Source organism: Cheilinus undulatus, linkage group 1 (assembly GCF_018320785.1).
Source record: "Cheilinus undulatus linkage group 1, ASM1832078v1, whole genome shotgun sequence".
NCBI lineage: Eukaryota > Metazoa > Chordata > Actinopteri > Labriformes > Labridae > Cheilinus > Cheilinus undulatus.
Genome location: NC_054865.1, coordinates 57,867,658 through 58,007,665, shown reverse-complemented (window position 1 = coordinate 58,007,665; position 140,008 = coordinate 57,867,658). Strand labels below are relative to the sequence as shown.

Genomic DNA, 140,008 nt, shown 5'->3' with positions numbered 1-140,008 from the left:
TTCCATCACCAAGCTTAAGTTAAGTAAGGTAAACACTAAAACATAATCATGCCAATTAAAGGTCAGACCCCCCCCCCCCCCCCTCCAAATTCAGCACAGGCCCTACTACCTGATCTGCTGACCAGCTTCAGTCAAGATTAGGTCACGACTGACAAGATTTCCACCAAATTTGCATGCATTTCATTGGAATGTGCAAACCTGTCAGATTTCATTATTTTTTTTAACATGAATGTTAAAATCTTCGGCAATCAAGACTTTGTCATGACTAAGTATGACAGAGGCTACTCAGATAGAAAGTGAGTGTTTGATTTGGGAGGCCGATAAATGACACAAGGGACTGGACTGTTGACGTTTTAAAGACAAGGAGGAGGAGAGGAGAAAATATAGATGATAATGGTTTGCAGTTAAATGATTTTGTAAAGACAACACCAAGCTTACCACCCCTTCCATGAGGCCTTCATAAGCTGAAAAATCATAATCAGGGGGGCATGTTTCTAGAAAAAGGCCACCTAATTTGAACCAAGTCTCAGTGTAAAAACATAAAGTCTAAATTTTCTGAAAAAACAAAAAAGAAAAAAAAAAAAAAAGATAAAAGTGTTGTTAGAGAAGGATTAAACATTTGAAAGAGCTAACTTGACTTCCCTGATTCTGGGTTTGGCAGTTTTAGTACTCAACGGATTAAGACAAGGGCCTCTTAGTTTGAGATTTCCTATTTATTTATATTAACAAAATATCTATTTGTTATCAGTACTGGTATGTTAGAAGAGCAGGACTCTGAGGCAGGGGAGCCACAGGGAGGATCAGCAGGTTGTCATGCTGAAAAAGCCCTACATGACTATAAGGTCAGTTCTATGTTTGTGGATAATACACATGATCCAATGTGGTTCTGGTAAAATTATCAACAAAGGGGATATCTCTGCTCCTGCAATAGCCTTTTAACCAAATTTGGAACTGGTGTAGATAGCTGAACTTCACGTCAACAAAACAGGGAGAGGGCAGCGGACGAGAAATGATGCACTGCCTCCCAGTATCCAACATGCTGTTTACCAGCAGCATAAAATCCTCTTTGAGGACCTCTGATTTTTTTACTTTTCACATCATTAATCCCACAGTGTAAAACTACTGCAGGGGCAGAATCATAAGAGCAAATCAGTTGCAGAGCAGAGTGCGTTTGTCATTTACGCAGGCCCCAGGAAAACAGAAAGTGCGTCCAAGGTGCAAAGACACACGCCTGATCATCGAAGTTCCAATTAGGAGAACACCTGGTGGGTTACTCATGGAGGTCAAGGAGTGCAGACAACCAGAGGAGCAGTCTGTTCAGGGGAATATGCTCTGGGCAGCTCAGTTGTTGAAGATGAATGAGGAGCGACAGGATAGTCAGCAGGAGGATGGCACCACGGAGCCGGGGTGAAGTTAGGCTGAGGGCGGCCACTATGTGGAAGCTGAAGAGAGCCGTGAGCCACCAAGCTCAACTGGTCTGTCAGGAGGTGATGGAACAGGTGGGTTTGGATGCCCAGCCGGCAGAGGACAGTTCTTTTGGTTGAAAAAATCAAACCTGTTCTGGATTGGGATGACTAGATGGCTCTCCAGCTGATGAAAGTAGATGCTCCCCTTCTTCCTCCTTGTCGCTGGCTACTGTCTGGGCTTCAGGTGCACTGGAGTCTCACTGGGACTTTGGGCTTGGCCCCAAGCCAGAGCCAGCGATCATCAAACGCTGCCTGGGGAGTTGGATCGGTGGCCACTGTAGGAGCAGCAGGAGGACATGTGAAAGTTCCGGCCATCAAGGCAGCAGCTTAGCTGGGAGGAGCAGCCGTGGCACTCAAAGGAGTCATAGCCCTATTGGGTAGTATGGAGGTCTTAGACAGTGAGGTGGCACCATAGCCAGATGAAGCAGCCACTGTTGCTTGACATGTGATCCTGGCCAGTGAGTTAAAGTTGTATGGGGGGGGGGGGGGCAGCTGCCGCTGCAACCGGAGGTTTGGCAGCCCCAGCTGGTGAGTGAGCCACATATGGGAGCGGTTTCATCCATGCTCTCATCACTGGCTGAGACAGGGCCTAAAAAGGTTGTGTTCATTTATCTCTCTGCATCCTGGATTTTGTAAATTGGAAATCCTTTGCTCCAGGAAAAGGATTTTTTTGCCTGAGGGAGATACAGCTCTGACAGCCCAGTGGTGAGGTGAGTGGAGCCGTAGTTTGGGAAGGTAGGCCTATGCCCTAACCTGCCCTACCTAGATGGATGTGTTTCACACATCCATCTGGAAAACCTTCAATACTAAGCGTTTGGGAAAGGGCAGAGGATTTGAAAAAAACTTGAAGTGTGATTGGATGAACGTTCTGTCTGTCACATCTTTACGGGCCGATCAGAGCATGAGGAATAGCGTGAACCATGGTGACTGTAGACATGTCAGTACACGACTTTTGTCGTTTTTGAAAAGAAAACAACTCACTGCTGTTCTTTGTTCTTCTTTTAACAAAGAAATGCATCAAGTTCTGATAAAACTGGCGCTTTAGCAGCATCCACGCTAATGTCTTCTGCCATAACAACACCGGCCTCTTGTTGCTGCTTGCTTACGTCACGACTCCACTGCACCCGAAAGTACTGCCCCTTGCCACTGATTGGTTCTGTCACTTTCTAACCGGGCCCAGACAGTTCAGACTGGAGCTTTGCAAGATGGATTCACCAGTGAGAAACACAGAACATGGGCATATCCATCTGCTTTGCAAGGTTAGTTATGCCCAGTTTATTTGCCCAGTAACTCCTGATTGTGAAAACTGATCATTAAAGTCCTATACACAGATAAGAACAAAGACAAAAACAGTCCGATTCTAGATGTCCAGAGTTAAAAACCTACATAGCAAAACCATTTAAAATAGGGACATGTGCAGTTAATAGATAAAACGGTTAAGTTGGTTTATCAAATTAGCTGGTGCTAGATTTACGAGTCAGTTTAACTAATAATCTACCTTTTTTTTTCTTTACAAACACAGGCTTAAAATCCTGGTCTATAATACTCTTTTAAAACTCTTTTAAATGTAAATGAACCTCCACCTCTAGAGGCCGCTGCCTTCCTGTCTGGCAGTTCACCGGATGTAATTATGAGAAGCTCAAAGGTGGCTTAGCGGTCAGCATGTAGTAGGAACAGCACAGTATGACAGTTTTTTTAAAGTAGGCAATGGAAATAAAGTGGTATGTAGGCTGCTGAGTGTTGAACTCACATGTGACTATGCACCCGAAGCTGAAAGAGGCCACACATCAAAGTACGATATTAATCTGCAAAGAAGAACGAGGGCTGGTGGCGCTACCTTTAATGTTAGCCATACTGTAGAGAGTATATCAGGCTAACATCGCACCTGCTGACACAGTAACCCTGTAAGGAATTTGAGTGTTTCTAGGGATTTTCTCTTTTTTAGACTAGTCAGTAGTGGTGTAAAGTGATGAAATCAGAGCCCAATAACCTCAGCTCTATCACTGTATAACATACACAGTTCCTTTAACATCGTTGAATTCAAACAAAAACAGCCAAATCAGATGGCTCCAAGTTGCTTTCATGCTTTTGTGACCTACACAGAAAAAGAAAATGAATTCACACATGAAAGGAGGAGGTGGCAGAGTAAAATAAATATTTTGCTGTCTCTCTTTATGCCAATGCAAAAGGTCATGTAGGCTAAGGCAGCAGCTGCAGCTTGATGATTGGTGAGTGAGGCTGGAAGCTCCACCAATCAGAATCTTACAACTGTCAGCAGGCTTGCATTGTATCCTAAGTTGGAGGATATACACAGAGTACACAAACAGGTATACGTAACAGTTAGAAAGGACAAAGTAGAGCTGGGGTGGCTGTCTGCTGCAGTCATCATTCATGGCCAATACTTTCAAAGCAGGCGCATTATATTTATTTGAACTTATATGGTGCACAGTAGTGTCTCAGGCTTGGATGGCCCCTAGTCATGCTGCTACAGGATTGTAAATATCCCTTTGTAAGATGCTTATAGTCAGGGCCGGCTCAGGCTTGGACCTTTCCCCAGTCGGCATGCACAATACAGAATTTTTGCCACTATCTGATATCCCATTATTTACAAAATAATTTTAGCCAATACCAATACTGATACCAATATTTAAATGTAGTTCAGACCTAAATTTTAATCCTTGAAATACACAATTTAAAGTTTGAGGATGAACATACTGACAAATCTAAGTGCTTGAAAACATATTTCAATAATGAAAGGAAGGATGATGAATAAAGAAAAAGACTTCAGCTGACATAGGTCTGCTGGTCCAGCCTTTAACTCCAATAACTTAACTAGATGTACAGGCAAAATTCACAGCTAATACAGGCAGATCTTTATAGCCCAAATATCAGTTTGAAATATCAGCAGAAATTTTAATATCTGCTGATACTGATATCACACCAGTAATATCCTGCAGCCCTTGTCCCTAGTCCTGCTGCTATTGGCTTAAAACTTTCTTTTTTAATGGCACACTCACACTAGGCAATCTGTACTCATACCTAGCTCAAGCTCTTTGGCCCCCTCCCCAGTCTCCCTTTTGGCCTGCACTCAGTGCATCCAGGACTGAGCACGGATACGTCACACAATGACAACATCACATGAAGCATCCACTGATGATGAATTTATAAGTCTTAATGACCCATCGTACAATAAGTATTTTTGTTTAAGGCTGCCAAAAAGCGACCCATTTATTCATTACTGATCTGACACCGGTGTATTTCACCCGACCTGGGATCAGTGCATTAACTATACAGAGTCAAGTGAGGAGAGGGAGAGATGGGCTCATTTATTCCTCCCCAGAGCGCCTAATCTGGAGCCTGATCAACTCTCACAGTTCAAAGTCCTTCCCACGCTGAATGAAACCCCAATTGTTGAACTCTTATGAGTGCTACAGTTGTTCTTGTGCCGGTCTATATACTATATAAATCCCACTGACATCCCTGTACACGCCATGAACTGGTCCATCTCTCTGTGTGTGATTTCAGAGCCATTTGGCACTGCTCACCGACCAAACAAGTCTCTCATGACATAGAACAGCTTGTGTCTGGATTAGGATTAATTGTTGATTTATAAAAACACTTTTACCAGGACAAGAGCAGTTATAACTATCTATGAGAGCTGAAGGGAAAAATCCTACAGGATTTAAAATCGTTGTCCCGTTCAAACATACGTGATCAAGCCTACAGTCTCGCTTTTTGTTGCCATGAAATTAAATCATAAGCAATTAAATCATTTGATATTAGTTTGGCCTTGCAATTTGATAATCATGAGGGGTTAAATCAGTCTGGAGTAGGGCTGGGATTGCCACCGATTGCCTGAATTGATTTGATTCCAATTGTCAAGGTACCAATTTGATTCAATTCAATTTGATTTATAGATTCATATAGGGATATTTTAGTAAAAAGTCCTATGTTGCTTCTACATTTAAGAGATTCTCAGAGAACCCAAGATGGAAAAAGTACGAAGAATGTTCCAACTAGGCACATTATTATAAAAATACAGGGTTTGCATCAAACATTGACCCCAAACTTGTAGTATTTACTAAAACAAAAAAAACTTTAGTAATGTGCAGTACTTGTTCTACTTGAACTATTTAAGTATTCACTACTAGTTTAAAATCAATTATTTTAAGTTTTCACAACTGAGATTCAAATGTTAATTTAAGTTTGCAGGACTTAGCCTAAATCACCTACTTTGAGTGTGTAATACTTAACATTTTTAGTGCATTGTAAACACTGATAAGTTAATAGCACTCAAAATATCTGATTACCTTAGAACATCAGCTAGTACAAAAGCTTTGTGAGTCATCATTTCACCTAAGGTGGACTATCTTGTGCCACCATTTGCGACAATGGCTGTTGGTGACCCACTTCATCAATGACAGTGTGCCATACAACTTTCACTGATGTTGATAACAGTATCAGTGCCCACTATGGGCGGGACATCTTTAATTGAGACAGCAACTTCACTCGTGGTGCATTTTATTTATTTATCTTATTTCACCTTTTTTTAACCAGGAGAAAACCTCATTTAGATTAAAAATCTCTTTTTCAAAAGTGTCCTGGCAAAGACAGCTGCAGCAAACAGAGTGCATAAAGGTTTAGTGCCCAAAGGCATTCTGGGAAAACTGCAGATTTGCCACAACTCAAATAATATGAGTTATAACAAAAAATACTTAAATTGTTTGAGTACTGTTCACTTAAAACTGAAATAAGTTCTATCAGCTCATAAAAATAGAGTTCAAATCGCTGTTTTGGATTTTTAAGTTAACACAACTTAATTATACACCCTTTTTACTTAATTTTTTTAAACTAAGTAAACTTAAGTAAATCAAGCCCTTTTGCTGTTATGGCTAAGAAGTACAATTAACTTGTTTGTAAAAAGTATTTAGAACAGGTTAAGAAGAACTGAGTAATTTCAACTCAATGTTTATGAGTAAAATGGATGTTGCTTTTTACAGTGTACAGTGTGGTGCTTTAATGTTTATCTGTCTGCTGTCTGTGGGGTGTGTACTATAGACACACACCTAAAGACCCACAGCGCTGATCAAAAGAATCACGCACCATGTTATCTGTCATACTATGTACATTGTATGTTGTTGTGAATGTCATATTATGCTAACTTGATAGAAAATCTACATGAGATGCGAGTTTGCTACTCATATCTCTCTAAATGACTGAGCGCTCCGGGCTAGCATCTCAGACGATCACTATTGTTTGTGTGAGTCTGCCTGGTCTGTCGCAGCAGCGGCTTAAGCACTCTCCACATGTAGAGCTCTATCGCTCGTGCTGCATCAGCAGAAGTTTATGTTTTAGGAAGAGATATCCAGCTCGTATTAATAACACATCCAGATATCCAAAAATAGATGATTGGGCGTGAGATTTAAACCTTGGATCAGTCTAAACGCTTTTAGAAGCGAGTGCCGGTCAACTTTCAGGCTGCGTGAGTGGCGTAAGTCTGAGACTGGCAGCACATGGAGCCGAGGAGAGGGAAAAGGCATATATTGAAAGATCGATCTTTGGATTTTATGGATCAATATCGGATTTAAAAAAAAAGAATCAACTGAAATCGGAAAATCAATCTTTTGAACCCAGGCCTAGTTACCACTGCTATTTATTACTATCAATAGAGCCATTTGTTATTATCAATGAAGCTATTTATTATTCTCAATAAAGATATTTATTATTATCAATACAGATATTTATTATGACAGGGCTGTACAGTGCGACATAAGTCGCAAATGCTATGAGAAAATTGGTCCATGCTAAGAAGTTTTCACTCCTCATCGCACAGGTGCTCTGACAAAGTGAGAGAGGCGTGTGCATGCCAGACATGCAGATAACCCTTTAGGTTTGACTTGTTGCCCCAAAAACTTCACTCCACTTTGATTTGAGCTTTGAATTTCATGCCCAGTCCATTTATTTCTTATTTCTGGTACATTTTAGACTCAAGTGGAATGTTTTTTCCTCTCGTCATGCGCAATCCTGTGTGTCTGGGACGCGAGCGGCCATGCTCTGCAATTGTGAGAGACTGACCAGCTGCAGCTCTTACAGACAGGGCAGGCTCAGGGCAGACGCAGTACAGGTGTCAATATATGTTGAAGAGGAGCGTTGCTATAATCCCAAGTTTTATTTTAAGGCATGTAGGCTAGACGATGTTAAAAACGTGTACTAGCTTACTTCTCTGACGGTCGCAATGAGTTGGCTATCAGTGAGAGGACAGAGCTCTCAGTCTGCGCTAACTTCTGATTGAAGATTAATGTATAAAACAGTGCATTTTTTTCTCCCCTAATATCATAGCTGCTGCTGTTTGGTTAACAAGACAATTCGTGTCTGAATTTAGCATACAGGTCCGATATGACACAGACAGACAGCAGTGTTTGAGAGAGAGATGAGGGAGAGAGACAGAGACAGGAGCACAGAGGAGTAGATCTACACAGCCACACACTGCATAAACTTTGTGTGTTTTGTTAGGGTAAAGACGCAATTTGGAGATAGTTTTTTTAATTACCACTGAACTTCAATAGTACAGATGTTAAGATTACACTGTTAGAGAGAAAAGATCGTCTGTTCATTTACATTAGCTCTATAAACACCAGACCCTACAGATACTACAATATGGACCAAACAGTGTTTAGTTAATTTCTACAAACGTTAGAAATATTTTCCTATTACTCTATCAGTGAATATATAGCGTAAGCGTACTCATTAAGCCCAGGCAAAATTTAAGCCCACTTGCAATTTTGAAGTCAATTAAAAAAAGAAAAAAAAAAAGAGAGGCCTGTTTAATGTTATACATTATTTTGGACAATCACACAATTTCTTAATTATATGTCAGTTTTTGTTTGGCACCAATCACATTTGTGGATATTGAATAAGGCTCGCCTACATTCATGCAGTCTTAGGAGGCTCAGATAAAGTCGCCTCAAAACTTTGGTGTTTTGGGACCCCTCAGAAAGAACCTCTTTTCAACTATTTTCAGCCACTGACTTGTTAAGTACATTCATATTATGTAATTTGAGCAATTATTGATTTGGTTTTTGTGTATAAACAAGTAGTTTTCTGTCATTTCTTACTATTTAGTTTTATGTGAAAAGATGAGTCATGCTAGCTAGCTTAGGGAGCGAATCACTAGTCAATACATGTAGCCCTACTGATAGAAATACTGCTTAAGGATTAAAAATTATAAGTACACACACTGTTTTCTAAACATTTTACACAAATCTTCAAATTAAGACACAAAAAAGGGTTTGGCTGGGTCCCCTAAAACTCTACCCCCACCTGTCTCACCACATACAGTGGCTTCTCAGATCACTGTCCTAGCCACTAGCGCCCCCTCCTGTCCAAAACTGTTAACAGCATCTCCAGAAGTCTTTCCTGTTCAGACTATCATCAGGCCTAGAACTTCTCTGCCACGCACCCCTCGACGTGTGGACTACAGTACTCTCACCCCAGTACTCAAAGCACTCAGACTGACTTCCCCTAAAACCACCTCAATAAAAATTGACTTACTGAATGTCAGATCACTGTCAAACAAATCATTTGTTTGCCAAGATTTCATTTTATCACAATCACTGAACTGTTTATTTATCACTGAGTCATGGCTTACTCCAGCTGACAGCTCCCCTCTAATTGAGGCCACACCCCTGGCTACTCCTAACTTCACCAACCCAGGCTACATGCAAAAGGTGGTGGGGTTGCTGTAATTCATAACAATACTTTCAAATGTACCAGTTCTTCTATTGGCCCATTTTCCTCTTTTGAATCATTGTCTTTTGTAATAAATTCTTCCCCTCCAGTCCTTTGCATTCTCATATACAGACCCCCAAAACCTCATAATGAATTTATCACAGAATTCTCTGAATTACTTTCCCTTATTACCGCCAAATTTGACAACATCCTTATCCTTGGAGATTTCAACATCCATATATGCTGTCCACCTGAAGCCATGACCCGTGATTTTACCAATTTACTGGAATCCTTTGGTCTCCAGCAATACGTAAAAGGCCCAACCCATGTAAAAGGTCATACCTTAGATTTAGTCCTCTCACTAAGTGTCCCTATCCTCAACCCTATGACTGAAGATTTTCTCCTTTCTGATCACAAAGATCACAAAGGGGGCATGCGCTTCACCTCCGCTGCTACAACTCCATCCTCGGGGAAACACTGTAGATTCTCAGAAATCTTCAGAGAGGCACCCATTAGCCCCAGTGTTGAGCCTGCAATATCCCATATCACTACAGAGGAACTTGTCTCATCCTTCAATTTTGCTGTTTTGGCCACCCTAAGATCCAGTATTTGTCCCTCTGCAGATACCCTATCCATCTCCCCAGAAAACACTGCTGTTCTCAATCAGTTCAGTTCTATAACATTACTTCAACTTAATCAAATAATCTCCTCCATGAAGTCCTCAACCTGTTCAATTGACATCATCCCTACAAAACTTTTGAAAGAAGTCACAGTCTGTCTTGGCCCCAGGATTCTCTCTATCATCAATAGCTCATTGGAAACCGGCCACGTTCCCCAGTTCTTCAAACATGCAGTTGTCCACCCACTTTTAAAAAAATGGAACCTTGACCCTTCAGTGATCAGTAATTACAGACCCATATCCAAACTCTCCTTTCTCTCCAAAATCCTTGAAAAAGCAGTCTTAAACCAACTGCTGTCCCACCTCACCCAAAACTGTATCTTTGAAAAATTCCAGTCTGGTTTCAGAGCTCTCCATAGTACAGAATCCGCTTTATTGAAAATCACAAATGATCTCTTTCTAGCCCTAGACTCAGACAACTGCTCCATCCTTCTGCTCCTTGATCTAACTGCAGCTTTCAACACAGTTGATCATTCCACTCTCTTAAACAGGTTACACCAGTGGGTAGGGGTCTCTGGTTCTGCTTTAAACTGGTTTTCATCATATCTATCCAACAGATCCTTTAGCGCTTCAATAAATAACTCCTCCTCCTCCTCATCTGCCCCCTTACCCTGTGGTGTCCCTCAAGGTTCAATACTTGGCCCAATTCTCTTCTCCATCTACATGCTCCCGTTAGGTCAGATTATTCAAAAACACAATATCTCTTTTCACCTTTACGCAGATGATACCCAGATCTACCTTCCACCTGAACCCAACGACCACAACAAATTACATGACCTCAATAACCGTCTCCATGATGTAAAAACCTGGATGGCAACTAACTTCCTTCAACTAAACGAGAAAAAAAAAGAGACAATCATATTTGGCCCACAGCATCTCACTGACAGTATCTCATCTTATCTTGGTCCACTATCCCTCTCTGTTAAACCACATGCAACAAATCTTGGTGTCATATTTGATTCAGGTTTAAAATTTGACAAACAAATCAATTATGTAGTCAAGGTTAGTTTCATGCAACTCCGTATCATCTCCAAACTCAGACCAATTCTCTGCACCTCCGACTTAGAAAAAATAATCCACGCACTCATCTCATCCCGTATTGATTACTGTAATTCACTTTATTTTGGTATCACACTCCTGTTTATCCAGGCTCCAGCTCATCCAAAACGCAGCAGCAAGAATCCTTACAAGTTCAAAAAAAAGACAGATCACATCACACTCATTCTGTCTTCCCTGGACCTAGCCATCTCAGATCACCATGCTGTTTACTTCTCTATCCCCACCCCCCTCCCCAGACAGCTTACAAAATGCAACATCACTTTCCGTAACCTCAAGTCAATAAGCATCCCAGCCCTCATGAACATGTTAGCTACCAACCTGACCACTACACACCCTATAACCACAGTTGATGCCCAGGTGAATCAGTCCAATATAGCACTATCCCTCAGCCTGGATTCTCTTGCCCCCCTGAAGACTCGCTCAGTCTCCTTTACCCACCCAGCCCCCTGGTACACTGCTGAACTCCGCTCCATGAAGGCTTCTGGCCGACAGCTGGAGAGACTTTCTAAAAAATCTGGCCTCACCGTCCATCTGGAGGCCTATAAAGAGCATGTGCGCTCCTACAAAGAAGCTCTCTCCAGAGCAAAGTCCAGCTACTACTCATCCCTCATCAGTGACCAGCAAAACCATCCCTGGTTGCTCTTCTCCACAATAAATCGCCTTCTCCGCCCCATTGACAACCTTCATCCCCCAGCCGACTTCAACCACTGCACTAGGCACCTGCAATTTTTCCAGGATAAAGTTGCCTCCATCCAGCAGCAACTTTCATCTGGACCACCACCTCAGGATTTCACCTCACACCAGGACACCGCTCCTCCGCCTCACTGCCGTCTTTCCTGCTTCACACCCGTGGACACTCTCCAAGTGACTGAATGAATATTTGTTTACTACCTGAAAAATATAGCTAAGGGGTGTCCATGTATGGGCTGTGAGTCAACTGTGGCTCTTGGTCCTTTTGAAATAGCCTGCAAGAAATTATTTAAAAAAGGCCCACATAAGAACATAAAACTTTACTATATTTCTTAGTTTGACTAGGAATGCACAATATTGGGGTTTATACAATATGGGGATACTTACAAATTAAATTTAACTGATATCAATACCAATATATAAATGTAGTTTAGACCTAACACTTCAGTCCTTGAAACACAGTTTAAGGATGAACACAAAAACATACTTCAGTCTCTAGAACACACTAAAGTTTAAGTAAATAGGATGAACACAGAAAAAGACTTCAGCTGTTTGTTAGTCCTGCCAAAAGTTAAAAAAAAAAAAAGATGAACACAAACAAAAGGATTCCAACAGCAAATAGTAGCACAAACTGCGCTCATTTGCTCCTCTGTCTGATCTCAAAGTCTGATTTCTAAATCATACTGCTCTGATCATCTTCAAGCACCACACTCCTGTAAAGTTAGTCAGCTTCCAGCAGTTTGCTCTTGTTTTGTGTCTGAATGTGGAGATGAACCATCAGGGTCTCTCTACTCTGTGATGGGCTGTTTGCTTTGGTAGCCATTAATAAGAGCTGTAATTTAGGCTGTTTTGGTTTGTTTTTCAAGTACATTCGCTTACTAAGCACATATTTTGGTTACATGTTGGTTTTAGAGATGTAACAAACATTTTATATAATGTGCTACAGATTTTTTCATTCTGTGCTACAAGATTGTCAACCTCTGTTTATTATCATCAATAAAGCTGTTTATTTTTATCATCTAAGGTATATATTATTTTTATCAATAAAGATATTATCATCAATAAAGCTATTTAATATTTTCAATAAATATATTTATTATCATCAATAAAGCTGTTTATGGGGAGCAGGTGGCCTAATGGTTGAGGGCGCTCCCCATGTGTGTGGGCGGCCCAGGTTCAGGTCCGGCCTGAGGCCCCTTGCCGCATGTCTCTTCCCTGTTCTTGACCCTGTCTCGGACTCTGTCCGCCGTCCTCCTCTGTCTAATAAAGGCACAAAAATGCCCAAAAATAAATGAAAATAAAGCTGTTTATTATTATCAATAAAACTATTTATTATTATCAAAAACAGATATTTATTACTATCAATAAAGCTGTTTATTATTATCAATAAAACTATTTATTATTATCAAAAACAGATATTTATTACTATCAATAAAGCTGTTTATTATTATCAATAAAACTATTTATTATTATCAAAAACAGATATTTATTACTATAAATAAAGCTGTTCATTATTATCATTTAAGGTATATATTATTATGATCAATAAAGATATGTATTATCATCAATAAAGCTATTTAATATTTACAATAAATATATTTATTATAATCAATAAAGCTTTTTATTATTATCCATAAAACTATTTATTATTATCAAAAACAGATATTTATTATCAATAAAGATATTAATTATCAATAAAGATATTTATTATCAATAAAGCTATTTATTACTACTGTCAATAAAGCTATTTATTATTATCATCAATAAAGCTATTTATTATTATCAATAAAACTATTAATTATTATCAATAAAGCTGTTTATTATTATCAAAAACAGATATTTATTATCAATAAAGATATTAATTATCAATACAGATATTTATTATCAATAAAGCTGTTTATGGGGAGCAGGTGGCCTAGTGGTTGAGGGCGCCCCCCATGTGTGTGGGCGGCCCAGGTTCAGGTCCGGCCTGAGGCCCCTTGCCGCATGTCTCTTCCCCGTTCTTGACCCTGTCTCGGACTCTGTCCGCAGTCCTCCTCTGTCTAATAAAGGCACAAAAATGCCCAAAAATAAATGAAAATAAAGCTGTTTATTATTATCAATAAAACTACATATTATTATCAAAAACAGATATTTATTACTATCAATAAAGCTGTTTATTATTATCAATAAAACTATTTATTATTATCAAAAACAGATATTTATTACTATCAATAAAGCTGTTTATTATTATCAATAAAACTAGTTATTATTATCAAAAACAGATATTTATTACTATCAATAAAGCTGTTTATTATTATCAATAAAACTATTTATTATTATCAAAAACAGATATTTATTATTATCAATAAAACTAGTTATTATTATCAAAAACAGATATTTATTACTATCAATAAAGCTGTTTATTATTATTAATAAAACTATTTATTATCAAAAACAGATATTTATTACTATCAATAAAGCTGTTTATTATTATCAATAAAACTAGTTATTATTATCAAAAACAGATATTTATTATCAATAAAGATATTTATTATCAATAAAGATATTTATTACTACAATCAATAAAGCTATTTATTATTATCATCAATAAAGCTATTTAATATTATCAATAAAACTATTAATTATTATCAATAAAGCTGTTTATTATTGTCAATAAAACTTCATTATTATCAAAAACAGATATTTATTACTATTAATGAAGCTGTTTATTATTATCAATAAAACTATTCATTATTATCAAACAAGATATTTATTACTATCAAAAAAGCTTTTTATTATTATCATTTAAGGTATATATTATTATGATCAATAAAGATATTAACTATCATCAATAAAGCTGTTTATTATATTCAATAAAACTATTTATCATCATCAATGAAGCTGTTTATTATTATAAATGAAGCTATATATTATTTTCAAAAAAGATATTTATCACTATCAATGAAGCTGTTTTTTTAATTATCATTTAAGGTAACTATTTATTGTATTATCAAAACAGCTATTTATTATAATCAATAAAGCTGTTTATAATTATCAATAAAACAATTAATATCATCAATGAAGCTGTTTATTTTTATAAACGAAGCTATTTATTATTATCAAAAAAGATATTTTCTATAAATAAAGATATTTATTATCTATAAATCTATTTATTACTATCAATAAAACTATTTTTATCAAGAAAGGTTTTCATTATTGTAAATAAAGCCATTTATTATCATCACTTAAACAAATTATTATCAATGAAGCTATTTATTATTGTCAATAAAAATATTTATTATAGGGCCTAATGAATAAAGCTATTTATTATCATAAATAAAGCTATTTATTATTATCAATAAAGATATTCATTATCATCAATAAAGCTATTTATTACCATCAATAAGGCTATTTATTGTTATCAATAAAGCTATTTATTATCATCAATAAACCAATACATTATCATCAATAAAGCTATTTATCATTGTCTATAAAAATATTTATTATAGGGCCAAATTAATAAAGCTATTTTTTATTATCAATAAAGATATTAATAACTAACAATATAGCTATCTATTACTATCAATTTAGCTATTTCTTATTTTCAATAAAGCTATTTATTATCATCAACAAAGATATTCATAATTATCAATAAAGATATTAATTATTATCAATAAATCTATTTATTAACAATAAAACTATTTATTATTATCAATAAAGCTGTTCTTTATATCAATAAATATATTAACACCAATAAATCTATTTATTAACAATAAAACTATTTATTATTATCAATTAAGCTGTTCTTTATAATCAATAAATCTATTAACACCAATAAATCTATTTATTAACAATAAAACTATTTATTAACAATAAAACTATTTATAATTATCAATAAAGCTGTTCTTTATAATCAATAAATATATTAACACCAATAAATCTATTTATTAACAATAAAACTATTTATTAACAATAAAACTATTTATTATTATCAATTAAGCTGTTCTTTATAATCAATAAATCTATTAACACCAATAAATCTATTTATTATTATCAATAAATCTATTTATTAACAATAAAACTGTTTATTATTATCAATAGAGCTAGTCATTATCATCAATAAATCTATTTATTGTAATCAATAAAGATATTTATCATTATCAATAAATCTTTTTATCATTATCAATAAAGCTGTTGATTATTGTTATCGATAAATCTTTCAGTATCAAAATTCTTAATCATGAGTTTAAAAGGTCAAAATGAGAGACAAGGTTCAAAATCATGAGTTTTAAAGGTAAAACTCGACTCAAATTTTTAAAAATTTTGAGTCTTAAAGGTCAAAATTTAGAAATAAAAGTCAAAGTTACAAGTTGAAAAGGTAAAGTGAGACAAAATTTGAAATTGTAAATTTAAAAGGTCAAAATATGACTTTACATTTAAAATTGTTAATCAAAAATTTAAAATATGAAATTATCAAATCACAAGTTTTATTTGTAATTGTGAGATGCAATATTGAACACATTAAATGAAAACACGTTAATTTTATTCCCACATTCCTGACATTTTTTTTTTTTTAAATCAGTTTCTACTTTATAATTTTTTTATGACTTAACAAGGATATTTGATATCCTGGAGGTTAAGTTTACATTTTTATTCTAGAGGAAATCTGGAGACCTCATACCAGTGGGCAGTTATAATACAAATAAGATATGATCTTGCAGCAGGTTGTGTAAGGGTTAGTGTCCCACAGGTGCCCAATTATCAGGGATTAAAGAACGACGTGGAGGCCTGCACGGAGGATGGTTGCCTCCGCAATTGTCCCTCAGACACGTCAATATTTATCAGATATTCGTGTTAATATCAGCGTTAAGGTGAGCCTGGAAACAAGACGTACATCGGATATAGAAGATAAGACCGTCTTATACTGGTCTTAAACCTGGAGTCTGTTATGTCATTTGTCAGTAAGTGATGGTTGAGGCGGTCCGCGCTGTACTCCCTGCGCAGAGAATACGCTATAGTTACTCCTAACGGAGTAACGGCTAACGGCTGCTGCGCACTGATTCAGAACAGTGTAATGATTTTTGACCGGAACTACTTGTGAAGCTCTAACGGTTCTATGACTCAGCAAATTATGCTAGCTTCAGTATCCGCCCAAAGTATCAACGGCAAAACTGCTGCTAGATCAGATTAAATTATCTTAAATTACAAACTCACACACACAATAGGTTCAAACTATAACCCCTAACCACTTTTTTGCCATACCGACAGTGTACCGCGCTTTCAGTTGACATTAACTGACAATACTGAGCTAGCTTGCCTCTAGCTTAACGTTGTCACTATGACTCAGCGTTTTTCTTGAAGTTGGAACTTCCCTCAGAGAATACCCTGACAAAGTTAACCACTTCAACCGGTTAAATCTACGACGATTAACTCTTAAAATGATCAAATTTAACTTACTTTCAGTCTTCACCTTTCCTAAAACCTACATTTCCTTCCTTTACAGCTCCCTGCTGCTACTGACTAAAGAGATGACCACCAACTGTAGACAGTAAAGGCTAAAGGGGGGTATTAATATTCAATTAAAACTTTATTGAACAATGAAGAAGAAACAGACAGACAAGTGCTCCATGCAGTTATTAAGCTATATGAATAAATTAACGGGAGTACAATAAAAAAATAAAAAAATATGTTGGGACATTCATAACATAGTGAAGTACAAATGGAGATTATAGAAATTCATCAAATCCAATCACATTATTCAGTTCTGAGAGTCTCTCTAAAGTTATCAACCGTTCTGTTATTTTTATTTTTATTTTTACTGTCTATACATTTTAGATCAGGGGTGTCAAACTCAATAACAGCAGCGCCCAATATCTAAATTTCAGTCTAATCTGAGGGCCTTACAGGGTCAAGATGTAACTGAAAACTGTAAGCCCTTTTTTCACAGGTAATGAATTTTGTGGGAAATTAAATAGTGATGATAAATGTTTTTAAGATTAAAAAAAAAAAGTCAAAATGATTAAGGATCACAGCATCAATAAATCTGAGATAAAAAGTCAAATTTACAAGTCCTAAAGGTCGAAGTACAAAATTTAAAGTCAAAATAAGGTTTTCAATAGGCAAATATATAAGAAAGAGAAATAAAATTATGAGTTTAAAGGTCAATTTATGAGATAAAATACAAAATCAAGAGTTGAAAAAGTCAAATTAGAGGATAGAATTCAAAACTGTGACTGTAAAAGGTCAAATTATGAGATAAAATTCTCAATAAGGAGTTTAAAAAGTAAAAAAAACAAAAATGGGATTAAAAGTCAAAATGAGGATCTTAAAAGGTTACCGCATGTCTCTCCCAGCTCTCTTCCCAGTCTCCCGAGTCTATCCACTGTCCTTCCTCTATCAAATAAAGGCATGAAAAGGCCCCAAGATAAATCTTTAAAAAAGGATTTGATTTGAAATGAAAAATCATGAATCTAAAAGGTCACAATATGAGAAACAAGGTCAAAATTATGAATTTAAAAGGTCAAAAGATAAAGTAAAAAGCCAAAATCATAAGTTTCAGCCATATTCTTGGGATGCAAAATAATAATATGAAATGAAAACCCAACTTAATTTCTTTTCCTCATTCCTGACTTTTTACCTAATTATTTCTACTCTCTACTTTTTCAGATTTTTGTAATTTAACAAGGCTTTTTTAATCATCAAGGTTAAATTTACTTTTTTATACTGGAGGAAATCTGCAGACCTCATAGCAGCAGGCCAGTTTTAATTAAGATATGATTGTGTGGGCTGGGTAAAACTGCACCGCGGGCCGCATTTGGCCCCCAGGCCTTGAGTTTGACACCCATGTTTTAGAGTCTTAATGTGTTGTTTCAGTTCATGAAGAAACCAATAATATGTTTATTATTACATTTTGAATTTAATAAATCAACACCATTTAAAATCAAAGTGCGTTTCAACCTTTGTGCTTGTTGAAAATGCAGATGACTTCATTAGATGGGATAAACCTATAAGAATAGCTTTAAAATAAAGCTAAAAAGTCATTGCTGGTGATAGGGAAAGATTTTACACAAAGGAACTGTGGCACACCCAAAAATGGGTTACCACTTTTGTGTTTATTTTTGATTTCATGTGTAAAGTTTTATTTTCTAGCAACATAAGAATTTTATTGAGGACAAAGAGACATGGATGATCATTTAGAACAGGAGTGTCAAAATCCTGGATTCAGGACTAACCTGAGGGCCTAACAGGGTCACCTTTTCAACCAGAAACTGTCAACCTCATTTCACCAGTAATAAGATATGATGACACATTTATCACTGATGATAAATGATTTTGACATTTAAAAAGTTAAAAAGATCAGTTTAAAGGCTCACAATCTGAGAAAAGTAAACTTATTAGTTCAAAAAGGTCAAAACATGAAATTGAAATTGAAAAACAATGTTTTTAAAGGCAAATATATTAGAAAGTCAAAACCATGAGTTTAAAGGTCAAAATATGAAATAAAATTTGTAATCATGAAATTCAAAGGTCAAACTATGGGATTATGACATCAAAGTTTGGAGTTGAAAATATGAGGTAAAATACTAAATAATTGGTTAAAAAAAAAGGTCAAAATATCACAAAAATTAGAATTATGAATCTTAAAGCTTGAAATATAACACAGGAATACAAAATTATGAGTTTAAATGCTCAAAGTACAAAATAAAAAGTCAGAATCCTAAGTTTGAGTCCTAATTGTGAGATAAATTGAAAATTTGAAAACACAAATTAATTTCTTTTCCCACATTCCTGACTTTTTATCTAAATATGTTTACTCCTTACTTTTTCAGATTTGTGACTTAACAAGGATATCTTAAATCATCAGGATAAGTTCACATTTTTATACTTAAGGAAATCTGCAGACCTCAGACTGATGGACCAGAATTAACAGAAATTTGAGATCATCATGAGGGTCGGATTTGGCCCCCGGGCCTTGAGTTTGAAACCTGTGATTTAGGGAATTAATTTCTTGTATGGACTGTTTCAGATGGCTGTTAAATATAATTATTCACAAGTCTTGAGGTGAAAAAATGTGGTCTGGGAAGTAATTGCTCACTGAAACACAAGTAAGCAGGAATCCCAGTAAACAAATGGTAAAATAAAACTGATTTATCACAATGCTATACAACATAAATGACACAGAAGAACAATAAAAGTGTATAGACAGTGTTTACATGGCTATAGCATGGTTTTATTTAAACTGAACATACACACCACATGCATGATGACTTTTAAAGGACTGAGGTTAACCCCAGCTCTCACATCTTCATGGCTTTTGCTTGTTGTCAGTTGACTCGTTGGCTCCGTCTGCTGGTCAGACGTGTATCACAGCTCACTAACAAATACTGATCGCTTCATTAGGTATACAAGCCTGAGGCCAGGGGCCTTCAAAAGGCCTCCCCTCACAGCTAAAGGTCCACAATCTAAGTCATTTTTATTTTAAAGATATAAATGTGTTATGACTCTTGTACAGCGTACTATGTTTTTATGGTGCTGTATTAAAGCTTTGCCATCTTTACACCTCAAGACGTGATATTACATGTCCCAGTCTCCCTGCATTTCGACTCTGAGGGATAGTGTAACAGTACAGCAGGAGCCCAGATAGACCTGATAATACCAAAACTTTAAAGTTTTTCCCTCTTGTATTCTGGCCTTTTCAACCCTTTGGGGAGGTTGTGCATATTTTATTTTTCATTCTTGATGTTTTGATAATTTTGGCTGTGTTCATGTATATGCCATGAATTTTGGCAAGATTGCCTAAGTCTAAAATACACTGTTTCAAATATTGACTAAAACCATGATAAAGCAGTTATTAAAGTAGTTTATACAAAGGTCTTTTGATAAGAAAAGCATGCATAGGCCTTTTTTAGGCTTTTATCCGTGAAACAATTCAAATCTATGTTGATTTTTGGCGGCGGTGTGTCACTTTTTTCTTCTCCCTTGGGTCGTGGATTGGCTCCGCTTTTCTCAGGTACATGTAGGGGGGCCCCAAGGAAAAATGGTTGGGAAACACTTCATTAAAGCATAAAACCTTAATTGCATTTTAATGGTGTCACTCTGGGCTTTTGCCTTGGAACTGATCATGCTACTACTCTCCACTAGATGGCGTCATTTTGACCATATTTGGCATTATGGAGAAAAAACAAGCTAAACATGCAAAAACATAATAATTCATAAAAATCAGTGTTGCTGCTAATCATAGACATAACCCAGGCTGTAATCATTCAACACAAAAAATTAATTTGCATGTAGCATATTGAAAGTGATTAATTTTTCTGTTTTGTTTTGTTTTTTCCATCGAAAAACGTGGTGGCATCTTGACAAAAAAACAAAACAAAAAAAAAAAATTGGCATTTAAAGGATCAAAATCTTAAGACATTAATCAATATTTGATACCAATAATAAGGTCAGTTGCAGGTGAAAAAATGAGCACAATGAAAGTAGAATAAAATATTAATGTATGGGGAGCAGGTGGCCTAGTGGTTAAAGGCGCTCCCCACGCACGCAGGTGGCCCGGGTTCGAATCCGGCTTGAGGCCCTTCACCACATGTCTGTCCCCCACTCTTGACCCTGTTTCCGACTCTATCCCCTGCCCTCCTCTATCTAAAAACAGGCACAAAATAAATCTTAAAAAAAAACATATATATATATTAATTATAGTATTTTCATCACTACTGTATGAAAAGCACATTTTTTGTGCTCAGCAGCCTGAGTGTGACTGATAAAACATCCCTAAGGGTTAACTCAAAGAAAATGCTGGAGATGTCTCTCTGAATCATTTAGCCAACGACAGCCTGTTGTTTGTAAGTGGAATACTCATTTTGATTAACTGGCTCAACTAAAGCACAGTCAAGTGCAAAAATATTATCTTTTTTATCCTTAAATTAACCCTTATTTAACTTTAAGGAAATTTCTTTTTGATTATAATCTAGACTTTGTTTATATTGATAGCAGAGAGACAGAAAGCGTCACACCAGGCTGTCTGTTCGAGCTAATAATATCAGAAACAATTTGGTTTTTACTTTTTAAACAATTCAAAGGTAGTCAGAACAGACAGGAACATCCAGCACTACCTCCTGCCTTTCCATTTTTGTATCAAAGAGAAACGTTCATCCAGGTAAATCATAGCCGGCTCTCTGAGCAGAGGCAGTGTCAGCTACTGTGCAGTGTTAATTTCGTCGACTAAAACTATGACTAAAACTGATGACTAAAATGGACAAAAACTAAGTTTAGTTATTGTCAAAATGACTGAAACTAGACTAAAATGTAATTTAGTTTTTGTCGGACGAACAACATCTGTGATATTTCGCCACTGTGGGTAAATCTGTCAAAAACAATGCATCTGTATCTATTCTGCCTCTCAGCTGTAGAAAGCAGGGACCCCAGGTTTAGCAGAGTGTAGAGAACACACTACCATGATTTGGTACCAGATTTAAGCAAAAAAATAGATGCTTGGACTAAAAGTAAAGACTAAAATGTGAGGACTTGTTATGGACTAACTCTAGACCATAAATAAAAAAGGTAGAAATGATAAAATGGGACTTAAACTAAAATGCATTTCATCTAAAGACTAAAACTAAGACTAAAATAAAAAAAAAACTGCCAAAATTAACACTGCTACTGTGGATGAGACAGTGATAGCTGCATAAATATGACACCTTTCATTTTTTAAAAGCACAACCTGTATTTTTGAGGCATATAATGACATTCAAATATCAAGTATGAATCAATAAAAGTAAAAGCAGGAAAAGTTCATTGTTCTGATCAGTTAGGGTGGGCTAGTCAGACAGTTGGGTGGGTCCAGGCCATAAAGTTGTGTCTGACTCACAGAACACCAGGTTCCCTCGCTGTAACTACCTCCAAAAGCAGCACAGAGGGGGGGATCACTTTAGTCCCTCTTTATGACTGTGGCGTTCATATTTAAGGTGAGACGTCACAGAGGCGTAAATGTGGCGTCACATTTTATAGGTGAAGGATGGAGTTTTGGACCTACATGCCTAAATGCACTAGTTTTTGCCATCTCTTTGGCTAATAGATATTTACATTTACTCGTGGTTGAACAAGTGTAACTAATTAAGTGACCAGTGAGTGCATATGATCCTCTTTGCACATGTAAAGTTACAGTGATGTAATAAAATGTCCCTTTAATCACAACTCTCAGCACATCTACTCTCAGACCATGAAAATAACTTACAACACTAAAAGACAAAAATATAATCTTTCATACAGTATCACAAAGAAGACGTCATATGACTGTCAGCTGGTGTGTGCTAAACGTGATGTCTGCGTGTAGCAGGAGTAAATAAAAACAAAATCAGACACACAAAGCTTCCACAGCAACCTGGAGGTGAAAATACAAGTCTCTTAAATCCTCTTCCTCTTCGCCGCTCCAACCAGCAGGGACTCTTCAGTCGGTTTGAGGTCAGACTTCTGTAGATTTACTGCGTTTCATTTCTCTGGAAGTCAAAGAAAAACACAAAAACAGTTGGAAGAAATCAGAGTATTGCCAGTAAAGGTGCACATTCATGGGCGGAGTTCGCGTGTTTTACCTGGAAAAATTTAGTTGTGGCAGAGTTTTTAATTTACAGAAGCCCTGAGACAAATATTTTTAAGAAAAGAGCACAGAGAACGCCATGCAGTGCTGGAGAGGAGGATGATTTAGCTTAGGGATGCACCATATTATCGGCCAGATATCAGTATTGACAGATATTAGCAAAAAAAAAAAAAAAAAGCCAAATATCGCTACCAGAAAAGAAACACAGTTTTGCCCTGATTTACTAGCCACATTTCTTTGCTTGTGAAATATTAGCTAGAATATAATATTGTAATAATTTGGCCATTAATTAGTATAAATATTGTCATATCAGATATTGGCAAAAATCCAATATTGTGCATCCCTAATTTCTCTCTTCTGTCTGCCTTTCAACTTGTCTACCAGAGGGAACGACCAGAATTCTGACTGGCCAGATCTGCGCTCATCGAAAGCAAAACTTTGAAAAAAAAAAAAAAAAAAAGAAAAGAAAAGAAAAGAAACACAGTTAAAAACAAAAATTAGCCCTGATTTCGCATAGCCACATTTCTTTGCTGGTGTGAAAGCCTGTATTAAAATGCTAGAATAAAAATAATATTGTGCAAATAATTCATGCCTCTGTTGTGCAAAGGCCTTAAATAGCAATATATCCTACTGCAATTTTCAAATGACTGAAGGTGCAAAATTCAATTTTTTCATGACAAAAACTAGACTAAAACTAACAAAAATAGATTTGTGATTACTAAAACTGACAAAACTAAATTTAGTTTTCATCCAGATGACTAAAACTAGACTAAAATGTAATGTAGTTTTTGTTGGATATTCAAAATACATGATATTTCTCCACTGTGGGTAAATCTGTCAAAAACAATACACCTGTATCTATTCTGCCTCTCAGCTGTAGAAAGCAGGGACCCCAGGTTTGGCAGAGAACACACTACCATGATTTGGTGCCAGATTTAGGCAAGAAAATAAATGCTTGAACTAAAAGTAAAGACTAAAATGTGAGGACTTTTATGGACTGAAACTAGACTAAAACTAAAAAAGGTAGAAATGACTAAAATGTGACTAAAATTAAAATGCATTTAATTTAAAGACCAAAACTAAGACTAAAATCAAAAATAGCTGCCAAAATTAACACTGTTGTGAAAGTACATTGAGCAGGGGCCCTGATTAGTAAATAGACTTGACCTCGGATGCCACCACTTCTTTAAGTGGGCCGGTACGCAGCGGTATGCAGTACCAGCTCTCCTAAATTTTGCCCCATGGCGTACCGGGACTTCTCATCAGGTGGCTGGTCTGGTCTCCTGTCCTCTTTTACAGCTGACAGCTTTAATGGATGATTCATGACAGCATCTAAATCACAGGTGTCAAACTCAAGGCCCGGGGGCCAAATCCGGCCCATGGAACAGTTAAATCCAGCCCCCAAGATGATCTCATATTTCTCAAGTATAACTAGAATGGTTGTCTGAGGCGGCAGATTCACGCCTAAGCAGCGCCACAGATGAACTCACTCTCCCACTGATTACTATGGTGTTCAAAATTTGAAGTGCAAGAAAAAACGAACGGGTGCGCGGATCATCACCAAAATCTAATTGATTCTTCCCTGTCACTATCCCAATATTCCCTGAAAGTTTGGTGAAGATCTGACTTTCTGTTCTCAAGTTATCTTGTACACATACAAACAAACAAAGAAACGAACAAAGATACAGAACCCTTTACATAACCCCCTGCCGATTTCATTGCCGTGGGTAAAAATGTAAACTTATCCTTGATGATTTAAGACATCGTTGTTGAGTCACAAAATCTGAAAAAGTAAGGAGTAAAAATATTTAGATGAGAAGTCAGGAACGTGGGAAAAAAATAATTTATGTTTTAATCTCACATTTTCAATTTAGCATCTCAAAATTAGGACTCAAACTATAAAATTTTGACTTTTAATTTAATTCTTGGAGCATTGCAACTCATAATTTTGACTCCTTCTATAATATTTTGATCTTTAAAATTCATAATTCTAAATTTTGTGATATTTTGTATTTTACCTCATATTTTCAACTCCAAACTTTGACTTCATAATCCCATAGTTTGACCTTTTACACTCACAATTAGAAATTTTGAATCATATTTTGACTTTTAATTTCATTATTACAAATTTTATTTCATATTTTGACCTTCTGAAGTTATGATTTGGACTTTCTTTTTAATATATTTGCCATTAAAAAAACATTATTTTCTAATTTCAATTTCATGTTTTGACCTTTTTGAACTAATAAATTTACTTTTCTCAGATTTTGAGCCTTTAAACTGATCTTAACTTATTAAATGTCAAAATCATCTATCATCAGTGCTACGTTTTTTTTGTTTGTTTGTTTTTTTTTCATATTTTATTAACGGTGAAACAAGGTTGACAGTTTTAATGGTGACCCTGTTAGGCCCTCAGGTTAGACCTTAATTCAGAATCCGGCCCCTGCTGTAATTGAGTTTGACAACCCTGATCTAAATAGATGCATTCTGTGGCAGTGTTAATTTTGGCAGCAATTTTAGTCTTAGTTTCAGTCTTTAAATGAAATGCATTTGAGTTTTAGTCACATTTTAGTCATTTCTATTCTTTTTAGTTTTAGTCTAGTTTTAATCCATAAAAAGTCCTCACATTTTAGTCTTTACTTTCAGTTCAAGCATTTATTTTCTTGCTTAAATCCGACACCAAGTCATGTTACTGTGTTTTATGCACTCTGCCAAACCTGGGGTCCCTAATTATCACAGATTTTGAATGTCTGACATAAAATACATTACATTTTAGTCTAGTCATCTTGACAAAAACTAAACTTAGTTGCTGTCTGTTTTAGTCATCACAGATCTATTTTTTGTTAGTCCAGTTTTTGTCATGGAAAAAAAGGCTGTCGGCGAACATTTTTAGCCACAGTTTTAGTCGATGAAATAAATACTGTTTTATGGCACACATGCTCCTCCCGCTGTGTACCGTGATGTTTTTATCTGTACACGAATCCAATATTCAGTTACAGTATTCAAAATGACCAATCAGACTGCAGGTAAAAGGATCAGGGCTGCAGTTTGCTAATGCACCAACTACTGTAAGAAAGCAGAATCACCTTTAACATATAATGTCCAGTTTTCTTCTACACCCAATCATTCCCACACTACGAGCTCACACTGAACTTGCAATAAGAGTCAGACTAATCACAATTATGTATTTGAGACAATAATCTCATGTAGAAGTTGTTTAAGCATTTATTATGCAACATAATATGTTCGGCGTCAGGCTCCGACTTAATCACTCCTCACAGATTTTACATGCAGAATCTGAGGAGTGATAAGATAACAGCTTAAACTCCCCGGTCGGAGCTAGCAGGTGCATGCTGGGGTAGAGGAGGGTTGAAGGCGAGAGCACAGTGCTGATCCAGGCGCAACGTTGCAGCAGAGGAAGAGAAAGGAAATCTTGCAGCTTAAAAAGCCCACTAGTTTAGGAGGATGTGAGTCATATGATTTGATTAGGATGCATGTCAGGTGTGAATGATTATGCTCGAGATTATTGACATAACTAACTCGCAGGCTTTGTTTCATTTTTTGAAAATGGTTGAGGGTTAGCTCTTAGATATTATTTATTAAATATAAATGTAGTCTATTAGTACTCACCGTAGCTCCTCTTTGAGTCGAGCCAGTTTGTCGTGTAGTCGATCGTTCTTCACATGAATGGGATTGTTCGGGACAAACCAGGCAGCAATAAACTTACACACCACCACCACGTGCTGCAGACAGATTTTACATCAGGCCACATCATCCATACTTTAAAATCAAACTCGGAAACTCCATTTATGAAGACGGCAGGGTCAGAACCACTGAACTGACCTCGAAAAGGATGACGAAGGCAAAGCGCACAGCCAGGACCAACCAGAACTGAGAGGTCAGCGTGTAGTCCTCATCACTCCTGTAGTCTCGGTAGCTGCACACAAAGGAAGATAAGAAATAAATACTGCTGTGTAAATAAATACCTGATGAACATTAAAATAGATTTTAAAACACAAAGAAGATGCACAGCAAAATCCTAATTTTAGTAGGGTGATTGCAGGGAGGTTTAAAATGTTTGGTGCTTAAAATATTTAGGAGAAGAACTGTCAGCTATTTAAACAATGCATGCTCTGACCAACAGGTCATTGCTCATTAAAAATATAAGAAAATAGAGAGTTTGCTTTTAAACTCAGTATTTGTGCATTTTAAGTATATACAGGGGAAATACATTTATTCTCTGGCCAATAACATAAAAATTAGCCTTAAAGATCAGAATGAAAAAGCATCGGGATAAAATCCAGATCTTGATCCAGCCATTAAAATATCAGGATTTTTTTTTTTTGCCAAATCGCCCAGCCCTACCAGGAAGTAACATGGACCTTTAGTTGTCTGAGCTGACACTGAGACGTCAGCAATAGTGACGGTGTCATCATTTTAAATGAACATATCTGTTTCCATACCTCAGTTAGGCATAAGTGAGCCTCTAAGAAGACAACAGGACAGTCTGTCTCCTCACCTGCACTGTGTCACATTGACTTTCTGGTCTGTGAGCATCTGTTTTGGGCCGCTGAAGTCTGCTTGGACTGCCAGGTGAGACATGGACGCCGTGGACAGAGTGTCGTTAATGTAGCCCTGCATACAGCTGAAAAAAGCAAACCCAGACATGAGACACACACCTGCGCTGAGATCAGCTGTTTCTACCTGCTGAAACACGACTCACTGTGTGTGCGCGACACCTGTAGCACAGGGGCCGTAACGGTAACGATAGACGAGGCGAGGGATGAAGTCTGAAGACACGCCGATGACCAGACCGTTAGCAATCACTGCTAGCACGCCAATGGCCTCCAACACCTTTGTCCACACACCTAAAGGAAGATAGAGAGCAGAACTGTAGGTGCCTTCAAATGGGGTCGCCCCCCCACTTATGGTATTCATCATGCTGGAAGTTTCTGAGAGCTTCGACTATCAAACAAAATGTCACCAGAAAATGGCCAAACAGTGAAAGAAATGGGATTATAGTGGCAAAAATGTGTTTGAAGTGGTAAAACAGTGGCAAAAAATGGGCATTAGGCGACAAAACAACGGCAGAAAAGTGGCAGAAGATGGCCAAAACCAGCAACAACTGGTTCAAAAGTGGCAAAACAGCAGAAGAAATGGGATAACAGTGGCAAAACAGAGGTGGAAAATGTCAAAAACAGCTGACATTAGGTTAAAGTGGTAAAATGTAGAAAAGCGTGGAAAAGAAGAGTTAAAATAGCCAACAACCCCCCCCCCCCCAAAGAACCCTGCAAGTAGTGGCAGAAATTGTGTTGAAAAGGAGTTCAAAGTAGTGCAAAAGAATAATTCCAACTTCAGAACCCAGAAATAGTTTGACACACTTTTCCAAAGTCCCAGTTCCAAAGTTCCAAATGAGGGAACTGTTAGCCAGGATGCTAGCACCAATGCTACACATCCAACACACATACACTGGAGTCATCAATCAATCAAAACTGGGGAGGGCCCATCTTCTGGGTTTTCAGGGGCCCATTCTTGGGGGGTTTCAGGGGCCCATTCTTGGGGGTTTCAGGGGCCCATTCTCTAGGTTTTCAGGGGCCCATTCTCTGGGTTTTCAGGGGCCAATTCTCTGGGTTTTCAAGGACCTATTCTCTGGGTTTTCAAGGACCTATTCTCTGGGTTTTCAGGGGCCAATTCTCTGGGTTTTCAGGGGCCCATTCTCTGGGTTTTCAGGGGCCCATTCTTGAGGGTTATCAGGGGCCCATTCAGTGGGGTTTCAGAGGCCCATTCTCGGGGGGGTTTCAGGGGCCCATTCTTGGGGGTTTCAGGGGCCCATTCTCGGGGTTTTCAGGGACCCATTCACTGGGTTTTTAGGGGCCCGTTCTCAGGGGTTTTCAGGGGCCCATTCTCGGGGGGTTTTAGGGGCCCATTCTCAGGGGTTTTCAGGGGCCCATTCTCGGGGGTTTTTAGGGGCCCATTCTCAGTGGTTTTCAGGGGCCCATTCTCAGGGGTTTTCAGGGGCCCATTCTTGAGGGTTATCAGGGGCCTGTTCTCAGGGGTTTTTCAGGGGCCCATTCTCAGGGGTTTTTAGGGGCCCATTCACTGGGTTTTTAGGGGCCTGCTCTCAGGGGTTTTCAGGGGCCCATTCTCAGGGGTTTTTAGGGGCCCATTCTTTGGGGTTTTTAGGGGCCCATTCTCAGGGTTTTTTAGGGGCCCATTCTTGGGTGTTTTCAGGGGCCCATTCTTGGGGGGTTTCAGGGGCCCATTCTTGGGGGTTTCAGGGGCCCATTCTCTAGGTTTTCAGGGGCCCATTCTTGAGGGTTATCAGGGGCCCATTCTCGGGGTTTTCAGGGGCCAATTCTCTGGGTTTTCAGGGGCCCATTCTCTGGGTTTTCAGGGGCCAATTCTCTGGGTTTTCAGGGGCCCATTCTCTGGGTTTTCAGGGGCCCATTCTTGAGGGTTATCAGGGGCCCATTCACTGGGGTTTCAGAGGCCCATTCTCAGGGGTTTTCAGGGGCCCATTCTTGAGGGTTATCAGGGGCCCATTCCCGGGGTTTTCAGTGACCCATTCACTGGGTTTTTAGGGGCCCATCCTCAGGGTTTTTTAGGGGCCCATTCTTGGGGATTTTCATGGGCCCACAGTGAAAAGGCCTAGACAAAAGAGATGGAGCCAGGCTTGACCTTGGCTTCTAAGTGGCAAACATGCATGTCAACATGCTTGTCTCTGGCCAACCACGCCCATCCAGCCCCGGGTTGTAGCCACGATGACTCCTTAGTGCCATGAACCCCTTTAACTTCTGCACATGACTGTAGCACACCACACGTTCAGCCTTTTTTCAATCTGCATTAAAGATTTGCTAAACCCTCAGAGTCCTTGGTTCAGATAGTGACGTCTGTATCTGTGTATGTAGTAAGTGACATTATGTGAAATCTTTAAACTGGACTTTTAAGTGAATTTTTGAACTATCTGGAATGCTCAGAGCTCACCAATGTCGTTGGTTTTCCGGGGAACCAGCCGGCGCTCCAGACGAACCATCTTGATGGCGTCCAAACGGATCTCGAAGATGTTGTTGAGGAGAGCCAGCAGGGGGGCGAGGGGAAACGCCGCCACGAATATGGTGGTGAAACTGAACTGGACCACTGGAGAGCAGACAGGAAGTGATGTCATTCTGTTAGACACTGATTTTAAGCACTCAGCTTATTATTGTCTGTCTCTTGTGGGGGGAAAAAAAGCAGAGTGAGGTCTCACCCATCTCCAGGAACTCGTTAAACAGGCTGAAGGCGTCAGAGTTGGCCAGGTGGTAGTTACGCAGCCAATCACGCAGTTTACAGATGTCACATGGTTCAATCCTTCCCTGCTCGTCTCTGCAGGCCTTCCTGTAGCAGTGACCGCACTTCCTCTGCAGCTTCTTGGCCGTGTTTCTGCTCAGGCAACTCTTAAGCCAGCTACAAGACACAAGTTATTCAGAGGGTGTTTAAATCCATGTGACAGACTTCAGACAGGCGCTGTGAAGTCTGTGATGAGGGCAGTGAAGACACTAGCACTGATGTCATGGAGTAGACATGAGGATCAGGTTTTTAAGCTTCCTGTTTTATGTTTGAGCATGTAAACATTGCATCATGGCAAAACAGAGGCAGAAAAGTGGCAGAAAATGGCAAAAACCAGCAGAAATTGGTTCAAAAGTGGAAACACTGTGGAACAATTGGGATAACAGTGGCAAAAATGAGCATAAAGTTGCAAAACAAAAGCAGAAAAGTGGTAGAAAATGGCAAAAACAAGCAAAACTGGTTAAAAAGTGGCAAAACAGTGAAAGAAAGTGGGTGAAAGTGTCAAAACTGAGCTTAAAGTGGCAAAACAGTGACAGAAAATGGCAAAAATCAGCAACAATTGGTTCAAAAGTGACAAATCAGTGGAAGAAAGGGGATAAAACTGGCAAAAATGGGCAGAAAGTGGCAGGAAATGGCATTTAATCATTGCATCCTGTTTTCAGATTAAACTGCCGTTTAGTCAAAGAATGATTTATTTTTCAGACAGGAACATCCTTGTCTTACATTTAAACATTTTATTGCAAAATGGATCAGGAGGCTCTGCTCTAAAGATGCTCTCTGAGTTTTTGAAGCAGCATGCTTTTACTTTCCAGGGCAAGAAACCTCCGTAAGGACATATACATCAATGACAATGCATAGAGACACAGATAAGTCCATGGACACGCCCCCATGATGAGGCCACTGTGACATCTCAGCGTGTGTTAACACTTACGGTATGGTGAACTCAAAGATGTTATTGAGCGTCTGTTTGAGCAGCATGATGACGGCCATTTGGATGAAGAGGTCTGTCAGACAGCCACTGGGATGGCACTGCAGCACACCAACAGACGGGTTAGTACTGTGGGAATGAAGACCTGCTGTAAGGATGAACATCATCTCAGTGACCCACCTCCTCCAGTCTCCATCCAGCGATACGCACATAGTCTCCTGGATGTCCGTTTATTCTAAACAGGAGTTAAGATCAGCAGTTAAAGGGAGAATTCCACAAGTTTTTCACTGAAATGTCTAACATCCATTTTAAAATTTCTACTTCTTTGATTTGAATATTTTTAGTTGAGACCTAACATCACCCTAAATCAGGGGTGTCAAACTCAATCACAGCAGGGGCCAGATTCAGAACTTGGGTCTAACCTAAGGGCCTACCAGGGTCCATATTTAACCATAAAATGTCAACCTTATTTTCACCAGAAATGAATTATGGGGGTAAAACACGTAACACTGACGATAAATGATTTTGGTGAACATGATAAGTTAAAACTCAAAGTCTGAGATAAAAAGTCAAACTTATAAGATTAAAAGGTAAAAACATCACAGTTAAAGTCAAAATAATGCTTTTAAAAGGCAAAATATGAGATAGAACACTGAAACCATGTATTTTAAACGTCAAAAACTGAGACCTCCGGGTCCTAGCGCCAGTGTCAATAGTTCCCCACTCTCAACTTTTGCCGTACATGTGGAGCCAGGATCCTGCCGCTCTACTGAAACATTTTCAACCGATACAACTGCCACAAATGCCAGATTAAAGACCATCCATGAAACGTTTTCTCTCATAAATTTCATGAATAACGTCAAGCACAGGGACATCATAAACAACTCTCTGTCACTACCAACATCCGTGCATAGCCCCCCCGTCGACTCAACCACTGTCTCCTCTCCCAGTCATCCACCCATCCTGCCATGATTCCAGTCAGAATCAGTGACAGGAGGATTTTGAAAACCAGACAGGCTGTGAGCAACCACGGTATTCATGTTAAAAATCATATTCAAATTACAACTGCAGCACTCAAATCAGACTCCACCACCTCCACCTGCTGCTTGAAATTGGCCCTCCTTAATGTTAGATCCTTGGTTAACAAAACATTTCTGGTTAATGACATAATCTATGAACATAAACTGGACTGCATCCTTCTCACAGAAACATGGCTGGATGCTACTGGGAACAAAGAGCTGATCGAAACAGCACCTACTAACTTCAAATTTTTACATTGTCCAAGACAAAACAAAAAAGGTGGAGGGATTGCATTTCTCTATCATTGCAACCTAGACTGTCGTACAGTTTGTCTTGGTGAATTTTCAACCTGAATACTTAGCTGTTGTTATTAAGTCTGTTGTTTCTACAATCATGCTCACAGAGTACCACCCTCCTAAACTAAGAACAGGATTTATTGATGAATTTACTGAGCTGATTTCAAAAATATCCATTGACTACGACCACTTTGTCATTTCTGGTGATTTTAGTACACATATAGACAATTCTGCTAATCTGGACACAAAACAGTTTCTTAATAGCCTGGACACATTTGAATTTACACAGCATGTTACCGGACCCACACATAAGCATGGACACACCCTCGACCTGGTTCTGTCAAAAGGCCCTAATATAACCATAACAATCACTGATATTCTGGACATTGCACTCTCAGACCATTTTTGCATTTTTTTCAGTATGACCTGTTTCACCAGAGATGACAATGTGGTCAGAACTGTTAACAAACGTTTCATAGGTGAAAATGCTTCTCGTGAGTTCATTCAGCAGTACAGTAGCCATAATTTGCCCATCATGTCATCATGCAGTGACATGATGGACAACTTCAACAAAACAGTGAGTAACATCATTGATAATATTCTGTACAATTGATAAACTAATTAATCCCACCGGATCAACCCCTGCTGACTTTCTCTCCTTAAACCAGTGTAATGAATTTGCAACATACTTCAAGGAAAAAATTACCACCATCAGATCTAACACTCTTCAACTACAAAACAGCAAACAGGATATTCTGACATCCTGCAAAGAAATTCAAGCAGAAACTCTCCAAAAACTCACAAGTTCAATGGATGAAGAATAGTGAAGATGATATCAGAGAAGGGCTCCTATGTTAACATGGAACTTGTCCTGTTCAGATGTTTTTGATTGAAATAGCTTTGATTTCAGTGAATATGACCCCCTGATGCTGCAATTTCTACAAATGACCATTTTCAGTTCTTTACAACCTATAAAATGTTTTAAAAAGCTGTTGTGCTTAATAATGTGGAACAGTGCATTTTGAGGTTTTTATTTTTTAAAAAATAATTTTTGTCATTATGAAGTTTGTTCGACAACATTTGAATTATGCTCTAACGGCTGATGACTTGAAAAATATTCTGTCATTTGCATTAATATTTAGGAAAATCAGAGGAAAAATATCATTTGCATAATAATGTGGAACGCGGTGTAAAGTTGAATTGAATTGAACTGAGACAAAATTCAAAATCATCATTTTTAACAGTCAAAATATGAGGTAAACATCGAAATCACGAGTTCCAAATGTCGAAATATGAAATAAAATGAATCACATGTTTCTGAGGTAAAAAAATGAGATGAAATTTAGAGTTAGGAGTTGAAAAAGGTCAATATGTGAGATAAAAGTCAAAATTATGATTTTAAAAGGTCAAAAAACTGAGTTAAATTAAATATCATGCCTTTTAAATGTAAAAAAATGAGATAAAAGTTAAAGTTAGGAATTGAAAAAAGTCAATATATGAGATAAAAGCCAAAATCATGACTTTAAAGGTCTAAATAGGATTTAAAATTTAAAATTATGAATCTAAAAGGTAAAAATAAGATAAAAGTCAAAATCATAATTTTAAAAGGTCAAAAAAACTGAAATAAAATTTAAAATCATGCATTTTTAACATAAAAAAATAAGATAAAAGTTAAAGTAAGGAGTTGAAAAAGGTCAAAACATGAGATAAAAGTCAAAATTATGATTGTGAGATCCAAAATTTAAAATACAGAGAGAACATTTATTTCCTCCCCACGTTTCAGACTTTTTATCAAATTATTTTTACAGTTTACTTTTTCCTAATTTTCTATAAATCGTCAAGGTTAAGTTTACATTTATATACAGGAGGAAATCTGCAGACCTCATACTGGTGGGACAGTTATAATAAAAATATCATATGATCTGGCGGGCTGGGTATAACTGCACCATAGGCCAGATTTGGCCCCAGGGCCTTGAGTTTGACACCCGCGCCTTAAATATTCTGAACACTTTCAAAGCTAGAGTGAAACTTTTTACCATCTTAGCGCTGTACTGGGGCCAGACTGGCAGAATAATAAAATCATTGCATTAAAATTAAAAACAGGAGCTCAGCTAACAGTCAGAGATAGAGGAGAATGAGATCCCAAACAAAAACATCCCCTGGTTTTAAATCAATGACCCTCTGAACCTCACTGAATCACTGATGATCCACAGCACTAATCATCTGCTTTAAATGAGTATTATCATGCCTGTGTTGTTTTTCAGGTCTTTTAATTGTTGTCTTTTATTTTATCCCCACTGTCTCTCTGAGCTTCCTCATGCTGTATTTATGATTGGTTTAGTTCTGTTTGACTGATGACTAAAAAACAAGTTTCCCTTCACAGGGATAATGAAGTCAAACTTGAATCTTCTCCTATGAAATGGATGTAAATCCCAGATTAAAACACAGGTGTATGGACAGAATACCTGCCGAGGAAGAAGGCCACATAGAAGAGTGAAGAGAAGAGAGTGAAGAACTGGAAGGTGAACATCTTCACCGTGAAGCTCCTCTCTGTGGCAGCGAACGAGTTTGTTTTCTCTGAAATACACACAAACAGCACATGTTTGATTTCTAACAGCTTAAGCATGAAGAACATTTGATCTGTGCCGCTGATGTTTACTGTGGTCAGACTTTGAGTCTGGGAAGATTTGACCCAAGTTTACAAGAAAATCATCCACTGAAACCGTCAGTTAATCTTCAGTCACATGACGGAGTCACTCATCTGGTCATTAACTCAGTCAGCCTGACACTCGTGCACACTTCAACCATTTATTTATCGTTGTCATTGTTCAGACTGTTGAATTCCTCAGTTACAGTTAAACTGGATGATTGTTGGTATTTAAATCTTTTAAATCGCTAAAGTACCCAGACGGATTTCTCTGTCGGTCTTTGCAGTCACATGATCCCAGTGATGCACACGTGTCCACTGGGGTCAGGAAGTGTTGAACAGGCTTTAGGAATGAATAGAAAGTTAGTACTTTACAGCTCTAAATGTATGCACAGTTTAACAGATTTACCTGCCATGGAGCGGATCAATATCACAACAGCCCTGCAGACCTTCTAGTGTGGTCTATCCAGAAGAAGGGAGACCAGAGTCTAGAGGAGTCTAGTCCTGAGCTAAAAGCCTAACAGATATAAAAGTCCTCCTTTAGTCTCAAACAGGCTTTAATGTGAACGCTACTATCAACAGAATAAAGCTTGTGGGTCAGAGACCGAGTAACGATGAGGCGTTCAGGAACGAGCCTGTTCTACTAAACGCCTCTTTAACACCGGCCTGCCCACAGAATAGACTGAATCCCTGATAAACCCAGAGATCGGACGCTCCCCAGCAGTGATACGTTGATGGTATCAGAGCATGTGTGTTACATCGGTAGCATCGGTGCTAGCGTCCTGGCTAACAGTTGGAGCTGTGTCAAGCTACTGTTGGGTGCTGAGGTTTATTTGTGCCACTTTTTAACCACTTTTCACCACTGTTTTTCTGCTTTTACCTCTTTTTGTCACTTTTTAAGCCCTTCTTACTTCCTTATCTGGCCATTTTCGCAACTTTTCCCTTTTTTAACCCATTAAAAAAGAAATGTAAAAAAAAGATTTTTGACATTTTTTAACCACTTTTCACCACTGTTTGTCTACTTTTACCCCATTTTTGTCACTTTTTAAGCCCTTCTTACTTCCTTATCTGGCCATTTTCGCAACTTTTTTCCCCCTTTAACCCGTAAGAAAAAGAAATTCTTTTTTTTAAATTTCTTTTTATTTTAACCACTTTTCACCATGATCCACCCATTTTTGGCATTTTTGTTGCCTATTTATGCCACTTTACAAACCTGTTTAGTCTTTATCTGGACATTTTTGCAACTTTTTGCCATTTAAACCCTCAATTTCATTTTTTGCCCATTTTTGCCACTTTTTAACCACTTTTCACCATTTTCCAACCATTTTTACTCATTTATCTTGCATTAAATTTTTTACCACTTTTAACTCTATTTTTAAAAATTTTGCCCATTTTTGCCACTGTTAAACATTTTTTGCCACTTTTTAACCACTTTTCACCACTGTTTTTCTGTTTTTACCCCATTTTTTTGTCACTTTTTAAGCCTGTCTGACTTCCTTATCTGGCCATTTTCGCAACTTTTCCCTTTTTTAACCCATTAAAAAAGAAATGTAAAAAAAAGATTTTTGACATTTTTTAACCACTTTTCACCACTGTTTGTCTACTTTTACCCCATTTTTGTTGCCTATTTATGCCACTTTACAACCCTTTTTAGTCTTTATCTGGACATTTATGCAACTTTTGCCATCTAAACCCCTTATTTCCATTTTTTGCCCATTTTTGCCACTTTTTAACCCCTTTCACTATTTAATTATTATAAATCCAACTATTTAATTTATTTTTGTAACCCATTTAATCCAATATATAACCCTTTTAGTACCTAATCATATTAAAACTCTTTTTACTCATTTATCTCGCATTAAACTTTTTTGCCAATTTTACCTCTTTTTAAAAATTTTTGCCCATTTTTGCCACTGTTAAACTTTTTTCCACTTTTACAAAATTTTTCACCACTTTCCACAAATGTAAGGATTTTTAACTAATTTTTGTCTTTTTTACATCGTTTCACCACTTTTTTAGCCTATTTTACCACTTATAACCCATTATTGTTAATTTTGCAATTATCTCAATCACACACAGCATAAATAAATGAAATTCAATTTTGTTTTGTTGAAAGGGGTGGCTATCACTCAGGTTAAAAATAAAATATGGTACCCCACTTTAACTTTACAATGGACCGTGAGTTTCCTGACCTCCATGGGCCCCCCTGTGGCTGGGCCCCTGAAAGCTCTCCCCCATTATGGACAGCCTTGCTTTAATGTTAGCCACTGTAGCTAGCTCCTGTTTGAGTGCCAGTTTCTTTTCCTCTATCCTGTCCTTATCTAAAGCACATTTAAAAAACCAAACTGAAGAAAAACCAGATCTTCTGAGCTGAGCCACATGATCTGGATCTCTGCAAAGAAATTTCCCGTCAGAACCAGAAAGACTGGACGGACATCAGCTGAGGAAACACGGGTAAGATCAGAGTTTAATGAGCTAGACCAGGACAGACTGGACTGGATTAAACCAGACCACTTTGTGGGAACAGACCAGACATGAGCGGCTTGTTCGGGCTTCAGATGGAGGCGTTTTCAATCCTTGCCTGCTGCTGTTTCACTTTGAGTTCTCATTTTACCTGGATATTTCACTACTTTTGGGACACAATAACAGCTTAAGAATAAAAATTACTTTTTTTTCACACTTTGAATGCTTGGCAGAGCCGTAAATTGCTCAAAGCGTGTGTTTTTTTTTGGTAGAGTTTCTCTGTGCAGAAATGACTGCTGTGTGTGACGTCGTCTGCAAAAAACCTCTACTGTCAGTCAGCGGATAACTGCATTCCTACATGTTTGAGTGGATCTTTACAGTAATTTATATGTTTGCACTTGTAAAAATACAGTGAATACGTTGCAGTTCTCACCTATTTTGCAGAGCTTGAGGGAGACCCATCTGTTAACCTGCAGGAAGGGTCAAAGGTCAGAGACAGAGGGAGAGAAAGACATGTTCAGGTGTCCCAACCCTCCTTCTCCCTCTTAAACAAACCTGTGATGGCAGACATGTCTGGGCTGCAGCTCCTTGAGTGTTCAACAGGCGCCGCTACTGTTCTAAACTCTTCAGCCCTGCAGGCCTCAGTGCAGTCACATTATCTAAAGCTTTGAATACTTAGAGGAGGACTAATCCAGTTAAATATCCTGACTGAGCTATAACCATAACTCACCTAACCGTGCATGCAAACACAGGTAGAGTGTGAGTGCAGCCCGGGGTTGGGAACGTACCCTGGTCATGATCTGAATGGTGACATAGTGCAGCACGGCTCCCAGCATCACCGCCACCGTGTTAGCGTGGTCACTGATGAACTCCCAGCTGACCTCTGATAACAACGGGGCCGCCACCACCCTGAAGACCACCAGGGCTTGAGCCAGGCCAATAATCAGGGACAGCTGGGACACAAAGACACATCAGACAGCCTGCTGATAACTGCTGGGACTGTATTCTTAGGAAAAGGTCAGAGTCTTACCATGAATGTCACCATGATGAGGACCAAGGTGCTGCGCAGGTACGAGTGTCGAAACTGTTTAGGTTTACAGTTGGGATCATTGACGATGTCCATGATCAGCTCCTCCTGTAAACAAAGACACGATCAAAGATATCTAAAACCTCCACATACTCCACCGACTGTCCCTTTACTAGCTTTTTAAAGTATGACAACCATGGGGTTCTCTGCAGGTCTAGACCAGGTACAGTTTTAAGCCGGGTGTACAATGTGCAATTACAAGCCGACCTTATGACGGTCGTAGCAGAATGTCATCTCACACTGTGCAAATAAATTGTTTATGATACACGACCTGAGTGCTCACACTGTGTGACTGAAATTGGGACGGACTGTGACAGAAACCCGCAGAGTTTCCTCCTCTCTCTCTCTCGCTCTCCCTGTGTGTGTGTGAGACAGGAGGCACCTCTGTCTGCAGCTGCAGCAGATCAGCAGATAGGAGTATTTCCTGCTCATCATAGCGGGGTGCATCAGAAAGTGATTCCAGACGTTGTCACGGTAATTTGGGACGTTGTCTGATCGTTTACAAAGGAAAACAATCCCCCAAAGTTGTTTATTCTGCTCGTGTTTCTGCTCTGACTGTGAAGTGTCTGGAGTCGTACGACCAAAATATCAAACATTCCAGAAATCCTCACGACCAGTCAGGAGCTGATCATAAAGTCGTAGTCGGGCCTTGGTTGGCCATTGTGTGACTGTACACAGCCCGAGAAACGACGCCCAATCCGACTGAGAGTTGGCGACTCCAAATTCATGGCTGAATCACAGGAAAATGGATCCATGTAGTTATAGTTGGGCCGGTTCATGTTTTAAAGTGTCTTACATAGTAGGAAGAAACCAGAAGCTGATTGGTGGAGACACCGATGCCAGTCCACTCTGGTGTCGTTTGCTTATAATCTAATAATAGTTTCACCGATGCATTTATGCTGCAAACATTATTAAAGTTGTGCTCATTACAGAAGACTATGAACAAATCTTCAAAGTTTCAAACTTTCATCACTAAAGAGCTGAAACTCCAAAAGACCGACAGCTCAGCGGAGCCTGTGTGACGCCAAATTCTGAGTTATAGAACCAGGTCATCCCTGCAGCACTCTCAGGACTTTCTGAGAGATCCGTGCTGGTGAGAAATTTTAATTCAAAACTTGGTGAAATAATCTTAAAAAGTTCAAATAAATACCTCCTCCTCACACCAGTCATAGACCTTCCAATCACACACATGGCGAGCCCGGTGTCTCTTCCACAGCTCCAGGAACAGAGTGGCTGAAAATCAAAACACACAAGACACGTTTAGGGTCCGTGGGGCTTTTGTTTGTGGAGTTCTGGTTCTGAAAAAGACAGTTTCAAATGAAAAAAGAGGGTTCAAAACACAAACATGGAAACGACAGTACAAGGTGATTTCCTTTGGTCATTGAAAATAATCAAAGATGGAGGAATGATGGTTTTAAAAAGTGTAATTTTCATTTTCTTCCTTGTTATCATCTGATAACATTAGGAGTTTGCTTTTGTCAGGATTTAAGATCAATTTTAACACACAAGAGCGGTTATTATTTAGGCTAAAAATAAATTATGGTTACCAGAGCTGGGCCCCAAAGCTCTCCCTTTATCCCCCCTTATTGGGGGCCCTGGGCCGGGTTCAAGTCCAGCTTTTTGCTCTTTCCCTACTCTCTCATTCCTGTTTCCAACTCTATACACCACTGATAATCAATTGGTGGCCCGGGGGCCACATCAGGCCCCCCAAAGCTTCCTGTCCAGCCCCCGAAAGATCACTAAATTCAGAAAAGGAGGAAAAGAAGATTTTAAGAGTATCCTTTTGCTTTAAGCATCTGCATCTGTTAAATCCACCCCAATTAACATTGAAATAGTTTTAGAATGACTAACCATTTGATCTGTTTTTACAGAAATTTACTGTCATAATTAGCCGATATTTAAAAAAAAACTAAGGTTGGCACAAGTGCTGCAAAAATGACCAGATAAAGTGGTGAAAAGAGGTCAAAATGTGTCAAAAAATGGTAAAGAAGGAAAAAAGGGGCAAAAGGGATCAAACAATAGTTACAAATGACAAAAACAGTGCAAGAAAGTAAATGGGTTAGAAAGTGGCAAAAATTGATTAAAAAAGTGGCATAAAGGGGATAAAACATGCAGAAAAAGTGGTTAAAAGGGTTAAAATCTTTCAAAAAATTGGGTTAATGAGGCAAAAAGGGGCAAAAAGTATCAACAATGGGTTAAAAGTAGGAAAATGGTTTTAAAATTGCCAAAATTGTTGAAAAAAAATGCAATAACAGGGATAAAAAGTGGCAAAAATAGAAGAAAAGTGGCAAAAATGGATATAAGAGAGGCACGAAGGGGATAAAACATGCAGGAAAAGTGGGATTAAAAATGGGATTAAAATCATGCAAAAATTGAGTTAAAGAGGCAAAAAGTATCATAAAGGGGTTAATAGTGTCAAAATGGGTTAATATTGGTGCTTAATGACAATTAGGAAGGACCCATTCTCTTGGATTTTCAGGGGTCCAGCCAATGTGTGAAATACCTGGCCTTAATCGGGGGGTCCACCCGAACTAGTGCTCCAGTATCAGGCTGAAGTCTTACACAACATGCAGTATACAGGACCACAAGTAACGCATACACACACATTAAACACACATCACCCAGTCTAGCATCATCATCAACAAAGCTGCACGCAGCTGCAGGACCACAGCACAACTCTGCTCTGTGACCAAATAGGACACTCGCGCATCCCTCTCGTGTGGGCACGCGCTCACACATACACACGCATACATGCACATATGAACCCAGCCAACCGATGTATGGCGAAATATATATTTCAATATGCAGACAGCAGGTCTATCACAATCAGTTAATTAAGTCTGGGTTTAATCGAGTTTTTTGGAGACCCCAACTCACCGGTAGATGTGCTAGCAGCTGCCTCACCAGGATTAGCTCGGGATGTCTCTGCTCCATCTTCATCACTGTTTCGGTTTAGTCTTTTAGATGTGAATCCAAAGTTTTCAAGCAAAGAACTTTGCTTTCTCTTTGACATATTTCGCTGAATTTAAGCACACTGAGTCCACAATTTCAGGAGAGTAACCAAAGCGGTAAGAAATACACAAGCTGTATGGCAGGGTTACGCGAGGTCATTGTTGCGGAGCATTTGAAACAGCGCCCCCTTTGGAAGCTTTATCAGAGACATTATTCTTCCGTATTCTTATATGTGAATAAATTCTTTACAATGAACTTCATGAAAACAAACATGACGTGCTTTCAAATGGCATTTGTAGTGACAATAGCAAGTGAAAACATGACGTTATAAATACTTCTCAAGAGACCCCCTAAAATTTTGCAGTTGAGGGTTTCAAGGGGTCTCTTGTGTCAATTAAGGGGTCTCAGACCCCCCTAGACCCCCTGTATTTCGCACAGTGGGCCCGGCCAATCCTGTTGTCAGGCCTGCTGCGTTATAGATAACAGAGATGGATCTCACTGGTAATGACTAAAAATGTCTTGTAGTTTAAAGGAAAATACAAATACTACTGTAATAATATTTCAATCAGACCAAAATGTTCATTTATTTTTTGTGTATTTGAAAGTTCGGCCCCCAGAGTTTCTGTTGAGACTAAATCTGGCCTTTGTGCAGATGTACTTGATGACCCCTGCCATCCACTGTCCCAGCTCTCCAATAAAGGAAAGACCGCCCCACAAATAAAAATATTACATCTACAAAAATGCAAAATAAATAAAAAACCTTCAGGACCCTGCAGGAATGCTACAGCAGAGATCATATTTCTATCCTCATAGATGTGACCACAGCGATCAGACAGCATCATTATCAATAATATTATAGATATTCTATCATAGATCAGACACTCACCCCAGATGGCCATGAACATGGCGAAGGCCACCGTCCCCTCGTTATCAAACAGATGGCTGACCTGAAACCAAAACATCCATTTACTGTTTCATTCAACACTCCTGGTCTTCAGACTCTGACCATCCAGACGGTGAGTGTGGATGCAGACTGTGAGCAGGTGAGCTCACCTTGGCGTAGATACAGGTGTCAGACAGCTGCCACACGGTGCACCTCTTATCACAGCGAGGACACATGATGACGCTGGAGTTACACACCTCCTTACTGAGGACGGACACAGACGTCAGAAACGTCTCCCGTGATTTAGTTCACAGTTTTCAATCGTGGCGTCAGACTCACATGAGAGGGTTTGTGTTGAAGAAGGCCAGTCCGTACAGGAACACCACTAGTCCTAGCACTGAAGCAGGAACCAGCAGCTTAGTGTACCAGCCCAGCCACAGGTAGTAGAGCGCCACCTTCTCTCCGAAGTAAGACCTGCAGGCAGGAAACACTTCAGTTTTTACACTTCAGACCAGTTTTTAACTCTTTACCTTCATGTGTGGAGGCGTTGTCCATCAGAGTCTGAATCTCTCATTTGAGCACAAACTATTTCAGATCTACATGTGCGAGAGAAAGGCGTAGAACCTTCCCTGTGCAGGTTTGAAACCAGCAGCCTGTTGCACCAGCGATGCATAAGTTCGGTCTTAACCCTGGGCTTTAGTTTGGAATGCATGTTTAGTTCCTCACACTAATCTGGATTTTTAGGACCTAATAAGTTAACAAAGCTCAGCCAAGTCTTGGAACAGGAATTCATTTTGACTAAAAGTTATGTCTAATATCAACACAAATTTCCTAAAATTAAAAAAACCCTATATATTCCAGAGAAAAATATGTAAAAAATACTTAAGTTTCCCATAAAAAGTACCCCAAAATGTCCTCAAATGCTGCAGTGAAATAAAACCAAAAAGCACTGATCATCAACTGGTGACCCGGGGGCCACACCAGCCCCGCCCCGGAGCTTCCTGTTCGGCCCCCAGAAGATCATTAGATTAAGAAAAAGGAGGCAAAGAAGATGTTGTGGTTTTAAGAGTATCCTTTGGCTTTAAATGTCTGCAGCTGTAAAATCCATCCCACAAACAATTAATATTGAAATAGTGTTAGAATGACTTCACATTTGATCTGTTTTTACTGAAATTTACTGTCATAATTAGTAGATATTTAAAAAGGGTTAAGGTTGGCAGAAGTGCTGCAAAAATGACAGATTAAGTGGTGAAAAGATGTTAAAATGTGGCAAAAATTGGTAAAAGAGGAAAAATTGGGCAAAAAGTATCAAAAATTGGTTATGAATAACAGAAAATAGTGCAAAAAAAAAATAATGAAAAGGGGTTAAAAAATGGCAAAAACAGAAGAAGAGTGGCAAAAATGGATAAAAGAGTGGCACAAATGGGATAAAACACAAAGAAAAAGTGGTTAAAATGGGTGAAAGAAAGGCAAAAACTGAGTTAAGGAGGCAAAAAGTAACAAAAATAGGTTAAAAGTGGCAAAAATTGGTGAAGAAAATGTTATTAAAAGGGGTTAGAAAGTGGCAAAAATAGAAGAAGAGTGGCGAAAATGGATAAGAGTGGCACAAAAGGGATAAAACGTGCAGAAAAAGTGGTGAAAAGAGGTTAAAATTGGTAAAGGAGGAAAATTGGGCAAAAAGTATCAAATATTCAAAAATTGGTTATGAATGACAGAAAAAGTGGCAAAAAAAGTCATGAAAAGTGGTTAAAAAGTGGCAAAAATAGAAGAAGAGTGGCAAAAATGAATAAAGAGTGGCACAAACGGGATAAAACATGCAGGAAAAGTGGTTAACATGGGTTAAAGAAAGGCAAAAACTGTGTTGAAGGGGGAAAATGATCAAAAACGGGTTAAAAAGTGGCAAAAATAGAAGAAGAATGGCAAAAATGGGTTAAAAGTGGTACAAAGGAGATAAGACATGCAGGGAAAGTGGTTTAAATGGGTTAAAGAAAGGCTGGGTTAAAGAGGCAAAGACTATCAAAAATGGGTTTAAAGTGGCAAAAATTGGTGAAAAAATGTAATTTAAAGGGGTTAAAAAGTGGTAAAAATAGAAGAAAAGTGGCAAAAATGGATAAAAGTGGCACAAGTGTAATAAAACATGCTGGAAAAGTGGTTCAAAAGGGGTTAAAATCTTGCAAAAATTAGGTAAAAGAGGCAAAAAAGGGTTAAAAGTATCAAAAATGAGTTAACATTAGTACTAAATCAGAACTGGGGAGGGCCCATATTCTGGGATTTTCAGGGGCCAGATAACAGGGATAGATCTGACTGATAATGGCTATATGTCCTGTGTTTTGAAAGAAAATACAAATACTACTGCAATAATAATTCAATCAGACCAAAATATTTATTTAATTTTTGTGTATTTGAAAGTCCGGCCCCCAGAGTTTCCATCCAGACTAAATCTGGCCCTGGTGCAGATGAACTTGACGACCCCTGCCATAAAGCCTACATTGTATTTTTTCTAAAATCACCAAAAATTCAATTTATATTCCTGAATTATAAAAACAAAACAAAACCCTAAACCAAATTTCCCAAATATATTCCCCATATTTCAAGAAAATGACGGAAAATTCCCCTTAATATCCTATCAAGATAAAAATTTCAGAGGAAGCCCTGCCTCCCAATTTCTAATCAAATTCCCCAAATTAAAAAAAGTTTCCTCAAGAATAAAAAAAAAAAAAAAAAAAAAAATCAAAAGAATGCCCCACCCCCCCAAAAAATTAAAATAAAGCTCCCCCAAAATAACAAATACCTTTCCCAGATTTACACAAGCATGCTGGAAAATTTCCAAACTTCTCCAAACATCCTAAAAATTTTCCCAAATTCCCATGAGAATATTCTTTCACTATGACAGCCAGGTTTGAAGGAGGACTTTACCCCAGTAGGAGGCAGGTGTGAGAGTTCAGCTATAAATTAAGTCTACATTCAAACTTCTGTATTTATGTTAGAATAACATTTAAAAAAACAGCATCCCCTCAAGTATAGCAACTGATATCAAATTTCTTTTATGAGCCAAAATCACAGTTAAATATTTGTTCACATCGTTCATCCCTAGTTTTGTTTATTATTGTGCTGGTTATAATACAAACAATACATAAGATGAGGAACCTAAAAATAAACATATTAAATCACAATATTAAGAAAAAAAATCACAAAACAGAATTTTTGAAAACCGTTCAGCCTTACTGATAACCCTCATAATAATCCTACTCAGCTCTGCTGCTCATCCCACAAATGCATGCTCCCTTACTAACCTGGCTCCATTAAAAAAATAAAAAAAAAGTTTTTCCAGCAGTATAAGATTTACTGACTGGAAGCATTCTTTCAGCAATGATATACAGTATATACAAAATATAGATATCGTGCTAAGTTCATCATCAGCATGATAAATACACAGTTTCAGATCAATATTTGTAAAATTTGACTGATTTTATAAGAAAGTAGACGAACACCGGTTCACTACGGTACTGACCGAACTTCACTGACTGGTTGTCCCACAAACAGACCGGACCATCGAGCCCAGTTCTGCTGCAGATACTTCTGCGTCTTTCTCTGAAAAGCAGGAGAATTAAACACACAAACATCAGGTTTTAATCCTGTATGCAAACCAACATGAGTTCAGACTGACATTCATTCACAGTCTGACTTAAAGACTCTGTAAAGTGAAATCCAAAGTTTTTGTCTGAAAACTCTAGAAATGTTGGAATATTCTGTAAACGTGAAAATACTGAGATCTACATGTGACTGAATTCTGGATTTAGACTGTTAGAAAGTTTTCACCTCTTTCCTGGCTGGGTTTAATGTGGGCGGGGCTAATATATAGGCTCATGATGTCACCAGCCCACAGTAGGGAATGGCCCCGCCCCTCTAACACTCCAATCAAAAACCACAAAGCAGTTCATCTCAGTCCAGTCTGTTGTTAGCTGATGTCTCTGCCTTTATTTAGGTTAACAGTCAGTTAAATTCTGTTTTTTTGTTCATTGTGAGATAAATTAACCAAATCTATCAGCCACAGTGGTCTATGGATCATTTACAGCAGTGTTACTCAACCCTGCTCAAGCAAAGAGCCAGGCAAAAGGCAGTCAAGACTGACAAAAATGGGCAAAAAATAGGAAACAAGTGGTATTTAATGGCAAAATGATGCTTAAATGAGTAAAATATAGGGAAAGGGCAAAAATGGGATAAAGTAGCTAAAAGATGTGGAAAAAATGGGAAAAAAATAGTAAACAAGTAGTATTTGATGACAAAACGTAGTTAAAAAGCGCAAAAAGTGGCAAAAAATGGTAAAAAGGGCAAAAATGGGACAAAAATGCAAAAAGAAAAGGCAAAAGTGGGGAAAAAATAAAACAAGTGGCATTTAATGACAAAAGATAGCTGAAATGGACAAAATATGGTGAAAAGGGCAAAAATGGGATAAAAGTGGCAAAAAGAAGTGGCAAAAAATAGGAAATACCAGTATTTAATGGCAAAACACAGCTTAAATGAGGGATAAGGGGGAAAATATGGTGAAAATGGCAAAAATTGGAAAAAAAAGTGGCAAAAAATGGAGAAAAAGCTGCGAAAAAGGGGCAAACAGTAAAAAAAAGTGGTATTTAATGACAAAAGGAAGCTTAAATGGGCAAAAAAATGGTTAAAAAAAAGGCAAAAATGGGGAAAAAAATAAAACAAGTGGTATTTAATGACAAAAGGTAGCTTAAATGAATAAAATATGGTGAAAATGGCAAAAATGGGATAAAAGTGGCTAAAAGAAGTGGCAAAAAATAGGGAAATACTAGTATTAATGGCAAAAGACAGCTTAAATGAGGGGAAAAGGGGAAAAAAATATGGTGAAAAAGGGCAAAAATGGGAAACAATGGCAAAAAGAAAAGGCAAAGATGAGGAAAAAATAAAACAAGTGGTATCTAATGACAAAAGGTAGCTTAAATGGGGGAAAAGTGGCAAAAAAAGGTAAAAAGTGGTAAAAAAGTTTCCCTTTTTCAGGTTTTCTGGGGGAATGATATTTCAAATGAAGACATAAAAGAGCCACAAGTTGAGTATCACTGCTTTAACGCATCAGAACAGAGATTTGAAACAGAAAACAGACTCTGTCTCTTCTCTGGCACAGAGCCAGGCAGCTGCTCTGATCATGAGGTCACCATAAGGTCACCGTAAGGTCACCATAAGGTCACCGTAAGGTCACCATAAGGTCAAGGGGCGGGACGTAAACCCCAGTTTGCGCCACTGCTTCCATATTAAAGTGCTTGGATTTGAATACAACGTTATTACGGTCCCTGTTGGCATAATGGGCAGACGGCCAAATACTTTTGTCCATAAAGTGTATTTTCTACCTTGTATCATCTCGTCTTCGACATAGAGGTCCGTGTCTATCAAACACAGCAGCAACAGTCTGAATCAGCGGGTAATCAATATCAACGATCGATCAGACTCACCTCATGGAGACAGAACATGGTCTCAAACACGTCAGATCCCAGCAGCTCCCACAGGTTCTCTGATGGAATAAAACACTGGCCGTTTGTCTACAGTCACATCTGATAAACCAATAAATAATCAATAATCACGTATGATGTCTTCACCTCCTGTGTTGATGAAGGTCTGATGGAGAATGAAGTGGACGATTCGAATCCTGGAGAGGAAGTAAACGGTTGAAATACGGTTAGTTGAACATGAATGTGAAAAACAAACAATCATCGGCTCTCTGATTGGCCCACTACACAGCCAATCGGAGCGCCTCTCATAGCCGCCATTGCTGGGCTACTTCCAGTTTTTTCATGTCATGCCTTTCCAGTGCAGTGAAGAAGTTGTGATCTTAATCTGGTTCCTTCAGCATGGTTAGAATCGTGTCTGCAAGAGCATCCAGATATCAGCGTCATAATCCAGGATCCTGGATTATGACGCTGATATCTGGTCCAAAATTCCAGTTGAGAGGTGTAGGAAGCTTGTTGATGGCTATAGGAAACCATTGGTTTCAGTTTTTTTTGTCCCAATGGTGTGCATCCAAATATAAAGTTGAGGGTGCCAACAATTTTTTCCAGCCTATTTTTGAGTTTTGTGTAAAATTATGTCAATTTTGTCTTTTCTCTTCTGCTGCTTTGTGTTTTTCCAATGCACATAAAGGACATAAACATGTGTATACCAAAAACATTTGTAACTGCAACAATTTCTTGGAGAAATGTTGAATTTTCTGGAAAAATTCCAGGGGTGCCAATACTTTTGTCCATGACTGTAGGTTTGGTTGTATTCCAGCACGCATGGATGCTGCGTGGTACCTGGTTGCCTGGGTGACAGCCCCCCTCACGTCTCCACACCAGTTGCAGGAGTCGGACACCTTGAGCAGGTACTGGTAGTCCTCAAACACCTCGTTAGGAGCACGGAGTCCAAAGAACACCTTGTCATCGTGAATGATCTTCTACAAGATCAGGAAACATCAGAGAACAAACATCCTTGTAGATTTACGTCACACAGATTGTGATAAACCCCCACCCCTCCTAGTTTCTAAAGGAATGGACTCAGTGTCACAGAGGTGGAGCATTTCTTCCATGTCATCCTGTAATGAAGCGTGTTTTAGCTGCACACTCACAGTGATGCTGATGTTTTTCTTCTGCAGCTGTTGGATGAAGGCCGCCTGTCTCTGAGCTCGCTGGTCCGACTCGTCGTCTACTTTGGGCGCCACCAGGACATAGTCGAACGTCCTGTGGGCGGGCTGTAGAACACAAAACACCGCCAATAAGTGTGTTTACATGGACCCAAGAGCTGATCGGGGTTCTGACAGAGAAACTAAGGCTGAGTCCACATGCAACGCCGCCCAGAGAAGACTTTTAGAAGCTCCATTAGAAGCCTTCATGTTGGGGTCGGTCTAGCTCAGTCGGAGGTGCAGGCCTCCAGAGGTGGGAGTCCTCAGAGCTGGCCGGGGAACGATTCCCAGTCTCAGTGACGTGGGCGGAGCTAGGGGGTGGCTTATGGGGCAAATGTTTTCTTAAAAGCCCCCAATCTTTCAAGTTGGTCTTAAGTATGTTGTTAATGTCCTGGCTGACCGGCGCGTGGAAATGTAATTCTAAAAACAATTTTAAAAATCAGATCTTTTTTTTTTTCCTACTATAAAGAACGCATGTACAGAAGAGGATTAGGGACAATTAACAAAAAAATTTGGTATGCATTTTTTTTTATTCCAAGAAACATGACAGAATTCTGACTTTTTCACAGAATTTTGACTTGCAAAATGCATGCCAATTTTTAAATGGCAGTGTAAAAAATACTTTTAAAATTGTTCTTATTTTCATGAATAAATTAATATTTCTAACCAAAAATGTTGCTTTTTATGTGCTTTGTTTGAAAATTCGAGCTTCATTGGTAAATTTTTTCACCAAATTCCTACCCTACCTATGCAATGTTACTTCAAATATAAACTCCAGACATTTTTAGGAGGCAGAAGTGAAAACTATTGGACTCCAGTCTGGAGTCATGATTTTAGAATGATAATGACACTTTTAGCTCAGTTAGGTTAAGAAAAAAAAAGATGTTATTAACTAAGTATTTGTTCAGCTTGATCATTATTTCTGCCTAGATGATGGGTAAATTTGTTGCTATTTTGAATTTAAATTTTTATTTAAAAGTGCACAAAAATTGTGCATTAAACTGTCCGGTGCACAAAAAACTTCTAGGGAAGTGTCCACCCCTCGGCCATCTTTTGTTTGGGCTTAGCCCTGGATTTTGAACATGTCTGGCTCCGCCCCTGCTCAGCGATGTTTTTGATGCATGTCTTCCTCCATCTCTCTCCCCACATATTTCCTGTCTCTCTTCAGCTGTCCTATCAAACGGAGGTAAAATGCCCAAAACACAACCTTGGTTTTAAATGTCAAACTGCTGCCAGCTTCTCCTGTTCGACTTCATTCCAGAGACTCCAGTAAAAGTAAAATTACCCTGGTTGAAATTTACTGAAGCAGAAGTAAAACGACTGATCTGATCATATACTAAAGTAAAAGTACAACTCCATTTCCAAAATAGTTGGGTCGTTGTGTAAAATTGTAAACAAAATCAGAAGTCACGCAACGTGTGGCTCTGGAGCCACATGTGGCTGTTTTATGTCTTCATTTTCAATATTATTCCCCAGAAAACCTTAAAAAAGGGAAACTTTTTTTTTGCCACTTTTCACCCATTTAAGCTACCTTTTGCTACTAAATACCACTTGTTTCATATTTTTTGCCCATTTTTGCCACTCTTGACTGTTTTTTTACCCATTTAAGTCACTTTTCACTCATTTTTTTGCCACATTTGGACCATGTTATGTCACCTATAACTCATTTTTTTGTCACTTCTTACCTGTTTTTTTTTTTCTACTTTCTGACCCCTTTTCCACTTTTCCTCCCCTTTTTTACCCATTTTTGTTGCTTTTTGACTATTTTTGCCAACTTTAACTTATTTGTATTGCTACTTCAAGCTGTTTTTGCTTTACCGCTTAGATTGCGGCTCTTGCAAAGGTATTTTTCATCAAGTTGGCTCTTTGGTTGAGCAGTGTTTTAGAGCAACATTCAGACAACGTCTCTGTCAGGGAAGGCCTTGACTATTTCAGCAAGACCATGCTAAACCACATACCACATCCATCACAACAGCATGGCTTCACAGGAGAAGAGTCCGGGTCCTGAACTGGTCCGTCTGCAGTCCAGACTAGCTAGAATCCTACATCAGAGAAGAATGGGACAAGATTCCTCTCCATCAGCTGGTCTCCTCACTTCACAGATGTTTACAGACTGTTGTTAAAGAAGAGGGGATGCTACACGATGGTAAACATGGACCTGTCCCGACTTTTTAGAGACATGTTGCTGCCATCAAATGAGCTTTCCTGAAATGGTAAAATGTCTCAGTTTAACCTCTGATAGGTTGTTTATGCTCTATTGCAGTGTTACTCAACCCTGCTCAACCAAAGAGCCAAACTGTTAAAAAATACATTTGCAATCTAAGTAATGGAAAGTGGCAAAAAATGGGCTAAAGTGGCAATAAAAATAAGTTAAAGTGGGCAAAATGGTCAAAAAGCAGCAAAAAAAGGGTGAAAAGTATGCAGAAAACACCAAAAACTGGATGAAAAGTGACAAAAATAGGGAGAAATGTGGACAAATAGGGCAGAAAGTGGCACATTTGAGTGAGAAGTGACAAAACAAAGAGTTACAGGTGGCAAAAATGGTCAAAAACTGTCAAAAACATGACAAAAAATGCATGAAAAGTGACTAAAATAAGCAAAAGGCAGCCAAAGTGTGGCAAAAAATTGGGAAAAAAGTGGCATTTAATAGCAAAAGGCAGCTGAAATGGGTGAAAAGTAGGAAGAAATAGCCAAAAACTGGATAAAAAGTGACAAAAATGGGGGAAATGTGGCAAAAAGGGCAGAAAGTGGCAATAAAAATAAGTTAAAGTGGGAAAAATGGTCAAAAACTGTCAAAACATGAAAAAAATGAATGAAAAGTGACTAAAATGGGCAAAAGGCAGTAAAAAGTGGTAGAATGGGCAAAAAGCAGCAAAGAGTGGCAAAAAATTAGGGACAAAAGTGGAATTTAATGGTCAAAAAGCAGCAAAAAAGGGTGAAAAGTAGGCAGAAAACGCCAAAAACTGGGTGAAAAGTGACAAAAAAGAGCACAAAGTGGCAAATTTGGGTGAGAAGTGACAAAACAAAGAGTTACAGGTGGCAAAAATGGTCAAAAACTGTTAAAAACATGACCAAAAATGCATGAATATTGACGAAAATGGACAAAAGGCAGCAGCAAAAGGGCAGAAAGTGGCAACAAAGTAGGCAGAAAACGCCAAAAACTGGGTAAAAAGTGACAACAATGGGGGGGAAATCTGGCAATAAGGGCAGAAAGTGGCAAATTTGGGTGAGAAGTGACAAAACAAAGTTACAGGTGGCAAAAGCATGGCAAAAAATGAGTGAAAAGTGACTAAAACGGGCAAAGAGCAGCAAAAGGTAGGAAAAAAAGGGCAAAACGCATCAGCGGCAAAATGGGAAATAGGTGTCATTTAATTGCAGAAAGCAGCTTAAATGGGTGAAAAATGTCAAAAAAGCAAAAAAAAGGGGCAAAAAATTGCAAAAAGCAGGATAAAAGTGTCAAAAAGAAGTGGTAAAAATGGAAATAATGTTTCAAATTAAGACATAAAAGAGCCACAAATAATTACAAAGGGCCACACGTGGCTCCAGAGCCAGGCGTTGAGTATCACTGCTCTATTGTGATAATAGTAAAATGGGTTTATGTGACAATCACTGACTTCTGTTTTATTTACAGTTTACACAGTGGTCCAACTTTTTTGGGGTTGTGCTTTGCTCTATAGCACCAGCATAGCCTGGGATCCTGGCTCTCTGCAGCTAAGAGCTGAAGCGACGTTGTGTTTTATCTTCAGAGGAGAAATCTCACGGACCGAAAGTCTGATAAAAACAAAATCATGTTTCAGAATTCACTTTCCTCTGGAGTTTTTGTCATCAAAGATCTATGAGCTGATCTACAGGGATCTATGGATCTATAGCTGTTAGTCCCTGTGGAAAAAGGTGGTGGACAAACATTTGTAGTCATGGTTTTAGTCAACCATATTAACATTTAACACCAGGACCTGTAAACACCAAGAGGAAGAAAGAGGAGAGAGGGCCGTGGTCTGTGTGGACGGTGGAGTCCATCCTGCTACTGTGATGTTTGAATGATTCTAATGACGACCTTCTTCCTGCGTCTACATCGACCTACAGCTCAGACGACAGAAAGGACCCGTGCTGCACGGACAGAACGGTTTTAAAGAGACGGGAGAGTTTAGGATTGCGTTCAGATCTCTTGTGGATCAAGTCTAGTCCGCATGAACCGTGCCTGAACCCCCTCTCTGAGCAGGCCTGGGCCCGCTGCAGTGAGCTGGTTTTCACCCTGATCACTGAAACGGACTTCAGGGTCTCGGATGTGAAACCAGCCTTAGCCGTTCCCTGAGATGGAGTCTAACTCTGGGCTAGAGTTCTCCTCCCAGTCCGCCCCCGGCTGTGAGGATGGATAGTAAACAAAGGTCATGTGACTCAGAAGAGGGAGAGAAACGGTGGCGTCCGATCCCTCCAGCGTGTTTGTTCCAGTTAACATGGAAATGAGACTGATGTGTGTTTGATCAGCGTGTTTAGACTTCATGGTCTCAGCCTCTTTTACATGTGTGACGTTCAGGAGCACACCGAGCTCTCCGCTTCACGTCTGACGGCTCACAGTTTATCGGTGTTAAACAGTCAAATGGTGGATTTATTCAGGCTGATATCAGCTGTTCTGTGTTTGCATGCGGAGCCGCTGAGCTCTTATCTGTTCCTGTATGAAGCAAACTCACCGTAGAAGGAAGTAAAGGTTCTGCGCTGTGACTGTCCTTCCGTCTGTCCCACAGCTCGAAGCTGTCCTGAAACACACACACACACATACACACACACACACACACACACACACACAGCACCATTAGACAGAACCACAGAAAGCTGCTGATTCTCTCTCTGAAGCAAGGGTGTCAAACTCAAGGCCCGGGGGCCAAATCTGGCCCGTGCTACAGTTAAACCTGGCCTGCATGGTAATATCCTATTCTTATTACAACTGGCCCTAAAATCTGCAGATTTCCTCCAACTTAACCTTGATGATATCAAATATCCTTAAGTCTTAAAAAATATAAAGAGTAAAAATAACTAGACTAAAAGAAATGTGGGTAATTCATTTGTGTTTTCATTTCATATTTTCAATTTGGCATAGCACAATTATGACTTCAGTCTACTATTTGGACTTTTATTTCATATTTGGACCATTTTGAATTGGTCTTTTTGACTTTGTCTACTATTTTGAGATTTTTCAATTTATAATTTTGACTTTTTATCTCAAATTTTGACTCTGTCAATTTATCATTTTAACTTTTTATTTCAAATTTTGAACTTTTCTATTTATTATTTTGACTTTATTTAATATTTTGACCTTTTCAATGTACTATTTCGACCTTTACAATCATAGTTTGACTTTTGAGGTGCACCATTTTCAATTTAAAGCCTTAACTGTGGCTGGTTCATTTGTGCCTTTTTGTGTCTTTTAGATAAGAACAAAAATACAAATAAAGGAAACCGTCTCTCAAACAGGAGCCAGCTCTTAGAACCAGCTCATCACGACTCCCCTGTAACTCTTAACTGAGAAATCATCTTATTCGAACCAGTACTCCACCAGGTTTGTTTTCTAAATATGTCTGTGTGTCCTTTAAAAGCAGGTTTATGGTAACATAAGGGAGAAAAGCTGTTAAAGAGCTCCTGGCTGATGAATCATCATTCTTCATCTCTATCATTATTAAAACACAGATACTAACTCAGTGTTTCCCTCAAGCTGACTGTCCTTTGGTTGGAAAAGCAGGTGGACCAGCGAGGATACCGACTACGCCCCCGACATCCCCAGCTTCACCAACACTCAGCCTTTCTCTAAGGTTTTAGAGGATTGTTGGTGTTTTTTCACTTCTTTCTTTAGTTATTATGGCATAAAAGTCCTTTTAAAGCAGCCCTCTGTCTCGTAAACTAGCCGTGTCCATTCAGGGACTCGTGTTTCTGCTCCGTTCCTCTCCTAAAACTGAGATCCACAGCTGTGTTCAACATGAATGATCGGTTTTCCCTCAGCGGCTCCGGGTCGATCCTGCAGCGCTTTCTCCATCTTTGTGCTTGTTCCAAACATCTCTGCAGGTTTGACGTGATCCCTGCTCACTGCTGTGGTGCGTTCACTGTCGCTCTGGTTTTCTGTCAGGTCGTCCCTGCAGGTTCATGCCATCAGCAATGATCAGATAAGACTGAATAGTGAACCTTCATCAGGGTGGGACCGGGACCGGGACTACCCCCCCTCCTCCATACCCATAATAAACCCTGCTCAGTGTTTATAACAGTCATAAAGGGACAGTACACTTTACACCGAGTCCAAATACACACTGGTCAAATAATCATCCCCTGCGGATCCTTTCAGTTTCAGTTAAATATATTTAATATAAAATCATTTTATTTGTCACTGAACATTACTGAGCTCCACGACAGGATTATACCGCCTTTATAAACCTGACTATGATCAATAATCAGATCAGTCCGCCAGCACGGTCACTGCTGATCATTCAACATTTCTTTATGAATTTAAAAGTAATAACATCTTTCATTCTACGGTGGCCCTAAAGGTCAACTACAAAAACATTTAATTAAACTGACCGAGGATTAATTTACAGTTTATGATACCTTTTACTAAAACAAAATGTGAAAAGATTGTAAAAAAATTTCATTAAATACAAGAACAATCCATAAAACACACAAAAAAATAATAAATCATAAAAAAAAAAACCACGAATGAAATAAAAACATTTGTGATGAAGGAAGTGAACTTTTATGAATGGAAGAAAAAACTCATAAACACTAAAACATTATATTAAATGAATAAAAAAACTATATTATTACTTTTTCATGGCATTCATTTACATTTTATATATAAACTTGTGTTAAAAATAGAGATGTTTCAGACTTTTATTTACGTACGTATTTAGATATTTCATGAATGATATCGCCGGTAATAAAAATGTTTTTAAGGGCTTATGAAGTGTTTTTGTGCTGCATGTCAAGAGATGCTTTTTTCTTTTGTGAAAACTTTTTTCCATTCAATACAAAATTTCTGGGTTTATTATTTGTGCTTTTTTGGCATTTCATGTCTTTTTAAAATTTCCATTTAATACAAAATTTCTGGGTTTATTATTTGTGCTTTTTTGGCATTTCATGTCTTTTTAAAATTTTCATTTAATAGAAAATTTCAGGGTTTATTATTTGTGCTTTTTTGGCATTTCATGTCTTTTTAAAATTTCCATTTAATAGAAAATTTCTGGGTTTATTTTTATTTTTATTCATTTATTTATTTATTTTTTTGGTGCTTTTTGGCATTTCATGACTTTTTGAAATTTCCATTTAATACAAAATTTCTGGGTTTATTATTTGTGCTTTTTTGGCATTTCATGTCTTTTTAAAATTTCCATTTAATACAAAATTTCTGGGTTTATTATTTGTGCTTTTTTGGCATTTCATGTCTTTTTAAAATTTATATTTAATACAAAATTTCTGGATTTATTTTTTTTTTTTTTTTGGTGCTTTTTTGGCATTTCATGTCTTTTTTAAATTTCCACTTAATACAAAATTTCTGGGTTTATTTTTGTGCTTATTTAGAAATTCATGTCTTTTTTAAAATATATATTTAATACAAAATTTCTGGGTTCATTTTTGTGCTTATTTAGCATTTCATGTCTTTTTAAAATGTATTTTTTTCAAACAAAATTTCTGGATTTATTTAATTTTTTTGTGCTTTTTTGGCATTTCATGACTTTTTAAAATTCACATTTAAAACAAAATTTCTGGATTTTTTTTTTTTTTTTGTGCTTTCTTGGCATTTCATCAATTTTTAAAAATAGTATTTAATATAAAATTTCTGGGTTTATTTTTTGTGCTTTTTTGGCCGTCATGTCTTTTTGAAATTTATATTTAATACAAAATTTCTGGGTTAATTTTTTTGTGCTTTTTTGGCATTTCATGACTTTTTAAAATTCACATTTAAAACAAAATTTCTGGATTTTTTTTTTTTTTTGTGCTTTTATGGCATTTCATGACTTTTTAAAATTCACATTTAAAACAAAATTTTTGGATTTATTTTTTTGTGGAGTTTTTTTGGCATTTCATGACTTTTTAAAATTCACATTCAAAACAAAATTTCTGGATTTATTTTTTTGTGGAGTTTTTTGGCATTTCATGACTTTTTAAGATTCATATAATGTTTTCGTAATCATTTTTAAGACATTTCATGAACTGTTAATATAATCAAAATTTTATAAAGTTTGTCTAACTTGTTTTTGCATTTATGAAGTTTTTTCCATTATTTTTTTTTTCATTCAGTGAGTTCATTTTATTATCATAGAATATATTTGTGTAAAAAACGTTTTGACATTTTATGAAATGAATTCACAAAAGCACGAAATATCAAGAGCACTGTGTTTTGCATTCTGTGAAGAATTTATCCATGCCATGAAATATTTGTTTTAGAAATGTTTTTTGAATTTGTTTTTTGAACTCTTTGTAAAGCGGATATTTCTGCCGTTACTGAATGTTAGCATATCACCAAATACTTCTGCATGCCACAAAACATTTTAACATTCACACATTTCTGTGTCATTAAAAAGTTCAAGAATTTTTGTGTTTCATAAACAATAATATTTTTTTATTAAAATAAAAAAGTTGTAGCTTTTAACAAAATACTTCATGACGTGTTTTTCTCCTCTAAAAATTGTTTTGTTTCACACAAATGTTCTCCGAAACACTGGAATGTTTAATAATGTTTTTGAGTTTCAGTAAAGTTTTTGTAGTCGGTCTTTGAAGGCCACCGTACATTCTCCAGTTTACTTCTCTGCTGTCAGCTCAGCAGAACTTTAAACCTCTCAGTAACATCAGCTTAGACCAGTTTAACTCTCAGACCTGTCCTCTCTGCTCTCCACCATCCTCTCTTCATATTTTACTCTATTTACTGACATTTAACCGTCCGTGGCACGGCTAGCTGTTAGCTCGTGCACGCGCATACCTGTGTGAGGGTGTTTTACCTGAGCGCTCCTGTAGAACATGTCTGCTCCGTGTCCGTTCTCAGAGTGAGAAAACATCTCTTCTCAGGCTGCCCTGTCTGTAAATCATCCATCAATCATCCATCCCTCTCCGCTGATAATCAATAACTCTGATCAGACACGCACTTCCGCATTACTCCGCAGCCGCTTCACGGTTTGTGACCGCGCGTGGGCAGGTATAGGTGTGCCCCGTCACCTGACGTCATCGTTCTAAAGAATAGAGAAAACACGTGGCTGCATTTAAGCTCCGCGGGAAGCTGGGAAAAAAGAAGTTCGGCGTCTGTTGAAGACTCTGAAGTTTGATTTATGAAATTAAAGTTTTTTTCTGTTGTGGTGCACGAGCCCTGAATGAATAAGTCTGGGGTTTTAGGGGGAATGCATGTGTTTACATGATTCAGGGGTGATTTAGGTTGTTGTTTACTGGATCATGCTAAGTTGGGAGGGAGAGGGTCACGTGAGTGTGGGCGGGGCGTTGTACTGATCTGTTATGTCAGGGGTGTCAGACTCAAACACAGCAGGGGCCGGATTCTGGATTTGGGTCTAACCTGAGGGCCAATATTTAACCACAGACTGTCAGCCTTAATGATTCTGAGATTAAAAGATGAACATGATGAGAAAAGAACTCAAAGTCTGAGATAAAAAGTCAGACTTACAAGTTTTAAAAGTAAAAACGTGACATTTAAAGTCAAAATTATGTTTTTAAAAGGCAAAATATGAGATAGAATTCTGAAACCATGATTTATAAGTCAAGGTATGATATAAAAGTCAAAATCATGAGTTTTATAGGTTTAAAACATGACATTTAAAGTCAAAATTATGTTTCTAAAGAGCAAAATATAAGAAAAAAAATCTGAAACCATGATTTATAAGTCAAAGTATGATATAAAAGTCAAAATCATGAGTGTTATAGGTAAAAACATGACATTTAAAGTCAAAATTATGTTTCTAAAGAGCAAAATATGAGAAAAAAAATCTGAAACCATGATTTATAAGTCAAGGTATGATATAAAAGTCAAAATCATGAGTTTTATAGGTTTAAAACATGATATTTAACAATCAAAGTTATGTTTTTAAAGGGCAAAGTATGAGAAAAAAAATCTGAAACCATGATTTTTAAGTCAAAGTATGATATAAAAGTCAAAATCATGAGTGTTATAGGTAAAAACGTGCCATTTAAAGTCAAAATTATGTTTCTAAAGAGCAAAATATGAGAAAAAAATCTGAAACCATGATTTATAAGTCAAAATTTGATTTAAAAAAAGTCAAAATAATGTTTTTAAAGATAAAAACAGGAGCTAAAGTCAAAATAAGGTGTTGAAATGATCAGCAAAACTGAGATAAAATTCAAAATCATGATATCGAACAATCAAAATGTGAGATAAAAGTGAAATTTAGGAGTTAAAAAGGTCAGCAAAACTGAGATAAAATTCAAAATCATGATTTTGAACAATCAAAATGTGAGATAAAAGTGAAATTTAGGAGTTAAAATGGTCAGCAAAACTGAGATAAAAGTCAAAATCACGATATTTAACAATCAAAATGTGAGATAAAAGTGAAATTTAGGAGTTAAAAAGGTTAGCAAAACTGAGATAAAATTCAAATCATGATTTTGAACAATCAAAATGTGAGATAAAAGTGAAATTTAGGAGTTAAAATGGTCAGCAAAACTGATATGAAAGTCAAAATCATGAGTTTTATAGGTTAAAAACATCACATTTGAAGCCAAAATTATGTTTTTAAAGGGCAAAATATGAGCAAAAAATCTGAAACCATGATTTATAAGTCAAAATTTGATTTAAAAAAAAGTCAAAATAGTGTTTTTAAAGATAAAAACAGGAGCTAAAGTCAAAATAAGGCGTTGAAATGATCAGCAAAACTGAGATAAAATTCAAAATCATGATATTTAACAATCAAAATGTGAGATAAAAGTGAAATTTAGGAGTTGAAATGATCAGCAAAACTGAGATAAAATTCAAAATCATGATTTTGAACAATCAAAATTTGAGATAAAAGTGAAATTTAGGAGTTGAAATGATCAGCAAAACTGAGATAAAATTCAAAATCATGATATTTAACAATCAAAAGGTGAAACAATGATATCCTGTGTTTTAAAGATAATAAATGAGATGAAAGTCAAAATCATGACTTTAAACGGTCAAACTAGGATTGAATGTGAAATTATGAATCTAAGAGTTCATATTTTTATATGACAGAAAAGGTCAAAGTGTGGCAAGGTAAGGAAAAGCAACACCAGCTGATGACTTCAACACTGCTGAAGAGGAACAGTTCACTGATGTGGCCTTAGACTCAACAATGCGGTTTCAGTTCAAGTCCAGGACGTGGTCCACCTTTTGGACTGGAATGAAAAAAGAGTACCCACAGACAGGCACAAGGGCCTCGGCCACACTCTCTGCTACTGCAACATCCTGCCTGTGTGTGATTGGTTCATCTAGTCGCCTCAATCAAGACAGAAGAAACAAATCACAGCTGGACATTGAAGGTGTGGCAGTTTGACAGCTGCACCCAGGACTCAAGATGATCTGCAGGACCAAATAAACCTGCAGTAGACACTGAAACTATCACAGGACTGGGTGTATGATTCTTAAAGATATTTATTAGGTTTGAATTTTCAGGGAATTGCTCCATCTTCGGAAAGTCAGATTTTTAAATCTTTCTTAAGGTTTTATGTGGTGCTAAATTGAAAATAAAAAGTAATTTACAAAAATGATTATATGTTGACATGTTTTTACATGTTGATATGTACGGTGAGAGGCGGGGGGCCTGAGAATTACTTCATCTGCCAAAGGGGGGCCCGGCAGAAAGAGTTTGGGAACCGTTGAGTTAGTCAGACGTGTTTGAGACACAGAGAGCCGTCACTGACATGTGCAGTCTAACTCCTGTTTGTTAGGTGTGGAGCCTGTCATACTGTGTGCCGGGTTTACTTGATGCTGGGTACCTTTAATCCAACACATACCACATACAACAGTGTCTGCTCTCTGTACGGTAGCTGAGGAGGATCAATAAGGCAAACTAAAAATGGTACAGCAGCGCCCTCTGCTGCTCAAATAATTCATTACATCTCCCCAGAAAAGCTGTTGCTGTGGAAGCAGTGTTTCTCAACCTAAGAGCCAAAGTGTTGAAAAATACCTTTGCAAGAGCCACCATCTAAGAGGGTTACAGTGGCAGTAAAGGCAAGTTAAAGGTGGAAAAAAAGGTCCAACAGCTGCAAAAAAAGGGGCCAAAAATGGGTGAACTGGGGTAATATAGGCAGAAAATGGCAAAAACTCGGTGAAAAGTGATTTAAAAAAAATGTGAAATGGGTGAATGCGACAAAAAATGGCTTACAGGGGTCAATAATGGTGAAAAAAGCCACAAAAACTTGGCAAAAAATGAGTGAAAAATGACAAAAATGGGCAAAAAGCAGCAACAAGGTGGGGAAATAAGTGAAAAATGACTAAAAGGTTGGGAAAAATGAGAAAAAGTGACATGTAGTGGCAAGAAGCACCAAAAAAGGGAAAATTCAATTTGCATAAAGCAGGATAAAAGAGGCAAGAACTGGTGAAAAAGGGCACCCAGCTATCTACGCAAAGCTGGCGGAACTCTCGGCCAAACAGTCGGACTATGAAACGACTGTGGTGGATCTCCGTGCAGACATTGCCGATCATAAGAAAGAGACTAATGCTGCAGTTGAAGAACTCCGAGGAAAACTTGACGACATGGGAAATAGAGCCAGGCGTAGGAACTTACCAGGCGGCGATGGCGTAAGCTTTTTACAGGAATGGCTTCCACAGATCCTGAAAGTGAACATGTTCTTCGAAATTGAAAGGTGTCACCGCACCCTGCAGCCTCACCCAGCTGAACACGGCGGACCACGGGCGCTGGTCATCCGCCTGCTGCGCAGCAGCGACACGGAGAAATCCTGGCGGTCGGAGTCCGGGAATTCAACTGTCATGATCCTCAGAGATGTATCCACAGCGCTTAGACACTGCTGCGGAGATGTGACAGAAACTACCAGGCCGGGAGCCAGGTCCACCCCTCAGGGTGTTTTCTGCTAAGTTTTTTCACTGTGATTTCCTGTTATCTTACACCTTGGGCCATCACGAGTTGATACCAACCACCCCCAACTCGGTGACGTTTGGTCTCAGGAGCCAAAAAAAAACCCTTTCTGGGAAAAGCTCCTGGCGAAATGATGTCATTGTACATATTAAGGTACTGCAGCTGCACAAATGGTCAGAAAATCCTCAAATTTTGCAGGATGTATCCTGACACATAGGGGCAACTACCAGAAAAGATCCAAGGGTGTCCTGCCTTTCAGTTCTCAAATATCACCTTCAATATACCCCAAAAGACAAAAAAATGTCTGCCTGAAAACTCACCATCAAAAGTGATCAATTTCAAACATTTCATTATTGTTTCACTACCTAAAATGTTTATTAAAATCTTCCCACATTTCTAAGCTTCAGTTTAAGTCCAAGGTGACCTTTCCATCTATAGGATCACAGCTGCTATGACCAAAGTTCTCCACTGTACCCCAAAACAGGAAGAATCGGAAAAATCCAGTATTACCATTTCAAAGGGGCTTCAGCATATTTTCTGGCATCTAAACCCAGTCTTAAACAAGAGGTGGGACTTCAGTTACATCTTGATATACTATCTGAAGTGTGGACTACATGAAAAGAGAATAATGTTAATCCTCCAGATGGCGCAACATTAAACAACATACAACACCAGGTCATCATATGAGATTTATTAAAGAGCTCAGTCCTGACGAGGAATAAATGACTCTAGTCGACATTTCTGAACTATAGATGAACATTCTGCAGAGAAAATAAGTTACAGCTCAAACAAAAAATAGAACAAAAGGTGATATTTGAGAACTGAAAGGCAGGACACCCCTGGATCTTTTTCTGGTAGTTGCCCCTATGTGTCAGGATACATCCTGCAATATTTGAGGATTTTCTGACCATCTGTGCAGCTGCAGTACCTTAATATGTACAATGACATCATTTCGCCAGGAGCTTTTCCCATAAAGGGTTTTTTTGGCTCCTGAGACCAAACGTCACTAAGTTGGGGTGGTTGGTATCAACTCGTGATGGCCCAAGGTGTAAGATAACAGGAAATCACAGTGAAAAAACTTAGCAGAAAACACCCTGAGGGGTGGACCTGGCTCCCGGCCTAGCAGCATCTGCTCTACCTGCCCCCCAGGCGCTGTGAGGTAACTTGTGGCCTCTTTGTCAGGCTCCCAGGACAGCTAACGCAGCGGCCCGGCCGGTTCCTGCCAGGATTGGCCCGGTTAACGCCGGATCGCCAGCGTTAACCAGGCCGGTTCCTGCCAGGATTGGCCCGGTTAACGCCGGATCGCTAGCGAACAAGACTTTTGTCTTCCAGGATTTCTGCACATCGCGAGGGCTGGGTTTCCTCTGTGTGACTGAGACGTGGCTGAGTGTTGGTGAGTCCAGCTCTTTCACCCATGACTGCTGCTATTTTAACTCTCCGCAGACGTCGGGCTGAGGAGGAGGGATAGCGACTGTCTACAGGAATCATTATAAATGTAAGCAGCTATCGCTGTCGTCCTCTTGCACCAGCTTTGAGTTGAGCGTGTTTGGGCTGGGTCGCTCTCACACAGTGCTGTGTGCTGTGGTCTATCGGCCTCCCAAGTATATTAAAGACTTTTTAAATGACTTTTCTGACTTCCTGTCTGAAATCATGCCTACGTATGTCTGTGTTCTTATTGTTGGGGACTTTAATATTCATGTGTGTTGCCCTGATAAGCCGATGGCAAAAGACTTTTTGAACCTCATTGATTCTTTTAATCTTATGTGGTCTGTGTCTGGTCCCACATACAAACACGGATCCGGTCTTCTCATGTGGTCTGCCTGTTTCTAATCTTGAGATCTGTGATGCAGTGTTTTCTGACCACATGCCTGTAATACAGTTGAAAGTCCCGCTGCTCCTCGGCGCTGTCGTGTCGTCAACCCCTCCACTGCTGTTCATTTCTCTGCTGCTTTCTATCAGTACTGTGTCAAACCCGAGTCTGTGTGTAGTACGGAGGAGCTTAGCTCATGGTTTCACTCAACCTGCCAAACTGTTTTAGATACGGTGGCCCCTTTTAAAACCAGGCAGCCCAAAACTAAATCTGAGCCCTGGCTAAACGACACGACTCGTGCTGCTAGACGCACGTGCCGTAGAGTGCAGGTGTCTTTTCAAATGTTCAGGGACTGTTGGCGTCATTATCAGGAAACTGTGAAGGACGCTAAAAAAAGACATTTCTCTGATATTATTTTGTCAAACTGTCACAAGCCTCGTGTTTTTTTTTTTTTTTAACACTATTGATTCATTTCTTAATGCCCCACAGACTGTCTGCATGGAGGCCTCTCCTGCTGAGCAAGGTAAAGTTGGAAAGATATTCACAGATTCGGACTTCCGGGATCAATAACTCTAAGACGAAACGTTGTCCAAACACAAATGATGCCTCATTCACGTCGTAATAGCACAGACTACTAGCTACAAGAATTAAAATCCCATTTTTTTTTTTTTACAAAAAATGCCGTTCTTCGAGCTGGATGAATAATATTGATCTCTATGTGCAGCCGGTAGCCGGACGAGTGCGCAGGGACCGTCTGCAAATTGCAATACAAGAGAAAGACGCTGCAGACAATAATCAATAGCTCCACTGCTATACAGGACAGAGACTCCAAAATCACCACACACACCAGGGGTCTCCTCATGGTCATAGCAAAACAGCTGTTTTGGGAAAATGTGCCTTTCTATAATTTTGGTGATTTTTTATTGTTATTAATCATCAATATCTTGCAATATTAATCAGTAGCTCCACTGTTATACAGTATGGAGACTTCAAAATTACCACACACACCAAGGGACTCCTCATGGTCATAGTAAAACAGCTGTTTTGGAAAAATATGCCTTTTTATATATTTCTGGTGAATATTTATTGCAAATAATAATCAATAGCTCCACTGTTATACAGTATGGAGACTCCAAAATCACTCCACACATCAATCGTCACCCCATGGGTGTACTACAGCTGTTTTGGAGAAAACAGACTGAAAAATAGGAACAAACCCAAAAGCATGACACCAGAAACAGGTAATTGGATTTTCCTGGAAACAGTTTAATTTAATTTATTACATAAGGCACAGTACCGTGCAGTGTCTTCATCCGGTATCGCGTCTGCGGTCATCCCCAGACAGCCTGTATGGAACCAGCGTGTGCATGTTCCACACTGAATCTACATAGGAAAAAAATATGTGAACAAAGTGTTAGCTGCAATGAATCGCTTATATAATATTGGGTTTTTGTTGCCATTGCGATATCATTCCTAACTGTCCACAATTTTGAGTATTTATACACAATTAAATACAATTAAACATCAATCTCACCCAAATAGGATCACCAACATTACTGGGCTGGTTGTCTCTTCCACAGAAGGAGCAGAAGTCATCCTTTGAAACTGAAAACACATACACACACATTTACACACTGTATATGTGGGTATGTCATTAAATGAATAAGAAGTGCTAAATAGATTCATATAATATCTAGAAAGATACTAGATGCTTGGAGTATTTCCTCGGCCATTTCTCTTCTAAGTTTTTGAAGAGATTTTTTGGAAGTCTTGATGTGAAACTGCTTTGGGATGTTTGGGAAGTCCATAACTGTCATCTTGGCCATCTGTGTGGATGTTGAGATAATTGTGTATGAATTAGACATTAAAAAATGTGTAATTTCATACTTCATCATATATATTTTTTCATAGCTATGCCTCACCTGCATGACAAAAACCCCACAGCTCATGTCATCTTTCTGGTAGTTGTGGGCTATCTTGCCAGGTTTCCATCTGATGTCAACCCAGTCCTCCTTTCCGAGTCTGTTCCATCGCATCTTGAAATACTGTCTGTAAAAAAAAAAACATTGAATATCAAGTTTGGTTTACATTTACACTTACTCTTCGGCTCAACTAAGTCTGGGCATTACCTTTTATTTTCCCATATTCTATTTAATATTACCCAAATCTGTATGCGGCTTTTCTGGAGTCCTCCAACTCTTTTGTCCCTTGCAGAGGATCAACCACAAATATTTGGTTTGACGAGGCATGGAGATACTGTTTGAAAAATAAACATGTCATTAAACCATAACATGTCACCAACAATAGGAAAAATAAAAAATACACATTACGTACATACTTATTTTTTCATTTAGTACAGTAATATTGTATGTGTTTGGTTATGTGAATTTATTCTTTCATTTATTCATCTTTATACTAATGATTATAAATTTTGGAGAAAAAAAAACTACAGGCACATGAGTAGCTAATACTCACCACAAACTTCCAGTGAACATTTTTGATATTGACAAAACCAATGGCTCCATCATACTCATCAAATTGGACCTGAAATGTTGTTTTATAGAACAAAGATTAAATTATTCTTTGATATCCGGATAGGAAAGCAACCCTCACGGTGTACATGTTTTTTTCTCCACAGGAATGAACAGAAAAGGGTATATTCAAATTTTAAAAACTACCTTTTCCTTTATCACATCAGAACACTGCAGTTACACTATGTGTAAACACAATTACTTTGGTGTAATAGCTGCAGGCTATGATATTGCTGATAAGCCTAAAACCTAAAACCACTTTGGGACTTGTTATATAGTAGGAAGAAAGAAGAGCGGGCACACTCAAAAAAAGGAAAAAAAAAGACTGGAGGTGCTCAACTGTAGAACAACTAAACAAAAAGAAAAAGCTAGCAGCACTCAGTGTCCTCCGTATCACTTTTAATGCCTCACTGGTACAGACTGACCAGTTTTGACAGTTGTCTTCCTTAGTGTGTGTGTTATGGGTAAAAAAAAAAATGCCATGCATGAGGGTTAAACAGGCATCTTGCAGATTCTTTCATGCACATTCAACTTTTCCAGCTCCTTAAGCTTAGCTGTCCTGACATCTGTAGTAAGACGATGCAGATGTTTCTTAATATCACATGGCTACACTCATGTTTTCCTGATGGATTCCCTGGGGATGTAGTGGAGAAATGTAAAGTAAAGTTGGTGGAGGCCTTTATAACATCCCAGATCGCCCACATCATAACAGACAACTTGATGAACTAAAAGTTGCAGTGGTAGACGGGGGAAACACCTGATAGAGAGTTCCCATTTTTAGTATGTTGTAACACGATGAGGATGCTGGCCCAATCTGGTGTCTTTCATACATTCACATAGAAAAGCCTCATACAAAAACAAATCAAAATAGCTGTACTTACATTTTTCAATCATTGCCTGGCCATCTGCTGTCTTGTACCATGTAAAATTCCACCAATGATGTAATGGTTCAACAGGAACAGACGCCCAGCAGTATGTTCGGTGTTGAGGACGGCCCTGAAGTAACATGCTATTGCCTAAATTGAAGGGAAATTACAGTTTATGTCAGTTAATGTTGTGTTTGAATATTACAGTTTATGAACTGAAAATGGACTCGGACATCCTTTTAATGTAGCACAACTCATTACGTTTTAACATGAAGTGTTTCATAATATCTATTAGTATTTATTTAAATTGGGGACAACGTATATTACTGTAATGGATATTATAAAAATGTAAATATGCCAAATTATAACCATGGCAAGTTCCCCAGGCAGGTTGTTGTAGTAGTAAATAAGACACATAAGAAACACACAGAAGAACCAGAAGACCAACAAGGATGGGATGGATGCATCAACAGCTTGATGATTTCAGAGAATTCTGGAAGATAACATTTTGTGAAACTTGCCTCGCCTATGCTGAGTTCATCAGGCCTCAAACTGAGGACCTCCCTGTGCCGGAGGTTAAAATCCACCTTCTGTTGTGCATCTCTCAAGACAGCTATGACAACCAACCATTTTTAATAATCTGTCAATTTATCCGTCCTTGTGCAGAGAGCTGACATATAATTGGCTGACCTTGTGTAATGTAATTAATATTTTTTCACATTAATTATAAAAATCTCACCTCTGTTACAGGGTCAGACCCTTTGCTGATGTTGCTTTCCTTGTTACTCTGACTGGGTTTCCCCCTCTTTGGCACTGGGACCTTAGTCGGAGCAGAGTAAAACTTCGAGGTTGCTCCCCTGGCTTTGCTCCATTTTTCTTTGCCCAATCTTCTTTGGACTGAGAGATATCTTTAGTTTTCACTGGTTTCAGTAATATGTTTTCTGTGAAGTCATGAGAGATTATGTGCTCTCTGTACCTCCCCTGCAGAGAGCTGTACATTTTTCTGACTAAGGTCCCGTCCTAAATCGCCTCTTTTTTCTTAGGACTGAGTTCTTTACAATCCCAAACCAACTCTCCACATGGCAGTTGGTGTCACGCGATTTGTAGGGCCCAAAGGTGACACCTTCTTTGTCAACAGCATATCTCTGCAAGTTCCCCAGAAGCAGGCCGCTCCAGAGGGGGAAAAGTCCCAGATAATTATCGAAGAGCAGGTTAATGATACCTGGGCAGAAGTATGCATTTTCCTCTTCAGGTGTGTGTGAGGGTGAGATCCTGAACCTCCTCGAGGACCTTCTTAAATGCCCTCGTGAAAGGTGATCCCCCAACAGTTGTGTGGGCATTTTTCCTTTCCTCCTCGTCTTCTTCATTAAGTAAGGGGCAGTCCTCAAGTTTGATGGTTTGTTCTATGTCTTGCATTTTGCATTCCTTTATCAAGACCTGTACAACTTCAAGATGACTCTGGACTCTCTCTGTGCTGTATTTCGAAATGAAAACTACACAGAGAGCGGAAGATTGTAAGGGCTGTGGTCAAGGATGTGCTGTTTTGTAATCTTGCAAATGCAAATACTGCAAACTGTCTCAAACCTTTGTCTTGTGTTGTTCGTGCTACTGACTGTGCAACAGCCTTTATTACATGTGCAGTGCACATGTGCAGCACAGTGAACATTTTTATGTCTTTCCATGTCTTCCTTTTGGAACAGATGTCAAATGCCCTGTCCAGGTAGTTGTCGATGCTCTCCTTATTGAAAGAAAGAAGAACACTCTGAATCAGTGCCCAGCTGTAATCTGTTTCTAATGATGGATTCTGAGTTTTGTGTATTGTGACAGTTTCCTTAAAAACTGCATGAGCCAGAAGGTTATTGGTGGAACTGAGTGCTCATTGGTCACCATTTCGCACACAGGAAGGGGAGGTAAACTTTGACCACCTCCAGGAAGTGTCAGTGTATAATATAACACTCTTTTGTTCTGGCCAGGTACTTTGGACACAACATTTCCTGTAGCATCTAAGTATAATGTCACTGGGGTCTTTTTTCTAAGATGTTGGATGAGAATACTGATCCCTGTTTCAGTATACATGTGCAAACCAAATGGCTCCACTTGGAAATGCTGTATATACCCAGGCATCTGGTGAAATGATACGCATAGAGATCAATGTTATTCATCCAGCTTGAAGAACGGCATTTTTGTAAAAAAAAATCAGATATTGATTCTTGTAGCTAGTAGTCTGTGCTATTACGACGTGAATGAAGCATCATTTGTGTTTGGACAATGTTTCGTCTTAGAGGTATTGATCCCGGAAGTCCGAATCTGTGAATATCTTTCCAACTTTACCTTGCTAAACTAGCGTCTGTGAAAGCTTTATTCACTTTTGTATTGATAAGGTCTCTTGTGCTAGGGCTCAAATCTCACTTCCCTCTTATGACCCCTCAATCTCTGTCCCCTGCTCTGCTGTCTTTCACCAGTTTGAGCCTGTGACTCTGTCCTTTCTACAAAAGATTGTTGGTCATTTAAAGCCCTCAGGCTCTCCAAATGATGCTGTCCCTCCTCGTCTATTTAAAGAGGTTATCCCCACTGTAGGACCATCTGTTATTGCAGTCATTAATAGTAGTCTGTCCTCAGGTGTGGTGCCTGAACTGTTTAAACATGCCGTAGTTCAACCTCTGATTAAAAAACCTGGTCTGGATTCTGCAGATTCTTTCTAATTTCAGGCTGATCTCCAAACTGCCTTTTCAAAAACCCTGGAAAAGATAGTTTACATTCAAGTAATCGCCTTTCTGGAAGAGCACAATATTTTAGAGGCTTTCCAATCTGGTTTCAAAGCTCTGCACAGCACCGAATCAGCTCTGTTAAGAGTTTTTAATGATATCCTTTTAGCTACCTATGCTGGTGATTGTGTTGTGCTTGTTCTTTTAGATTTAACGACTGCGTTTGACACTGTGGATCATGACATTTTAATCCCTCGTTTGGAGCATTGGGTGGGCATCAGGGGCATAGCTCTTGACTGGTTCAGGTCATACTTGACTGATCGTACTTTCTGTGTCCTCCTCTGCTCCTCTCTGGTGTGGAGTCCCACAAGGCTTGGTTCTAGGCCCTCTTCTCTTCTCTCTCTATTTGCTCCCCCTAGGATCTATACTTAGGACACATGGCATTACATTCCACTGTTATGCAGATGACAGTCAGATTTATGTGCCTCTTAAAAAGAACAATGAGTACTCCGTTCAATCGTTGTTTAAATGTCTTGATGACATAAAGGCCTGGATGGCTCTGAACTTTTTACATTTTATTGATAAAAAGACAGAGGTGATGGTTTTTGGTGGTACCACTGAGACCCCTCCTGTAGATCTTGGTCTGCAGTATACCAAGCAGTCCATCACAAACTTAGGGGTTTAAGTGGACCCTGATCTTCAGCTTGACAGTCAGATTAATGCTGTCATAAAATTGAGCTTTTTCAGTTTGAGGCAGCTGGCCAAAATGAAGCCAGTTCTTTCTAAGCAGCACTTTGAGACAGTAATCCACGCCTTCGTTACCACTCGGCTGGATTACTGCAATGTGTGTGTATGTGGGGGTTAGTGGGTCCTCCATCGCCCGTCTCCAGATGGTACAAAATGCAGCTGCACGTCTTTTAACTGACGTACGTAAACACGACCACATTTCCCCCATTTTAGCCTCACTCCACTGGTTGCCCATACAATTTAGGATTAATTTTAAAATTCTTTTATTTGCTTTTAAGTCTCTAAATGGTCTTGCCCCGCCCTACATCTCTGAGCTTCTACACCCATACACACCCACCCGCTCCCTCGGGTCAGCTGATCAACTGCTCCTGAAGGTGCCTAAGACCAAGCAGAAGCTCAGAGGGGACCGTGGAGGGACCTACCCCAGCACGTTAAACAGGCCTCTTCTCTAGCCGTTTTTAAATCTCTTCTTAAGACCCATCTCTTTTCTCTGGCCTTTAACACACAGTAGTCGTCGACTTTTATATTTATTTGGTATTTTTATGCGTGCCTTTTCATGGTACTTATGTTTTATGTCTTTTAAATTGATTCTGTATTTTATATGTAGTGCTCTTCTTTTATATCTTGTGAGCTGCTGTTTTTTTTTATGTACTTTTATTTATTCTGTACTTCTATTTATTCTCCTGTACAGCACTTTGGTCAGCTGTGGTTGTTTTTAAAGTGCTTAACAAATAAAGTTGGATTAGATTGGATAGTTATTATAAATAAATATAATGATAATGATAATGCATGATAACCTGTTAGCTATTATAAATAAATATAATGATAATGATGATAACCTGTTAGCTATTATAAATAAATATAATGATAATGATGATAACCTGTTAGCTATTATAAATAAATATAATGATAATGATGATAACCTGTTAGTTATTATAAATAAATATAATGATAATGATGATAACCTGTTAGTTATTATAAATAAATATAATGATAATGATGATAACCTGTTAGTTATTATAAATAAATATAATGATAATGATGATAACCTGTTAGTTATTATAAATAAATATAATGATAATGATGATAACCTGTTAATTATTATAAATAAATATAATGATAATGATGATAACCTGTTAGTTATTATAAATAAATATAATGATAATGATGATAACCTGTTAGTTATTATAAATAAATATAATGATAATGATGATAACCTGTTAATTATTATAAATAAATATAATGATAATGATGATAACCTGTTAGTTATTATAAATAAATATAATGATAATGATGATAACCTGTTAATTATTATAAATAAATATAATGATAATGATGATAACCTGTTAGTTATTATAAATAAATATAATGATAATGATGATAACCTGTTAGTTATTATAAATAAATATAATGATAATAGATGATAATCACAGACTCATCATGCCAATCTTCATTAAATCTGCAGTTTTGTACCAACTTTCACCTCATTCCTGCCTGGGAATCAAACATGAACCTGTCTCTTCCACTTGTTTTCACCAGGAAGGATGCAGCAGATTAGCATTAAACCTAATGATGGACAACATGGCAGAATTATGAAGCCAAATATTGTGGTTGTCCACTGGTGAGAGGGACTGATCTCCCTCCTAATGCTGAAGAATTACTTATATTTTCATAGAAAATACAAATATGTATGCAATAATATGTTACTGGCCCAAAATATGTATTTTATTTGAGTAAAGTTGAAAGTCTGGCCCAAAGAGCCTGTCAAGACAAAATCTGACCCTCGTACAAATGCAGTCAGCGCCCCCTGGTGGAGATGTCATGTACCGATTCTGCACTCTTTGATGAACCACGCAATAAGTTTCACTTTTGGCATGAGCCAGCCATTTATTCTGACAACAACAAAAGCATGTTGGTTTCTAACTATTACTCTTACCTTTATGGTAAGTGATAAGCTTCAAAACTGCAAAAAAAATAAAAGAAAAAAAAATACAGCAAATGATTCGGCTGACTGTTGGTTAATGAGCTCAACAGTGAAGCTACGACTATCAAACCACCTGCTTCTATACAAACATATGAGAGGCTAAATAGGACTTTCTCCAAGATAAAGAGACAGATTTAAAGCGTTTTAACAGATTATAAATCAGCGTACCGAGGGGACAGCATGGTGCAGACTGACCACGGTGCACAGGCTGCACCACTCAGGTCTGCTGGGACCCCAGCAGGGGGCGCTCTACCAGTCCCAGTGGAAACTCATACACATTATAAGCAGTATCTAAGCAATCAAAGTAGGAAAAACATGCAAATAAAGGGAAGTGGTGTCATGTGGAGTCGTGAACACAGCAGTAGATCTGGCATGACCCCAGGATGTCAGTTCTTTCTGTAACACAGGAAGTTCTTCTTCTCCAAACAGTCCCTGTTCTTCATGGCGACCGTGTCGTTTTTGGACAGAGCGCCACAGTGCTGCCACTGGACGGGGCAGATGGGCAGGTCAAAGCGCATGTCTGCCCCGTTCACCCACCACCAGTGACCCTCCATGAAGCGGAGACCGGCCCAAACCTGAGGAGAGGAAGCAGGAGATGGATCTACAGATGTGCTATGACTGAACTTTAAAAACACGACCAGAATCCTCCCATAAACGTGTGGACAGAAAACCTGCAAACAAGACCAGTTATAAACCCTTACATCATGGTCATTACAGACTGTTAGGGTTTTATTTCTGTGCATTCTCAGAGCCTCAAACGTCTATTTTTATGTGCATGACATCATCTCAGTGTGAAGTTTATGAGCAGCGTCTGAGCTCACAGGAAATAAAGACACTAATGAACACATGCAGCAGTAGGGAGCTGCAGACAGAGCTTCAATGTTTAAAAAAATATTTTAAAAGTTCAGATTTTATTTTATGATTCAAAATTTAACATCATCATCTAAACCAAATGTTTCTGAGAAAGTCCCCCTGTTAAAACTCTTTATTTGCTCTGTGCCGGCGTGTGTAAATGAAGGAGAGTCGCTTTTCTCCCCATCAGGATTCTCTGTCTCCACTGTTGCTAGGCAGGATAATGTTGTCCTTCCACTTCCAGCTCTGTGATTGGTGTTCCCTCTACTAAATTTCAGAGGGCTTTGGTAATGGTGGTCAGTGAGAGAATGTTTTCATGTGGCATTAAACCGTCCTGTCCGCTGAGGGCTACGAATCAAAGCTTGCTTAATGTTTCCAAAGTCAGCTAGATCGCTTTCCCACCTGGTAGGAGCCTCCGTTACCTTAAGCCAGGGGTGTCAAACTCAAGGCCCGGGGGCCAAATCCGGCCCGTTGTACGGTTATACCCGGCCCGTAGGATCGTATCATATTTTCATTGTAAGTGTCCCACTAAGGTCTGCAGATTTCCAGTACAAAAATGTCAACTTAACCATGATGATTTAAAAATCCTCAAGTCATAAAAAAAAAAAACAGGCTAAAAGTAAATACATAAAATGTCAGGATGTGTTTGAAAAATTGTGTATTCATTTTATTATTTTCAATTTTGCATCTCACAACAATGACTTACACTTATTATTTTCATGTAACTTCTCATATTTTGCCTTTCAAATTTATAAATTTGACTTATGTCATTTTTTAAAAACTTTTACATCACAATTTTTAAATTTAGTCATATCTATTTTTTTTATACTCATTATTTTTTAATTTGATGTCATGTTTTGACCTTCTCAAATTTATAGACTTGAGTTCTGTCATTAAATGAATTAAGTAAAAATATATTAAATAAATAAAAATTAAATATTTTGCACTTTAAGTCATATCTAATGTTTTTTACTCATTATTCTTTAATTTAGTGTCTTATTTAGCCTTTTCAAATGTATAGATTTTACCTATGTCAGTAAATAAATTAAATAAATATAAATTAATATTTTGAATTTTAAGTCATGTTTAATTTTTTTTACTCATTATTTTTTAAATTTCATGTCATGTTTTGACCTTTTCAACTCCTAACTTAGATTTTTCACCAAATATTTTGACCTTTAAGCCTCACAATTTAAAATTTAATCTCATATTTTGACCTTTTAAGCATAATTCTGAATTTCTTTTTCATATTTTCCTTTTTTAAAACATTTTTTTGACACTTAATTTTGTGTTTTGACCTTTTGAACAAATAAGTTTGACTATCTCAGATTTTGAGCCTTTAAACTGATCATTTTGACTTCTTTTAATCTCAAAATAATTTATAATCAGTTCTAATTTTCCCCCCATAACTTATTACTGTTAAAAATAAGGTTTATGGTTGAATGTTGACCCTGTCAGGGTCTCAAATTAGACCGAAATTCAGAGTCCGGCCCCTGCTGGGATTGAGTTTGACACCCTGCCTTAAGCTGTGGATTTAAAATGCCTATAAAAAGCTGATTTACAGTTTTACTAATTTTTATAAATCAGTCATGGTCAATATAGTTTTGCTTTGTTTTGTTTTGTTAAAGATTTATTTTTGGGCATTTTTGTGCCTTTATTGGATAGAGGAGGACAGTGGATATAAACAGATTTCTACAAATTATGTTGGTTAAATAAAAATCTGTCATGCAAAATAAGTGAGTGCATAAATATTCCTCCTTCTAGTCAGTGTTTAGAAGAGTCTCCTTAGTCTGCAGTCTCAGCTCTGAGTCTGTGTGGATAGGTCTCAGTCAGCTCTGAGTCTGTGTGGATAGGTCTCAGTCAGCTCTGAGTCTGTGTGGATAGGTCTCAGTCTCTCTGAGTCTGTGTGGATAGGTCTCAGTCAGCTCTGAGTCTGTGTGGATAGGTCTCAGTCTCAGCTCTGAGTCTGTGTGGATAGGTCTCAGTCAGCTCTGAGTCTGTGTGGATAGGTCTCAGTCTCAGCTCTGAGTCTGTGTGGATAGGTCTCAGTCTCTCTGAGTCTGTGTGGATAGGTCTCAGTCTCTCTGAGTCTGTGTGGATAGGTCTCAGTCAGCTCTGAGTCTGTGTGGATAGGTCTCAGTCTCTCTGAGTCTGTGTGGATAGGTCTCAGTCAGCTCTGAGTCTGTGTGGATAGGTCTCAGTCTCTCTGAGTCTGTGTGGATAGGTCTCAGTCAGCTCTGAGTCTGTGTGGATAGGTCTCAGTCTCTCTGAGTCTGTGTGGATAGGTCTCAGTCTCTCTGAGTCTGTGTGGATGGAGTCTCAGTCTCTCTGAGTCTGTGTGGATGGAGTCTCAGTCTCAGCTCTGAGTCTGTGTGGATAGGTCTCAGTCTCAGCTCTGAGTCTGTGTGGATAGGTCTCAGTCTCTCTGAGTCTGTGTGGATAGGTCTCAGTCTCTCTGAGTCTGTGTGGATAGGTCTCAGTCTCTCTGAGTCTGTGTGGATAGGTCTCAGTCAGCTCTGAGTCTGTGTGGATAGGTCTCAGTCAGCTCTGAGTCTGTGTGGATAGGTCTCAGTCTCTCTGAGTCTGTGTGGATAGGTCTCAGTCTCTCTGAGTCTGTGTGGATAGGTCTCAGTCTCTCTGAGTCTGTGTGGATAGGTCTCAGTCAGCTCTGAGTCTGTGTGGATAGGTCTCAGTCTCTCTGAGTCTGTGTGGATAGGTCTCAGTCTCTCTGAGTCTGTGTGGATAGGTCTCAGTCTCTCTGAGTCTGTGTGGATAGGTCTCAGTCAGCTCTGAGTCTGTGTGGATTTTTCACCAGTCAGCTCATGGTCTATTCTTAACTCACTTGTGAGCAGGACCCTGAGATCCCTGAACTCCTTCACCTGGGGCAAAGGCTCAACTTTGAAGTGCTGACCCTCATCCAAGTCGCCTCGCAGACCATCCAAATGACCCATAACTGGCTCCAGAGAGTCCTGTTTGTTGGTACCTTGACAGCCATACAGTCTGGTAAATCATCCTTATGGGTGTCCTCGACTATAAACCCACCTCCTCAGTGTCAGACTCCTCGATCGTGGTCATCAGGATGCTGTGCTCGTACCCCGGCTGCACGCTGACCAGCTCGTAGCGGTGGTCCTGATGGTAGTCGGACCTCATACCCCGGCAGTGCTCCAGAGACTCCTCCCACGTCTTGTTCTCCTTCACCAGGATCAGGTTGTCGTTGAAGCAGATGAAGGGGATCCGGGAGGAGCAGTCTCTGGTGGCCATGTCTTTGGACTTAGAGGAGATGGTGACGCAGTCGTGACTGTCGTCAGGCTGGTCTTCGCCCCACTCTCTGTACTCTGACAGCCCGGTGCTCCAGGTCCATGTCTCTCCTGCTCAAAATTCAACAGCACAAAGAAGTAAAGGCTTCTTAAGCATGATTCCGGCTCTAAGGAGAGGTCACCAGAGCAGAACGGGGTGAAACTGTGGTGGTCTTTACGGTCCAGGCAGGAAAGTGCAACAGATCAGAGTGAAGAGAGAGTTAAACTCAGTGTGTGTTTCCCCCAGATAAACTCTGAATGGACCTTAGTCAGGATGAAACATCACAACAGACCTAGAAGACAGCTAACATGAACCAGGTACAGCAACAGAGCGGCAGCTTCCAGTGGTGGTTGTTGCTTCTTTATATAGCCGTCTTTGCCCTGACATCCTGTGTTTTCTTCTTCTTCTAATGATATTCTAGCAGGCTTTCAGTGCCCACAGCTAGCATCTTTAGCCTTAGCCGTGCTTGCAGACCCTGAGAGGGGGTCTCCAGATGCCTTAAAAAAAACTAAGAACATTTTTTAAATTACATTTTTGCCACTTACACCAATTTTACCTAATTTTAACCCATTTTCATAACTTTTTTCCACAAATTTGATCAATTTTAACACATTTTTTAAATTTAAAACCCATTTTTGTCCATTTTAAACCCTTTCCACCACTTTTTTCTGCCTGTTTTTGCCACTTCCAAACCAAATCTTGCCACTCTCTGCCTATTGTTGGCTCTGTTGACCCATTATTGCCACTATTAACACTTTTACCACTTTATAAGCCACATTTCACAGATATGCCCATTTTTGCCAGTTTGACTTTTTCTGCCTCAACTAACGCTTTTTTTTTTTTGCCAGTTTAGATCAATTTTCATCCCAATTCAACAGATTTCCACCTATTTTTGCCACTTTAACACCATTTCAGCCACTTTTGAATCCAGTTTTAACACTTAATATATACATTTTTGCCTTTTTCTTTATTTTGCCACTTTTATCTAATTTTTGGCATTTCTAACCCATTTCTGATACTTTTAACATCTAATTTTGACCCCTTTCCCATCATGTCTTGCCATTATTTACCCATTTTAGCTATTTTTAATGTATTTTAATTCTTTTTTCAACAGAAGGATTTACATTTTTAAAAGAGGCCACTTACTACACAAATCAATTACAATGTGTTTCTTTGATAAGAGTGGTTATTATTCAGGTTAAATAGGAAATACCACAGCTTAACTTTAGAATGAACCATGATTTTGATGGCCCCCAGTTTGGCTGGGCACCAGAAAGCTCTCCCATTTTCCCCCCTTAAGTGCAGCCTTGTCTCCACATGACTATCCTTGAATGTTCATGGCTGTGTTCAACCACCTTCAGGTAAAGTGGGGGTCTCGGGTCTCTGCCTTTATTTTGGGGGTCATGGGCTGAAAAGGTTGAGAACCGCTGCCTTAAAGAAAGACAAATGTAATAATAAATATAAAATACTGAAAAATAGCTAATAAATATCAGACATTGCTTTTGAATTATGGTTCAACAGAATAATTTTAAAAAACAAACTGTTCACAGACGCAGAAATGAACCAACGAGAAGAAGCCTGTAGCTACTGTGGAACATGGAGGAGGCTCACTAATGCTCTAAGGCAGCGTTGCTGCATCTGGCACAGAGGGTCTGGAATTTTTGCAAGGTCCAATGAAGTCTCAAGACTATCAGGGCATTCTGGATTCAACTGTGCTGAACTGTAAGAAGGCCTGGTTTCAGGTCATGGTGGTCCAACAGGATAATGAGCCCAAAACACTTAAAAACAGCCAAGAACGACTGAGAACCAGTCAGTGGACGATGAAATAATCATGCCAACAATCACAGAGTAAGAACAGTGTCCATTACCATCTATGATTGGAGTAGGAGTAAGCACAGGTGTCCTCGTCGTTTGTATCCCACGGTCCATAGTATTCATTTTTGTGTTCTATCCCATTAGTCCAGTACCAATCTTTGCCTTTCTTGTACAGGCCGACCCACACAGAGTAATGGGACGGGAAGTGTGTATGATCTCTGTCTGACTGCCCGTAGTAGGCAGCCAGGTCTTTGTAGTCATGATGGCTGTTAAGACAAAAGTAGAGAGAAGGGCTTTATTTAGATCTGTCAGAATTAAAGGAACAAGACAGAAAAAAAAACTATGTTTTCATGTAGAGCTGGGCCATATGGCCTAAAATTGATATCCTGATATATTTTTGCTATACATGATATAAATCACAATATTTTAAAATGACCTCTCAGCAGATGTAGTTAAATTAGCCCAAATGACAAAACTGTGGTGATAAAAATAAACTGTTCCACTGGATTTTTAATAAAATTGTTTGCAAAAAGAGTAAAAATCAAAATAAAGTCACATGTAGAAGTTTTATTTTAAAAAGGACTTCATTCAAACTTTTACTAATAAATCAAAAACACATAAAAAGTGAAATACTCAGTAATTTACAGTGTATCTGTATTCTGTGCTTTGTTTACTATTGCTGATTATAAAATGATTATTTCCCTCATTAGGAGAAGAAGACCTACACAGAACTCACCAGTCCTACATGAAGCCCAAAACCCTGAGGTCTAGTCCTCCATTCAGGCCAAACCCCTGCAGTCTGGTCCACCATTCAGGCTAAAACCCTGCAGTCTAGTCGTCCATTCAGGCTAACACTCTGCAGTCTAGTCCTCCATTCAGGCTAAAACCCTGAGGTCTAGTCCTCCATTCAGGCTAAAACCCTGCAGTCTAGTCCACCATTCAGGCTAAAACCCTGCAGTCTAGTCCTCCATTCAGGCTAAAACCCTGCAGTCTAGTCCTCCATTCAGGCTAAAACCCTGCAGTCTGGTCCTCCATTCAGGCTAAAACCCTGCAGTCTAGTCCATCAATTCAGGCTAAACCCTGCAGTCTAGTCCATCAATTAGACTAACCCTGCAGTCTAGTCCATCAATTCAGGACTAACCCTGCAGTCTAGTCCACCATTCAGGCTAAAACCCTGCAGTCTAGTCCTCCATTCAGGCTAAAACCCTGCAGTCTAGTCCTCCATTCAGGCTAAAACCCTGCAGTCTGGTCCTCCATTCAGGCTAAAACCCTGCAGTCTAGTCCATCAATTAGACTAACCCTGCAGTCTAGTCCATCAATTAGACTAACCCTGCAGTCTAGTCCATCAATTAGACTAACCCTGCAGTCTAGTCCACCATTCAGGCTAAAACCCTGCAGTCTAGTCCACCATTCAGGCTAAAACCCTGCAGTCTAGTCCTCCATTCAGGCTAAAACCCTGAGGTCTAGTCCTCCATTCAGGCTAAAACCCTGCAGTCTAGTCCTCCATTCAGGCTAAAACCCTGCAGTCTAGTCCTCCATTCAGGCTAAAACCCTGCAGTGTAGTCCTCCATTCAGGCTAAAACCCTGAGGTCTAGTCCATCAATTCAGGCTAAAACCCTGCAGTCTAGTCCATCAATTAGACTAACCCTGCAGTCTAGTCTCCATTCAGGCTAAAACCCTGCAGTCTGGTCCTCCATTCAGGCTAAAACCCTGCAGTCTGGTCCTCCATTCAGGCTAAAACCCTGCAGTCTAGTCCATCAATTAGACTAACCCTGCAGTCTAGTCCATCAATTAGACTAACCCTGCAGTCTAGTCCATCAATTAGACTAACCCTGCAGTCTAGTCCACCATTCAGGCTAAAACCCTGCAGTCTGGTCCTCCATTCAGGCTAAAACCCTGCAGTCTAGTCCTCCATTCAGGCTAAAACCCTGCAGTCTGGTCCTCCATTCAGGCTAAAACCCTGCAGTCTAGTCCATCAATTAGACTAACCCTGCAGTCTAGTCCATCAATTAGACTAACCCTGCAGTCTAGTCCATCAATTAGACTAACCCTGCAGTCTAGTCCACCATTCAGGCTAAAACCCTGCAGTCTAGTCCACCATTCAGGCTAAAACCCTGCAGTCTAGTCCTCCATTCAGGCTAAAACCCTGAGGTCTAGTCCTCCATTCAGGCTAAAACCCTGCAGTCTAGTCCACCATTCAGGCTAAAACCCTGCAGTCTAGTCCTCCATTCAGGCTAAACCCCTGCAGTCTGGTCCTCCATTCAGGCTAAAACCCTGAGGTCTAGTCCTCCATTCAGGCTAAAACCCTGAGGTCTAGTCCTCCATTCAGGCTAAAACCCTGCAGTCTAGTCCACCATTCAGGCTAAAACCCTGCAGTCTAGTCCTCCATTCAGGCTAAAACCCTGCAGTCTGGTCCTCCATTCAGGCTAAAACCCTGCAGTCTAGTCCATCAATTAGACTAACCCTGCAGTCTAGTCCATCAATTAGACTAACCCTGCAGTCTAGTCCATCAATTAGACTAACCCTGCAGTCTAGTCCACCATTCAGGCTAAAACCCTGCAGTCTGGTCCTCCATTCAGGCTAAAACCCTGCAGTCTAGTCCTCCATTCAGGCTAAAACCCTGCAGTCTGGTCCTCCATTCAGGCTAAAACCCTGCAGTCTAGTCCATCAATTAGACTAACCCTGCAGTCTAGTCCATCAATTAGACTAACCCTGCAGTCTAGTCCACCATTCAGGCTAAAACCCTGCAGTCTGGTCCTCCATTCAGGCTAAAACCCTGCAGTCTGGTCCTCCATTCAGGCTAAAACCCTGCAGTCTAGTCCATCAATTAGACTAACCCTGCAGTCTGGTCCACCATTCAGGCTCACAGCTGTGATTACTTTAGTCCGTTATCTGTGCTGATGAATGGTGAACCAGTCTCTAGTAAGTTCCTAACACGGCTGCGTCTTTAGACCTTATTCAATAAACTCTCCTGTGTGATCATGGGAGGGAAAAGGCTTGTATGGAGGTGGGAACATTTTAACCCCTCGTTGTCAGTGTTTTGAGCTGTTAGGCTGAGTTTAGTCTCCATAGTTGTGGAGAAGTGGATCGCATTAGTCCGCTGCTGGGCCGTCTTCTCTCTGACCTGTATGACTCTGGCAGGGAGTTTTCAGCTAAATGTTTGCACCCAGGCAAATCTGATATTCTGGGATAAGTGTGTTTATGAGATTTTTAAATCCTGGCTTTTCAACAACTCTGGGCTCATGTCTTTAGTGACGTGTTGTGTTACTGTGCCATTATATCGGAGTCATCTTGCGGCGTCTTTTAACGAATACTGCTTGAGTTCTACCTCTTCCTTTTCAAAGTTGAAGAACTGCTCAACGCTGCAGATCCAACGCTGTTTCTCGTTGTCTGTCTCTGAACACAGCTAATGCTCCGCTTGACTGTCTATGTTGGAAAGCTCCTCACCAGTTCCACCCACTTTTCAAAAGTTGCCAACTATGGCCTACCATTTGGCAAAAATGGAGGAGAAAAGGCTCCAACATCCCCAGCTTCACCAACATTCTCTCCTCTGCCTTTGGGGATCTTTAGATGTTGTTCTGGGTTCTTCCGAAACCTCCTGGATGAGTCGTCCATGTTCTCTTGGAGTCATGTTGGTAGGCCGGCCACTCCTGGGAAGGTTCACCACTGTTCACAATTTTCCCCGTTTGTGGGTAATGGCTCTCAGCATGATTATTAGCCTTAGACATGTCGTTGTAACCCTTTCAGACTGATAGATGCCAGCTATGTATGTTGTTTCTCATCTGTTCTTGAATTTCTTCTTCTCTGACTATTATTGACATTCGTTTGATGATCTGAAACATTGAAGTGTGACATAAATGTGGATAGAAAAGGGGCAGCAGTTTGAAGAGCGCTTTCTTTATACCAGTATGTTAAATAAAGCTTCCTCTTTCTCTTCTTAATCCACACTGTACTTTTTGTTAAAACATTATCTGAACACTTCTTTTCTGTTTATCTCCCTATAAATAATTAAATTAAAAAACCATCCCATAATAACCAGCTCTGACTGAACGACGGTCATCCCCACCTCCTGCAGTAGCTCTGAGCCTCTGACCAGTTGTAGTATTTTTCAATGTAGTGGAAGCTTCTCCACACCACTGTTCCCAGTCCAGACGCACCACTGCTGAAGAGGAGGAGGAAGAGGCTGGTCTTCATCATCATCAAAGATCTGTTGAACAGAAGGAAGCATGCTGACCGATCAGCTGATGAGTCTTTACTAATGGCTGCAGCAGACTGGTGTCTAGCCTATCAAAACAATGAACTAGATACGACTCCGAGTCCAAAAAAGTTGGGACACTGTAATGTCAAATCTCATATTTTACTCATAACAGAACAGAAACGACATATCAGATGTTAAAAATGAGACATTTTACCATTTCATGAAAATATTAGCTCATTCTGAATCTGATGGCAGCAACACCTGAGCCAAAAGTTTCAAACATAAATGTCAAACACAAATGTGAATATTATTAATGCACAACTATCTCCCCTTTGAGCTAACACGCTCTGTGACCTGGCGGTGCAGGAGGAGGAATTATTCTGTTTATTCAAGCAGCTGGTCTGCTAAAACTAAGCCTGCTATCAGATGAGTGTCCATGTTAACGTCCATGTCTGATCACAGGTGACCCTCACCCACAAAAAAGGATTCAAACTGAAAAAAAATTAAACATCATTTCAAAGATTTATAACTAATCTTTAAACATTTTTAACATTAATATATTTTGGTTTTCAAATGTCCTTAAACATCTGCCTTTCCCTCTTATTCAGTTATAATGCCATTAAATACCCCTTTTTCAAATTTTTTGGCCATTCTACAACTTCTTTTTGCCACTTTTATCCCATTTTTTTTTTTTTTTAACCATTTTTTTTGGCACTTTTCATCCATTTAAGCGCCCTTTTGTCATTAAATACCACCCCAGGATAAAAATGTAAACTTAACCTTGATGATATCAAATATCCTTAGGTTATAAAAATGTGACAAAAATAAAGAGTAAAAATAACTAGATAAAAATGTGGGAAAATAAATTTGTGTTTTCATTTCATATTTTCAATTTTTCATTTTACAATCATGACTTCAGTCTATTATTTGGACTTGTATTTCATATTTTGACCATTTTTAAATAGATTATTTTGACTTTATCTACTATTTTGAGATTTTTCAATTTATAATTTTGACTTTTTATCTCAAATTTTGACTGTCAATTTATCATTTTCACTTTTTTTCTCAAATTTTGAATTTTTCTAATTATTATTTCAACTCTGTTTAATATTTTGACCCTTTCTATTTACTATTTTGACCTTTTAGGTGCACCATTTTCAATTTAAAGCCATATTTTTGCCTTAAAAACATGATTGCCACTTTATTTTTTATATATTTACTTTTATTTTAGACTATCTAATATTAGGGCTTTTTCAATTTTTAATTTTTACTTTTTTAACTCATATTTTGACTTTTTTAATTTATTATTTTCTCTTTTATGTCAAATTTGGAACTTTTAATTTGATTATTTCGACTTTCTACCGAATATTTTGAACTTGTCGATATATTATTTCGACCATTAGTTCATATTTTGACTTATCAGGTGCACCTTTTTCAATTTAAAGCCATATTTTGGCCTTAAAAACATGATTGTGACATTTTTTTGTATGTCTGCCTTTTAAAAGCATTACTTTAACATCTAATGATGTGTTTGGACCTTTTGAACTAATAGGTTTGACTTTTTATCTCAGATTTTGAGGCTTAACTTATCATTTTGACTTTTTAAATCTCAAAATCATTCATCATTATTACTCATTATTTTTCCCTCCATAATTTATAACTGATGAAAATGAGGTTGACAGTTTGGTTAAATGTGGACCCTGTTTGGCCCTCAGGTTAGACCTACATTCAGAATCCTGGCTTAGTTTGACACCGCTGCTTTACATTGATGTGTTTGCATAAATAAAGCAGGGCTGTCGAGATTCAACTCTAATTTCAGTGCTCTGATTTTTTTTTTTAATGGCGATTAATCTTGGATTTTTTAGCGCTTTGGTTAGGCCATGCCAGCGTCCTCCTGCAGCCACAGAGATGTCAAATCCTCCACTGCCTCTTCATGTCTCATTTTACTCTAAAACTCAGAGAAGACAGACATCTGACCTCACATTTCCTCTACGGTCCATCACAAACTCTTCTTCTGTGGTTAAATTCGTGTTAAAATCTTCAGTCTCCCTTAAAAAGCAGCTCTGTATCCAAACAGGAAGTCATTTAGGTTCAGACGGCAGAAAAATCCAAAATGACACTAACATAGTTTTGGCTGCAAAAAAGGGCCATTTTTAAATCTGGTTAATTGGATGTGATTAATCACAATTAACTACAGAAATCCTGATATTTATTGTGATTAAAGTTGTGATCTTGTGACAGCCCTAAAATAAAGCTCTCTACTCCTGAACACTCCTGAGTCCCGGCTGTGTTTCTGAGGTTATTCTTACCGCTCGTGAAGGTCCCGATGGCGTCTCTGGTGCTCAGGTTTGTGCAGCAGCAGACACTGATGCGCTTTAATAAACCTCCTCCCAGCATCACTCTACAGTCATTTGACTAGCAGGCTCACTTAAATCAACCATCAGCTCCCCATCAGCCCTACAACACTCAGCATTTGACTGTTAATGAGGCAGATTTACCTACCAACATCAAGAACACAGTATACTTTACAGCAGAGAGCAGGCAAGTCCACCTGCAGCATTCAGAGTCACACCAGGGCAGATTAGCACTGATCTGTTTCAGGCACTGCTTCTGATAACTAAACCTGAAATAAACCAATGAAAACAGGTTTAGGATGTTGAGAGCTGAATAATGGAAGAACTGCTGAAAATAGCCAAAAGCACAAAAATAGTTGAAAATAGCACAAAATATCTGAAAGTAGCCTAAAAATATCTGAAAATAGCTTAAGAATTACTGAAAGTAGCCTAAAAATAGACAAAAATAGCAAAAAGAAGAAAAAAAAGCTGAAAATAGCATAAAAGTAGATGGAAATAGCATAAAAGTAGATTAAAATAGCATAAAAGTAGCTGAAAATAGCATAAAAGTAGATGAAAATAGCATAAAATCGACTGAAAACAGCATAAAATATCTAAAAATAGCTTATAAATAGCAGAAAGTAGCCTAAAAATAGATGCAAAATAGCATAAAAATAGCTGAAAATAGCATAAAAGCAGATGATAATAGCATAAAAATCTATGAAAATAGCATAAAAGTAGATGAAAAAAAGCCTAAAAATAGATGACAATAGCATGAAAACAGCTGGAAATAGCATGATAATAGCTAAAACTAGCAACTAACAACAACAATAAGTTAAAGGTGTCAAAAATGGTCAAAAAGCAACAAAAATGGGTGAAAAGGGCCCAGAATGGGGAAGAAAAGCAGAATAGGGGTCAGAAGAAGAAAAAAATGGGTGAGAAGTGACAAAAATAAGTTATAGGTGTCTTGTGTTTGTGTGTATGGACCGTAAGTCTGAAATAAAATCTATCTATTAAATAGTCCAAAAATAGCAAAAATTAGTGAAAAGTGACTAAAATGGGCAAAAAGCAGTCAAGAGTGGCAAAAATCGGCAACAAATCTGAAACAAGTGGTGTTTAGTAGCAAAAGGTAGCTAAAATGGGTGAAAGGTGGAGAAAAAGGGCAAAAATAGGATATAGTGGCAAAAAGAAGCGGCAAAAAAAAAAAAAAAAAACTGAAACAAGTGGTATTTAATGACAACAGGTAACTTAAATGGGTGAAGCTGAAGAGTATGATAGTAAAATAGTAAAAACAGCCGGAGGAGTGCCAAAGTTATGTGGAGTTGAAGAAAGTGCAGATTTGTGAAATTTTGCCATCTGTTTAACATTGATAAACAAAGTTAAATATTTAAAAAATTATAAAAGTTAGAAATGAGAAAAGTCGTAGCAGTTGAATGATGAAGAAACAGAATTTTTTAAAAGTTGAAACGGTATCGATATGACAAAGTATGAAGGAGGAGATAGCCGGTGTGGAAGAAGAATAATAATAAACAAAATGGCCGACGTGAGTGTGGGCGAGTGTGGATGCTTTCTCAGCATCCCCACTAAAAATAATCACGTTTCCTGATAACACGTATGATAGCTCAGTCATCACATTCTTAACTTCAGGGGTGAATTTTCTCCCATCACACCCAGAAGCCACAGAGCAGGGGGCGTGACCTCTCTGCCAAACACCAACGCTCGTTTCCACCTTTCAGCTGGGATCAAACATGATGGTGTTGGGTCTGTAGGTCCATCCTTCATCTGTGAGGAAGTCCCAGAATGATCCAGACGCCGTCATGTGTGCATTCACAGCTGCTTTAGATGGTCAGACTGGAGGATTTACAGCAGGGGCCGGATTCTGAATTAAGGTCTAACCTGAGGGCCTAACAGGGTCCACATTAAACCAAACTGTCAACCTCATTTTTCCCCAGTAATAATGGGGGGAGAAATGAACAATTATGATAAAAGATTTTGAGATTTAAAAAGTCAAAATGATAAGATAAGGCTCAAAATCTGAGATAAAAAGTCAGACTTATTAGTTCAAAGGGTCAAAACATGAAATTAGATGTTAAGACATTGCTTTAAAAAGGCAAATATATAAAAAAATAAAGTTGCAATCATGTTTTAAAGGCAAAAATATGGTGTTAAATTGAAAATGGTACACCTAAAAGGTCAAAATATTAAATAAAGTCAAAATAATAAATGGAAAGTTCAAAATTTGAAATGAAAAGTGAAAATGATAAATTGACAAAGTTGAAATATGAGATAAAAAGTCAAAATTATAAATTGAAAATGTCAAAATAGGAGATAAAGTCAAAATAATCAATTCAAAATGGTACAAATATGAAATAACAGTCCAAATAATAGATTGAAGTCATGATTGTGCTGTACAAAATTGAAAATATGAAATGAAAACACAAATTAATTTATTTCCCCACATTAATTTTTAACTAATCATTTTTACTATTTATGTTTTCACATTTTTATGACTTAAGGATATTTGATATCATCAAGGTTTAGTTCACATTTTTATCCTGGAGGAAATCCACCATCCTCATATTTCAGGGCCAGTTATAATAAGAATAAGAATATGATGGGATCTCGTGGGCCGGGTATAACTGTACCATGGGCCGGATTTGGCCCCTGGGCCTTGAGTTTGACACCCCTGATCTGCACTGTCACACTGTCATTTGGCTGACACTTTCATCCAAAGAGACTTACATCAGGGACAGGTGCTCTGGCGTTAACTCCTCCAATCTCCCATAACACCAAAATAAACCACTGAGCTCTCCAGCCGGGACCAGGATCAGAATTTCTCTGATGAAAAACGACCACTGTAAGGCCTTTCAGCTGTGGGGCACCTGTCCTTCTGTTACAGGTGCGTTCAAGTTTCACTGTCAAAGAGGATCTCACAGGGCCAAGTAGCATCAAAATACTCCGAAACAGAGTCAAAATGATGCCCAGGTACTCTCTTCTACTCTGCATCTACTGACTGTATCAAGATGAAATTATAATATTTAAATAATTAAATTGTTTTTCCTTGAAAAACCACTGGAAAATTACTCAACCTCTTTCATGTTATTCTTGATGACGTTTGGATAAATTGGGCCTCTTTTTACATTGAATTACATTGTGGGTACACACATACAGCGCTTAACAAATGTATTAGACCAGCTGTCATCTCTGTCTCAGAGACCATCCAGCATCATGAAGTGCTTTAATGCGGACTCTTTCATTTTCAGTCAGCTCTCCATGTTTTACCATTTTGAACAGGAATGAGGGATTTCAAACTGAATTCACCCAAATTTAAGCCGGCTCACTGGGCTTCTCTGAGTAGTCAGAAATGAATCAAGCATAACATTCAACCACTAAAACTCATTTTTCTGTTCAGGAATGACAGTAAATAACTATAATTTGACACATTAATCAAGAAATATTAATGTGCTTTACTATTTTTTCCTTTTTTTTTTTGGTAAATCAGTAAATTTGAAAATTCATGGATAACAATAATAATTCTATTTTAGCATTAAAAATATCATTTGGGTTAAAGAGCTTCTACATATTGGTGTATTAACCATTGCAGAAACATCAAAAATGATTCTGGTAATTACCAATGCTGTTAATTTAGGACAGCTGTGGCATAAACCTGACTTTGGTTAGGGTTAGGGTGGTCTAATACATTTGTTAAGCACTGTATATAATTATAGATAGATAGATAGAAAAAGCTGTTTGGCATTGGCAGAGAAGATTTGACAAATGTTTCATGAACGCAACCCACATACTCAGCTCTGCTGCTCATCCCACAAATGCATGCTCCTTACAAATGTGGCACCATTTAAAAGGGTAACAAACAGGCTTTCCAACAGTGTAAGACTTATTGCCAAGAAGCATCGTTACAACGAAGAAATAATCTACCAAACACAAACTTACTTATTTTTTGTGTTAAGTATATATATATATATATATATATATATATAATGTACAGTACTGCTCAAAGGTTTTGGATCACTTGGAATTTTGTCCTTGTTTTTGAATAGGACATACAGCAAATGAAATGGACATGCTGACATTGTCAGAGTTAGAAATAATGATTTTAATGAAAAATTTTCTTTAAAATTTAACTTCATAGAAAAAAACACCTTTTGCAGCAGTTACAGCCGTGCAGAGGAATTCCAGCTGTCAGTTCTTCATAATAAGAAGAACTTTATTTGTAGAGAACTTTTAAAAACATGGGTTACATGTGTCTTTGACATGTGGAGAAGCAAATGGAAAAGCAAAGCAACAAACTCAAATTAATTTTCCTTGCAAAACAAAGAAATTTGCCAGTGATCCCAAACTTTTGAGCAGTAATAAAAATTTCTTTCAACTTTTTGAACGTAACCTGCCCCCCGTGGTGTATCTCGACCCCCCAGTGGTCCTGCCCCCACTGATCTGGGAATCACTGATCTACTTTGTGCCCTCAGAAGATTAGAGGATGAAAACTGGTTTAAACTGTCCCTTCGTCTCTGGTCTCCCTCAGTTTTAGAATCGTTAAAGGTTTGAAACCACCTTGTGTGCGTGCTGAAGCCAAAAGTGAAAGTTGAAGCCCGACTCATCATACAGGACACGAAAGAGCCAACTATCACTACATGAGAATATCAGGGACCTTGTGGAGAGGGTAGGTGACTAAGAATCCTGATCATACACGTTTATTCTAGTCCCCATGACCACAGCGGGTCCACAGTCCACAATGAGTTTACCAAACCAAAGTCTTCCTCGAACTATAGGATGAAGGGGGATTATAAGACTGGATGTGGAAAGACTTAGACTCCATCACATGCAGACACCATGCATTTATTTTGTGGTTATAAGCAAACAGAAATGTGGTCTTTAGATGTACACAGTTTACAATAATCAAAAGCAAAAAATGCATGAATAAAGTAAAGCAGCAGATAAACAGAACAAAAACCTTCTTCTATAGTTTTATTAATTTTATGTCTTTGAGAGCCTCTAAAGCTGCAGTCACGCTGAAAATAAACTCCGAATAATATCTGAAAGAAAAAACACACGTTCATTAACACACTTCAGAGTTGATTTAATGGGTTTTTATTGTGGTCAAGCAGCACTTTGGTGAAAATCAAGTCCTCAGTGTCTAAAATCTACAAGATCTTTTTAAATCTACACAGCATTAACCGATTAAATCGCCGTCAGTCTGAAGAGTGAAGGAGGGATGTTGAAGCCGTTTAGAAAAACTCGGAGCCCGTTAACGTTTTACTTTACCATGCATGCTGGGTAATCAGATACTGAGTTGTCTGCACCGCAGCATGCGTGTTCACACTGAGCAGTAACGATACTTCTCCAGTATCAGGATCAGCCCAAAAACTGGGACCACATGACATTTTAGAATCCCATTTGTAGTTTGGAGGGAAATCCTGATCACTGAGGGACTTACGTCCCCAGTAGCCATGGCAGCACTTCACACCCAAGTGTGAAAAGGACATTTTCTCCTCTCTTTCTGGAGGAGACGGAGGGAGAACCAGCGGCACTTTGTCTACTTATGCCACATTTTGCCATTTTTTGCAACTCTTTGTCCATTAGTACCACGTTTGCTGCTTTTTTGCCCATTTTTTTGCCATTTTAAACCCACATTTCCCACTTTTTAAAAAACTTTTTTGACACTTTTATCCAATTTCTGCACTTTTCAACCATTTCTGTGACTTTTTAAACTGATTTCTTTGCCCATTTCTGCAACTTTTGCCTACTTCAGCTGCCTTTTGCCTCTTTTTTCACTTTTTGCCTATTTTTGCTACTTTTTGCCCAGTTTTGTCCACCATTTTGCAGTTGACACTTTTATCACATTTTTGCCCGTTCACACCCTTTTTCTACCACTTTTTTTAACAGATTCTTTGCCCATATTAATATTTTTTTCCCTTTATGCCCATTTCTGTAACATCGTATTGCACCTTTTGTCAACTTATGCCACATTTTGCCATATTTTGCCATTCTTTGTCTATTATTGCCATGTTTGCTGCTTTTTTGCCCATTTTTGCCACTTTACACCCACATTTCTCACTTTTTAAAAAGAATTTGACACTTGTATCCAATTTCTGGGCCTTTCCCTCCATTTCTGGCACTTTTTTAGCTGAGTTTTTTGCCCATTTCTGCAAATTTTGCCTACTTCAGCTGCCTTTTGCCAGTTTTTTTTTACAGATTCTTTGCCCATATTAAGAATTTGACACTTTTATCCAATTTCTGCCCCTTTTCACCCATTTCTGTCACATTTTTAACTGATTTTTTTACACCTTTTTTTTTTGCCAATTTCTTCAACTACTTTGCCTACTTTTTCTGCTTTTCGCCATTTTCTGCCCGGTTCTTGCCAATTTTGTCTTTTTTTTTGTCCCTTTGAGCCCATTTCTGCCACATTTATCCAATTTTTTTGTTTCCTTTCACATTTATTTAATTATTCACTATAAATCCAACAAAGTCGTCCCATGTTCTTCTACTTTATTTTCTGGCATCCTGACATTTGTGAACATCTATGGTGTCTAACATGACTCCAATAGTCCAGTGCGTCCATCCGTTGTTGATATTACTGATAAAAAGGTCTTATTAAAGGGGTTTACAGTCTGATAAAGGGTTTACTGCACTACAGCATGGATAAATGAAGGGCCCCCCCACTAAAGCTCTCCCCTTTACCCCCCTTATGGGCAGCCTTGCTCAGGACACATTGCATCCTTCCACACCTCGCATTAAGGATGACCGCTCTGTGTCCGATTACCCAGCATGGATGTTAATGATGGTGTAAACAGGGTCTCAGGGGTGGATTTAGTCTCACCTGGGCGGGACATGCTCATCTCCAGCTGTTTAAACGATTCTCCCGTTAATGTTCGGATCTCGTCCCTCAGACGCCGGTGACCATCCAGGGTCAGGTGCCAGAAGCAGGACTTCCTCTTTCCATCCCTGCACAACTGGTTGCAGGTTTTCCTGAAGCTGTTGTTGAAGCAGAGATTGTGTCTGATGGTGTTCTTCCAGCCGTCAGGAGCCGTCTGGAAGAAGGGGAAGTGCTCTCTACCGAGGGTAAGGTAGAAGTGGGAGAAAAGTGGATTTTAAACCAATAAGCAACATATCTACAGAGCAGACATGACAACATGTCAGTATCCCAGGCTGATGACTTCACTAAACACATCAGCCTAACTGCAGCAGTGATTCTTCATGTTTCTGACCAGAAACTGATCAGAGCGTTGGTCTGACCTGGTGAAGTTGTAAATCTGCTGGACTTTGAGGCTCCCCGTGTGGCTGCTCTTCAGCGCCAGCGCAATGAGGATGCAGTAGTTCACAGGTGGGCGAGGCCAACACCCCGGCTTCAGGTTCTTAGTGTCCTGAAATCACACACAGATCATCAACCCAAACATTCATCGTTCACCGTTTTATTTATCCTGAGCAGACAAGCAGGATTAGCTTGGAGGTAAAACTCCTGCTATAAACACTCGATCCATGAGATTAGATTTTTATAACAAAACAGGCAGCAGTCCTGATTAAAATGTGGCCAAAACTAGAGAAAGGCACAGACTTAAACCATCCAAAAATGCTTGTTTACTTCATCAGGAGTGATCTGTTCAGATTTCTTTGATAGTTTATGAAACTGAACTAAACTGAGCTTAAAGTAAGGCCAGTAGATATGGCGAGTAAGCCGCCAGTCATGCTCTGGATATTACCAGAAAAGGACAATAGTCTGTTAAAAGAATAAAGTCCAACCTTTATGACAAAGTAAGGGTTGGATGTGCAAATACAAACAGCTTAAGGTGGCATCCCAGCAGGTAGTAGGGATGCCATGAGGCCCTATCCTGCTGTGCATGTCCCAGGGGCCCTCAGAGCACCACCAGGGCTGACAAGGCCCAGACAAAAGGGATGCTGTTGAACCTGACCGTGGCGGCTGAATGACACACATGTGGACATGTTGAGCTTTAAAGGGGCTCTATGTCAGATTGTTGCTTTAAAACTTCCCACTTTTGAGTATATAATGGTGCGCACTTTATCCTGATGTGAAGAATGAGGCTCTTTATGTCTTCCTTGTTTGCCTTTGTCAGCCTGTGGAGTCGTTTCTCTGTGAGGAATTCGGGCCAAATTTTCCGCAAAATCTCAACAGAAGTGCGTCGGGTACTACGTAATGCGTGCACCCCCTCGCTCTGTTTATACCTGACAACGGCGTGTTGAATGGAGAAGGCTGCTTCCACGAGTAAACGACCGGCTAGCTCAGCCCAAACACCCACACAAACTCAGCGAAAACATAAAAAAACTAAGATAGTTTTATCTGCTGAAGCCTGTCAGGCTAAAAGAGAGTGTGACCGACGCAGGGGGAAATAGAGGATAAATGTCGGTGGAGCATTAGAGACATGGAGGGAGCTTCGCTCGGCGCTCGGGATAAATACCGATCCAGAGATGGCCGTCTTTCTGTTGAAAAGGTAAGGCATCACTCCGGACCATGAAATACAATGTAGTGTTTTATGTTGTATAAACCATATGCTACATCACGTTAGCTTGCTGATGAAGATGCTATCCAAACAACCAGAATATCATGTTGCTCATTTAGTGTTTTCTGGATAACATTGCATCTTTTTCTTGCTTCCTGGCACTGGACTCAACTTACTGAGTTTATTTTTGATACTTAGTTGGTAAAATATCTTCAACACATAATGTCAGCTATCTGATATCTGCGGTGGAGGCTCCATTATCAGAGCTAAGCAATGTTAGCCCTGCTGCTTCTGCTCTAAAATGCATCCCATTCAATACACTTTACACATTACACACATAAAAAGACAATAAAATTGGTCAATGCTGCACTAAGTAGTGAAGTTGTTCATTCATAGAAATGGTTGTGAAAATATCGTCCTTTTTTAATCGCCTCATATGAACCAATATTTAATTTTGTGCTGTGTCTGCACTAGAGGTTCAGATATACTTTATTCATTTTCATTTTTAGTTGGTGGAACTTTAAAGTGTTATGACACTTACCTCCTCTGTAGACATGATGCTGGTAAATCACCTTGGTCTGCGTGTGTATCAGCTGATAAACCGGAGGCTCGTTCATGAGCAAGGAGCGCGCCGTCGTGGACGAACAACACGATGTTGTTGTAGCTCGCCTAATGGCCAGTGGTGTCGCTACACTGATATTTTTCTAAATCTTGCATAGAGCCCCTTTAACCTCAGCTCCCTGTACGCCTAAAACTGACTGAATATGACACTAATTCACCCAAATATTACTGTATGCTTATTGGTGCACATTAGGCATTAATAACATTTTCTTATTAAAACTTATCGACTTTAAAGAGAAAACATGGAAAAATAAATTTCTGTAATAATGCTCCAACTTTATGCTCTTTACAATCTCCATCACTCAGACGGTATAACTGAGGTTTAAAGACTTTGGAAGGACTTTAGAAATTCTCCTGAGGAAGGAGGACGAGTCAGAAACAACCTTACCCTCGTCTTCGTGCTCTTTCCTTTGCGTCTGTTCTTGATTGGTCGACAGGAGACGTCGTCATGGGTGATCTAATAGAGGATGGTGAGAACATTTTTACCAACATGTGCTTTTATAGAGCTCAAGTCTGCTTTGAATCCAATTTTAACTTTTATTAACCAATGAAACACATTGCATTAACTCACCAACCATTTTATTAGGAACACCAAATTTAACTACTCTTTAATCAGCCAATCACACGGCAGCAAACAATGCATGCATGTAGACAGAGTTATGACCAGTGTTGGGGTAGTTTCTAATAAAAGTAATTCATTACTAGTTACTTCTTTAAAATCTAATGTTACTTAGTTACTCACAAGGTTACTAGTTACATTACTGTCACCTGAGATCTAATGTAGCTGATGACCAACTAAAAATAAAACACTAAACCTAGAAACCTTTCTGTGCACATCAGGAGCAATGCGATTTTCTGAATAAATTATCTTTACATGATAGATTTCTTTTATTCCCTGATATGTTGGACTCCATGAGTGACTGCACCTTTATGCTAAAGCACTGCTCCGTCTTTTCAGCCAAATTAGCTGTGAGGAGAAATCGGCTTTTTATTCTACATGTTAAATAGCATTAATGATGATATAACTGAGGAACTGGAGGCTCCTCAGAGCGCACTGATTGGCTCACCTGTTAGTGTTACGGACTGGTTTAGAGGATTTCAGTGAGCTGATTGGTCTGGAGCATTAATTAGCCTGAGGTCAGAGGTCAGAGGAGTAAGCATGCTTAGGCAGAGTCCGGATGGTGTTATGTGAGTACGCCCTACAGTACTTTTAAAAGGCCTATTCACATTTCCAGACTTTTTTAAATAATCCGCCTCCATCAGCATCTCTGAGAGCCCTCATTATTCTCCATCCTTACCAGGGATTCTCCGTCTGCAGGCTTTGCCTTCACATTTGCATCCTCAGACCTGTTTACAAGGCTGCAACATAAACAAGACTGCTCATTTCTACCAGGTGAACACGTAAGAGCATGTGATCAGATTCCTTTACATGGTGGAGAAGATCATTTATGTTGGGAACTCAGGCAATGTTTATTCTAGATTCTTCTCTAACTATACCCTAGAACAGGGCTTCTCAACCTTTCCAGCCCGTGACCCTCAAAATAACGGAGCCAGAGACCAGGAGACCCCAGTGGACCTGAAGGTGGTTGAACACAGCCATGCCCATTCTAGAAAAGTGCAGACAAGGCCGTCCATAAGGGGGATAATGGGAGAGCTTTCTGGGGGAGGGGCCCGTGGGGGTCAGCAAAATCCTGGTCCATTGTAAAGCTAAGCTGTGATATCTGTACTTTATAATTAACCTGAAAAATAACCACTCTTATCAATGAAACAAATCTCTTCTTTAAATCATTTGTGTAGTATAGTGGTATGTAGCCTTCTTAAAAATGTAAATCTCTTTGTCAAAAAAAAAAAAAAAAAACTTAAAATGGGTTAGATATTGCAAAAATTGGTTAATAATGGCAAAAATAGTGACAAGGGAGGTGAAATTGAATTTTAAAAGTAAGAGACATGGGTTAGAAGTGGAAAAAATGAGATTAAAATAAAAAACAAACTAAAAAAGGCAAAAATGGGCATAAATAGCAGTAAAGGGGAGTTAAAAGCTGAAAAGGCTTTAAAAGGGCAAAAATTGGCAGAAATTTGGTGAAATTGGAAGAAAAATTGATATAAACTGGAAAAAGTGTTAACTGAGAAGGAAAAAGTAGGCAGATATTGGCAGAAATGGGTCAAACTGGCAAAATTAGATGTGAAATGTGGTTAAAATGGGAAAAATTGGGTGTAAAAAGTGGTAAAATGGGGTTAATATTGGAAATGATGTGTAAACAGCGACAACTTTAGGCTTAAGTTGCAAGAATTGATTTAGAAGTGGCAAAAACAGGCAGAAAAAGTGGTGGAAAGAGTTTAAAATGGCAAAAATACATTTTTAACTGGCAAAAATGGGTTAAAATTGGTGGGAAAAATGATGAAAATGGGCTCAAATTTGGCTAAATTTTTCTAAAGGGGCAACAGTGGAATTTACAAAAAATATATATATATATTTTTTAGGGAATCTGGAGACCCCCTGTCACCGTCTCACAAGGTTGAGAACCACTGTCCTATAACAAATTAAAGGGGCACAAAGAACTTCAGTCTCTGCAACCTTTTCCTCTGAATATTTCTGAATTTTAGAGAATTACTGAATGCATTTGCATGTAACAGATCAGTCTGATCTAGTGCGATGCATTACTGCACGTATGATCGTCCCAGCTGCATGTTTAGATCAGAGAAAAGGGGAATTATTTAAAAGCTGATTATCTGATTAACTACATGTGAGAGTGTGCACAAGAGAAACCAAATATGCTCTAAAAACAGCCTTAACCCTTAACCTCTGACCCTGCATGGACATGTGAGGACATTACATTTATGCTTTTCTGACAACATGGTAATAATTTCGGCTAAGTTTAGAATTTGCAGTGAATTGTGCAGGAATTATCCTGGAAATTTTAGAGATTTCTTTTGGAGGATTTGCTGTGAAATTCCAGAGTATTTTCATGGAAATTTGGTGGATTTGATTGTGTATTTTCTAAAAGTTTCATTTTGACATTTTGGGAGAGATTTGATTTTTTTTTTTTTTTTTTTTTTTTTGTAATTTCATGGGAATTTGGGAAATTTGTATGGATTTTCTGGGGATTTTTATTTATTTATTTATTTTTTTAAATCTTTTTTTTAATATTACAGCACTTTCATGGAAATTTGAGATTGTATTTTGTAATTTTGGGGGAAAATTTGTGTTGAAACTATTTTTGTGGAAATTTGATTTTGTTATTTATAAATTTTGGTGAACTTTATTTGATATTTCGGGGTGATGTTTCCTTTGAAATGTTTAGGAAACGTGTTTCAAAGGTTAGGGGAATTTTCCCTATTTTTCATGTATTTTTGGGAATGTATTTCTACATTTTTGGGTTTTTGATAAGAAACTTTATGAGGAATTACTTGGATTTCTTTTAAGATTGCATGAATTTCCATTGAATTTTGAGGGAAATTGTGATTGGAATATTTAAGCTTTATGATAAAGTTTCAGTGAAACATTTAAGGAAAATTTTTAGAAATTTTAGGATACTTTTATGGGATTTAAAAGGTTTAAAACTTCTCTGGTCCTTCTTGTGCCAAATGAGTGAGAAAAACTAAAAGTGCATTACCCACCAGAGCTCAGGTCTCTGGAGGTTAAAGACGTGGAAAAAGCTTTAAAGGTGTCATAAACTAAAAGTGCATCGCTCTGCAGAATGGATCAGTGGTGAAGTCAATACTCTACCATGTAGTCAGTGGAGGAGGATGCAGAGTGTAGAGGTGCATCATGGGAGTTAAACACCTGATGCTCCGTTGTCAGCTGATGCTGGGTCTCTGCAGGGTCCAGTACAGATGTCTGGATTTCCTCAGAGGGTTCACACAGAGTCTGCAGGTCTGCTGGATCTCCTCTGTACTGGATGGGACAGGCGATGTTAGGATTCACCAGCAGCCACAGGTTGGGCTTCACAAAGGTGTCTGCGGGACAGAAGCATCATGGCAGACCTTAAAGGAAACAAACTTTTCAGTATTTCTGCACATGTATGGGCATCTGGAGTGTTGACTGAGCCATAAAATGAAAAAGAAGCCAACCCGGTCCTCTGCGTCGGTGCAGACGACAGGTCTAAAAGCTCTTATCTCACCTGAAGTCTTATCGTACCAAATGAATTCATCTTTCCTTCGTGAAGCTCTGGCAGACGGCCTCTGGACCACGTACTGATCGTTCAGTTTGTCGTCTGTTGGAGATTAAAGTATAAATGGAAATTACACAAAGATCAGCTGCACATTTGATTCTGAGAAACGAGTCGGTGACTCACTCTGAATAAAAAATCAAGCACTCATTCACAGGTTTTAACGGTTAATGATAATCAGAGCTTAAATGGAGCTGTAGATGTAGTTTTGTGTGCATAGAGCTATCCTATAGAGCAGTGATATTCAACATGTGGCTCTTTTATGTCTTCATTTTAAATATTATTCCCCCAGAAAACCTTAAAAAAGGGAAACTTTTTTGCCCCTTTTCACCATTTCTTGCCAATTTTAAGCCATTTAAACTTCCTTTTGCCATTTAATACCGCAGTTTCCTACTTCTTTGCCCATTTTTGCCACTTTTTCCAATATTTGCCCTTTTTTTATTTTTTGCCCATTTAAGCTTCCTTTTGCCATTAAATACTCCTTTTTTCTACTTTTTACCCCTTTTTTTTACTACTTTAATCCCATTTTTGCCCTTTTCCACAGTTTTTCTCCCCATTTTCACCCACTTCACTTACCTTTTGTCATTAAATACAATATTTCCCTTCTTTTTGCCCATTTTTGCCACTTCTTTTTGCCCCTTTTCACCATTTTTCACCACTTTTCACCCATTTAAGCTACCTTTTGTCATTAAATACAATTGGTTTCTGTTTTTTTGCCCATTTTGTCCACTCTTGACTGCCTTTTGTCCACTTGAATTCACTTTTCACTTTTTTTTGCCATGTTTTTGCCCCTTTTGGACCTTTTTTTGCTACCTGTAACTAATTTTTTGTCACTTCTCACCCATTCTTGCTACTTTCTGACCCTTTCCCTCCCATTTTCACCCATTTTTGTTGCTTTTTGACCCTTTAACCCTTTACCTACTGAGCCAGCCCCGGCGCTGTGTTTTATCTGTCCGGAGTACTTTTACCCTAACTCAGTCAAAGTTTGTCCGATCAGAAAAACTCCAACAGCGTTGGAAAGCTGAGAATTGTGGGCATGCACACATATATGGTTCATTACGGTACTCACAACCATATGACGTGGGCATTCATAGCAAAACACCAGAAGTATCCCGAGACCGCTACACAGATTCTCAACACTGTAACTCCTCCAAAGTTTGCTCAATCTAAAAAATTCCAACGCTGACAGAGAGCTGAGAATCTGTGCTTTCCGCCAATATGTGATGTGTGGTATATATATTACAGTAATGTTGAACAGCACCTTGAAAACGTCAGCTTTGGCAGAAGACGAGTGAGAAAGGAGAGTGAAGGAAGAGAGTAAAAGGAGAGCGAGCCAGAGTGGTGTTTAGTTTTCTAAAAATAGCGTTAGATAGTGGCATTTGTGCGTGTCTGTCATGTGCAATAACAACATGTTACTGAGAATGCTGAGAATGCATTTTTCCACCTTTATTTGCACTAACTGTCTCCTATGTATATAGTTATCTTTTGCACTGTTTTGCACACCCAGAGTCCTAGACTCCAAAAATGACTGCTGATTGTTCTAAACATGTATAGGTTCACATTTCAAATGTCAAATCAAAACTTCATGAGCAATAACAACATTTCTTCTCATAAAAGCCATGAAAAACAAATCTGTTTTTGTGTTTTTCTTCTTTCAAACTGCTGAAAATTCCATATAAAGTGCAATAATCATTAACCAGATGTTGAAAAGTCAAGTTCAAGTTCAAGTTCTCCTGGGAAAAGAGACCAAAGCTCTCAGACTTAGGGCATTTCCTGACTATTTTACAGCCATAATAACTAAATATGTCCAAATCAACATTTTTAGACTCAGTAGGTAAAGGGTTAACTTATTTTCATTGCTTCTTCAAGCTGATTTTGCCACTTTTCACCACTTAGATTGTGGCTCTTGCAAAGGTTGAGGCTCTTTGGTTGAGCAGGGTTGAGTACACTGCTATAGAGAAGAGAAACTCAGCTACCGTGGAAGAACTGGTCAGAGGTCGTCGCCAGTTTCAGCTCCTTGTCCATGTCCCAGTCAGTCAGACTCACGGAGCAGTGCAGGTCAAAGAGCCGAGCTTTGGTTTTCAGCTGTAGCGTCATATTTCTATTGGTCTGTTTTCCTCTGAAGCTCTCTGAATGATCTTCAGGTTCTCTGGCAGTTCTGCAGGCGGCTGATTGAACAGCTGGAGCTGGGCTGCCTGATTGGACTCTATTAAACCTAAAGAGAGTCAGCCGGTGATCAGTCCCTCTCTGCAGGGAGGTCTGAACAGAAACAGCAGACGTTTCTGCCTTTAGAAGACAGCCATGACCATTTTAGCCTGATTATCTGATGATTTTAGAGAAGATTTTTTCAGAGTTTCCTGTGGTATGAGGTGTTAAAGACCCTGTAAAGTGAAAATAAATCTGTATTTAGGTTTGTTGTATGACAGCTCACTGTGTTATGAACCTCCAGGTCAAATTTCAGTCGATAAAACATCTCATAGTTTCTAAAATTGAGCTTCAAAATCATGAAAAATGAGGCAGTGAATTCTGCTCCAGGATGGTGTGGGCGTGTCTGTTGAATGAGCTGAAGCCACGCCCACTCAGGAAAAACACGATCCTGTCAAATTTCATAAAATGCTACAATCTGAATGGATGAAGTCACTCACTTTTAGCCCCGCCCCTTATGTTGACCTTATGACCAGGGCAGCTGCCTGGCTCTGTGCCAGAGAAGAGACAAAGTCTGTTTTCTGTCTCACATCTCTGTTATGATGATTGAAGACTCTGTAAAGTGAAATCCAAAGTTTGTATCTAAACACGCTAAAAATGTTGGAATCTGGCCGCTGTAAACATGTGAAAACACTGAGATCTACATGTGACTGAATTCTGGATTTAGACTGTTAGAAAGATTTTCACCTCTTTCCTGGCTGGGTTTAATGTGGGCGGGGCTAATATGTAGGCTCATGATGTCACCAGCCCACAGTCGGGGATGACCCCGCCCCTCTAACACTCCAATCTAAAATCCCAGAGCAGTTCCTCTCAGTCCGGTCTGTTGTTAGCTGATGTCTCTGCCTTTATTAAAAGTTAACAGTCAGTTAAATGCTGGTTTTCTGTTCATTGTGAGGTAAATTCACCAAATCTATCAGCCACAGTGGTCTGTGGATCTTTGAAAGCATCAGAACAGAGATTTGAGACAGAAAACAGACTCTGTCTCTTCTCTGACACAGAGCCAGGGTCAAGGGGCGGGGCTAATAGTGAGAGTTTTCCTTCAGTCAGAATGTAACACTTTTAAAAATCTGAGGATGGTATTTCTCCTGAGTGGGCGTGGCTTCAGCTTATTAACAGACACGCCCACACCATCCTGGAGCAGATTTTTACTGCCTCATTTTCATGATTTTGAAGCTTAATTTTATTAACTTTGAGATGTTTTAGTTGACTGAAATTTGGCCTGGAGGTTCATAACACAGTGAGCTGTCATACAACAAACCAAAATACAGATTAATTAGTGTGACAAGTGATTTTCACACATCCATCTGGGAAAGCTTCAATAGGAAACGTTTGAGAAAAGGCAGAGGCTCTGAAAAAACTCGGAGTGTGATTGGATGTTCTGTCTGTCACATCTCTACGGGCCAATCAGATCAACAAAACACAGGACGTAGCTGCTATCGAGCTGCATGAGCTTGGCCCTACTTTATTCCTCAGAAGCTACCGAGGAATAACGTGAAACATGGCGACTGTAGACATGTCAGTACTCGACTTTTGTCGTTTTTGAAAAGAAATCAACTCACCGCTGTTCTTTGTTCTTCTTTTAACAAAGAAATGTCGTCAAGTTCTGATAAAACTGGCGCTTTAGCAGCATCCACGCTAAGCTCTTCCGCCAAAATTGCACCAGGTCTTGTTGCTGTTTGCTCACATCATGACTCTGCTGCACCTGAAAGTACTGCCCCTTCGTCGCTGATTGGTCCTGTCACTTTCTAACCGGGCCCAAACGGTTCAGATGGGAGCTTTGAAGATGGATTCACCAGTGAGAAACATAGAAATGGGTGTATCCATCTGCTTCCTAGGTTAGCTGGTTTAAGGACTGTTTCCGAATCTAATACCCATGATATCTTTGGTGATAGTCTATGTCAACGATGTCCAGACTTTTTCCACTGAGGTCCACATACAGAAATATAGAGAAATGGTGGGGCCAGTTTCATATACTGTACCTCGAGGATATTAAAATGATTAATCCCAGTCTAAGTAGGATGCTCACATAGCTAGTTAGTGGTTGACAAGGCAAAAAGGCAGTTAATATAAGGATTTCCAGAAGGCCAATCAGATTTCAGGGGACCGTGTTTGGCCCTGGCTTCCACTGGCTCCGCCCCCACAACACTGTTGGTACTGCTATTTGCTGCGTTACTCAGGTTTTAGTAAATCAAGATTTTAATATTAGTTTGGTGGCCAATGTTTATCATCAAAGTTTCATCTTAGTTTAATCACAAAGTTTAAAAACACATCAATAAAATCTTCTTGTCAAAATGTTTGTTTACAGAATAATCATGGTAGCTCCTCCTGCTGAACGTAAGAAGTACAAAAGAGTCAGGCTAAACGCTTCATGTTCAAATGTGGGCCATATTTCATTTAATTTTTAAAATCTAATGCAGGCCTAACAAAAGCTGACCGCGGGTCGCATTTAGCCCCCGGGCCATAGTTTGGACATCCCTGGTCTCTGTGATATATGAAGTCTATGGATCATACCTACCTCTCTTTAATTATGCACACACGTCCCAGCATTTAACAACAGAGATGCACAATATCGATATCCTCAGACACAAAAGTTCTGTCAATATGCATAACAGAAATGTGCAAAAATAAGTGAAATGAGGCTCCCCAGACCTGAAATCAGTGCAGTTCAGTCTGTTTAATCATTTTGTCACATTTACAATACACATTTCACAAGTAAGAAACAGATCAAAACGGCAATAAATCAATTTTACAGCATGAAAAACAAAATCATATACTCATCTTTAAATATCTTTATATCTTTGTATACTTTAAACATCAAGTCTGCCATATACTTGTGGTAGATTTTGCCTCGTTCCAGAACGTTCATCTAGATAAACGCCAGAGTTCACGCGGGAACAGAGACGGAAAGGACCGGAAGATTCTGCTCAGATCTAACAACAATCCAGTGAAGACGGCTATCAGGGAGGGAGGGGGCTCACACGCTTCAGACAGAAACACAGAGATGAGCAGACATGCTGACACACTCTAGCACAACAAACAGAAATAAATAAATCTAGGGATGCTGGAGGAGGCTGATGCTGAGTGGAGGAACGTTTTCATGTCCGTTAGGTTCTTAAATCCAAAACAGGGACAGTCTGAGATTTCAGGTGGGAGAAAAACCTGAACAGGGTTTTAACTGTAACTCTACAGCGTCTGTGATTTTCATGAGCTCAGAGAGTTTACACTGAAATAAATCACCATTCTCCACAGCTAAGCTGCTGTCCGGGTTTATCTTTACATCGTGTTTGTCTGGTTGGTCGGGCGTGGCCAAAAAAAGCACGCCATGTGTCTGAAAGTTTAGACAATCAGAGGTTAGTGTTTGAAAGTCAAATGAGCAGGTTAAAGCTGAACCAGCCCGCTCTGTCTGACTGTGGCTCTCCTCACCTGTTTATTAAAGTTTATTATGTGTTAACATGGTTAAGGACAAACCGATGTGTCCGGGACTAATTTACACCGACCAGAGAAGAATGAAGGGAATTTAGCGCCAACCATCAGAATCTTTAACATCGAGATGGAAAATTCTGTAAGACTGAATGAAATGACCACAGGAAGAGGAAGCAGGAAGGAAGAGGAGGATTAGAAGATAGGAATGTAGTTGTCGATTTTGGCGCGGTGCCGCTGGGCGATGCACTCGGCGATCCACACGATGTTCCTGCACTCCTGCTCCTTCAGCTTGACGTAGGCGTAGAAAACGCTGAAGTGGAACTGGTTTAGGAAGGCCAGTTTGTTCAGCTTCACCTGTGAGGAGGAGGAGGGAGGAACTGATGAGAGACCACAGCAGGTATGACCCCCACTAAGCCACACCCCCATGTTACAATTTACACCTATCAAGCTTACACGCCAGTCATCTGAATATGGATTTTACAACTTTATTTATAGCAAAAGAAAAGATGAGTCTTTATAGGAAGTCATCAAGGGGGTCATCATTTGGACCCAGGTAGTTCTAAAGGGGGTCATCATTTGGACCCGGGTAGTTCTAAAGGGGGTCATCATTTAGACTCTGGTAGTTTTAAAGGGGGTCATCATTTGGACCCTGGTAGTTCTAAAGGGGGTCATCATTTAGACTCTGGTAGTTCTTAAGGGGGTCATCATTTAGACCCGGGTAGTTCTAAAGGGGGTCATCATTTAGACCCTGGTAGTTCTAAAGGGGGTCATCATTTAGACCCGGGTAGTTCTAAAGGGGGTCATCATTTAGACTCTGGTAGTTTTAAAGGGGGTCATCATTTAGACTCTGGTAGTTTTAAAGGGGGTCATCATTTAGACTCTGGTAGTTTTAAAGGGGGTCATCATTTAGACTCTGGTAGTTCTAAAGGGGGTCATCATTTAGACCTGGGTAGTTCTAAAGGGGGTCATCATTTAGACCCTGGTAGTTCTAAAGGGGGTCATCATTTAGACTCTGGTAGTTCTTAAGGGGGTCATCATTTAGACCCTGGTAGTTTTAAAGGGGGTCATCATTTAGACTCTGGTAGTTTTAAAGGGGGTCATCATTTAGACTCTGGTAGTTCTAAAGGGGATCATCATTTAGACCTGGGTAGTTCTAAAGGGGGTCATCATTTAGACCCTGGTAGTTCTAAAGGGGGTCATCATTTAGACTCTGGTAGTTCTTAAGGGGGTCATCATTTAGACCCTGGTAGTTCTTAAGGGGGTCATCATTTAGACTCTGGTAGTTCTTAAGGGGGTCATCATTTGGACCCTGGTAGTTCTAGAGGGGGTCATCATTTAGACTCTGGTAGTTCTTAAGGGGGTCATCATTTGGACCCTGGTAGTTCTAAAGGGGGTCATCATTTAGACTCTGGTAGTTCTTAAGGGGGTCATCATTTAGACTCTGGTAGTTCTAAAGGGGGTCATCATTTAGACCCTGGTAGTTCTTAAGGGGGTCATCATTTGGACCCTGGTAGTTCTAAAGGGGGTCATCATTTAGACTCTGGTAGTTCTTAAGGGGGTCATCATTTAGACCCGGGTAGTTCTAAAGGGGGTCATCATTTAGACTCTGGTAGTTCTTAAGGGGGTCATCATTTAGACTCTGGTAGTTCTAAAGGGGGTCATCATTTAGACCCTGGTAGTTCTAAAGGGGGTCATCATTTAGACTCTGGTAGTTCTAAAGGGGGTCATCATTTAGACCCGGGTAGTTCTAAAGGGGGTCATCATTTAGACCCTGGTAGTTCTAAAGGGGGTCATCATTTAGACTCTGGTAGTTTTAAAGGGGGTCATCATTTAGACTCTGGTAGTTCTTAAGGGGGTCATCATTTAGACTCTGGTAGTTCTAAAGGGGGTCATCATTTAGACCCGGGTAGTTCTAAAGGGGGTCATCATTTAGACTCTGGTAGTTCTTAAGGGGGTCATCATTTAGACTCTGGTAGTTTTAAAGGGGGTCATCATTTAGACCCTGGTAGTTCAAAAGTGGGCCATCATTTAGACCCTGGTAGTTCAAAAGTGGGCCATCATTTAGACCCTGGTAGTTCAAAAGTGGGTCATCATTTAGACTCTGGTAGTTCTTAAGGGGGTCATCATTTGGACCCTGGTAGTTCTAAAGGGGGTCATCATTTAGACTCTGGTAGTTCTTAAGGGGGTCATCATTTAGACTCTGGTAGTTTTAAAGGGGGTCATCATTTAGACCCTGGTAGTTCAAAAGTGGGCCATCATTTAGACCCTGGTAGTTCAAAAGTGGGTCATCATTTAGACTCTGGTAGTTCTTAAGGGGGTCATCATTTGGACCCTGGTAGTTCTAAAGGGGGTCATCATTTAGACTCTGGTAGTTCTTAAGGGGGTCATCATTTAGACCCTGGTAGTTCTTAAGGGGGTCATCATTTGGACCCTGGTAGTTCTAAAGGGGGTCATCATTTAGACTCTGGTAGTTCTTAAGGGGGTCATCATTTAGACCCGGGTAGTTCTAAAGGGGGTCATCATTTAGACTCTGGTAGTTCTTAAGGGGGTCATCATTTAGACTCTGGTAGTTCTAAAGGGGGTCATCATTTAGACCCTGGTAGTTCTAAAGGGGGTCATCATTTAGACTCTGGTAGTTCTAAAGGGGGTCATCATTTAGACCCGGGTAGTTCTAAAGGGGGTCATCATTTAGACCCCGGTAGTTCTAAAGGGGGTCATCATTTAGACTCTGGTAGTTCTAAAGGGGGTCATCATTTAGACTCTGGTAGTTCTTAAGGGGGTCATCATTTAGACTCTGGTAGTTCTAAAGGGGGTCATCATTTAGACCCGGGTAGTTCTAAAGGGGGTCATCATTTAGACTCTGGTAGTTCTTAAGGGGGTCATCATTTAGACTCTGGTAGTTTTAAAGGGGGTCATCATTTAGACCCTGGTAGTTCAAAAGTGGGCCATCATTTAGACCCTGGTAGTTCTAAAGTGGGCCATCATTTAGACCCTGGTAGTTCAAAAGTGGGCCATCATTTAGACCCTGGTAGTTCTAAAGTGGGCCATCATTTAGACCCTGGTAGTTCTAAAGTGGGCCATCATTTAGACCCTGGTAGTTCTAAAGTGGGCCATCATTTAGACCCTGGTAGTTCTAAAGTGGGCCATCATTTGGACCCTGGTAGTTCTAAAGTGGGCCATCATTTAGACCACTGATTGGTTAGAGAGCTAAGCTCTAAGCCTGATCATCAGTGAGTCACCTCATGCTCGAAGAAACGGTCCTCCAGCGTCTTGTCTCCTGGGTTGCTGCCGGCGCCCTCAAACAGGAGCTTGTACTCCTGAGGACAGAGAACATCAACAGGCCACATGAAAACCAGTGAAGTGGAGCGATTTAAATGAAGAGGTCTCTGTCTACTTTAAGCTAATCACAGGGTCCAAACACAGACTCCTTAAAGTATGTTTTAAGGCCTTTTGCTCCAACAGCTGTTGGACTTACAGGATAGAAATCAGCGACGGCCTTGACCTGCTCGTAATCATCTGCCCGGGCCAGCTGAGCAAGGCCTTCTGGGTAAAGCTTTCCACAGTGGGGGAAGAGCTTGGCCCGGTCCTCTTTGGACAGCTCTGTGCCGAAGGAGTTGATGGTGATGATGAAGGCTCGCCTGTCGGCTTCAAACTGCAGCAGGGAGAGAAGGAAGGTCAGAGGAACAGTGGAGAGTGAGTGATATAAACTAGTGCTAGGTTAAAAAAAACACTCCTAATAAATATCAGACTGTGCATGTGCTGATTGATGTAAAGATGAAATAAAAAGGACTGCACTGCAGGTAGAGTTACTGCAATGAGTTGCTCATATGTAGTGTTCCTTATTTTAATCTGTTCTTCATTTTTTTCTGAGCCACTGATCTTCTGCAGAAAGCTGCTTTCCCCGCCCTTCTTTCAGTCTGCCTTTCCCCTCCTCATCCATGTTTTTACTCTCAAATATGACTTTCTTTCACATGTTTATAACTACACACAGCCCAGACATGACTCGGCATGATCATGAGTGAATCCTGACTGAGATGAAGGTTCAGATTGTTTTCAGATGACTCCAGATAGGGGGGCAGGAAGTGGTTCAAACATTTTAGCCACTTTTGTGTCCCTGGAGTAGTAAACAACTAGGCAAAACAGTTTAAAAAGCTCATGGGATTAAAATCTATCCAAAGTCTGGAGGATCAGTGTCAGCACCCTCATGTGGTCCGATTCATCCAAGCAGTCCAGTTTGGTTCAGTCCAGTTCGTCACACTAAACTCTGATCTGACCCGTGTTTCCCGTGAATTTAATCTGACTGTGAAAAAATGCTCATGTAAACGCAGCTACTGTTAACTCAGATTTGATTGAATCTCTTTTTCTCTGAATGCTGGACAAGATGTGTGCCACCTTCAGCGAGAGTCACTGACAAGCACACATCTTTGCTGGCAGTAACAAACAGTTAGGAGAACTAAAACCATGAAGCATCAGGTGTTTGGGAGGAGAACATGCTAACATTTACAGAAATTCTTGTTTTTTGTTGGAAATATCTCAGTTTGAACAAACTGCTTCCTGGATTTTCAATCTCTGAACTTCAGTCAGAATACAATACTACTGCTCATTTACTTTAAAAGAAAAAAAAACTTTAAAAAGGTATAAAACCAGTGTCTGGGTCCTAGATCCCTGGATGTACAAATAAATTAAAACTGGACAAAGTAAACAGTTCCTGTGCAAAAAGATGCATGCTTTGCATTAAATCACTGTTGGACAGACACTGCACTACACTGTTGGCATCCTTTTTTGAGAAATGAAGCCAAATTTTCAACCGTTTTAGCTTGTTTCTATAACTGTCCGCCGTGTTAACTACCTTGACTTCTCTGTTCTTGCTCGTGCTGACTGCCTCTCTCAAGACTGTGGAAGTAAGGTAATAGGGGAATTGTTAAGATTACATGTCAATGATGTCTGTGGATTGAACCAACTAGAACCTGTTCTGAGCTGGAACCGGTTCCCATCCCTAGGGATGAACCTTGACCCTGGAAATGTCCCCCTAGATCAGGGTGTCAGCTCAATCACAGCAGGGGCCGGATTCTGGATTTAGGTCTAACCTGACAGTCGACTAGGGTCAACACTATCCATAAACTGTCAACCTCATTTCACCAATAATAAAATATGAAAACAACAGCACTGATGATAAATCATTTAGAAATTCAAAAAAAGTAAAATGATAGGTTTAAAAGCTCAAAATCTGAGATAAAAAGTCCAACTTAGTTCTAAAGATCAGAACACGATATTAAAAATAGAAAAATAGTGTTTTTAAAAACAAATATATGAGAAGAAAGTTGAAATCATAAGTTTGGAGGGTCAAAATATGAGATCAAATTTGAAATCATAAGCTTAAAAGTCAAAATATGACTTAAATTTTTAATTTGTGATTCTGATAGGTCAAAATATTGGATTAAAAAGCCAGAGTTAGAGGTTGAAAATGACAAATATGAGCTAAAATAATAACAAAAAGATTTAAAAAGTTGAAAATATGACTTGAATTTAAAATTGTGAATCTAAAAGGTCAAAATATGATATAAAAAGTCCAAAATATGAATTTAAAATGACAAAATATGAGGAAAAAATCAAAAATATGATATAAAAGTCCAAAATAGAGGATTAAAAAGCCAAAATAATGAGTTAAAAAGGTAAAAATATGACCTAAAACTTTAAATTGTGAAGCTAAAAGATAAAAATATGACATATAAAGTCCAAATTATCAGTTGAAAAGGTCAAAGTTTGAAACAAAAAGCCAAAATCAGTCATAATGTTTAGATGCAAATTTCTGACTTGTTTACTAATTTTTCTTACTCCTTACTTTTTCTGATTTTGTGATTTAACAAGGATATTTTACTTAATCAAGGTTAAGTTTACATTTTCATACTGGAGTAAATCTGCAGACCTCAGACTGATGGGCCAGTTAGAACAGAAATATGAGATCATCTTGCGGGCCGGATTTAACTGTTCCAAGGGCCGGATCTGGCCCCCAGGCCTTGAGTTTGACACCCCTGCCCTAGATTGTCTCAGGGGCCAAATCTGGTCTAAAATCAGGCTCAAAATTGCGAAGTTTGTGGTCGGATAAATCCTAGATGGTGCTGATCTCTTGGATGGATCAAATAAAAATCAGAGGCCATGAAATGTTTGTCACTTGTTTTCATCAGGTTGAAGGAGCAAATGATGGTTGTCTAATCAGTGAGGAGTCTGGCTGTGCTTACCTTGGGTTAGTTTGGGTAGTGTCTAATTGATTAATCAACTTCTGTTTTTGATTTATACAGCTCTAACATACGTGTACAAACTGACCTCCAGGATAGGACACATGGTGTCCGCTGTGGTTCCTCCCAGGTTGGAGCAGAACTTGTAGAAAGCTTCCAGGTAAGCCTGAAAATTTAGAAAAACTTTATTTACAAAACCATCTCTGTAGTTGATCTGACAGAACAGGGCCTTAAAACTCAACATCACACACATCTCTTCAGTTTAACCCAACATTTGATAAAACAAAAAAGACATATTTAAGCATTTTAATTTTCTTTGATAAGATTAAATGTTCAGTCTGTTTATCTGGCTAACCAGCTCTTAGTTAAATTTACTCTGATGATGTCTGTGATCAAAACTGTAAATGCCCTACCTTGTAAAGTGTGTTTCGAATGATTTCAATGTTCATCTCATCCAGATCCTGCTCAGATATGCAGTCCTGGAAGAACGCAGCTGAAAGGAGAAGAGACATCAGAGGAATGGTTGAGTGTGTCTTTGGCGCCACCTTCTGTTCAGCAGCAGACATTACTGTTACCTATTCACTGACTCTTCTACTACTGTAGCTGTGGAATCAGCTTTAATCTGAGGTACAAACCTAGAGGTGTGTCCACCAGGATGGCGTTGTAGAGCTCTGCAGGAGTCTGAGCGATGTTGACCGCCTCCATCTGCTCGAAGCTGCCCAGTGGATGACACTTGGGGACCAGCTCAGAGATGGCCCGCTGGTGGAGGGTCCCCGTGATCAGCAGGATGACGTTATCAATCATGTAGCTGTATCTGAGGGACACAGTAGGAGGGAGATGATTACAAAGCAGAGAGGGTAATCCCATCATTCTCTTATCTCTCTGATAGAAACCACTGAATTTTAGCCAACAGGAGCATGCACTCTACTGAGTTTCATCTGGGAAGATTTCACCGCCACCCCTAACTCTGTTTAAGGGGAAACTTTAACCTCCCAAGACCCTGCGTCCACGTATGAGGACATTACACTTTGGCTTCCCTCCATTATAGTAATCATTTCTGGTATCAGAATCAATGAGATAAGTCCAGACTTGCTTGGAAGTTATCAGATATTTTTATGTGTGTATATTTTTGAGAGTTGTATTGCTTTGAATTAATTTAAATGTTTTTTTTTCCTTTTCTTTCTTTATTTTGCATTATCATGTGAATATGGAAAGTGTATTACCAAATTTCAGGGGGAACTGGATTGGGAATTTGGGGGTCGGGATTGTCCTTTGAGATTTTCAGGAAAATTTCAGGCATTTCTGGATGTTTCCAACATTTTTATTTTCATGAACTTGGGAAAATGTTTTTGTACATTTCTAGAATTTGCCAAGAAATGTAGTGGATAATTTGCATTTATATTTAGTAAATTTGCTTGAATTTTTTCAGGAATTTGCATGGGATTTTGGGGATGTTTGTTATCGGAATGTTAAGGCTTCATGCGGAAGTTCCACTTAAAGATTTGAGGACTATCTAAAGACATTTTTGGGTAGTTTTCATTGGATGCTTTAAGAATATGTTGAAGAATTTTAAAAGAATTTTTGAGTGTCTTTTTAAATTTTATGGAATTGGTTTGTCTTTGGGAAAGACATTTCCAAGAAATTCCTCTACTATGACATGGCTGATGTTTTAATTAAACAGATCCTACTTTTAAAAAATAAGAGAGAGAACTAAAACTGAAAATGCTCTCCAAACAAAGACTCAGGACTCAGGAGGTTAAAATAGGACTGAGCATAAAGACTTGAAATGCAACAAGACCCTTCCAGAGCTTTGCAGGGTCGGTTGCAGCTGTGTGGATTGAGAAGTTGCTCAACTCAGGTCAGGTGATGGTTTGCCTACGATTCAGTCTGTCAAGTCGCCAGCAGGCTCTGATGGAGAAAAACTGTGCGTGGGACAGCTGTCTGCTTACGTGATGAAGTCCATGAAGCTGGCGAGAGGCTCGTACGACTGGTTCCTCATGTGGCGAAACTCCACCACCATCTTCTCCTTCAGCTTGTCGTCGATAACGGACACGGTGAGAGGAGATGCCTCGTTTGCCAGGAAGCTGCCATAGTCTGTGCTCTGCAGGTGGAGCTTTAGATCTGAAGAGCAGAGAAGATTCAGCTGAAGAGAGATGAAACAGCTTCACATGTCTAAGAACTAGCGCTGTCAATAAAACCTCACTCTACACAAGCAATGCTTTTACTCATACATGCATATTTACGTGCTTTTGCTCCATTTTCATGCAGTCAGCAGTGACCCTCGGAGTAAATGCTGGAAATATGTGGCTAAAGAATGATTGATTGGCTTTGGATTCAGCTGAAGCATCAGAAAAAGCCAGAGCTGAAGCTCTAACAGATTTACTATTATTAGTTCATACATCAAATGTCATATTATTATCACAACATTGAAAGTTAGTACTGACATCAGGTTTTTCTTGTGTGGCCTTTTTTAAAAAGTCCAGACGTCCAAAATTAAATGACTGCGAGACTCAAACGTCCATTGCTAATATTTAAACCTAAAGTAAATTACAATATGGCTTGCTGCAACTTAAAACTTGCCAAAGTTGCATCATTTCATATACTTGAAATGTGTCAAAATACCATTGTCATACTGTTTTTTAGGAGATATTTTAAGCAGATAATGCAAACATTCAAGTTTATTTAGAATAAATATTACTGTTTTACTTATTTTAAATGACATAAAAATGGTCATCCCTTCAATACAGCAATTGCTATCAAATTTTCAATATGAGCCAAAAAAAAAAAAAAAAAAAAAAAAAAAAATCCAATTAGCTTTTTTTGTTGTTATTATTATTTTGCCCTGGTATATTCAGTATAATATTGTGAAGGTTATGATATAGAAATGTATTGCTTGCATTTATTGAAAAATACATAAGATGAGGAACCTAGAAATAAATGCATAATAAATCGCAATTGCAATATTGGGAAAAAAAATTGCAATTAGATTATTTTCACAAACAAGAAGGGTTGTAGAGTGGCCGAGTCAAAGCCAAGACTTCAATTCAACAGAGGATTTGTAGCTGGATTGGAAAGGGGGTTTCACACCTGATCCCTGATCAACCTGACAGAGCTTGAGCAGTTTATCAAAGAAGAATGGAGTAAAATTCAAGAGTCTGGATGTTTGATCCTGATTGAGACCTATCCACACAGACTCAGAGACTGAGACCTATCCACACAGACTCAGAGCTGTGACTGAGACCTATCCACACAGACTCAGAGAGACTGAGACCTATCCACACAGACTCAGAGCTGACTGAGACCTATCCACACAGACTCAGAGACTGAGACCTATCCACACAGACTCAGAGCTGTGACTGAGACCTATCCACACAGACTCAGAGAGACTGAGACCTATCCACACAGACTCAGAGAGACTGAGACCTATCCACACAGACTCAGAGCTGACTGAGACCTATCCACACAGACTCAGAGCTGACTGAGACCTATCCACACAGACTCAGAGCTGACTGAGACCTATCCACACAGACTCAGAGACTGAGACCTATCCACACAGACTCAGAGCTGTGACTGAGACCTATCCACACAGACTCAGAGAGACTGAGACCTATCCACACAGACTCAGAGCTGACTGAGACCTATCCACACAGACTCAGAGCTGACTGAGACCTATCCACACAGACTCAGAGCTGAGACTGAGACCTATCCACACAGACTCAGAGACTGAGACCTATCCACACAGACTCAGAGCTGAGACTGCAGACTAAGGAGACTCTACTAAAGACTGACTAGAAGGAGGAATATTTATGCAGTCACTTATTTAACATTACAGATATAAATTTAATTGGCATTACTTTGTAGAAATCTGTTTTCACCTTGACACTTAAGAACTTTAGATAGATAGAAAGATATTCCACTTGCCTTTTCTACTACAATAATTTAATCTTAAACATCACCAACTAGTGTTTAAAACTGTCAGAATAATCTTTAATGTTCATAATAAAACCGTGCAGTAGATTTAGAAAAGTTCCGAGTTATTTACACCTAAAGCTTTTGCTATTTTTGATTAAAAGTATTCAGCTGTTTCCCAAAATATAAGTCCAAAACCTCCCTACAACAATTTCACTTCCTCTAGAAATTCCATCATTGATCAACTGGGTACGGAAGCCCACAAGGACAGACTTTCTCGTGTTTTAATCGCTTCGTTTTTCTATGTTAACTGGTACATTTCCGTCGCATTGGACTCATTTCATTCGTTCTTGCTTACAGCGGCTTTATTGTCGATAAATCAGCGCAGAAACGGACCGGTAACCATCAATAAACCGTCGGTGTTATGGATCAAAAAGTTACCGTGTTAACCGACGCCTTTCAGCGGAATGTTTACGTGATAGCCGTAGCTATTACAGCATTTTATGTTTTACTGTGTATGTATCTAATTAACTATTTTAAGGATTATAATTAAAACATGAAAAGAGGCATTTTATTTATTTATTTTTAGTGTTTAACACGATAATCAATGACGCATCCGGCTGCAGGTCGCCAATTAACACGGTCACCCTTTGAACCATAACACCAAACCTTATAAGCTTAGCTTATGCTAGCAAGCCTTCTAGCTCATGCTGAGATCAGGCTTAATGTCGATTTTAGGTATATACTTACCGTTATGAACTCTTTATACACGTTTATAAAGTGAAATAAATCTAATGCAATGACTTGGTAACCGTGAGTATCTATAAATGTAGCCTAGCTTGCTAGCATCGGTAGTGACAGCTTGCGTTAGCCGAGCCAGCTAGCCGTTAGCTTTCCCCGGTTCAGACTCACCTTCCAGGGTCTCACACTGAACAAGGTTTAAGTAGTCCGCCTGGGACAATATTCCAGCTTTAAATCCTCGGACCAGGCCCTCCAGGTAGCCATTATCCACGTTAAAATACAGCTCAGAGAAAGGCATCCTGTCCGACCGTCAGTAGCGTCTCTGCCGCAGGAGAAGCCGAGAATCAGCTGACTGAACCACGTGACCATCATCTGATCGGTCATCTGCTGTGGGCGTGTGGGTGCCATAAAGTGGTGTAGGCACGCGCACTCTTTTACAGTCTTTCGGGTGACACTAGAATTAAACATTTCTATGATATTAAAAATCAAATTAGACCACATTAAACTGTAACACCACATAGTTTCACAAACAGACGATCATAGGAGCAGCTTTGTAGAACAAAATCCTTTATGATTTCTGTCTTAACCATAGAGACCTGTTTTTTTTTTTGTCTGAACGCATTTTTAGTTTCTCCCTCTGATTTGGCATCAGTAGAACCAGGTCAGTGTAAAGCTTAGTCTTGTCTTTGGGGGTCGTCAGTCAGTATTGGGGGTCAGCCACTGAGAGAGGGACAGGGGGGTCATGTTCCTGTAATTCTGATGATGGAGCAGAAGGACTCGTTCTGCCAAGCATCAACAAAAATGAGAGGGACCCAACTGCAGTCAAGATGGCCGACATGGGCATCGCTATACATCCAATCCATGCCGGAAGTCCCAAGTGGACGTCTCTTCTTCGTGTTGGACTCAGCCTGACCCTTGGTGCTGGATCTCAAATATATCACCTTCCCCACTGCCTTACCCTGAACCTGACCACTCGGGTTTTAATGCCTAAGCCTAACCTTAGACGTATGGACTTCCGGTTTAAACTTCCGGTATGGATTGGATGTATGTCGGCCATCTTGTCTGCAGCAAGGTAGTATCGAAACATATCAAATTATATTATTATTTTATTGTATATTATATTATATATCTAAAATTAAAAAACTATCTAAACTCTGTGTGAAAAGTCTAACATATTCTAAAAGTATCCCATAAAAGGTAAGGTGGATTTTCTTCATATATCTCCCAAATGAAGCCCCAGAATTCCATGTATAAATTTCTGGAAACTGTCAAGCAGGTTGAAAAAATTCCCCCCTAAAATTTCTTAGCAAATTCCCTCAAAATACAAATAAATTAACCACATTTTCATGAAAATATAAAAAAATGAAATAAATAAATGAATTCAAAAATTTCAATGAATGCTTAAAAATGTCTGAGCAATTCACATCAAATATACAGACACGTTTTCATAATTCCTATCAAAATGTCCCCCAAAAATCTGAAAGCGAATTTCCACCAAAACTTTCAACTAAACTCTCCAAATATGCAAAAATGTGCTCAAATTTCCAGTGGAAATACAAGGACATTTTCAAGCAATTTCCTCAAAATATCCCCTCAAATTTATAAACATTTCCATGAAACAGTCCTCCAGAATTCCCAACATTCCAAATGAATCACTGAATAAACATTCCAGACAATTATCAGAATATATAAATAAAAGCAGTATAAAATATTACCTAAAAAACTCAAAATAAAAGCCAGTCAGGCTTTAGTGTCTTCCTCTGAGGAGAGTCTTCATCCCTCCACTCTGCCATAAAGCCCAGATCAGCCCTCAGAGGGCTGCAGCGATGGTTGACCTTCTGGATCTTTGTCCCATCTTCAGGATCTCTGGAGCTCAGAGTGACCATCAGGTTCTTGGTCTCCTTCTCGCTGAGGTCCTTCTCCTTCTTTTAGGAACCTTCAGAGCAGCAGAAATGTTTCTACAGCCTTCCCCATGTCTGCGTCTGTCAACAATCCTGTCTCTGCAGCTCCTTTGACCTTTAACCCTTGGTTTCTGCTCTGATATCATTGTCAGCTGTGAGGCCTTCTACAGAGAGGTGTGAGCCTTTAGAATCATGTCCAGCCAGGTTAATTCAGCAGCTGGACTCCAGTCAAGATGTAGAAACATCTCAGCAAAGATCACAGACATGGTCTGAATACTTATGTCAGTGTGATATTTCAGTTTTTATACATTTGCAAACAAAATAGTGTTCTGTTTCCACTTTGTCATGATGGGCACTGAGTGTAGATTAATGAGAATAAAACAGAACTCTTTAGACTGTAGCATCAGGCCGCACCATCATAAAACAGAAAAAGTGAAGGGGTCTGCAGACTTCCTGAATGACCTGGACATAAAACGAGTCCCTCATAGGTCATCATGATCCTGTATTGGTTATGTAATGGTAATTTTACTGTTGCTTCCTGGTAACTTTGCCAGGTTTGTTGTGATTGAACATGTGTTGGTTAGGTGTTGGCAGGAGCTGCGCTGCTGTGCAGGTATGTGCATGACTGAGGTTGAGGAAATCACCTCCAGGTTTAAGTTGTAAACACATTAAGACTACATGATGTGATATGAGATATTTCTGGCTATTACTGGCACAGCTTCTCCTCCTGTTAAACCGGTTTGACTCTGAGAGGCAGAGTCAGAAAGACGCAGACATCAACAGGAGCATGCAGACTCAGGAGTGCTGTTTGTTTTCTCTGGGTGTTTTTTTATCACTGTGTTTTAATTTGATTTTGATCCACATTTGAAGGTAAGTTTACTCACTTTTATAGCTTCTGAGCTCCTGATTCCTTTAAAATCTCTTCTAGAATAAATCAGTACTTCTTCCTAAGGGTCAAGGATCATCCTCCGTGATGAATGTGTCAGAGGAGACAGAGGACGGCGTCTTTCTCTCCGTTCAACGTGACAGCCAGACCAAAGCAGAGAGGTATTCATGGTCTAAACCAGTGTTACTCAACCCTGCTCAACCAAAGAGCCATTAAAAAGTGACATTAAAAATAAATTAAAGGTGGCAGAAATGTTTAAAAAAAAGCGCCAAAAAGTGACAAAATAGGTTAGAAGGGCCAAATAGAATAAAGCGGCAAAAATGGGAGAAAAGTGACTAAAACAGGCAAAAAGCAGCAAAAAAGGTGGGAAAATGGGCATAAAGTGGCTAGTATGGGGGGAAAGTGGCATTTGATGGCAAAAAAACAGCTTTAAATAGGGAAAAGGGAGGGGGAAGAATGCAAAAAACAGCAAAGAATTGCATAAAGCAGGATAAAAGAGGCAAAAACTGATTTAAAGTGGGAAAAACGGGCAGAAAGAGGCAAAAATGGGTGAAAAGGGGCACGAAAATGAGACAAAGTTGACAAAAATGATCAAAAAGCAGCAAAAACATGACAAAAATGAGTGAAAAGTGACCAAATCAGGCAAAAGCAGCAGAAAAAATGGGAAAAATGGGGAAATAAGTGGCATTTAATGGCAAAATGCAGCTTTAATGAGTAAAAAGTGAGGGGAAAATGCAAAAAAGAGCAAATAATTGCAAAAAGCAGGATAAAAGAGGCAAAAACTGGTAAAAAAAAAGAGGCAAAAACAGGATGAAAGTGTCAATAAGAAGTGTCCAAAGTGGGCTTAAAGCAGTAAAAATAAATTACAAGTGGCAAAAAATGGGAAAAATTGGTTGAAAATTAAAGCCAACTGTGCAATTGTGGGAAAGAAACAGATTAATGTGACTTGCAATGGATAATTTCTGAAGTGAAAGTTTCTCTGTTTTATGGTTTTCAGGGTGAATAATATTTAAAATTGAGACATTAAAGAGCCACACGTTGAGTATCACTGGGCTGAACTCTCCTTTAGACTCTTTACTATCTCAGCTAACAGGTAAACTGCTGTTTGTTGTGTTGAAGCTCAGTGAAGCAGGAGAGGAAAACTCACCCGGACCCTCCTGTACATCCTTAAGGAGCGACTCCTCCATGTATGAACCGATGAATTTCCAGGATGGACCGTCTCACAGACCAATGTAAGCAGCCGTGGTTTAACACTGAAATCAGATGTGCATCCATGCTTTTATTCACTCTGTTCTCTTCTATTTTAATGTTTAAGTTGAGACTCTGTTAATGTTCTGCATTGATGATCTTTCTGGGCATTCAGAGAGAATACACTTTAGTCCGTGCATCCCTACTCTGCATTAACGGCACGTCTTTAGAGTAGGGCTGGGCAATTAATCACAAATGAGATCCCAATATCAATGCACTAATCGCAGGAGTTGGAATATTTCTTTAACTTGAAATGTGTCAAAATATCACTTTATTAAGGGTTAGCAGCAGAGATTGAATGCACATTACGCTAACATTCAAGTAAAACATTAAAGTGGTTTACAAAAATCCTCCTTTTGGTGTTTTATGTTTGTTTTTCTTCAAAAAGAGTGACATAAAAATGATAACCCCTTAAACAAAGCAGATGCCATCACAATAACAAAATGAGCAAAAATAGTAAAGCTAATAAAAATAGTTAGCTCATTCTAAATAAAACTGATGAAGCCTAGCGTTACTTCACTAAAGTCATACCCCAGCTGTGATCAGCTGGTAGCCAGCCTCACCTCCTCCACCCCAGCCTCCTCCTTTATGACTAAAGCTTCACCTCCTCTACCCCAGCCTCCTCCTTTATGACTAAAGCTTCACCTCCTCTACCCCAGCCTCCTCCTTTATAGACTAAAGCTCCACCTCCTCTACCCCAGCCTCCTCCTTTATAGACTAGAGCTTCACCTCCTCCACCCCAGCCTCCTCCTTTATAGACTAGAGCTTCACCTCCTCCACCCCAGCCTCCTCCTTTATAGACTAAAGCTCCACCTCCTCCACCCCAGCCTCCTCCTTTATAGACTAAAGCTCCACCTCCTCCACCCCAGCCTCCTCCTTTATAGACTAAAGCTCCACCTCCTCCACCCCAGCCTCCTCCTTTATAGACTAAAGCTCCACCTCCTCCACCCCAGCCTCCTCCTTTATAGACTAAAGCTCCACCTCCTCCACCCCAGCCTCCTCCTTTATAGACTAAAGCTCCACTTCCTCCACCCCAGCCTCCTCCTTTATAGACTAAAGCTTCACCTCCTCCACCCCAGCCTCCTCCTTCATGGACTAAAGCTTCACCTCCTCCACCCCAGCCTCCTCCTTTATAGACTAAAGCTTCACCTCCTCCACCCCAGCCTCCTCCTTTATAGACTGAAGCTTCACCTCCTCCACCCCAGCCTCCTCCTTTATAGACTAAAGCTCCACTTCCTCCACCCCAGCCTCCTCCTTTATAGACTAAAGCTCCACTTCCTCCACCCCAGCCTCCTCCTTTATAGACTAAAGCTTCACCTCCTCCACCCCAGCCTCCTCCTTTATAGACTAAAGCTTCACCTCCTCCACCCCAGCCTCCTCCTTTATAGACTAAAGCTTCACCTCCTCCACCCCAGCCTCCTCCTTTATAGACTAAAGCTTCACCTCCTCCACCCCAGCCTCCTCCTTTATAGACTAAAGCTCCACCTCCTCCACCCCAGCCTCCTCCTTTATAGACTAAAGCTTCACTTCCTCCACCCCAGCCTCCTCCTTCATAGACTAAAGCTTCACCTCCTCCACCCCAGCCTCCTCCTTCATGGACTAAAGCTTCACCTCCTCCACCCCAGCCTCCTCCTTTATAGACTAAAGCTTCACCTCCTCCACCCCAGCCTCCTCCTTTATAGACTAAAGCTTCACCTCCTTTTCTGCTGTTACTACATACTGGATTTAAAAACATATTCTGCTTATTTTTTGCCATAGCCCTGAAACACAGAGGAGAGCAGACTCACCTGGGCCTACCTGTGAATCCATGAAGAGTGTGCGGTCCATGTCTGGGCTGATGGATTTTAAAGACGGACGACCAACGTAAGACTCTAAACCAGTGATACTCACCGTGTGGCTCTTTTATGTCTTAAGTTGAAATATTATTCCCATTGTTGCCACTTCTTTTTGACACTTTTATCCTGCTTTTAACACTTTTTTCTTGCCACTTCTCACCCATTTAAGCTGCCATTTGCAGTTAAATTCCACTTAAGTCTCATTTTTCCACCTTTTTACTGATTTTTGCCACATTTTCTCCCAAATTTTGCCACCTTTAACTTCTTTTTTGGTCACTTCTTGCCCATTTTTGCCAATTTCTGCCCTTTTTGCCACTTTTCTCCCGGTGTTTGCTGCTTTTTGACCACTTTTTCAACCTTTAGCTTATTTTAATTGTCACTTTTCACCACTTAGATTGTGGCTCTTGCCAATCTATTTTTCAACAGTTTGGCTCTTTGGTTGACTAACACTGCTCTGAAATATAAATGCTTTAAGAAAGTTAGATGTGCAAATTTACCTCTGAAACCACCAGATAAGTGAGCAGTCACTGAAAATACAGACCTGTACTGATCCTGACCCCCTGAATATTCCTACCTAAAGGTCTTCAGCTTGTAGGCAGTCTGAGGGTCTAGTTCTGTCTGAATGTTAATTCTGTTTTATAGTCAGGTTATCCAGGACGGATCTGACCCACCTGGACCCAGCCTGAGGAGAGAGCGTTGTAAAAGTGAACCCACAGAACTCAAAGGTGATTGGCTCATCGTTAAACCAAGGTAAGAATTAAAATCTTTGAATAAATGTGCTGAGATGTTTTGATGTGACCTCTTTTACACACAGTTGAAGCCCGGCTCCTCTACCAGCAGGTCTCAGAGCTCTGCTGTGTCCCCTCCTGGTCTTCTTCGTCTGCTTGGTTGTCCCTGCACCGTCTTTGTTCAGTGTTCACTAGCACTGTTACAGTCATTACACCACCTGGACTGGGGAGTGGGCACTGTGTGGAGGCCATGTGTGTTTGGCTTTTTGTCATGTGACTCCAAACTGTGACTGTTTGAGTCAAATACAAATACTGTTACACCCTTAGAGTCTGTCATGTTTGTAGTTTTAGACAAAAATAATGGTACAGTCTGACCGGGGTCTGGATGCCCTGCAGAAGAAAACCTGATTATTTAATGGGTGGCTGAAGATGTCACTGAAGGAAGAGATGGTTGTTTTGATTTCCGTTACTGAAATTTACCTGTCAGTATTCCTTTCCAACCACTATGACTGTAATGCCAATGAAACGCTCTAAACTTAGACTAACCTGGGATACAACAAAAATCAGAGCAGTTAAAAATACTAAATGGGGCACAGATGATGGTCAGGTCGTACCCCAAGTATGCGGGCGGCACAGGATCAAGTCCTGCCTGTGGTTCTTCTGCAGCATGTCATTCCTCTCTCTCTCATCCTATCCACAGTCTCACTCTCTTATAACATCAAAAAGGCCCAAAATAAATCTAAAAAAAATGCTGAACAAACTTTTTTTCTCTTAACGTCACATCCATCACAGAACATGACGTCTGCACACAAACCTGAAACTTAAGTGACTTTCCAGGTCATTCAAAGATTAAATCAAGTCTTTTTTTAATCAGGTGTTGAATCCATTTTTTAAAGGATCTAAAGCTAGTGGCTAATGCTGCCTGCAATAATGTCAGGTTTGTATCCCACAATGCATTGGGACCAGTCTGTGACAACCAAAGGCGGCTGTTCCATCACCACATCATACTTTAATAAACTGCAAATGAATATACTAGAAAAGAAGGACAGACTAGCTCATGAGGGAGACAAAGACAGTCAGAAAGCCTGTAAAAGGGTCCTCAGAGTCTGTGATGTAGTCCTCAGAGTCTGTGATGTGGTCCTCAGAGTCTGTGATGTGGTCCTCAGAGTCTGTGATGTGGTCCTCAGAGTCTGTGATGTGGCCCTCAGAGTCTGTGATGTGGTCCTCAGAGTCTGTGATGTAGTCCTCAGAGTCTGTGATGTGGCTCTCAGAGTCTGTGATGTAGTCCTCAGAGTCTGTGATGTAGTCCTCAGAGTCTGTGATGTGGTCCTCAGAGTCTGTGATGTAGTCCTCAGAGTCTGTGATGTGGTCCTCAGAGTCTGTGATGTAGTCCTCAGAGTCAGTGATGTGGTCCTCAGAGTCTGTGATGTGGCTCTCAGAGTCTGTGATGTGGCTCTCAGAGTCTGTGATGTGGTCCTCAGAGTCTGTGATGTGGTCCTCAGAATCTGTGATATGGACCTTATCAGTCCTCTAAGATCCAGTCTCCACAGCGTCAGTTTGATTTTGAGCCTTTTGTTTTTAAACTGATGAGAGGAAACCACCGTTACTCCTAACTCCAGCTCTACAGCTCGTTCAAACATCATGTAACTAAGAAAATGTGTGAAATATGAAATGATCCTGTCTTTCTGGGTCTACAGACCCCACAGGAGGAGAGCAGAGGCTATCACGGATCGTCCTGTCATGAAGAATCAAACAAAGCTGGACTCTGTTTTCACAGTATGTATGACTTTTTAACTCATTTGGTGAAAATAAATCAACATTTAGTGTTGAGAAAGGGCTGAATTAGAATGACTGTAGTTGTTTCTGTCTTAAATTCTCTGCCAGCAGACGTAGAAGCCTTCAGCACAGCTTTAATGATGAGAGCTTATGTTGTTCCGACCCTGGCAGACTCCTAAATCTCGAACATACCAGAGGGACGCATTAATGAAACGTTCTGACACTTCCCGCCAGTGTAACACATGCTCAAAGACTGATAAACAAGTTTGATCTTGTTCCCTTTATCAGTTGAACCTTAACCTTCATATTCTTTGTTCCTGAAGCTTCTCGAGGACAACATTGTGACGTTTATGAAGACTGAGCTGAAAAAGTTCCAGAAAGTTCTGGAGGCAGACTGTCTGGGGAGGGTAAAGGAAGAAGATGAAGTCATGGAGGGTGAGAGGGAGGAAGAGCGGAACAGAGAAGCTCTTCTGAGGATCACCCTGAGTTTCCTCAGAGGAATGAAGCAGGAGACGCTGGCTGATGCTCTGCAGAGCAGTAAGTTACCTCAGCTTCTGAATTATGGGCTTTTATAGCGACTGGGTGCTGACGTGGAGATGGTGTCTCTGTTAACCTCGCTAAGCAGATGGATCGTCCTGATTCCATGTCTATCATCAGGCAGATGTGTCTTACAAAGCTCTAGTGTTGTAGAACCCAAGAACGGTCTTGGTCTTGAGACAGGTCTCTAGACTGCATCGATAATGGTCTTGGCCTTGGCTTGGACTTGAGAGCATTTTTACTTGGTCTTGTCTCAGACTGGCCAGACTCAGGATTTTCCATCAAGACTGGTCTAGACCAGCACTGATCTGCTCTTCTTCGACTTGATTAATGTGATAATAAGAAGCACTTGTTATAAACAAACCTGCAAAAACTCGGATATCAGTCCATCTTATGTCTAGTCAGAAATCCCTCTGAGCACTAACTTTAGGCCTCATTCACCTGACTAATCCAGATCAACATCCCATTTTCAGATATTTAAAATAATTCTGGGCTTGTCAGTTGCCTTTAAATACATACAAGGATTTATTCTTTACAAGAAGTTAGTTGAACAGATTTGTTTAGATTTGAGATTTTTACATGCTGTGCTTTGAAAGAGTTGCAGACTCTTGTTTTTATCTGTCAAATTTATTAAAAATAAAACTAAAATTACACAGAGAATGCTCTTTAACTGTCTTGACTCAGTCTCAGTCTCAGTCTTGACTCACTCTCAACCCCCTGAAGTCTTGGTCTCGGTCTTGACTTGGTCTCAAGCTCCAAAAGTCTTGATCTTGTGTCCATCTTAATATTGACTCGGTCTAGACCCCCAAAAGTCTTGGTCTTGTCTCGGTCCCTGTCTTGACTCTGTCTTGACCCCCAAAAGTCTTGGTCTTGTCTCGGTCTTGGTCTAGACTCTGCCTTCACCTCCTGAAGTCTTGGTCTTGTCTCAGTCTTGGTCTTGACTTGGTCTTAAGCCCCAAAAGTCTTGATCTTGTGTCCGTCTTAATATTGACTCTGTCTAGACCCCCAAAAGTCATGGTCTTCTCTCTGTCTCGGTCTCGACTCGATCTCGACCCCCTGAAGTCTTTGTCTTGTCTCGGTCCCTGTCTTGACTCTGTCTCGACCCCCAAAAGTCTTGGTCTTGTCTCGGTCTTGGCTCATCATGGTCATGACCTTCAAAAGTCTTGGTCGTGTCTTGGATAGTGCAGCCTTGATTGCCACACTACAATGCTTCAGTCTGAGACGAGGCAGTATCTATGGGCGGGGCTTAGTTGTACTGAGAGCCAATAGTAATGGCTGTTGCCAGTGTAGCACTTAGCTTGAACGCCACTATAAAGCTGCAGGTTTTTCAGAACCAGACCACGTCTTGCTACTTTAATTTGGAGGCGTGTCTGTCTTGATTTGCACACCACACCGTTGCTCCAATCGTCCTTGATACTTCTCTAAAGACTTCTGGGTGTACTGGTTTAACTCAGTGCCATACAAAAACCATAAATATGTGCATATATGTTCTGTATAATCTAAAGTTGTTACCATGGTATCTGTTTTTTCCTCAGAATCTCTTACCTTGTTTTGTCAACATAAACTGAAGTCTCAGCTGAAGAGGAACCTTCAGTATCTGTTCGAGGGAATCCCCAAAGCAGGAAACCCGACTCTCCTGAATCAGATCTACACAGAGCTGCACGTCATAGAAAGAGAGAGCAGAGAGGTCAGTGATCAACACGAGATCAGACAGATAGAAGCGGTCTCTCAAAGACCGGCAGGTTCAGAAACAGCCATCAGATGTGAGGATGTATTTGGAGCTTCATCTGAGAGAGTCAGAACCGTGGTCACGAAGGGAGTGGCTGGCATCGGGAAAACAGTCCTAACACAGAAGTTCATCCTGGACTGGGCCGAAGGCAGAACCAACAAGAATATTCAGTTCATCTTTCCCTTTTCTTTCCGAGAGCTCAACTTGCTGAAAAAGAAGAGATTCAGCTTGGTGGAGCTTCTTCATTATGTCTACAGAGACACCAAAGAAGCAGGAATCCACAGATTTAACAAGTTTGACGTTTTGTTCATCTTCAACGGTCTGGATGAGTGCCAGCTTCCTCTGGACTTCCATGACAGTGAAATCCTCACTGACGTCACAGAGTCCGCTTCAGTCCAAAAGCTGCTGACGAATCTCATCAGAGGGTATCTGCTTCCTTCTGCACGCATCTGGATAACATCACGACCTGCAGCAGCCAATCAGATCCCTCCGGAACACATTGGCATGATGACAGAAGTGAGAGGGTTCAGTGACCCTCAGAAGGAAGAGTACTTCAGGAGGAAATTCAGAAACGAAGAGCAGGCGAGCAGAGTCATTTCCCACATCCAGACTTCACGAAACCTCCACAGTATGTGCTACATCCCGGTCTTCTGCTGGATCAGTGCTGCCGTTTTACAGGATCTCCTGAAAACCAGTGAGAGGGGAGAACTTCCTAAAACTCTGACAGAGATGTTCCTGCACTTCCTGGTGGTCCAGACCAAACAGGGAAATGTGAAATATCACAACAGTGTAGCAACTGATTAGGTCTGGAACAGAGAGGCGAAGAAGACCATCCTCACTTTGGGGAAACTGGCGTTTGAGCAGCTGGAAAAAGGAAACCTGATCTTCTGTGAAGATGACCTGAAAGAGTGTGGAATCGATATAAGAGCTGCCTCCGTCCACTCAGGATTGTTCACAGAGATCCTCAAAGAGGAGCGGGGGCTGATCCAGGAAAAGGTGTACTGCTTTGTACACCTGAGCGTTCACGAGTTCCTGGCAGCCTTGTATGTCTTTCTTACCTTCATCAACGATGGCATCGACCTGCTCAGAGGAAAGCGGTTTCCTCCAACACACCCTGTACCACTGGGGCACAGATCCACCCTCAAACACCTCTTCAAACAAGCAGTAGACAAGGCTCTACAGAGTCCAAACGGACACCTGGACTTGTTTGTCCGCTTCCTCTTGGGACTTTCACTAGAGACCAATCAGAAGCTGCTGAGAGGCCTGCTGAAAAAGACAGGAAGTACACCACAGACAGAAGAGAAGGTAGTAGTGTACATCAAGAAGAAGATCCAGAACAATCCTCCTCCAGAGAAGAGCATCAATCTGTTCCACTGTCTGAATGAGCTGAACGACCGTTCTTTGGTGGAGGAGATGCAACTCTACCTGAGATCAGGAAGTTCCTCTGGAACCAAGCTCTCCGACTCCCAGTACTCGGCGCTCGTCTTCATCCTTCTGTCGTCACAGAAAGACCTGGATGAGTTTGACCTGAGGAAATTTGCTGCTTCAGAGGGGGGACTTCTGAGACTACTGCCAGTGGTCAAAGCCTCTGAAACCTGCCTGTATGTATGAAGTTCATCAGAGAGTGTTTACATGGGCTGGTGCATCCTTTAAACCAAACCAATTTAACCAAACTCAACTCAACTAAACTAACTCAGGTCAACTAAACACAACCACACTGAACTAAATTAAACAGACTCAGATCAACTCAACCAAACAACTCCGCTACATTAAACCAACCCAATTTAACTCAACTCAACTAAAGTAAATAGACTCAGATCAATTAATTAAACTCAACTAACTAAACTAGACTAGACTAAACTAAACTAAACTAACTCAGATCAACTAAACTAAACTAAACAACTGAACAAAAATGAGCTGAACCAAACCAAACTAAACCAACATAACAGACCTGAATGAAACTAAACTTGATATATAAAACTGAACTTAACTAAACAATTCCACCTCAACAAAATTAAACCAAACTGAACCAAACCAAACCAACTAAGCTGACTAAATCCAACTAAAATCAACTAAACTAAACTTACAAAGCTCAACTAAATTCAAACTAACTAAACTCAACTTAAGTAACCAAACTAAACTCAACTAAACCAAACCAAACATAAGTTAAGTTAACTTAACTTAACCAAATGTAACTTAACTTAACCTAACTTAACTTAGTTAACCAAACCAAATTCGAATCTAAATTGGGATGTGGTGTTTGTATGCACTAAGGGTGCTTTCACACTAGGGGCCCGGTCCCGGATCTGAGTGCACTTAAGCCCAAAGTCTGGTTCGTTTGGGTACTGTGAATGCAAACGAACTGCGCCCTGGCACTGGGCACGGGCCCACCTGGGGAGGTGGTCCTGGGCGCGAATCAAGTGGACTCTGGCACGGTTGGGATGAGACAGAGCATCGAATCAGCTTTATGACATCATCGTAAAAGCTAAACTTCTTTAAACAGCATGGCACTTTTTTCAAATTTTTCCTCAATAAAGGGCGTAAATCATCAGAATCCAGCCAATAAACGGTCTGCTGTGACTCACCTTACAGATGAACACAAGTGAGAGGAGGTGCAGAGGCAATAAAGGTCTCCTGTCACCTCAAAAACCGCTGTATCTTTGCAGCATGAGCCCATTTAATCCTCTGAGCTGTAGTAGATGTGCAGATATGAAGAGCGAAGTTGCTGGCATCTTAAAAGTGATTTTAATCATCCATGGCTGCAGGATGGACTTTTTGCCGGGTCAAAACAAAAACAGTCTTCTTCTTCTTTCTCCTCCTTTGTGGGGTTGTAAACCAGCTACGTGCATACCGCCACCTGCTGTTTCAGACCGAGTAAATACACAAGTGCGCCAGGGCACGGTTCAATATTGCTAGGTGTGAAAGCACGCCTGCGGGGGAAGGGGGAGGGGGAGGAATCGCAGTTCAAATCAACTGGGCCTAGTGTGAAAGCGCCCTGAGAGAAAACTCGCTATTCAAATCTCTAAATTCAGATCTTTGTGTCTGGTGACCATGGTTTAGGTCTAGGGTTTAGGTTTAGGTTTAGGTCTAGGTCTAGGTCTAGGTCTAGTTTTAGGTTTAGGTTTCAGAGATTTAGGACGGTAGGGGTTTAGGACTGGAGCAGCTACCATTGAACAGGATGTAGAGCTGCTTATCCCGGTCTCTGAAAACTACGTCCGACCTTTATAGACCCAAACCCAGGAGAAAAAACCTGATCTGAACTGGGACACTGAAGTCGATTCAGACACACTTACAGGTGTAAAAGCTACATGGAAGCAGGGAACTCTTCCTCCTGAACTGTCTTCTCTTCCTCCTCAGGCTGAGCGGCTGTAACCTCTCACAGAGAAGCTGTGCAGCTCTGAGCTCAGAGCTCACCTCTGTGAACTCTGCTCTGAGAAATCTGGACCTGAGTAACAACGACCTGCAGGACACCGGAGTAGAGCCCCTCTGAGCGGGACTGAAGAGTCCTCACTGTAGACTGGAGATTCTCAGGTCAGTATTCCATGAACAGGAAAATATCAAACAGAGTTAGTAGTTTTTCAATAGCTTCAAACAGTCTCTGTTTAACATAACCCCAGTGTCAGTATGGAGCAGGACATGATCATGCATTTGGTTCAAGACTGGTTCAGAAATGCTCTTCTTTCTAGCTTGCTCTCATTTGGCTGATACTTAAAGAGATATTTTGGGATTTTTGGAGTTGGGTTGTATAAGTCACTAGCAGGACTTGTAATTTCAGAGCGTGTTGTCCCTTTAAGTATGAAGTGCTTGGAGATGCTAGGCTACAGAGCACCACAGAGGGTTAATACTGCTCCATGTTATTCAGTGAGTTTAGGGTAAAAATGGGCCAACAACAAAACTGGCTCTATTGTACATTATATTGAATATTTTTGTTTTATTTTTCCACCAGAAAGCCTCTAGGTTTGGCACTACAGTGCGGGGGGATGGTGGTGGTGGTGGTGGGGGGGTATTTAATGGCAAAGGGTAGCTTTAATGGGTGAAAATGGGATAAAAGTGGCAAAAATTTGAAAAAAAAAAGTGGCAGAAATGGGCAATAAAGCAGGAAACTGTGGTATTTAATGGCAAAGGGAAGCTTTAATGGGTCAAATGTGGCAAAAAAGGTGAAAAGGGCAAAAAAGCTTCCCTTTTTAAGGTTTTCTGGTGGAATGATTTATAAAATTAAGACATAAAAGAGCCACACGTTGAGTAACACTGGCCTAAGGCCTCACTTTGGCCAGGGGCAGCTCTGCTCGAAGCAGTTATTTCGACTCAGTTTTCCACTTCAACAGCTGACACAATGTTTTCAGAGAGTTGAGGGGTTGGTGAGTCCCATATGACGCTGTGAGACAGGAACATTTCCGGCCAAATGGAGATCCATTATGGCACAACACAGCAAACACCAGTAAAACAAACCCGACTCTCTCGCTCAAATTATCACCAGAGCTCTGGATCAGCTCAAACACCACGTGGACCAATGCTTCTACTGAGCTTTATGGGAGAGTGACAAAAGAGAAAGCTGCTGTTGAAGAATCTTCTTAAAAACAGAACGACTGAGGGTTGAACTAGTGTAAGCCTTATTTAAACATAAATATGTTCTATTATTGTGTTTGCAGGCTGTCAGGCTGTCTGATCACAGAGAAAGGCTGTGCTTCTCTGGCCTCAGCTCTGAACCTGAACCCGTCCCACCTGAAAGAGCTGGACCTGAGCTACAACCATCCTGGAGACTCAGGAATGAAGCTGCTTTCTGTTGGACTCGCTGACCACCGATGGAAACTGGAAACACTCAGGTATTGACTTTTACTATCATGAAAACCACATTAAAAACTGGACTAAGTCAGCGCTTACGTCTCTGCTGGCCTTCACTCCTGTTTCATATGTTCTCCCTCTTCCACAGGATAGATCACTGTGGAAAGAGTCGGCTGAAACCATCGCCCCTCAGGTGTAAGTCAAACTTTCCTCTGTCATCTGTCCCAACAGGTGACACTTTTGAAAAGGATTCATTTGGACCCCCTCACCGTTCCCGTGTCCCAAACTCAGAACATCTCCGTCCACTCTGGGCTATTTTCAGAGTCAAATCCAATCGACTTTCTCAGCAGTTTACCATGTTTGCTTCTTCAAAATCATGTACACAAGGGTGTAGCAAAGGATTCTGGGGATCCAGAAAGAATTTTACACCCCCCCCTTCCTCAGCCTGTTGTCCTCTGCTTAACCCTAAGACAGACCTAAATTTTCCTTGTTTTTGTCTCTTAAAATATCCTAATTTTCCTGCTGTCTATCCCTGCTTTTCTTTACTCAAATGCCCTCACCCTTCTCTGAAAAGATCTTTGTGGGAAGTCGTTTTCTTATTCTGCCTCTTTTGTATTTTTTTTTATTTCGGGCACCTGATTCAAAGTGAGTAGGTGTTTTCACTCCTTCAATTTAAATTTACCTTTCTCTTCCAACAAAACAAAAACATAAAAACACACTTTTAATTTAAAGTTTTTTAAGGTTAGGGTTAGCGTTTGTCCACTAGGGCCTACCCTGACAGACTAACTGATCTGCTGCACTCTCTTCCTGAATCCACCTCTCTTATTTCTTCCGTCAGATTTCTGGGATCTTCTCCTGGACCCGATCACAGCAGACAGAAACCTCCTCCTGTCTGATGACAACAAAGGAGTGAAGCTGGTGAGGGAGAAGCAGTGGTATCCTGATCATCCGGACAGATTTGACTCTGACTGGAAACAGCTGCTGTGCTCTGAAGGCCTGACTGGTCGCTGCTACTGGGAGGTAAGGTGGAGTGGAAGGGTGAACATAGGAGTGACCTACAGAGGCATCAACAGAAGAGGAGATGGTGACGACTGCTGCATCGGGTGGAACCGTAAGTCCTGGGGTCTGATCTGCTCCTCTCAGGGCTACACCACCTGGCACAACAACAAACCGACAGACATAACCATGCCCCCCAGCTCTCAGTCCGGTAGAGTGGCAGTGTATCTGGACTGGCCTGCTGGGACCCTGTCCTTCTACTGTCTGCCATCTTTGGTCTCTTCAGTCAGACGGATCCACCTCCACACCTTCCACACCACCTTCACTGAAGCCCTCTACCCCGCCTTTGGCTTTGGACGCATGCTGGAGCTGGGGGCCGAGTCCAGATTATCAGCAGCCTCAGTTTATCTGACACCGAGTGACCAATGAAGATCATGCAAGAGGTCATGTGATCAACATGTAATCACCTGACAGCGAGTGTTTCTATCACGAACCTAGCATTCAAAAGTTAATCATAAATGATAAACAATAAAAGCTGCTGGTTATGTTCCAGTGCTGTGTGATTTAAACGATTTTCTTTTTTTCTCCTTTTTTATTTTGTTATCCATCGTTGATTTTATTGTTTCATTGAATTTATATTTGTGTGAGTCAGTGGCCCAATCATTTTTAACTTTTTACCATCTGTTTGTTACTTTTCTGATTTTCTTGTTGACACACTGAGCCGTTAAAGTTTATCTGAAACAACATCAATAAAGAAAGAGAGTCCCTGATTCTAGTTTCAGTGCCAGTTTCCTGTCCTCCATCCTTCGTCCTCATTGAATCCTGATTTAAGAAGTCGAACTGGAACCAGAAAAAGAGCAACCAGCTGTACAAAGGTGAGCCACATGATCTAGAACTCAGACTGGACCAAACCAGACTGGACCAAACAAGACTGGACCAAACCAGACTGGACCAAACCAGACGGGACTAGACCATACTGGACCAAACCAGACTGGACTAGACCAGACTGGACCAAACTTCACTGGATCAAACCAGACTGGACTAGACCAGACTGGATCAAACCAGACTGGACCAAACCAGACTGGACCAAACCACACTGGATCAAACCAGACTGGACTAGACAAGACTGGATCGAACCAGGCTGGACCAAACCAGACTGGACCAAACCAGACTGGACTAAACCAGACTGGACCTAATCAGACTGGACCAAACCAAACTGGAAAAACCAGACTGGATCGAACCAGACTGGACCAAACCAGACTGGACTAAACCAGACTGGACTAAACCAGACCGGACCAACCAGATTAGATGAAGAAAAGTGACTCAGCTCTGTTGTTTCTCAGCTTTTTCCCGTCCAGGTATGACGGCGGGTCAAAAAGTGGGTGTGGTTAAAGTTTACTCCTCTGTTACTGCTCCAACTCTGCTGGTAGTAGATACAATAAAAAAGTACATTTGATTATTTTAGGGGAAAAATTTGGAGAAATGACTCCCGAGATGTTCCAGTCTACGGTCCACGTAGTTCACAACTTAAACCTGATCAGAGATCGATTTCTTACACGTCAAGTCAGCATGTTTTTCTGTCATTTTCTGCTGTTTCGGATCATTCTCTGATTGTCTAAATGATTTAACTCTGATTAAATGTTGATGCATGAATATGTGTGTCTTTATCCAGTCCTTTATTTAGCGCCCACGTATAAAGTGCATTTAGTTCCCTACAGACTGACTTTAAGCACACTGGGGTTCTACTGAACGTGTAAACGTTGCTAATATTATCTTTCCTCACTGAGTCTGACTTGGTGGGTTTAAACATATAAGCCTGACTCCCTCACATGCCTAGAACATGCCTGTACATTTTTCAGAGCATATCTTCACACACTGCTGTTCATAATGATGTATAACTAAGCTGTGTTGTACAGTGAAGACATCTTTTCTTTATTCTACCTGTCAGCCTCTGACAGGTTTCTACTTTTAACCTGCTGAGCCAGAAACAGCAGACGGACCACAAACTTCCCTGACTTTCTAAAGAACACCATGTGAGAGAAAACTCACTGAAAGAAGCAAACATCTGAGAGAAGGGGTTTGATCTAAACCTCCTCAAGCTTTCCCATTTAGACATTAGATGAAACCATTAACAAAGGTTATTTTATTTCAGCTAACAGTAAAAATACAAGTACAAGACCCAGATAACCTGAGGAAATACTAAAGTTAGTTTTTAAATGATGATTTCATTTATGAAGGGCAAAAAGCCATCCAGTCCTTCTGGCCCCAAGAGAAAACCTCATTGCCCCTGTTGTTAAATCATGGATTAACCACCATTAACCACATTTTTATAAAGCTGAGTTCAGTGTGACTATCCAGACCCAGACCTGATTAATGCCAGACTTGCTGGATCCAGAAACCCTTGACTTGAACCAGTCTGGCAGTGAAGGACTAAAAGATCTCCAACACATCATGGAACCATCTAAATAAATTCAAGAACAGATGAGAAACAAAGTCTCTGACATCTATCAATGTGGAAAAGGTTAAAAACACATTTCTAAGGCTTTGGGACTCCAGACAATCATGCTGAGAGCCATTACCCACAAATGGAGAGAACTCTGAACAGAGGTGAACCTTCCTAAGAGTGGCCGGCCTTCCAACATGACTCCAAGAGAGCATGAACGACTCATCCAGGAGGCCCCAGAAGAACCCAGAACCACATCTAAAGATCCTCAAAGGCAGAGGAGAGAATGCTGGTGAAGCTGGGGATGTTGGGGGCCTTTCCCCTCCATTTTTGCCAAATAGTAGGCCATAGTAACAAAGGACAGTCAACATGAGGCAAAGGTTGTTGGTATAAACAAGAGTGGTGAACCTCCTCAGGAGAGGCCGACTATTTCCAAAGCTTTTGGACTGCAGTCAACCATAATGAGAGCTATTATACACAAATAGAGAAGACTTGGAACCTTGGAATTGTCCCAGAAGAACATCTTAAAGATCTGCAGGCATCACTGACTCAGTTAAGGTCAGAGTTCATGATTCAACAACCAGAAAGAGACTGGGCAACAATGGCATCATGGGAGAGTTCCAAGGACAAAACCACTGCTGAGGAAAAAGAAAACAAAGGCTCGTCTCACGTATGATTAAAAACATCCTGATGATCCCCGAGACTTCTGGGAAAATATTCTGAGGACTGACCAGACAGACGAGGAACTTTCTGGAAGGTCTCCCATTCCATCTGGAGTCAAACTAACCCAGCATTTCATCAGAAGAACATCAGACCAACAGTCGGACATGGTGGTGGTAGTCTGATGGTCAAGACCAGGACCTGGACCACTTGCACCATGAATTCTGCTCTCTAGCAGAAAATCCTGAGGGAGAATGTCCGACCATCAGTTCATGACCTCAAGCTCAAGCACACTCGGGTTATGGAGCAGGACCATGATCCCAAACACACCAGCAAGTCCACCTCTGAATAAACTAAAGACTACATAAAGGTTCTGGAGTGGTCTAGTCAAAATCTGGACTTAGATCTGACTGAGATGCTGAGGTGTGACCTTAAACAGGCCGTTCATGTTTGAAAACCCTCAGTGTGGCTGAGTTAGAACCATTCTGCAGAGAAGAATGGGGCAACATTCCTCCACAGGGATGAGAAAGACTCACCGACAGTTATCAGGATTGGGGGGGAATGACTTTGGGTTTAGGGGTCAGGCAGGTTTTACCATTAATGAATGAAATCATCATTTAAAAACTGACTTTAGTATTCACTAAGATTATCTTTGTCTAATATTAGAATCAATTATGACAAATATGAAAAACAAACACAAGAAATCAGGAAGGGACTAATACTCTAACTCAGGGGTTCTAGACCTTTTCAGCCCATGACCCCCAAAATAAGGGTGCCAGAGACCAGGGACCCCCCCACTGCACCTGAAGGTGGTTGAACAGCCAGGAACATTCTAGAATAGTCATATGGAGACAAGGCCGTCCATAAGGGGGAGCTTTCTGGGGCCCAGACACACTGGGGGCCCCTGGAGGTCAACAAGATCCTGGTCCATTGTAAAGTTAAGCTGTGATATCCTTATTTTATATTTAAACTAAAAAAATAACCACTCCTATTAATGTAACAAGTCTCTTTTTTAAATCATTTGTGTAGTATATAGCCATCTTAAAAATGTATATCTATTTTGTTAAAAAAAATAAAAATGGGTTAAAAATAGAAAAAATAGTTAATAATGGCAAAAAATGGTGGAAAAGGTGGTGAAATTGGATCTTAAAAGTAGCAAAAAATAAAAAAAAGGCAAAAATGGGTTACAGTGGCAAAAACATGGTAAAATGGAATTAAAAAGTGTCTGAGAAGGTTTTACATTGGCAAAAAACAGGTGGAAATCTGAAAATGGGAAGAAAATCAATAAACAGATAAAATACTGCTAACTGAGAAAGAAAAGAAAGGCAGATATAAGCAAAAAATGGTCAAACTGGCAAAAATGGGCGTAACAGATAGTGTAATATTGTTAAAATGATAAAATGGGGTTAATAGTGGCAATAATGGGTCAACACAGGCAACATTAGGCTTATGTGGCAAAAACGGGTTTACAAACACAGGCAGAAAAAAAGTGATGGAAAGAGTTTAAAATAGCAAAAATAAGTGTTAAATGGCAAAAATGTGTTAAAATTCCTGTTAAAAATGTGAAATTTGGCAAAATTGGTGCAAAGTGCCAACAGAGGATTTCAAACAATATTATTTGTTTTTATAATGAAATCTGGAGACTGCAAGGTTGGGAACCACTGCTCTAAATAAGACACGTCACATACAGTCATGTAGTCTGACATCAGGGGCCCCGGCCCAGAGCTGAGCCACTTCACCCCTGGTTTATTTGATACTGGACTCAGGCATCACACCTGAGTCCACTTAGAGGAGTGGTCTGGGGCACAGTTCACGTGGACTCTGGCAGATCTAAAGGCAGCTGTGCAGAAAAACACCTGTTTGAGCTCCATGCAGACACGCAGCATTCCTGCTCCTCTCAGAACATTTACTTCATTAGTTTCAGTCATGGAGTCAAGCTAGCATGTCAGCGGTTGTGATTAGCTTGATGCCGATGGCGCTAAATCTTTCACTAATGACACTCGTCATGTTTCAGACAGACTCACAGACTCTGCAGAGTTTCTGCTGTTCCTGCATTTACAGTCAGATAGAATAACCTGAGTGTGTGTTCACTTATGTTAGAGAGGGAGGAAATGTTTATGAACAAGGCCGCCAATGAGGGGGATAGGCATATTTTTAGATGCTATGGTGATCTTTGCACTCTTTTGCAGGTAAAACTAAGTATCACCACGGCAACTGTAGACATGTCAGTACACAACTTACCGTGTTTGAAAAGAAAACAACTCACTGCTGTTCTTTGTTCTTCTTTTAACGAAGAAATGTCGTGAAGTTCTGATAAAACTGGCGCTTTAGCAGCATCCACGCTAATCTCTTCCTCCATAACTGCACCAGCTCTTGCTGCTGCTTGTTTACGTCACGACTCTGCTGCGCCTGAAAGTACCGCCCCTCATTGCTGATTGGTCCTGTCACTTTCTTACCGGGCCCAAACGGTTCAGATGGGAGCTCTGCAAGATGGATTCACCAGTGAGAAACAAGGAAATGGGCGTATCCATATGCTTTGCAAGCTTAATTTTTTTCCCCCTTACATTATTTACTTTTTTACTTTAAGTAGTTTTGAAACCAGTGCTTTTACACTTTTACTTGAGTAAAAAGCTTAAGTTGATACTTCAACCTCTACAGAAGTCTTTGTAAACACGAGCATCTATACTGACTGTGAATACTGTTGACACCCCTGCTTTAGACGGAGGCCTGGATCACAGCCTCCTGTGCAGGAGCTTGTGGGATCAAACCCACCCCTCTGTTTCAGCTGTTTCTGCGTCTGTGGCTTTAAATGTGATGCCTTCATTCAGACGGACTATTTATTACCTCTGCCAAGGAGGTTATGTGATCAGGTGGGTTTGTTCATTTGTTTGTTTGTCAGTTTGTTTGTTAACAACATAACTCAGAAAGTTATGGATGGATTTTGATTAAATTTTCAGGATATGTCAGAGATGGCATAAGGAAGAACTGATTCGATTTTGTGACTAATCTGGATCACCGTCTGGATCCAGGAATTTTTTTAAACGATTCTGTACTATTGGAGATAGGGCTAATGGCGGAGGTCTGCACTGTTACCACTTTACACCAGGAGATGGCAGATGTGAGTAACTTCAATCCCAGCAGCATTTTTGGGTGTGTTTCTATTCAAAAGTTTGGAGTTTATAGAGTTTGAAACACGCACGCCCAGTTAAGGAGACGAGTTGGAGCGTAACAGAGAGAAAGACAGCGAATTGTAGTGAGAATACTCACAATGCTGGGAGGAATAGAGGAATATTCACCCTCTGACATGACTTCCAGTCATCCAGGGTGACCATGGCTGAGACTGCCAGTGCGTCTGTTGGCACCAGCAGGCAATGCTTCCTTCATGACAGTCCACACATAGTGAAGCCAGTGCTTTGCCTCACTGTTTTTCCACCCCACTGGGTGAGGGAGTAATGGGCGAATGTCGTGGTGGGGGGCACATGAGGACGGATCCAGGAATTTTTTAAAGGATTCTTTACTATTGGGAGATAGGGCTGATGGCGGAGGTCTGCGCTCTCTGAGTGCTTTTCTAGTTTATGTATGGATTTTCTGTCTGGATTCTGTGGAGGAGGTGGGTGAGAGGAGGACGTCCTGCATGAACCTCTGGAGGTCCTGAGCAGCTCTGCAGCAGTGGACTGGGACGCCCTCTGTGAACAGTAGAGCCCTAAAATAGGCCCCAGAAGGTTTTCAGGTCTCAGACTGGACCGTAGCAGACTACAGACTGGGAAAGGCTGATCCAGTATTTTCTATCTTTATTTTTTGAATGGTAGCGAGATGTGGATGTTGGTCGTTACCATGGTGATTGGATGAAAATAAACATTAGTTTGGGAAAGGCTGATGTAAAACATTCAAAGCTAATAAATCACAACATTCTCTGATAGACACAACTTCCAAATATCCACGATTACATTCTTCTACTGTCAGTTAGACATTGTCTCATTGCATTTATCAGCTGTTTTTTATTTCTTTAGTGCACTTCAGTCAAACAGATCTGCACACTCCTGCATTTCTGCACGAAGGTGTGGGTAATTTCTTTGAGAATCAAACCTGTTCTTTTCTTCTCACATGAACCAAACATTTGACAGCTGTCGGCTCGACATGCCCTGAGAACGCTCTATAAAGACGGAGGAGAAGAACGCAGGTAGATACCAGACCAGACTGTAGATCCAGGTAAACTAACTTTGTTGTTTCAGTTCATGATTACCATGTCTCGACATCTGTTAAGATCATCCTTCTTTTATAGATTTAAAGAGTAACAGGAGAGGATCATCATCATCATGGCTCCAGTTTTGGTTTTCCTCCTCCTCCTCTCGCTGAGTGCTCTTCCTTCGGTAGCTTGACTCTTTAAAAACCTTTGATTATGCTCTAAAATGCAAATATCCCTGTCATTTCTCATTTGTTTTTATTGTTTATTTGTTTACAGGATGCAGCTGATGAGAAAGATAAAAAAGGTGAACAGAAGAATATCCCCCTAAAGCTTAAACTATTTTTAAATTTTTTTTTTCCTTTCCTCTTTATTCAAAGATTTTTTCTTTTACTTTGAAGGAATCTCCACATCTATTTCTAATCCTTTTTCTCTCTTTCTTTGCAGAAAAATTCCCGGATGTCTCTGAAGTCATCTCAAAAGTGAACGGGGGCATAAGTAAGGCAAAAACATTTTTGTACTCTCCTCTTTTAAGAGCTGAATCTACAGATCCACAAAATTATACTACTAAACTGATGATGCAGTCTGGGCTCAATAGTCCATGCAGACTGAAGGATTCTACCAGCTCCATACGTTCATCTGTGCATCTGTTGTTTTGCAGAGAAGAGGCTGCTGCACGGTGACATTATGCCAAACTTACGCCGGAACGCGGCTCCGTGCACGGCCGAAGGCTGCAAGTGGCCTAAACATAAAAAATATGTGTATGTGCCCGTCTCCATCTCCTCCAAATACAGTAAGTTTCATCAGAAAGTAATTACAGGATCATTTTCAGTGTCATTTAGAACTTGTTGAACTTTGGTGACAGCAGGTCAC

The 140,008-nt window shown here is 39.6% G+C and overlaps 5 protein-coding genes and 1 pseudogene across 5 annotated transcripts in view; 2 read left to right on the top strand and 4 right to left on the bottom strand.

The window, feature by feature from the left end:
- Positions 1-19,431: 19,431 nt before the first annotated feature.
- ano9b (anoctamin 9b) lies at positions 19,432-58,625 on the bottom strand. Its single transcript, XM_041786687.1, has 24 exons — positions 58,445-58,625; positions 54,158-54,223; positions 49,416-49,538; positions 49,105-49,244; positions 48,412-48,461; positions 48,268-48,326; positions 46,311-46,390; positions 43,139-43,273; positions 42,970-43,063; positions 42,803-42,863; positions 40,115-40,197; positions 38,908-39,012; positions 38,666-38,830; positions 38,311-38,347; positions 35,233-35,344; positions 31,632-31,686; positions 31,455-31,552; positions 30,444-30,640; positions 30,182-30,334; positions 27,921-28,065; positions 27,717-27,842; positions 27,041-27,134; positions 26,828-26,940; positions 19,432-23,099 (listed from the first exon to the last, which is right to left on the bottom strand). The coding sequence occupies exons 1-24, from the start codon at positions 58,499-58,501 to the stop codon at positions 23,066-23,068; spliced, it is 2,382 nt and encodes a 793-aa protein (XP_041642621.1). The 5' UTR covers positions 58,502-58,625; the 3' UTR covers positions 19,432-23,065.
- Positions 58,626-73,399: 14,774 nt separating this feature from the next.
- LOC121506200 (secretory phospholipase A2 receptor-like) lies at positions 73,400-78,384 on the bottom strand. The gene is made up of 3 exons (XM_041781914.1): positions 78,381-78,384; positions 77,056-77,381; positions 73,400-73,736 (listed from the first exon to the last, which is right to left on the bottom strand). The coding sequence occupies exons 1-3, from the start codon at positions 78,382-78,384 to the stop codon at positions 73,548-73,550; spliced, it is 519 nt and encodes a 172-aa protein (XP_041637848.1). The 3' UTR covers positions 73,400-73,547.
- Positions 78,385-90,494: 12,110 nt separating this feature from the next.
- foxr1 (forkhead box R1) lies at positions 90,495-101,112 on the bottom strand. Its single transcript, XM_041790804.1, has 7 exons — positions 100,894-101,112; positions 98,870-98,962; positions 98,476-98,705; positions 95,137-95,205; positions 92,908-93,035; positions 92,492-92,724; positions 90,495-90,707 (listed from the first exon to the last, which is right to left on the bottom strand). Exons 1-7 carry the CDS (start codon positions 101,012-101,014, stop codon positions 90,679-90,681), a joined length of 903 nt encoding a protein of 300 aa, XP_041646738.1. The 5' UTR covers positions 101,015-101,112; the 3' UTR covers positions 90,495-90,678.
- A 2,665-nt stretch (positions 101,113-103,777) lies between these two features.
- Positions 103,778-115,789, bottom strand: LOC121514884 (V-type proton ATPase subunit d 1). Its single transcript, XM_041795286.1, has 8 exons — positions 115,603-115,789; positions 112,731-112,902; positions 111,417-111,595; positions 111,195-111,274; positions 110,870-110,947; positions 108,021-108,197; positions 107,785-107,862; positions 103,778-104,899 (listed from the first exon to the last, which is right to left on the bottom strand). Exons 1-8 carry the CDS (start codon positions 115,727-115,729, stop codon positions 104,738-104,740), a joined length of 1,053 nt encoding a protein of 350 aa, XP_041651220.1. The 5' UTR covers positions 115,730-115,789; the 3' UTR covers positions 103,778-104,737.
- An 8,444-nt stretch (positions 115,790-124,233) lies between these two features.
- Positions 124,234-132,278, top strand: LOC121523913 (annotated as a pseudogene).
- A 6,004-nt stretch (positions 132,279-138,282) lies between these two features.
- LOC121506147 (high choriolytic enzyme 1-like) overlaps positions 138,283-140,008 on the top strand; it is a 9,822-nt gene continuing 8,096 nt past the window's right edge. The window contains exons 1-3 of the mRNA XM_041781798.1: positions 138,283-138,298; positions 139,583-139,633; positions 139,797-139,928. Coding sequence (XP_041637732.1) covers positions 138,283-138,298; positions 139,583-139,633; positions 139,797-139,928 — 199 coding nt within the window. The remainder of the gene's footprint in view (positions 138,299-139,582; positions 139,634-139,796; positions 139,929-140,008) is intronic.

Excerpts from the sequence above, each read along its gene's own strand:
- foxr1 (XM_041790804.1), bottom strand. The coding sequence starts at position 101,014 with ATGACGCTACAGCTGAAAACCAAAGCTCGGCTCTTTGACCTGCACTGC. Across the intron at positions 93,036-95,136 it reads GAAAGAGCACGAAGACGAGG|GACACTAAGAACCTGAAGCC; the intron begins GTAAGGTTGTTT and ends GTGTGATTTCAG. Across the intron at positions 92,725-92,907 it reads CAGATTTACAACTTCACCAG|AGAGCACTTCCCCTTCTTCC; the intron begins GTCAGACCAACG and ends TACCCTCGGTAG.
- LOC121514884 (XM_041795286.1), bottom strand. The coding sequence starts at position 115,729 with ATGCCTTTCTCTGAGCTGTATTTTAACGTGGATAATGGCTACCTGGAG. Across the intron at positions 111,275-111,416 it reads CCTGGTGGACACACCTCTAG|CTGCGTTCTTCCAGGACTGC; the intron begins GTTTGTACCTCA and ends TTCTCCTTTCAG. Across the intron at positions 110,948-111,194 it reads TTCGAAACACACTTTACAAG|GCTTACCTGGAAGCTTTCTA; the intron begins GTAGGGCATTTA and ends CTAAATTTTCAG.
- LOC121506200 (XM_041781914.1), bottom strand. Across the intron at positions 73,737-77,055 it reads AGGAGTCTGACACTGAGGAG|GTTTGGGCCGGTCTCCGCTT; the intron begins GTGGGTTTATAG and ends TCCTCTCCTCAG.
- ano9b (XM_041786687.1), bottom strand. The coding sequence starts at position 58,501 with ATGTTTTCTCACTCTGAGAACGGACACGGAGCAGACATGTTCTACAGG. Across the intron at positions 43,274-46,310 it reads CAACCAGTCAGTGAAGTTCG|GTCTTACTTCGGAGAGAAGG; the intron begins GTCAGTACCGTA and ends TCCTGCCTGCAG. Across the intron at positions 30,641-31,454 it reads ATCTTTGAGTTCACCATACC|CTGGCTTAAGAGTTGCCTGA; the intron begins GTAAGTGTTAAC and ends TGTGTCTTGTAG.